Raw genomic sequence first — 131,869 nt, 5'->3', positions numbered from 1 at the left:
TGGTGTAAATATCTATATAAATAGAGGATATAATTATTGTATATAAATTTTGTATTTACACAAAAGGTGTTAGATAAGATTGAGAATGAGCTAATCCATTTAAAATCCACACTCCCCCTGTGGAAGATTCTGGAAACATCTGCCACAGGGGAGTATGAATTTCAAATAGAATTAGCATATTGATCTACTCTATTTGAAACTCACACTCCTCAGAGGGTGTATGAAATTCAAATGGAGCTGCCAAATGTGTTCATTCCATTTGAATTTCATACTCCCCCTGTGGAAGATATTTCCAAAATCTTCCACAGGGGGTGTGTGGATTTTAACTGGAACAGCCCAATGTATTAGGTGAAATATGTCAATTATGATTTCAATTATGACAAAAACATAATATTAATTAATAATATTAATAATACCATCAAGGGTTTATGATTTTTTTTGGGGGGGATTTGTTTTGTTGTTGAAAAATCTTGCCAGTCATTGTTTTTGTTGTGTTTACGGCGATGCCATCGTGTTGTGCCCTTGAGTAAGGCACTTTATCTTGATTACTCCTCTCCACCCAGGTGTTTAAATGGGTACCGGCATTCTTAAATGCTGGGAAGGTAACAGACTCGCTGTAGAGGAGGTGTAGCGATCCCCCTATAGCAACATTACATGGAGGAGTCTGGCTCAATCGCCAATGAAAGAGAGATGGGCACTCCGATCACTGTTTATACAGGATCGACTCCTTTACCTTTTTTTTTTTTTTTTTTGAATCATTGCAAATTGCTTGCTTTTGTAGGCCACTAAATTAAGAGAAAAAATGCTGACCATATCAGTGTGTGAAAAAGCATCCCATATTCTTATTATATTCCTTATCTTTCTTGCAAAGCACTTTTCCGCAAAGTCCCCTCTTTAGATGTGCTGCATCATATTTTTGTTTTTCGTAATTTTCTTGCATGCATTTACTGTAAAAGAAGAAATTTTCGTGAGGTTTTTATTTTTTGCGAATTTCATGCGAGTGGACATAAAATCGCTGAAAATAAAAACTCGCGAAAATAACCTTTTTGCATTAGGTTTCTATTGTATCAATATCAAAACCGTGAAATTTAATTCTCGCGGAATTGACAAAATCTTCAAAATCGCGAAAATATCTTCTCGCGAAAATATTGACTTTTACAGTATGCAATACCATTTTCACATGGTGCACACTGTAATTTCAGCATGTGTATGAAAGGCGTACAAACAAACACACTTTTCAAATAGTCTGACGTCTTGCCTGCATTGGGCTATTCCAGTTGAAATCCATACACCACTTGTGGAAGACATGACTTTAATCTCCCACACATCCGAGTGTGACTTTCAAATGGTGTTACCTGAATGGGTGACTCCATTTGAAATCTACACCCCTGTGTGGGAGATTAAAATCATATCTTCTACAAGTGGTGTATGGATTTCAAGCCCATGTTTCTGTTGTGACAAGCAACAAATTTATGCAACAAAAAAGCGAAAGAGCACATTTTGTCGTCTGCATCACATACTGTCGTATCTCAAAAGGCTGCCTTGTGCGATTAAAAAAAAATTACAGTCATCTAATTGTGATGCGATATAAAAAATTAATTTTATATATATTCATTTTGATGTATTACAATCCCATGTACATTCATAACAGAAAGAAGCATATCGAAATATGAAATAACAATACAACAGTGATAAAATACAATGATAATAAAATTCACACAAGGCAGCCATATGAGATACGACAGTATGTGATGCACACAACGATTTGTCGTAACAAACGCTGTTATGATGGAAAATGGCAACAGATATATGCGTGGGACTATAGTGTTGGTCTTAGGGAGTGTTCATACTTTGGTGGGGTGGGTTGGAAAAGTTGGTGCCTTGAACACAAAAAATTCTTGATCCCCTTTATAGGGTCTAAAATTTTGTTGATCCCCTTTTTTAGAGTCTAAATGTTTCTGGATCCCCCTAATACTGACTGAATTTTTAGTTTTGTTGATTTGAAACTTGAGAGTACACAATTGAATACTTTTAACATTTATGCGCGCAAAAAATTTGGAATGTTCATGCCTTAGTACATGTTATCCCGGACTTTTACTCTCTAATTTTTTTGATACCCCCTATTAATGACTGATTTTTTTTATCCCTAAGTATTTATGAACACTCCCTTTGACTTACATTCATGACTGGATGATTGTTTACATATATACTTGGTGTGTACATAAATATAAAAAAATGTTTTTGCATTCAATTATTTTGTAAAAGTTGGATGACACACCTAAAAAGTTCTGTCAAAAGAATGAATTCTATGGGTCTTTTTATCTTTTCAGTTTCCGTAAGTCTATTGTTCAGATACGAAAACGCAAGGGATTCAGTAAGTACCAATCAGCTTATTTCAATAGGCGTGGATGCCTGTGTCAATAAAGGCTGGAGAGACAAGGTTATGGATCACCGGTGTCATGGGTGTTAACACCGGTATTTTTTATGGTCTAGCGCCCTCTAGTCTTTGACACTGTTATTGATTCACATTATTACAAAATGCCAATCCGAATGAAAAGGTCCACTTTTTTCTGTAAAAACGTTGAAAATAAGCCCTTAAATCACAAAAGGTCCGCTTATGAGCATGTCGCACCCCAATACACATGTGCAGGGCCGCAGTGTCGCCCTTCCCTCGCCTATCACCCTATTTTGCTTCCTCCTCCTCCCCCCCTCCCCTCCGAATGATCAGTCTCCACACTCTCTCCCCGGTCCCTTCTCTTTCCTCTCGAGATCTTCTCTTTCTAGTCTTTCCGTTTCTCCCTCTCCTCTCTTTCTTCCTCACCCCCTCCCACTCTCACTTGTTCAGTCTCAAGTATTCCCTCCCTCCCTTCCTTCCTCCCCCTCCTTTGCGAAATTTGTCAGTATGACCAGAGAAGATGAGACTGAAAATAAGCTCTGCAAAAATAAACATTTAAAATAAACCCGAGTCTTGCATATAGGCCCAACCAATTATCAGATTAGCTTGCCATTGGTACGAATGAATAGAATAAATTATCTTTGCTCCAATGCAATTCTTTTGTATTGCATTTCAATATAAAACATGATTACCAAATCACCACTTGTATGCGCCTCATTGGGAGATATTTGACTATTTCAGACGCTTCGTTTCATAGCCAATATGATAGGCTTTTTGCTTATAACTTGGCAACATGGTTAGTATATATTTCAATGCAAGACTTTTTTACGAATCACTTACGTCTAGGCGTAAGTGCATATACACCAAACACATGTCAATTGAAGCCGCACAATTTACATGAATTTAGGACCGTAAAATTTAGACTCTTCTTTTGTCTAGATTGGCACCCAACCGCACATCTCAAGGTTTTATGTAAAAATCAATATAACTTACCAAAACGAAAACTGAAATTCACGAGCTTCAAATTTTCAGTAACTAACAAAAGGCTAGAATAAAAGATTGGTCATACCTGGGAGACTACCACTTCAGAATAACAATGACTTACAAAAACTATTACGGATACGGAAACAGAAACTGAAAAGATAAAACGACGGCTTGGGAAACAGGCTATTTGCATTGAACTCGTAACCACTCTTTAGGACATATATAAATCTTTCAATATAACTGTCAAATTTGAGACTTGCTTGTATGCAGGTAATATGGTTACTAAAATGAAGACCATTAAAATACTAATAACAAAAGAATTGCTGTAAGTGTCTTGACTGTTTTTTTTGACTCGCCTGTTTTAACTTGCCTGAATTGTGCTATTCCATTTGAAATTCACACTCCCTGTGTGGAAGATTAAGGTCATGTCGTCCACATGGGGTGTATGGAATTCAAATGGAATGGTCCAAATTAGATGCATCAGACTGGGTCTTTGGAAGGATGCTGTAGGTCAGAGGGTTGGCGATTTGCTTGATTTAAAACAAATCAGAAGAATCAATTTTGTTAATTTAAATCTATTTTAATCTATTTTGGGATGGATTATGCTATCTACTGAAGATAGCTGGTAAGATATATTGTGCTATTTACTAAAGATAGCTGTGAGATGGATTATGCTATCTACTGAAGATAGCTGGTGAGATGGATTGTGCTATCTACTGAAGATAGCTGTGAGATGTATTGTGCTATCTACTAAGATAACTGAGATGTATTGTGCTATCTACTGAAGATAGCTGGTGATGTATTGTGCTATCTACTGAAGATAACTGTGAGATGGATTATGCCATCTACTGAAGAAAGCTGTGTGATGTATTGTGCTATCTAATGAAGAAAGCTGTGAGATGTATTGTGCTATCAACTGAAGATAACTGTGAGATGGATTGTGCTATCTACTGAAGATAGCTGTGTGATGTATTGTGCTATCTACTGAAGATAGCTGTGATATGTATTGTGCTATCTACTGAAGATAGCTGTGAGATGGATTATACCATCTACTGAATAAAGCTGTGTGATGTATTGTGCTATCTAATGAAGAAAGCTGTGTGATGTATTGTGCTATCTACTGAAGATACCTGTCAGATGGATTGTGCTATCTACTGAAGATAGCTGTGAGATGGATTGTGCTATCTACTGAAGATAGCTGGTGAGATGTATTGTGCTATCAACTGAAGATACCTGTGATATGTATTGTGCTATCTACTGAAGATAGCTGTGAGATGGATTGTGTTATCTAATGAAGAAAGCTGTGAGATGGATTGTGCTATCTACTGAAGATAGCTCGTGAGATGTATTGTGCTATCTACTGAAGATAGCTGTGAGATGTATTGTGCTATCTACTGAAGAAAGCTGTGTGATGGATTGTGCTATCAACTGAAGATACCTGTGAGATGGATTGTGATATCTACTGAAGAAAGCTGTGTGATGTATTGTGCTATCTACTGAAGAAAGCTGTGTGATGTATTGTGCTATCTACTGAAGAAAGCTGTGTGATGTATTGTGCTATCTAATGAAGAAAGCTGTGTGATGTATTGTGCCATCTACTGAAGAAAGCTGTGTGATGTATTGTGCTATCTAATGAAGAAAGCTGTGTGATGTATTGTGCTATCTACTGAAGATAGCTGTGAGAGGGATTGTGCTATCTACTGAAGATAGCTGTGAGATGTATTGTGCCATCTACTGAAGATAGCTGTGAGATGGATTGTGCTATCTAATGAAGAAAGCTGTGAGATGGATTGTGCTATCTACTGAAGATAGCTGTGATATGTATTGTGCCATCTACTGAAGAAAGCTGTGTGATGTATTGTGCTATCTAATGAAGAAAGCTGTGAGATGGATTGTGCTATCTACTGAAGATAGCTGGTGAGATGTATTGTGCTATCTACTGAAGATAGCTGTGAGATGTATTGTGCTATCTACTAAGATAGCTATGAGATGGATTGTGATATCTACTGAAGATAGCTGTGAGATGGATTGTTCCATCTACTGAATCTACAAGATGCAGGTAATATGGTGACTAAAATGAAGACCATTAAAATACTAATAACAAAAGAATTGCTGTAAGTGTCTTGACTGTTTTTTTTGACTCGCCTGTTTTAACTTGCCTGAATTGTGCTATTCCATTTGAAATTCACACTCCCTGTGTGGAAGATTAAGGTCATGTCGTCCACATGGGGTGTATGGAATTCAAATGGAATGTTCCAAATTAGATGCATAAGACTGGGTCTTTGGAAGGATGCTGTAGGTCAGAGGGTTGGCGATTTGCTTGATTTAAAACAAATCAGAAGAATCAATTTTGTTGATTTAAATCTATTTAAATCTATTTTGGGATGGATTATGTTATCTACTGAAGATAGCTGGTAAGATATATTGTGCTATTTACTAAAGATAGCTGTGAGATGGATTATGCTATCTACTGAAGATAGCTGGTGAGATGGATTGTGCTATCTACTGAAGATAGCTGTGAGATGGATTGTGCTGTCTATTAAAGATAGCTGTGAGATGGATTGTGCTATCTACTGAAGATAGCTGTGAGATGTATTGTGCTATCTACTGAAGAAAGCTGTGAGATGTATTGTGCTATCTACTGAAGATAGCTGTGAGAGGGATTGTGCTATCTACTGAAGATAGCTGTGAGATGTATTGTGCTATCTACTGAAGATAGCTGTGAGATGTGTTGTGCTATCTACTGAAGAAAGCTGTGTGATGGATTGTGCTATCTACTGAAGATAGCTGTGAGAGGGATTGTGCTATCTACTGAAGATAGCTGTGAGATGTATTGTGCTATCTAATAAAGATAGCTGTGAGATGTGTTGTGCTATCTACTGAAGAAAGCTGTGTGATGGATTGTGCTATCTACTGAAGATAGCTGTGAGATGTATTGTGTTATCTACTGAAGATAGCTATGAGATGGATTGTGCTATCTACTGAAGATAACTGTGAGATGGATTATGCCATCTACTGAAGAAAGCTGTGTGATGTATTGTGCTATCTAATGAAGAAAGCTGTGAGATGTATTTGTGCTATCTACTGAAGATAGCTGGTGAGATGTATTGTGCTATCAACTGAAGATACCTGTGATATGTATTGTGCTATCTACTGAAGATAGCTGTGAGATGGATTGTGTTATCTAATGAAGAAAGCTGTGAGATGGATTGTGCTATCTACTGAAGATAGCTCGTGAGATGTATTGTGCTATCTACTGAAGATAGCTGTGAGATGTATTGTGCTATCTACTGAAGAAAGCTGTGTGATGGATTGTGCTATCTACTGAAGAAAGCTGTGTGATGGATTGTGCTATCAACTGAAGATACCTGTGAGATGGATTGTGCTATCTACTGAAGAAAGCTGTGTGATGTATTGTGCTATCTACTGAAGAAAGCTGTGTGATGTATTGTGCTATCTACTGAAGAAAGCTGTGTGATGTATTGTGCTATCTAATGAAGATAGCTGTGAGATGCATTGTGCTACTGAATATAGCTGGGAGATAAGTCTTGCAGTCATGAGAAGAGTTAATCAATTTGTCCCAAGAAGTTCACTGATTGCTATTTACAACACTATTAGGCCCTATCACACATTTTGACCAAGCTGCATGCAGTGTAATTAATTTAATTTTAAAATTTTAGGCCAAAAAAAAAAAATGTTGTGTTGCCCTCCGCGGCCGGGTCAAAATCGCGAAAAAATCTGGGCCCGGGTTTTTTGTTTTTGTTTTTTTTAATTTTTTTTTGGAATAATTTTTTTAACAAATGATTTTTTAAAATCATACATGTACCCCCAAGCCTATTCCCGGATCCCTGACGTTCACTAAAAAGATTGTGCCCCAAGCCAGGACTTTAATTGGATAGTAGGACTTGCTCATTGAATCCCAACAACATGGATGTTAGGCCCTTCACAATTGATTTTGAGTTTCCTATTTCCTGCTCGCATCAAAAATTGAGAATGCAAAATATTTAATTATTTGATTTTTATCTGTCATTTTCTCTGTTAAATGACATTTTTGTTACATTAATTTGCTACTTTCTTACTTTGATCATGAATCCTGAACAAACAAATAACACATATTATTATCAATGTATAAAATCAACCATAATTGCAATATGATCTGCATTCTGCAGTGCCAAAATGTACCATGCAGGATGTTGATATTGGGCTGTGACCACTCGTTTCAAAATGAAGAAAATAATAAGTAATAAATAACTAATAATTAAGTTACCTTATGCCTTTTTTTAAATATTTAAATAGTAAACTAAGAATTAATTGTGAAGGGTCTTAATATTAATATTTCAATAAAATATTCAACATTGGGTAGAAAATACAGCCAATATTATGCATATGCCTCTCTTCACTCATGTTACTGTGAAATAGTAGGTATCAAATGGTTGAGTTACTAAAAAAAAAAAAAACTACCAGATTTTAGGCTTGGGAGGGCAACACAACAATTTTTTTTTTTTGCCTAAGCTTCAGAAACTCCAAAACACGTCAATGCGTATACGTGTACCATTATGAGACCGACTATAACTTATTCTACTGGATGAACAATGTTTTAAGTTACAAACTTGTTGTACCAGTTTAATGATTTTACTTTCTGGTTTATCACGAAACTACTTCAGTGTTGTACTAATTTGATCTGGTTTTCATAATGTGTGTCTCAGGGTTCTAATGAAAATCAATTTTGTAATTATTTGTTGAGTAGGTTGCCCTGCTTAAATATGGTTATTAGATAAACAAATAAATAAAATAGACGGTGCCGCAATAAAAACGTTTTTTCTCATCTTTTCTGAAAGTTTATTATCTCTTTCATAGACCAACAAAATGTGTTGTAGATTACTATTAGATTTTGTTTTTACATTTTTATTAGCAATTCAACCCAGTAACTCTAACAGCTGCTTATCGACGGTACAAAAAAGGTGACTTCCAGAGAGATTACCTAGAGGGCTGGCACAGTTCACTAACCTGCACTGTTTGTCACGTTTACCGTTTACCTGGCCGCTGGTACAAGAGACTGTTAAACCGTGCACGCAGAGTACCGCTAACTGTTCAAAGGTTATTCTATTTTTAGAATAAATTTCCTGGACATCCGTCCAGGTTATTTGCAAGCTTTAGTGCAATAAATAATGCAAATGTCGTCAATATTATTGTGTCAACGGCAACTTTTGAACAAAATAAAAGTTTCATATCTACCAAATTCAACATGTTTCAGAGGAACCAAACATTTTAGAAGAAACATGAGTGTTTTAGGAGGTATGTATGTACTACTATAGTCTACGTTAGTTGGTTTAACGTGTACTTAGTCCTTATGTAGTAGGTCATGTCAAAATTGCTAGCCTCTGATTTAGACCTATGATACCGTAAACGTTCGCTATGGCGCACCTGCAATTTTGTGCGAAAATCGTTGGGACAGATGGTGTTTGAAAGATCAAATCATCAAATTACTGTGAATTGAACATGACGCTGAAAATACATGATAGGTTTCATAGGTCATGTTATGTATTTGTTTACTCCTCTCCCCCTCCCCCCGAAACAGTGTTGGAGCACAGATTGAGCTAAACAACTTTCCACTATTTTTCACCATTCAACATTGAATAAGGGGAGCGGGGATGCATTGAATAAGGGAGCGGGATGCAATGAATAAGGGAGCGGGGAGTGTGAAAATAATTTTTAAGTATTTCGCGTTCTATCTTCAGTAGACAGCATGTAGGCCTAATGGCAATTGCATTATTTTCGCATCTTAATAATTAACATACACATACCGATCCGTGAGAAAATGGTATGAAAAACGTTATAAGTAGGCCTATATAAACAGCGGGAAACTTTCAAAATCATGTTACTTACGAATATAATATATCTAAGAGCCTTCTAAGTGAGTGTGTTTCAGTGTCCTTTTTCAGCCACAGACGAGTAAGGGCTGTGCAATAATGTGCAATATGTGTAGGCCTACCCCGGGGTGGTGAATTTTCAAAATGGTCTGCCAAAATCGCTTACCCCCCCCTCTGGCCGTGCCAAAAATCTTTGCCCCCCTTTGACGTGCCAAAAACATTTGCCCCCCTTTTGATGTGCCAAAATTCTTTGCCCCCCCCTTACACATGCAAGATTTTGGGGAACCCGAATTTAAAACCTTAAATTGTCTTATCATATAATGCGAGTGCAGCAGGAAATTTTGCATATTTGAATGTGTTCCTAGCGTTTTCCGACACCTTTTTAGGACGTAATATATAGAAATGGTGTCAAAAATATCTGTGCCAAAAATCGCTTGCCTCCCCTTTTGACCCGCCAAAAAATCTTTGCCCCCACCCCCCTATAATTCACCAGACCGGGGTGCACATAAGTATTGCACCACCCCTAATGTGTCCTTGGCAAGTAATAAAACCTACACGTACGCCAGTGGCCTCTTCCATTATGCTTCGGGCACATTCTAGGTGTTAAGGATACTGCTATTGCCTTTTTCTTTTAAAAATAAATGTAGGCCCTAACCTCCGCCGAAAAACAAAAACATGAGAATTAGATAATTAATTTCGCATCTTACACTTTTCATCCACAATTTTTGCATCAACATTAGTTCTTCTTTATTATTCAGATCATGACGACCCTGAAAAATCAAGCAACGGCCCTAAAAAACCAAGCAACGGCCCTGAAAAACCAAGCAACGGCCCTGAAAAACCAAGCAACAACCATGTGAATCCAGCTGTCGACCCCGATGCCGACCTTGGGAATTCGGGTGGTGCTCCTACTAACAGGTAGATAAATCCAGGGCTGTCAACTCTCACGCATTGGCCGTGAGTCTCACGCATTGGGGCACTTTCTCACGGTCTCACGCCAAGGTAGTATAATCTCACGCTTAGTTAGTAAATCTCACGCAAAATGAGTAAAATCTCACGCATCGTCATGAATAATTTGTTACTCCTACCCCCCGCTTTTCACTGTCTCGGCGCCGTGGCTCAAATAATCATGCTACAAAATGAACATTGGAGTCGGCAAATCCCGGTACGCCTCTGTCTCACGCCAAGCAATTCCAAAAAGTTGACACTGACAGCCCTGTAAATCTGAAATGACCGGAACACTTGAGGATGAAACCCCGGATGAAACATCATCCAAGACAACTTGACGGTTTCCGGAATTCCCCGAAAGAAGGCCTAATTTATTCCGAATGGTCTTTGACCCGAACGGTCATTTCTCCGACGGTTTTTTACTCAGAAAGGTAATCATTTCATTAATTGCTCCGAAAATGACAATTAACGTGTTTTTGCTCCAAAGAGTCGTTTAGCGTGTTTAGTTTGTCAGTAAATAGGCCCTATCACGCAGAAGGGATTTCGCTTTCGGAGTTATGACTCGTATACCATTTCCAGACTACAAATAAATGCCTCGTCGGAATAGTATAATAAACAAATCTTTTGGAGGGCGAATTTAAATCTTTCGAACAATAACCATTCGAGTAGCCTAATGGTCAGCATTTTCGGACAAACGAAGGCTTCGGACTAAATACCTTTTGGACGAAATTAAATTGGACAAAATTGACCCTTTGGAGCAAAATCCTCTCTGTTCTCCCATGGAATACACGCACATGCATCCATATTAAATGCGCCTTTAAATTGTATATTTTTCTATTTTATACAGAGATCAATTGGTACGCAACCTGGCGATAGGAGGCGCCGCCGCAACAGTTGGAATTGCCGCTACTGGCATAGGAGCTGTTGTAATTTTACCAGCCATAGGCTTCACAGCAGCTGGAGTTGCTGCTGGATCTTTCGCTGCTGGAATGATGTCCGCAGCAGGAAATGTGGCTGCTGGCAGTGCCATTGCTGCTGCTCAAAGTATTGGTGCTGCTGGATTTGCTACAGGTACTTATGTAGCTGCTGGACTTGGTGCTGGAGCAACAGGCGTCGGAGCTGCTCATATAGCAAATCGATTCAAAAAGGGCGATGATGGTGGTAAGGAAGGCGGCGGTGGACCACCACCGCCTTCCACTGGTGGTGGTAGCGATAATGGTGGGGTCGGCAATAGAGATGGACACAATGATAGCAATGTAAAATCACATGACAACGGCAATTCAGACTCTAAATTATGACTTAGAATAAAGGCGGGAAATTCAAATAGTAATAATCGTGGCATGCATCAGAATACTGTTTAGGGTTAATTCTGTGAGAGGTGATGAATATATATCCAGTGGCGGCACCAGGAATTTTTTCCGTGGGGGGGCAAAGTCAACAAATTTTATGCAAAATTGCTGCAAAAGGTGGAAATATACACAATTTGGTGTTTTTGCCTCAAAACTGGGGGCAAGAAAATGCCCCCCGTAGCGCCGCCACTGTATATATCACAGGTTGAACATTTTAGGTTGACTCCCATTCCCCCTTCTGTCCACAGACACAAATTATTCATTGTAAAGGCATGGAGCGCCCCAAAACTGAAAATTTTGATCAATGTCTAAAGAACATGTGGGGAGCGCGAGCAAATTTAGTAATATAACTAAAGATTGTGCACACATTTTGATTGAAAGTGAAAAAAATGCGCATGTAGCTCATGAAAAATTTATGTCACCAGTCCAATTTTATAACCCCCCCCCCCCACTATTTTAGTACAAGGACCCCCACTTTTTGGTATAAAAATTCTATGACCCCCAGTGTATTCATGAACCCCACCACACTTGTGCACAGTTGCTATAATTGCGGGATTTTGGACTGAGCTTAGCAATTATGACTATTTATATATGGGTTTTATAGAAAAGAGACTTATAATGAATTGGAAAGCAACAGTTGCACAGATGCACCAAATTACATTCTGAACACGAGGAATGTCTTTCTGATATCAAATAATTTGATTTAAAAAAAAATCGTGATATAATTCAAATTTTATGGCAAATTATTAAAAATTTATATTTTTGATATTTCCCCAGTCCTCGTAGTAAACTTTATAAGCTGGGAGGAAAAGCCATCCATCACTTGAAAAATTTGAGCTTTTGTATTAAAGATATACATTTTTCCCCCAAAACACCTAAAAATAATGGACAGCGTTTCCTCCCAGCTACACTATATACACTTTTAAGTACGTATCATTAGATTTATTAAGTTAACTTCAAGGACTGTTAATTAAATGCCAAAAATTTATATTTTTAATAATTGATAACACCAGTCCAATTGATTTATGATCATTTTCAACTTACAGCACCACCACTCAAAAAAAATTAATCCAACTTATTTATTGGAATTTTTTTAACAGCATCATAAGTTTGTTCTGCTTATATTTAGGCAAAAATTATTCAGCTTTTGTTACTGCGCATGTCAATAAACTGCGCATGTCAATAAATTCCCAACTCGCGCTCGAGTAAATTCACATTACCCAGAGTGCAACTAGCGCAAGTGCTACCCCCAACTGCCTGCACACCATTCTATTCGCCGTAGAAGTGATGATGTAACAGGATTAATTATTACCATAGCAATAGATTAATATAAATTTTGAATAGATCGCCCTGCACTACAACATTCACACTGTACCTATGCATTGAACCATAGATGTCAAAGAAATGCTAATCACTCGCAGCTGTAAGATTAGTATCATTAAAAAGAGCAGTATTGTATTCAATCTATGATTGCAGACATGTGGTGATGAGTGCAACCTGCTTGTAGTGCAGGGTGATCTATTCAAAAATTGTATTCATCTATTGCTATGGTAGTTAATCTGATTATTACATAACTTCGACAGCAAATATCAATACATAGGAGTCTATTTTTTCGCCTATTATAAGCCGAACAAACTTTAACATTGGGCAGATCCACTTGAAATCCTCACCCTACTGAGGAAGATTTCGTAATTCAAACCAAATTCAGCAGTTTAAATAATTCCAGATCCAAATGTTTTATCCACATAAAGTGGAAAAGGTGTGCAAGATTTTGGAATTCCCAAACAAAATCATTCTTATTTGCGGCAAAATTGGGTAAAATCATTTTATAAATTTCCAGTTTCCACCTGGAATGTTACATAAAACTGGCAAATATCTCCAGTTGGATTATTAAAGGTTTAACTTGGAATTAAAATGACAGTGTAATCTTCCACTGGGGTGTGAGTATTTTAAATGGATTAGCCAACTGGAAATCAGATGATTACCAAAGTCTTGGAGAAGATATTTTACCCTTCCCAAAATCCTTTGCAACATGATGCATCACCTCATTACATCAAATGACACTCCCATTACTTTGTACATGTTCCCTTTGTTTTCATGTTGAGAATAGCCTGGCTAAACATGGCTTGATATTCAAGAAATACACATATTTTGCCAGATCTAGATGTTGCTCTATTCATTGAGGTACTTTTTGTCACTATGATTGACCCATGTTGCACTAGATAGCAATTCAGTAAAGAAAATTGAAATGGTAGAAATGCATTGTGGGAAGTGTGAGATATCTTCTCTACTGAAGTCCCATGGCACTGAAAAACACAAGTGGTCGCATCACAAGAACTAGCCTTGTTCAAGTCCTTCTAAGATTTCCTTCCCGGCTTGAACTATTTCCGGACGGCTTGCCAAGTCAGTGAGGGCCACATAATATTACAGCTACTAAGTACTAATGACCATGTGTATGCTGAAAACCAAACTCAGGTTGAGTCTATGTACCGCCAAAACGAAGTTTTGCCCTACGGGATTGAAGGTTCAACCCGAGTTCGGTTGTTCAACTTACGCATGATTATAAGTAGCCGCAGTCTGTGGTCCTCATGGCTTGACGAGCCCAAAAGTAGCGATAGGATTCAAGTGCTGGTATGGGAGAAAATTAGAAGGCTGTGAACATGGCTACACAAGAAAAAGTAAAAATGCAAATAAAGACTGTGATCACATTCAGATCTTTCAATTTTATTGAGTGTATTTCAAACTAATTGTCACCCATTGGTTTCTGTAATGGAATGTTTGTATTACTACAGACATTGATATAAATATTTTCAAAATACGCACAACAAAAAAAAATCACAATCTGTAATTATTAGACAATATAATAATTTTCATGACTTGTGTAATTCCTATAACAACACTTTCAGGCTGTCAAGGGATTACATAAAACAAACAGCGAATAAAAAATTTCTCATTAAGATTGTTAGACAAAGTTGTCTTACAACAATACCAACTTGTTCATAAAATGTCACCAAAATCATTGTTTATTTTAAAATGATCCACTGTTAAGGGATCGGGAAGCAACATTTGACAGTATTTTTTGTGGGATCAGACATATCAAACTGCATTCTGAATACGAGGAATGTCCTTCTGATATCAAGTAGTTGAGATTTTTTTAAATTGGCAAAATAAAACATACTATGGCAAATTATTGAAAATTTACATTTTTTGTATTTTTCATATTTAACAGTCCTCGAAGTAAAATTCATAAATCTACTGATATGTACTAGATAGTTAGGAAGAAAAGCCGATGATCATTTGGAAATGTTGATCTTTCGTATTGAAGATACACATTTTGTATATTTGTAAAAATGTATATCAACAAATAAGTCAAAATTTTCAAATGATCGTCTGGTTTTCCTCCCAGCTACATCCATTTTAAGCAAATATCATTTTACTTCAAGAACTGTTAAATATCAAAAATATACATTTTTAATAATTTGCCATAAAATTTGTATTATATCGCAAATTACAAAAAAAATCTAAATTATTTGATATCAGGACATTCCTTGTATTCAGAATGCAATTTGGTATGTCTGATGTGCTCTCAGGCCCCACAAAAAATACTGTTCAAAGGTGAGTGACCAACCCCTTAAGGAACTCAGCAACTACAGTCATCAGCTCATAATCAGCGGGTCTTAATATAATAACTTGGATCATAATCCACGATGACATTTATGACATTGCGGATTATAGTCCAAGTTATTTTAACTGAATGCTAGCAGACTTGTACAATTTTTGTTCAAGAATGAACGAGTAAAATGTTGAGATAAAAGACCAACTTTTGCGCTTGTCTTTAGTTTCAAGTGTATCTTTGTATCATAATTTAATTAAACCTGAACAGACAAAATTGTCTTATCGTTGTAATTGCAAACCACTCTAAATTGATGTCCTCAATAAATTCACCTTTTCGGTAAATCCCATACGTCTTTGCGAGTACACCTGAGAACTCGTCATTTGACGTCACGCCGATCTGTGCCGATCCGCACATCGTTTATCAAACATCATTACTGATTGCAAGTCGCTGTGACATCAAATGACAAGTTCTCAGGTGTACTCGCAAAGGCTTATGGGATTTACTGAAAAATTGAATTACAATCATCTTAAAAATCTATGACTTGGTTGAGCAGTGCTCAGCACCCATCTGCAATAGCTGCCAGGTGACTTATTTTGAAATGTGCGCAATATAATATGCAGAAATTGTCAAATGTCTATAGGGCAGCTATTGCAGATACGACCCTCTTTCTCCACCCCTCAATCTAAAATTATCACTGCATAGTAATCGTTTAATTTTTATGGCATAATTTCTTAATTTCCCATAAATTTGATATTATCAAGAAGAAAACTATTGAACATAATAAAAAATATATATATCGAGGATGTAAAACGAGTGAGTAGCAATATTCACTGGCATTTTTAACACGAGAAAAATGTTGCATAAGTTGTGTACAAATTAGGCCATCTTAATTTAATAGTTCGCTTCAAAGCCCCCATGCATATTAATAAAATTGCCTGTTGTTTGCACGTTATTTCAGCTGGATTTAGTTGGCTGTTTAATTTTTTTTCAAATCCACCACACAAAAATCTCACGTCTGACATCGTCAGACCTCAAAATAGCCTAAATCGTAAATCTCAATAAAATTCTTCATCTTGACGAAAGTAAAACCTGGAGAGATGAAAAGGTGGTCTATTCTTGTTAAAAAGCTTGTCCCACAGATAAAAAATTAAGTAAAAAAAAAACCCTAAAAAACACATTCTGCATTACGCTTTTAACTTGGGAAGGGCTTTGAGACAAACTATTAAATTAAGATGAGCTCATTTACCTGCTGTTTTCAAATATCCTGGGTTTCTTATGTCAATTTTTGATGGCACTATTAATATTTACATCAAATTATAATTGATTATTAAACAGTTCTGTAGTTATTGACTTTCACAGCAACGGGATATTCCAGTTGCAAATCACACAAAATATACCCGCTGAGGAAGGCATGGCCTTAATCTCCCACACAGGGGGTATAGATTTCAAATGGAGTCACCTATTCAGGTAACCCTATTTGAAATTCACACTCCCTGTGTGGAAGGTCATGTCATCCACAGGGGTGTGTGTATTTCAACTAGAATAGCCCAATCTCCTGATGATTTTACTTGATCGGATCAAATACATTATTTTATTAATTGGGCAAGATTATCAAAACATTATTTTCTCAGTTAATGACAACTGACCTGATTTTGTCTACAATTAGCACCTTTATAATTGAAGACAGAACTAAAAGACTAGTGTGCCTCTGATCAGTGATGGCCCCAGGAAATTTTTTTCAGGGGGGGCAAAATCAACAAAGTTTGTGCAAAATTACCGTAAAAAGTGGAATTTTTCGTAATTTTGGGTTTTTCGGGGGCAAGAGTTCTGACTGGGGGCATTTGCCCCCCCATGCCCCCCCGTGGCGCCGCCACTGCCTCTGATGTCAATCAAATTTGAGCACGGTCTGTTACAAGTGTCTTTTTAGTTAGAAACTTTCTGTCCCAAAGGCACCATGCCTAGAAAAGTTGCCTTTTGCCTTGTAAAAGTAAGAAATTTTTCGTCATTTTGTGTGATTCCTTTTCTTCGATCGGCACCAGAGAAACCTTCCTTTTACGCGATCTAGTCTTTTTAATTCTGTCTTTAATTTCTGTCTATTCATTTCCCCACATGTACAATGCATATGTCATCCTCCTCCCTTTCAAGATACATACCAAACAAATTGTGAAAATTCAATCATTTTCCTTCAGGGGGGAGGGTGATGATCAAAATTAATTTCTTTCATACATATATGTTACAAATCATTTAGGTATTGTATCATTTGGGTTTGTGTCTTCATCTAGGTATATCACCCATTGTGTTCAATGGAATAATACCGCATCCATGCACAAATGATCCCAGTTTAATCCGCAAACACAATGGGTGATACCTAAACGGTCCGATACCTAAATGGGTCACAACATGTACACATTACCAATACTGTCCTTTACTTGGGCAAGGCAGTATTGGGCTATTCCAGTTGAAATCCACATGTACTTAATCTCCCACACAGGGGATGTGAATTTCAAATGGAGTTACCTGAATGGGTGACTCCATTTGAAATCTACACCCCTTGTGTCAGAGATTAAGCTCATGTCTTCCATAAGGGGTGTAATAGTGTATGGATTTCAACTGGAGTAGTCCACTGCAGTTATGACTGATGACTAAGGGGGTTGTGTGTGATGTAATCAGCTTGAATTTTTCATAATTTTCTTTTCTAGAATTCACCACAAAAGTCATAGCAATTCTGTGTGGGAAAATTTGGGTCAACTTCAATGTTGTTGTTTTTTTACATAAATATACAAAAATATGTCTGCAACAGAAAAATCACAAAAACTGACCTTGCTTAATGACACACAACCCCTTTATGATAACAGTATTTACTATAAAAAAAGTTAACACATATGTCTTTAAATAACAACAAAAACACTTTTGTTAATAATAGCACCTTGCTACTACTGGTCATGAACACAAATGCAGTTACTCAGAGGTATGTTTGGAAACATTCGCCATCGCATCAGTACAGTGACAGCAATTGAAGGGTGTTGAATTTGGCACCATATCTAGAATCAAATATTTATCTACAGACCACCAGAAATCTTGGCAGACTACACTAACTTGGGGTGTTGAATTTGACACCATATACCTTGAATCAAATAGTTATCTACAGACTACCAGAAATCTTGGCAGACTACACTAACTTGGGGTGTTGAATTTGGCACCATATCTTGAATCAATAATTTATCTACAAACCACCAGAAATCTTGGCAGGAATATAATTTGGTCATTCTTCTTTCCTTAATTTGCACACAGCAGAGGAAAGAATTTGTTATTGACCTTTCTGCACAGCATTGGTATCCTCAATTTACGAGCAGGGCCTTAGCTAGGATTTGACAAGTGACCGTCATTTTTACCAAAACTAGATGTCCAAAATTTGAGCTTGAAAACATAAACCAGACCTCTGCAACTTCTGGAGGTTCATTCAATTCATAAAGCTATTGCTATAGCCTTGATTTATTAGTCTGGTCTTGTTTTGAGTTCACAGAACTTATTCAAGCATTATCAGGGGTGTGAGAGGCCTCAGACAAGAGAAGAGGAAAATTACTAAAATAGCTGAAAAACAGCGTAAAATAAGGGTAAAATCGCCAAATATGGGCTGAAAATAAAAGAAAACGGATAAATTTTGGCAATAAAAAAAGCTGAAATCAGCTAAAAAGCTGAACTCTCACACCCCTGCATTATTTTTAGAATTTAGCATCTCCTAGAGGCATTCACATCTTGCCTGTCCTAGGAGCAAACTGCCCGTCCAAAACGACAGGTGGACTGGCTAAAACCTTGCTTATGAGACCACCTGCCAGTCCATCCCCATACTACCCATCATCGCTTCCATGGCTTTCTCATCAACCTCCCCTTCCTCATCCGAGCCCCTAATTTCCTGTACACCATCCTTGTCATCGTCTCCCGATCCTGCAATTTCATCAATAGCCACCATATCATCCATATTTGGTTGACTCCATCTCAAAGATTCTGGCCTAGTCGACCTGCCATCTCTTCTCATAGCATTCCTTGAACTTACAGGAGGGGTTCTTCTCCTTTCTGAACGTTCTCTGCTCCTTCTTGAAGGCGAGTCTTTTCCCCGTGATGAACTTCTTCTACTTTCTCGATCACTGCCTTCTCTTCTTTCAGAACTAGAAGACTTTGTATCTTTACCCCGGGATAAGCTTCTCCGACTATCATTACCACTGCGTCCTCTTCTCTCCGAACTTCTGCTTCTCCGACTATCTTTATCACAGCCGTCTCTTCTTTCAGAACTTCCCTGTGATGAGTCTTTACCCTGTGATGAGCAGCTTCTACTTTCTCGATCACTGCCTTCTCTTCTTTCAGAACTTGATGACTTTGTATCTTTACCCCGGGATAAGCTACTCTGACTATCTTTATCATTGCGCTCTCTTCTCTCCGAACTTCTGCTTCTCCGACTATCTTTATCACAGCCTTCTCTTCTTTCAGAACTTCTGGATGATTTGGAGTCTCTTGATGGAGTTGACCTCCCCTTTTCGCTATCTGTTCTAGAATCTCTAGTACCATCTTTCTCATGTCTACTTCGAGACAAACTTCTGTCTTTTCTCTCCGCAGACGACCTATCAGATCTTCTCTCTGTAGACGACCTATCAGATTTTCTTTCATCTCTCGGTGTTTCACTCCTGCTTCTGGAAGGACTTCGTCTCTTTTCCGAGATACTTTCTTTGGCACTATTTTTCCTGTCTGCCTCTTTCTTTTCAGTTTCTGCTCCACATGTATTTTCATTTTTTCTTTTACTTGATTGTACTTCTGTATCACTCGATTTTATCAAACACACATTTTCATCTTTACCACTACCACCTTTAACATTCTCACACTTTTCATTGTCCAATTTCTTATTCTGACCTTTGACCTGTGTTTGACCTTGACCTTTTACCTCTGCATGTGGTTGAGCTTTGATGTTAGATGTTACAGTCTGGACGGCTGTCTTGATTGAATCGGTATTGATTTTCTTTGTCTTTCTTAAATACACCCGACTACGCGCACATTTCCCGTCATCAAGCGAAGGTATTTCTATTTTCTTTTGGGCTATGTTCTTAGATTCTGGCTCGACCTCAACAACGTCATCAGATTCTGTAAGATCTACGACTTGATTACTTTTGGACTTGGCAGTGTTTCCTTGAATAGATTTGGCGCTTTTATCCTCTGCATCCTTAGATGCCATATTGGAGTCTTTCTTTGAGATGCTATTTGTTTGGATCTTACTGCTACCAGATGAAGCATCTTTGATGATGGCTTTCTTTGCAGTCTTTGATGTGTCGCTATGAGGCTGTACTTGTTTGTTGCCTTTCTCCTCTTCTTTTCTCCCATCTGCAGTCTGAGATGCTTTTGCTTCTTCCTCGGCCTGTTTCACTTTCGTATAATAAATCTACAAAGGAAACATTAAAAAGAAACCACGCATGTTACTTAAAATTAAGTTTTCTTTCTAAAGTATTCAAACATTTCAATCAATAACTCTCAGTCCTAATATTCCACAGGGACCATGAGACAACAGCTGGCATTCCACTGATATGGAAATCTTTATTCTGATGGATAAAAAGTTGAGATGATTTCATTGACTTGGGATGAGAAAAATGGTTATACAATTCTTCTTTTTAAAAAGCATCACCCCACAATATTATGCCATGGACCATGCCCCAAAAAGTTATCTTTGCTGCTACAAATCCTAAATAAATGCTCACAAATGGGTAAATGTACAGAGTGCACAGAACAACAAGAGGTGCAAGTAAAAGTCTGGAGAGCTAATTATTTTGTGACTTGGCGAGTAGCAGAGGGCAGGGTTTACTTTAACGCACAAAACATGTGTATTTACGCGTTCAGGCACTTTGCGGACCCCTTCAAATTCAAAGTCTAAAAGTCTAACGCGTATAAAATCTTGAAAACGTACGTGTTCAAATATTGCAAGATTTGAATATAGAGAAACACCCGATATTGTGCATTTATTCTCGGCTTTTGGCATTTAGGACCTACTCCCGATATCTGAGACGAAAATATTCAGCCCGATATGCAGGGCCCAGCACATTTTGTCAGCATCAATTGCGAGTCTCAAGACTTGTAATAGTGTCAGTTTGAAATTTTTCAAATTGAGTTCGGGGACTTTAATTTTGCAAAATTTTCCCTCTCAGGAGGGAACATCGCCCTCAGATACCCCATGCGTAGTGGATAAACAAGTGGCCATTTTCGCTTCTGCTTTTGACATTTGCCAATTTAGGCCTTATATTTCACATAATTTATAGGCCTACAATAATAGGGAAAACAAAAACGTGACAACAAAAGGGTTCATGGACCGTCATTTTCGGATGATTTTTCAACTGTTCAAACTTAAACTTTCGATTCAATTGGGTCTTCATTTTACAAAATTTTCCAAGTTCTGAAGGGGGTACATCCCCTGCGTAGTTGGTAAACAAATGGCCACTTTCACTTCTGTTTTCGACATTTCCCAATTTATGTTTAACACAATTTATAGGCCTACCATAATTGGGAAAACTTGCCGTCCACAAAAGACTCCATGGACTGCTCATTTCACAAATTTTCGGCATTTTTAAACTAAAATTTTACACATTAATAGTGCCAAAATGGTCCACCAAATCGCTTTAATTAAATCTTTATTTTGCAAAAGTTTCTTTCTTCTCAGGGGGCATTTTTTACATTTGATTGTTTTCTTCTAAAATTGCCCCCCCCCCCCCTTTCTGACTGCTCTAGATCCGCCACTACTCCAAAAACACACACATTGTTAAAAATGTCTTCAAAAATATTTGAAGACCTAACTGCTGCTGGACAGTGACAGATGGTACTACATCTACTTCATAATCAGCAGGTAGCCTGTTGGGACTGGGCTATTCCTTTTGAAATCCATACACCCTCTTTAAAAGAAGATCTTGGTCGCCCATACACTTAGGCATGTGGTTTGACTCACATTTGAAATGGAATACCCATGTTAAAAAAACTGCAAATAAGATCTCGCAAAAGACTGGCATTCTAAGACGCCTGAGGTATTATATAGATCAGAAAACAATGACCATGTTGTATAATGCAATCATTCTCCCCCACATTGACTACTGCTGTCCAATATATGTAGGTGCTGCTGATAAGCTTATTAACAAAATCCAAGTGCTTCAAAATCGTGCTGCAAGACTCACATTGGGATGTAAAGTTAGGGATAAACATGTTAGTGAAATCTATGGTGAACTAAATTGGATGAAGGTTGATCAGCGTGCAAATTATTTTAAATGTATTTTGATGTACAGGTGTATCAACAAGTCAGCCCCCGAGTACTTGGTACAAAACATCCATGATCGCATGAAGTCCCATGGTTATGGAACACGATTGCATGACACAATCAACATCCGTGTTGGTCGTAGTAGAACCAATTGGGGCAAGCGTACCTTTCAGAACTCGGGAGCTTACTTGTGGAACCAGCTTCCAGCACAGGTTAAAAACTCGCCCAATATTCACATATTCAAAAAAATGCTCAAAGCCCACATCCTCAATTAAGGTTGGTCTGAACCCTGGAATTATGAAAACTTTCGGGCCTCATAACTGCTAAATTATTAGTCTAAAGAATATAAAAGTATACATTTTAGAATGGAAATGACTTGATGAATTCATCTGTGAGGTCAATTTGGGCCAAAATGCTCATTTTGGAGAAAATCCCAAAAAGCGGGTTTTTGGCCCAAATTTTTTAGTAAGCGTAACAAAAAAATTGTTTGGCCAAAAAATTTTTTATTAATTTTAAAAACTAGATAAAAATATCTGGGACCGTTTTTTCATTTTTTTGAATTTTGACCAACTTCACCAAAAATATTTGAAATTTGGGCGAAAATCAGGCTTTTTTATGATTTTTTTGAAAATTTTGCATTTTTTGACCATTTTTGGTGCAAATTTCTCAAAGTTGGTCAAAATTCAAAAAATAAAAAAACGTTCCCTAGATATTTTTATCTAGTTTTTAAAAATTAATAAAAAAAATTTTTTGGCCAAACAATTTTTTTTTACGTTACTACTAAAAAATTTGGGCCAAAAACCCGCTTTTGGGGGATTTTCTCCAAAATGAGCATTTTGGCCCAAATTGACCTCACAGATGAATTCAGCAAGTCATTTCCAGTCTAAAATGTATACTTTTATATTCTTTAGACTAATAATTTAGCAGTTATGAAGCCCGAAAGTTTCCATAATTCCAGGGTTCAGACCACCCTTAAGCTGGTTTGTATCATGTTTTTTTGTTTTCTGGGACTGGGTCTATTATTGTATTGATTTATTGATTATCTTATTGGATTATTTGATTATTATGTTTTGGCTTTATGCCCAACATGTACTTCACCATTAATGTACTGCATGTGCACACTGAGGAATTTTTGCATTCTGTGTATAGGTTGTGGAGCATCACGGTGGTTGAGTGGAGTGTTGCCCCAGAGCTGTGGGGTGCTTGCTGAGTTATGTAGAACTTTACTTCTACTTATTTAAAGTTTTGCATGATTTAGTAAGTGTTGCATGGCTCTTGGGTGGGTTTTTTGCTTGATTAGTGTGGGTTTCTTATACTTACATGACATTTGTGTAGGGGTTCATCTGTGCGTTCATGTACTACCCTTACTGGTGAAGCCAATTACATTTGCATTTCTTTGTATTTATTTAAATTAAATAATTTTAAGTCACATTTTGGTTCTAAGTAAGATTGTGATGGTAAATTTGATGGTTATGTGTCCTTGTTTAATTTAATAGGCTTTAGCTTGATTCACTACGAAAGCCAATGGTAGCACTCTACGTTTTGAGTCGGTCATGTGCGGCGCCTCCTGTGTCTTTGTGCAATTGTGGGATGTCCGATGGCTTTCATGAGTGAATCACACCCAGGTTTATTTTGTACTAGTAACATTTGGATTTTGCTGTGCTAAGTTTTTGTAATAAATATATTTTTTATCATTGTACTCCTGCAATCTATTTATATATAAATGCAATTTTATCAATTTTGTTGTACCTACATTTTATGCTCATTTGATTTTAAATTATGATCCAATGTACATGTATAGTCTGCACGGGAAGTGGCGCGGCTGTTATAGGTGCGCCTGTGGCTTCGGAGCTAGTAGTTGTTTTCGGGATGTTTCGGCGTGGAGAGGGGGGTGGTTTACTTGTGTGCGTTTTGGTGTCCCATTTGTCGGATTTTGTTCAATATTGACAGCGTAGTAGTGCTTTTGGGAGTTGTGCTTGCTTCGATTCCATACGGACAGCTGCAGCTTTTGAGTACGGGGATTTTGCTAGCGAGGCGCTGCTGTGTTCATGATGTTGAATCGAGTTAGATAGATTGGGCATCGGAGTGCTGCGTGGGTGAATCGTCCTTCCTTTTTATGTTGGGATATTGTGGGAGCAGCTATTTGGTTCTGGAACTGTAGGCGTGTTTGTGGCAGCTATGCGTTACTTTTTGTGCAGACTTTATTTTATTGTTTTGCATGCAATTTACAAAAGTGCAATTTCTACAGTTTTTCTTGGTATTTTAAGTGCTTTGTAATTTAAGATTAAGGAAATTTTATTTTTCAATATTTGTATATTCTTTTATAACTTTGTATTTTAATATGTAAAGAGGGCCCCAGTGGAAAGCAGTGCTTTGTTCACTGATCTGGGCTACCCTCTATAAAGATGCCGTTAATACAAATAATAAATAAAATAAAGGGAGTGTAGATTTTAAATGGAGTCACTAATTCAGGTAACCACCATTTGAAATCAACACTCCCTGTGTGGAAGACTAAGGTCATCATGTCTTCCATATAGGGGGTGTATGGATTTCAACTGGAACAGCCTACTGTCTGCACAAAGAATGAGTGTTTGAGACACGATCTGATCCAATCAGACCAAAGTTGGCAATGATAAAATTGACAAATAAGCAAAATTAAGGAGCAAAAAACATAAGAAAATTATAAAATATAAAAAGTTCTATACTTTGCAACCAAGTATGCCAGGGACTTGAGGTTCAACTTTAGTAAGCTTTTATTAAGGAATCGGATAGCAATGTTTGCACAGTATATCTTGTGGGACTGAGAGCACATCAGACATATCGAATTGGATTCTGAATACGGGGAATGTCCTTCTTATATCAAATAATTTTAATTTTTTGAAATTCGCCATATCCTTTTGTTTTGACGTGCACTGAGGCTCACAAAAGTCCATACCCCTTACACGCCTGTGTTCAAGCATGCCACAGGGAAATCAAAGCCTACATATACAGAGAACCATTAATCACAAACAGATGAAAATGCTGTGTCTGTCATGATGGGAAAAAAATGATGGAAAAATGCAAGAAAAAATATCCAACATCACTGGGTTATTCCACTTGAAATCCACCATACCCCTGTGGAAGAATAAATAAAAGTCTTCCACAGTGGGAGTATGTTTTTCAAATGGAATTGGGTACCTAGGTTTAATTATTTTGAAACCCATACTTCCCCTGTACATAGCTTTACCTATATCTGCTACAACTGGAGTGAGTATTTCAAATAGAAGTTGCCCAATTGTATATTATATTTGAAACCCATACTCCCTCTGTGGAACATTTTAGCTAAATCTTCCACAGAGGAGCATGGATTTCAAATGGAATAGCCTCCCCATCCCAATTCTTTTACCTTGACATTCTTGATGTGGTCCGGGTTGATGCTATGGTGTTCTCTGGTGACCTTATCACCGTTGTAAAACTTTGTACATGCTCTGCAGAAGTAGCCATACACTGGGATGATCAGCTCCATACCTGAAAATACAATATAAGCAAAGTAGTTTTGAATATATCAGATTGATCAATGATTGCTCATCAATCAATCCATTCATAAATGGATTGATCAATCCAATCAAAGAATCAATACCCAAAATCAACACTTTGGGTTGGTTTTAACCAACATTTAGTGAACATTTAAAAATGTTCACTCTTTCCTATTTGTAGAAAGAAAATGTTTTCATTTTGGTCTTAGCCTTTATACCTATCGCTACGAATGTATACCAGATCTTATTTGCATCACATGGCAATTGTATCACAATGACAGTCTCTTACCATTTTCAGTTCTGCCAGTTGGTTTATCTCCAGTCGCATCCATCTGTGTCACGCCCTCATCACTCTGCTGGGTTTTGGACGGCTGCCCTATCTTCTCCAACTTTGCTTGTGCATTCTGAAAATTACCATAATAATGTTGTATATTCATTGTGTATTTGCTACAGAACTGCAACAGGTGGTATGTAAATGGATTTTTACAACTGAAATATACAGTGGTGGCACCAGGATGTTCCAAACATTTGGCAAATTTGGCCCCAAATAGTGCGATGTTCAATAGCATTTTCTTCTAAAGAGGGGTGGCAAAGCTCAAATTTTTTCCGGGGTAAATTCCCTCCACACAGCCACTGAAAACATCAAGCCATCAAAAAGTTTTGACCTGAATAGTGCGGTGTTCAAAATCATTTTATTCTGATGAGGAGGTTTTTTTTTGTAAATTAAATAATAAGTTATGATATTTCTGGGGAGTTGTCACAAGACAGATCTCGAAATAAAATTTATTGATATTAATCCGCAATATTATAAGACCTAAAATTTACTGATATTAAGGCAGCTGTGTACTCTAGACATTGTTTCTTTCGCAAAATTTTGGTTTTTTTGATATGTTTGTACTTTGTTATGTTTTTTATAAATACAAGGAATGAAAATCCAGATTTGTAAACTCCAACTGCAATATTTTAAGGATTTTATTTCACTATTCTACTCGTGTTTTAAATTGAAAAGGAAAGAAAAGCTTTGTTGTACCAGCAGGGTACACGCGCGCAACAACGCATCGCGTTGCGTATCGCGCAATTTGTTACCGCACAAATACGCTACCCATACGCGACGCTTATCTGCATGCGCGGCGCATCTTATGGAAACACCACGGAAATATAAAAACCTAGTGGTCAAATGGCTCCGTTTTAGCTGATAAAATGTGGGTTTTTACACAGCCGTGACGTTAGTCACGGCTGTGTCTTTTTTCTTACAGGTTCTTTCTTTCTTTCTTTCTTCTTTCTTCTGTCAACCATTACATTTGCTCTAGCACTCACATGCTTACATCGATTTTGACTTAACTTGGTCACAATGATCATTGACCGTGCCCCTACATGTCACATGAAACATGTTGGGGCAAAGGTCACGCAGGGGTCATAGAGGTCAAAAACGTGATTTCAGCTCAAAATGCATCTTCTCCTACAAATTACGTAGGACAGAGATGCCACTTGCACACATGCATTGTAATTACCCAGTGTCTATAAGGTGTACACAGATTTGGGGTCAAAGGTCATTAAAGGGTCACTTCCGGTATAAAACGAAAAACCTTCAAAAATTTTTATTAGCTCAGTAAAACATGGGACAGTAACGGTATGTTCACATATGATCTGCAGTCACCCAATGTATATGTGATATTTTTTTTATTTGGGGTCAAAGCTCATTAAGGGGTCACTTCCGGTATAAAAAGAAATACCTTTAAAATGCATCTTCTTCCACAAATTATGTAGGACAGAGACGCCACTTGCACACATGCATTGTTATTACCCAGTGTCTATGGGGTGTACACAGATTTGGGGTCAAAGGTCATTAAGGGGTCACTTCCGGTATAAAACGAAATACCTGAAAAAATTTCTATTAGCTAAGAAAAACATAGGAGAGTGATGGTATGTTCACACATGAATTATGTTTACCCAATGTATATGGTATTTTTTTATTTGGGGCAAAGGTCATTAAAGGGTCATTTCCGGTATAAAACGAAATACCTTTAAATTGCATCTTCTCCCACAAATTACGTAGGACAGTGATGCCACTTACACTCATGCATTGTTATTACCCAGTGTCTATGGGGTGTACACAGATTTGGGGTCAAAGGTCATTAAGGGGTTACTTCCGGTATAAAACGAAATAACTTCAAAAAACTTTATCAGCCAAGAAAAATATAGCACAGAGACGGTACATGCACACATGAATTGATGTTACTCAGTATATATATACGTGGTATTTTTTTATTTGGGGTAAAAGGTCATTAAGGGGTCACTTCCGGTCTGAGACAAAAACCTTCAAAATGCCCTTCTGCCACAAATAACATGGCAAAGTGATGCCACGTGCACACATATATTGACATTAGCCAATGTCTATGTGGTTTTCATATATTTTGGGGTCAAAGGTCATTAAGGGGTCACAACACGGCTGTGTTCGTGGTCTTAGACCACAGCTAAGTCTAGTTTCAAGTTCTTTCCCCCGATTTAAATATCAAGTTATGAATGGATTTCACTCAAACTTCTCAAGGGGCCGTGGATTTACCCGATGTTTATGTAATGTAAGGTAGAAAAATAAAAACTGCCGCATTCTCCTGCGAGATTCGATGAAAGTGCAAAATGTGACCACTTTAAACTTCAACGGCCATTATTTCAATGTTCATTTTCTCGGTAAAATGACAATTTAGGTACACGATAACTCAATAAATACATCATCTATAGGTAAGCAAATATGATCATCGTAAAAAGCATGATCGACTCAAGAAACGGTTTTCTCATTTTTTTTTATATTTTGGTCTATTTCCGATTTTAGGCATCATTTTGTGCAAATAGGCATTTGTGAATTTTAAAAAGTTCAATTTGATGCCTTATATGGTCAATATCTCAAAAAATAAGGCCAATATCAAAAAATTAAAAAACGTTTTTGGAATGGAGCCTCAAGTTTGAGCTAAAAACAAAATAAAATATTTTGGAAAGAGTGTTTTTTTGTTATGATGTACCTAACAAATATTGCCAAAAACTCACTTTTGTGTGATTTTCTTCATAATTGTTGTTTTTACCCCAAATCTGTATTTATATTAAGATTTATTGATGTCTTGCCTTCATAAAATGTATACTTTTATATGTCTTGCGCCAATAATTACAAAGTTATTGCACTTTTACTACATGCATGTCTGAGAGTACACAGCCTCCTTAATCCACAATATTATAAGACCTAAAATTTACTGATATTAATCCACAATATTATAAGGCCCAACGAGATCACTATGAGTGCACATAGACTTCAGAAACAGATTATTCACCAAATGGCAAAGTCCTCATGCTTTGTATGCTGTAAAATCTCACATGAGGAATGATCAATCAATTATACATGTCTCGCCCGCACTGCGTGCCTTCTCATTATGTGATAAGAACATTGTGTCTTCGCATTAACCAAAAAGACCACAAAAATATGCGGTATGTGCGTAGCAGTTTCGTATGTACATGTCATACTCCTTGGAACGATTGGTCCTCATTAAGAAACGATACTGGAACAAGATTAATGTACATTTACCAACTTGTCAATTGGCGAATGGTCTGTGTATTGTTTTGACTTTGTCTAAGCTTACCTCTATATGTGACTGTGAATGGTAGTGAAGCTTCAGCTCTCTATAGTTGGGGAACTTCATATCGCATGTGGAGCAGTAGTTATTACTGGTCTTATGTGCATTCTGAAAGATGTGGTACATGAAACTAAAATTGAGAACATCCATACGTGTGTTGTTGTTTTTTTCAGCAGCATCTCATTTTTCAGCAACAGCTCATTGTCACAAGCAAATAATCTCACATAAAATAGCCCACAAATTGAAGGCAGAGTGCAACACTATCGTAAGTGCAGTAGAATGCAATAGCTGCTATTTGCAACATTTCAATAAATGTACTTACTTTTAACCAATAACACTAGAAAAAACAACCAACTACATGTAAAGGTGATATCTTGGGGTTAGCTTAGTGGCCATTAGGAAAGTATACAGAACATCAACCCTTTACAAGGAGCTATTATCTATTAATAAACCATTACTTCAATCACATTTTCACAACATTAATTATACACATTCACCTTTCACATTACATCACTTCCTGGTTTTTTTTTCTGATGGTGCAATAATGAACTGGGGATTTCCAAGTTCCAAACATAGCTCTGACTTTGTTTACAATAATTTGGGGGAATTCCAAAATGACTTTCCACACCATTATCTTGCAATTACAAGGGGCTTTCCCATCTCATGAAATACTTTCAGCTTGTAAACAAAGTTAAATAATTAAATTAAATCAAATTACTCAGGGCACATCACAGGAGCATGAGGGGATTGTGCTGCAAATAGGTATTTTACAAAAGGCAGCTATTACATTCTACTGCACTTACGATAGTGTTGCACTCTGCCGACGAAATAGCCTACAAATGTTGAGTATTCTTAAAACCTAATTAATACCACATCAAGTACATGTGGCAGCTGTATACGTTCAAGTTCAAGTTTATTTGTTTTCATTTCAATTCACAACAAAGTTATAAAAAAATGCAAATGCACGATAAGAAATACATATGAATACCTGAGTGGAAGAAGGGCCCAACTCCATCAACATTGTTTTTGAGATATTAAGAAAAAACTTAATATTTGGAAAAGTTTTACAGACAGAATGTTTTCATCTTCAGGGGACCTTTAATACATGAACATACAATAGTACATACATTTGAAATTATATATGATGTTTCCATGGCAACGGTACAGGTCTTAATACGAGCTGGAGTTGGGCCCTTCTTCCACTAATATACTGCAAGTGCCAGTTCCGTAAGCAGATGTGTTATAAATAGCTGCAGAAACTTGATAATTATCCATTAATTGCACAAATAGAAGCATGTAATATGTTAGCAAGAAAGTTTATCGTAGTGAAAAGCAGATTTCATGGATGAACAAAATTCCCCTTTAACCCTATATTTGTGGAAGAAGGGCCCAACTCCATGGAGTTGGGCCTTTCTTCCATGAAAACAATGATAAAGTGTACGTGGGAAGACTATTTAGAGAGTGGATTTCGCTCATCTTTCACACACAAGGAAGAACAGTCTGCTGGCAATAAAATGCTGGGTCTAACTCATTTTGTAAAAAATTGGAGTTGGGCCCTTCTTCCACTCAGGTATTCATATATAAAGTGTAATGCCCTCATTTGTCCATATACCAGAGACGCTTTCTAGCAATCTAGGCTTCGTTAACGAACAGTTACCACTGAATTGTTGGCATTCTTTGCAATGACATTCAAAAAGTTCTGCCTCCAATTTAACATCTTTGCTCCTGTGGTATACCATGCTCAACTTTTAACATGCAAAAGAGCTGATAAAATGCATTGGTAACGCACTATGCATAACACAATTTGCAACGTGCATGCCATAAATTGATCCATGATGTTACGAGTCTCGCCTATTACAAGCTCAAAAGAGTATAGCCACACATCAAACATGACTTGAATCAGTATGGCCATGTATGTGCACATTAATCCTAGCTCCTATAAATACAACTCTTACCCGTTGATGCGCAGCTGACATCAAATGCTCCTGTAGGTTCCCTGTATAGGTCTGGCGACATTCATAGCAATTTTTCTGCACATTTTTATCAGCTTCTTTTCTGAAATTGAAAACAAAACAAAAAACAGACCGAAATTGATTAAAGTAAAATTAAGACAAATTCCTATACTACACTTGGTTTCAGTGAAGAACGGCAGTCCTTTGCACAGATTGAAGCGGGCATCCTGTTAATGAGCAACATACGCAAAGTTTTGTGTACACTTCAAGCGCACCAAACCAACGTAATCAGCCAATCAGATTATCAGTCTCTTGTTATGATTGTCAGACAATTGAATCAGCAAATCAGAACCCCACTTCCATGTTTACGCTGTGCACGCTCTCAAAATGTAAACAACTGCCGTTCTTCTCTGCCACAAACTGTAGAGACGGCAGAAAGTTGCGTTTTTGGCAATACTTACATGGGATACTTACAATGTATGGATTATGTAGGATGGCTTTAAAAATCCCACTGCTCCTGTCAATTGGCAGAATTGGCAATTGAACCACATTTGTTCCAAACAATAGACAATAGACAACAGGCCCCAATACCCTGCTAGATTTCCTCCTGCATCTGAAACGAGGTTTTCTTCCCAAAGTATATTGTTCTGCAGACATTCCAGGCCCAATACCCTGCCAGGGCACCGGTGGTCTCACAGGTTTCCCCAGGTACTCCTGATTTCCTCCTGCATCTAAAACGAGGCTTTCTTCCCTAAGTATATTATTCTGCAGATATACAGAAATGCTGGTAATGGATAATGACATAAAATGGTCCCGAGTCACTACGAGTATTAAACCGATACACAACAATAAATCCAAGCACCCAACCAGAGCGCCAAAATCCTGATACACTTAACATCTATACTCTAAATCAGGAACATTGTGCTATAGAATGGCTGTGTATATAACAGATGGCCTACATTGGGAGGGCGGGTTAGTGTGGTGGTCTTCTCACTCGCTTCTCATCACTGTAGCTGGGGTTCAATTCCCAGTGGTGCCACATGTGAGTTTGGTTGCTGATCCATGCTCGTCCACACATCTAAAATTGGACCTCTTCCCATATCCCTGTCCCGTCATATCCGGATGGCATCCCTTGAATTGAGTAGCCTCTGAGCACTATTGGGCTTAAACCTGGCTTCGGCCGAATGTTATAAATAAAATTAATAAATGTACATCCTGCCCCAGGTGTGACTCAATAAGAGGCGCAATTACCCCTACATGTATATGGAACAGCAGAGGTACACTTCCTAGCACACTAACAATGAAAAATAGTTTCACATGTTGGGGGGGGGGAGTGTTTTCCATATTACTTGAGGTAGATTCTTCTCCTGGTTATCACCTGCTCCAACTTCTTACTGCCATTCACAGCTTGGGTAAATCCTGGTGTTACGACTCAATAATGCATGTTCCTATTGGAAATAGGGAGATGGAAAGCATTGGCCAGCTGTTACTTGTCCGGTGTCAAGTGGTAAATTGCACTAACTACACACAAATGATCATCCAGGTTAATTCAAACCTGGCGAGTCCCTCGTGGACCACAAAAATGGTCAATCTGGCTGGTCCAACTGTGAGCCCAGGTGCATGATAACAGTGAAATCTGGAGCCACGCATTCATCTGGAGTCACATGCGCCGATCAGGTTCTTCACAATTTGAATCTCTTCAAATCTGCTAAAACTTACACTTCAAACTGTATTGAGTTCTCGCTTAATCTTCCTAGTTTTGATCCATTTCTGGATGTTCAGTGTCCTGCTTACGAATCTGAAACATATCACAGCACAACCTACAATGATGTGCTTGCTTACTTGCTTATTTTGGGTGGTTTTCCCAAACCACGACAGCTTTCCATAACCTCCTGTCCTGCATCGCCACTCCCAGGTCAGATGTTCCAGTCCGGTGTCTTGCTTGAGTACATCTACAAATGTAAGGGGTGGTCTACCAGGGTTTCTTGTTCCCTGTTTGGGTGCCCAGTTTATCAGGTTGGCGACAATGATGTGGTTTCCAGATATTGCCACTAAACATAAGCATGCTGTCCTCATGCTTTGGTTCCTGTCATATAGGTCATGGGTCAATTGAGATGGGTAAGTAAAGGTCCACAATCGTTAGCCTGGTCAACTGGTAGGCGACCTTGTCCTTATAGATCACACTCCTGTATACTTGTATACATGTCTGGACTTAGGTGGTGTCTAGACTGACATGCCCTGGGCCACATAACTCAATTATGTAGTTCATTATTCCAGATGTGGTGGTGACCGTTAACAGGTTATTGTAGCTGATACAAGCAGATCCAGCCTCTCAAGCTGCAATCACCACCAGTTGTTCATGCAGCACAGCAAAGGATATCATGCAGGTGCCAGGCCAGCTTAGTCAGATGGCCACAAATCTCAGCATCTGGAACAGTCCCTTGCTTGCAGATAATGAAGTCTCCTTGACTGCTGAGAAAAAAATGCTTGATCCAGTTCAGTCCTTGGCATGTCTGTCTGATTGCCACACATCAAGGTTGGCAGTCATCTAGAGCTACTTAGCCGCAGTCTGTGGCCCTCACGGACTTTTCGAGCGTGTAGCGCAAGGCGTTCAACCGAAGCGCTAGAGCCCGAAAGTAGTGCTAGAGCTAAAAATAATATTCCTAAACAATGTAGCACTCTGAGAGTAATTAATATTGAACTCCCACTTCAAGAGATATTTACTACTCCTGCACCCAAAATGCAACAGTCATGAATAGTCTTGTTTGGAAATTTCAAACTTTAAAACAGAAATGTAATTCATTCCATTATTAGAAATACATTGAAATAAGCATGGTTGCCAATCCGAATCCATATCCATCATCACAGCTAGAAATTTTCTCCAGTTACTCTGGATTTCCTCCTGCATTCTAAAACACACATTTCGGTCTTTCCCCATATCATCCGAATCCCATTCTTGTTGTGTTAGCTCTGCTTCATCCCACCACCTCGAGATCCAGTTGCTGGATAATTGCATTGTATTAATCCTAATATTTAATTACTTCAGAATAATGTTCAGACAACTTGGGTTCAATTTTAAGCAATCTATTTTGTACACAAAACAATTAAAAGCCAGTAATAAAGCATTATGAGCAAGAAGGGGGGTTCTACCTAGGACGGACGAACAAGTCTAGTATCATATTTCAAATAAAGCATCATGTAATTATTACTCTGTATCCATTATAATTTCCCAAGTTCCCGCAATTCTGCAATTATTTATCACCCTGCACTGGTATTTACAGGGGGACAGCTGCCCCCTTGGCTACGCCACTGCTGTCTCCACATCTTCATTTGCTAGAAAAGTCATAGTCAAACATTTGTTGTGACAAGCTACACTGTACACTCCAGTTACACCAATGTCAATGCATCTCTGAGGAAGACTTGGATGATTTTAATATTGGGCTATTCCAGTTGAAATCCATATACCCCCTGTGGAAGACATGACCTTAATCTACCACACCGGGAATTTAAATTTCAAATGCCACTCCCTTGGACATGCACCATGGTACAATACAATGCACATACATGTGACGCTAACAGAACAACCAACATTGATAATTCAAATCACAAGAATAAGGAGTGCTATCTGCCATCACTTTCCATCAATGGGACGCTCATCCAATGGTCTGCTTTGAAAGTAAGTGGGAAGAGTGGAACCCTCCTAACACAGAGTAAATGTACCACGGTTGTTTGATGGGATCATTTATTAGTGTTTCAAACAAAACATCATGTACAACCAAATTTTAGGCTTAAACAGCTAAATGTGATATCATGCTAATGTTTACAGATGCTTTTGAGTCATTCTCAACTTATATTTCCCCTCTTTTACAAAAGTATTCACTTTTATAGCATTTTTAAAGCTTTTTCGAATATAAAATGTATCTATTAATGACAAAATTGGTGGCGCTATTTAGAAACTGAAAATTACTCTTTCAAGCTGTTATTACAAATAATTCCTTTTTTGTTTGATAAAACATGTTTATAAAATTTCCTTGTTGCTTGTTTCACCTATTCCAGTTATTTTAATGGCAGTATTAATCACCTACTCCTTCCAAATAAAGAAATATGATTTAGGATAAATAGCGCCATCTATAGTTTGCATTTAGTTAATAATGAAGACAATTCGATATACATCAAACAACCGTGGTACATGTTGGCACTGGTATACTGCATGTCTATCTTTCACCTAGACTACCTCCTGCTGTCCTGCATCAACAACATGACATCTTGCTCTGCTTGTCTGCTTGTTTATCTACAGATGTCCCAATTGATATAAGCATTTCATCCAGACCTGTCAACAAGTACGGGTAACAGGAGAAATTGGTATTACACTGGGCCTGGCCTTCTGTAAGCCCACAAAGGCCAAAAGTGTGTCCATTTTTAATCAAAAAGTTGGTTCTTGCACAAGCTATTTTGTGCAGTTGTATCATGTACACATCCTTGAAAAACAAGGTGCATCTTTGATTGGATGATGATTATGTCTCTAAATTCCTTTGAAACTCATCTACCTCCTGCCCCAGGCCAGGCTGCCAGCTCTCACCCACCCTTCTTTCATCCACGTTGGCAGCATATCAGCAAGTCACTTATGCTGCCATCTTGAAAAGTGTATCACACCTTCAAAGGAGGACACTTTAAATGTGTGCTCCAAATTTAAGTATGGAAAATCAACATTTTCATATGTTTGAAGTTCCATCACTTGGCTTTTTGAAGACAAGAAATTTGCACATGTTTGAAACCCCATCACTTGGCTTTTTGAAGACAGTGAAAGCAAATAATTGGCTGCAAGCTAGGAAATCTTCCAATCAACAGTTGGCCATATATATCCATCAGGACTGTTCAAGTCTAAAGGACGATACTTTCTTTTCTCCCGCACTTCGAGTACAGAGTATCATGGGTCTGCAGTTTGCTAGCTATCCTCAGTGTCATAATTCTTAGTATCCAGGTGATGCACTCCAACAACAAAAAAATGTACATATGATACAAAGTATGAAAGTACCTCCAACAGTTTGTTTGGTAAACAAATGACAAATACCTTACATTCTGCAAAAGCACAACCATCCTTGCCAATTCACTCTGAAGCAAATGATGACGATGATGATGATGATGATCATCATCATTATCATCCTTTGGTTTAGCCATGGAGCAGGCAACCACAAGATTTTTCCACACTGAGGATTCTTGGGTAAGTGTAGCTCTCTGTTTTGCTTGAACCATGCCTTCATAATATCCTAGCAAACATTTGATGGACAGATAACATATCTCCTTGCAGGTTCTTCCTCTGGCAGACCACTGTCTTAAAATAAGACATACAAGATCATTTAATCTGCTCATACCCTTTGATCTCCTCTAATCATGTCGATGTTCTGAAATGAAATGCAGAGCTCAATAGATCCAATCTGCAGAACAGGAGGTATTGCATGCTCAAAATGAGCAAGTATGGTATAGGATGGCCCTACAAAATGTCCAAATATCCAACGCAGATAAGTAGGGGTACTTTGGCAAACCGCCCCTAAGGAGAAAACACTGCTGAAAGAAGAGTCAATGGAAAACCATTCCTGGAGTTGTAAGAAGGTAAGGCAAAGGTTCAAATGTCAGAGTGTCTATCTCTTTCTAATGATAAGCATTCTGACCAGATTCCTCCTCAGGATGATAAGCTGTGAGCGGTTTGCCATCTTTCACCTGTATGTGCCTGTCTTCTTAGAATCCTGGTGAGATTAAAGGTCTAATACTACCCACCTCATCCTGCACAGCAAATCTGTTTACCTTTCCTGCATATGTCGGTATCCCATTTATAAACCATGGTGGCGAGTGCCCAATGAAATGACACCACTTATAGGTACTGCTTCATACCTGCAAGCTTGTGGTCACAAGTTGAAGCCACTGCTGCTAGCAGATAGAACCATGTCCTGCACAAGCCCATCTTTAGTACAAAGACACTCTATTCCTCACATTAAATGATGAAGACACTGTCTGATTATCTGGTGGTGCCACAAATGAATACTTGGATGAAAATAACAACTAGACTTAGCTGTGGTCTAAGACCACAAACACAGCCGTGTTTTGACGCCTTAATGACCTTTGACCTCAAAATATATAAAACGCCCATAGACATTGGCTAATGTCAATGTATGGGTGCAAGTGGCACCACTTTGCTATGTTATTTGTGGCAGAAAGGGGCATTTTGAAGGTTTTTCGTCTCAGACCGGAAGTGACCCCTTAATGACCTTTGACCCCAAATGAAAAAATACCACATGTACAATAGGTAAACACAATTTACGTGTGAATATACCATCACCCTCCAATGTTTTTCTTAGCAAATAAAATTTTTTGAAGGTTTTTCGTTTTATACCGGAAGTGACCCCTTAATGACCTTTGATTCCAAATTTGTGAGGACCCCATAGACACTGGGTAATAACAATGCATGTGTGCAAGTGGCGTCACTGTCATACGTAATTTGTGGAAGAAGAAGCATTTTAAAGGAATTTTGTTTGATACCGAAGTAGCCCCTTAATGACCTTTGACCCTAAATGAAAAAATACCACAAATGCACAGAGTAACTACAATTTATTTGTAAACATACCGTTACTGTCCTATGTTTTTCTTAGCAAATAAAAAATTTTGAAAGTTTTTCGTTTTATACCGGAAGTGACCCCTTAATGACCTTTGATTCCAAATTTGTGAGGACCCCATAGACACTGGGTAATAACAATGCATGTGTGCAAGTGGCGTCACTGTCATATGCGTAATTTGTGGAAGAAGAAGCATTTTAAAGGAATTTCGTTTTATACCGAAGTAGCCCTTAATGACCTTTGACCCTAAATGAAAAAATACCACAAATGCACAGAGTAACTACAATTTATTTGTGAACATACCGTTACTGTCCTATGTTTTTCTTAGCAAATAAAAAATTTGAAGGTTTTTCGTTTTATACCGGAAGTGACCCCTTAATGACCTTTGACCCCAAATCTGTGAGGACCCCATAGACACTGGCTAATAACAATGCATGTGTGCAAGTGGTGTCACTCTCCTCGTAATCTGTGAGAGAAGAAGCATTTTGAGTTGAAATCACGTTTTTGACCCCTATGACCCCTGTTTGACCTTTGACCCCACGAGTTTCATGTGACATGTAGGGGCATGGTCAATGATCATTGTGACCAAGTTAGGCCAAAATCGGTGCAAGCATGTAAGTGCTAGAGCAAATGTAGTGGTCGGCAGAAGAAAGAAGAAAGAACCTGTAAGAAAAAAGACACAGCCGTGACTAACGTCACGGCTGTGTAATCATTCATGTCATCAGTCATTCTTTTAACCATCTGTGCTATGTAATGTACTATAGTAGGCCTATAGTCAACATCAGTACTTTGTCACAGTTACTTTGTGCATTGCGTATAAAGGTGCACTACCTTTCATCACGCATGTAAACATGGTAATTCTTCGAGTACACAATCACTATTTAATACTGCGCCCACTGGAGCACGAACTGACATCACTGCTACAAGGCAGTCAAATGGACTATAAATGAGAAGATGATTCTGGCATCCAATAAGCAGTTTCTGGTAGTTAGGGGGCATAACAAACAATTACAACATATCAAGCCATGACATCTCCCTCAACTATTAGTCCATATTCCATTGCAGCTTTGACTAACACTTCATCAGCAACAAACCATAGATACTTCATAACCTCCAATCGCATCTGCTCACACATATGCTTTGCTGCTTTTACTTTTTTTTAGTATTCTAACTCATTCTTGCATCCGATTAACAGTTTTGGATGTCACAGGTGACTTGTACGACATCCCATTACAATATATGGCATCTATGGTAACCCAATGAGTCCTTTTTCCATTCTTTCCGCTATTTCATTGGCTACTAACAGCATATTTGGATGGATTAGCATAGAGGCCGGTGCAATTGGCCCTCTCTCCTGCAGCACATGTCCAGGTTAGAATCCCCAAATTGCTGCAAGCAGAGCAAAGTGACCGATCTATATCAATCCTCAATGATGTTTTCTACAGGTACATGTACACTGTACTTCCAATAGCGCTGGGCGATATCGCACCCTGCGATATATTGCGATATTAAATCCTTATCGCGATGACGATATGTAGAAAAAGTGACAGGCAAAATACTTATACTTGGTTTCCCATCCAGCTTCTGCCCACGACCAACTTAATTTTCAATGCTCAGGAAGGCAGCAGTCTGTGATACTTGGTCTCCCATCCATGCTTCTGCCCACGACCAACTGTTTATTGCACAATAATATAAATGGCGGCGTTTGTGGTGAAATCTCGGAAGTACTGTAGATTGCACTTACAAATATGGCAGGTGTACTGGTTTTAATAACGTTTCGGATATAAAGAAGCTGTTTTGAATGATGGCAGTGGATTGAATAAGTATGTTTTGTACAGTCTGTTTAATTGTATTCTTGTTGCTTCACTGCTTGCCGGGCCATTTTGCACCCGTATAACAGTGAACTTCTGGTCATGCATGTATGGATAAAAATATTGTCAGATGGTGATATCACGATATGTTTTTGGCCGCGATATGCGAAAGACTGATGATGCCCAAGCCTAACTCCCAGTTCCCCGATCCAAGACTAAATCCCATTTTATCCTCAGAATCCCGCCTGTCATGTCCAGTTCTCATCATATTGGAAGTACAGGTTTAGTGTAGTCCCTGATGCACTCGCTTCTCACTGTTGCAATCCATTACCTGTACATGTAGCTCACAGTCAGTTTTAGTGTTTCAATCCCCAGCTGTCTCTGTGTTCTTTGGATATGCACATCTTAGTACAAACCAGATCTCCCCAGAAGATTGCGATTGTGCTGGAATTTATTGGCTATGACTTTGTCGAGTCTGGGAAAAAGCGCTTAATACATCAAGACAAATTATGAAAAATAAAACAAGTTGACAAATACAAAGCAAAAATCCACTTTTTGAAAAAATAAAAAAAATCAACAAAAAAATCAGCCTCCTTTTGAAGAGAAACCCATACTAACGTAGTTCTGGCTTGGTCTTTTGCCGGTGATTTCATTCCTTTGTCTGGTACCTCTGGGAGAGTCTTCAGGTACTTGATAAACAGCGGCTTCCCTGAACTGGTCATAGCTTTCGCTACGTTCTCCTTGTGTTTCTTGTCGATGACATGATTCTGGTAGCCCTGCAAAATAAGAATGTTAGAAATAACTTAAGTTTCTGGATTGATGACTGCATAGCTTGTTCACTGATGAATTCTCTTCACATCACAGATCATATGGCTCATCAGGTGTTTTGGTATACGATTCTGAAACGTTTGTTACTTATCTGCAACTACATGTATATACTAATGTTTATTTTGTTCTTGATCACACAAACATTGCATATCATAAGCTGCAAATTTGTAAGTTCATCACTCACTAAATTATATTACACTCTACAGAATAGTCTTTTTGTTGTTAATGTGCCCACCGAAGAAGGGAGCAGAGCTACTTTCTCAAGAAAAAAATTTATCCGCTTGCTCCATCAAAATATCAAAAAACATGAAAATACCAATTTTGTAATAATTCGCTCATGTTTATTTCATTAAACCAAGTGTAAGTGTAGATGGCTGGCCCCAGTTATCGTCTGCTTTTGTTGGTATATGGACTGCGATTTCCTCAATCTCACTTGCGCCAGACCAACAGTACATCCATCATTGGTGTATCGTTACATTCACCGCAGTGGGAGTAGAACTGACCCAGTTCCTCAGATTGTGAAGCTTTCAAACTGCTTTTTGTACAAAGCACAAGCTAAATACTGGCTGAGAATTGGTAATGGAAGGTCTGGACCACTATAAATGCTACATGCTTGTCTGTCTCACCTATGTTGTCCAGTCTCATTTTGCACATTGTAGTTTTATCGCTCCATAATATCTTTTCTCTGCACAATGTATTTAATTAAGTTTAGGCCTTTCATATGTTTCTTTATGGGTGGCCAAACATGTACGAGCCTTATGCTCTTTTTTGGTCAACCCCCCATTGCAATAACATATGTTTTGATTTGTATGACTTTTGGTAAATAAAGCTGAAACTGAAACATGGTAGTGATAAGTGTCCATAGCTGAACTTTCTTCAAAGCAACTTGCATGTCATCTGACTCTGGTTATGTACCTAATGAAGGTCTACAGTACCTTTTATCGGATCAGAGTTCCAGCACCTTTTTTGCTGATGTAGCATGTGTTCTCCGTAAATACCTGTGGGGTCCTGAATGGATAACTGAATCATGTCATGAAATATCTGCACTTCATTCATTGAACAAGCTGTGTCGCATCGCGTGACCTGGTTGTTTTCACATGCTAAGCAGGGTGTCGCATCGCATTGCCCTGGTGTGGCCTGGTTGTTTTCACATAAGCAGGATGTCGCATCGCATTGCCCTGGCGGTTTTCACATGGTAAGCAGGGTCTCACAAAGTGCCAAGGGACCTTGCTGAAAAGCGAAATCTATGGAAATTCTGCAAGCGAAGCACCTAGGAGCTGAGCATCATCATTATTTTGTCAACTCCAGCAGCGTCTGTTATACTTACTTGTGACTCATTGCAGGGCATCTGGCAAAGGTAGCAGAACCACTCAACCATCTGCTTATTCTTGACATAAGACTTCATATCTAGCTTTGTAAAGAGAGAGATCTGAAAAAGGAGAGTCCGGTAATGCGGTTAGGATTTTACCATAGGCCTTCAATATGATTTTAGCCAAGGTGGAATTTGAATCTTGTAAAAAAACAAAAAAAATTCCAAGAGTCAAAAATTATTAATTTCAAAGAGTGAAATCAATGCCAGACAATTATTTAGGGATCAAGAGAAAGAGAGTAAAATCTCTTTTGGAGATGAAAACTTCAAGCCAAACAGGTCACCTAATGTATATAGGTACAGGGAACAAATCTTGTTGACAATCATAAATAGTATACAATACCTTTCTGAGAAGACATAATTATCTACCTCAAAAATGTTAAGATATTATTTGTGCATTGTATGTTTGCTAATGCATAAATGAAATTAAATGCTATATAATGCAACATAATTCAGCAGTTTCCATGATTGCCAACCTTTTACATATCAAATGGTGTGCAAAACCATACATGTATCTGCTGCATTATTTGCTTCTTTTGTTACTGTAGATACTTTGAGAAGCAGAGTCATGTAAAATACTTCTCATGTTAAAAATGCAATTTTCTGCACTTGTCTTGTTATTTATTTGCACTTTGCAGATGCTGCATTCTTACTTGGGAGGGAAACTATGAACTCCAACATATAAGCCCAGGGCAAGCATTATAAATCCAAGGCAAAAGGATGCAAAGGGGGAGATTTAAGTACAGTATTGACCCTATCCTAATGTCATCCGATTGATCACAAAAAAACATCTTGCTATCAAGTACCAAATGTATACATACCTGATGCTGGATACTATCATCACCGACATTCTGAGCCGTGAAATCCTCAACTGTGCTTGAGACTTCTTGGCTCTTATCAGCCTCTTGCTCGCCTGTCATACTCTTCTCAGCCTTATCCTTCTGGTAGGTAGATGATAATGGTACGATTGGTGTGTCTTTCCCTTTTTGAAACTTCAGGTTGATCTTGATAGTCTTCTTCTCGTCCCCAGCATTCCTCTTCTGAAGTAACCCTGGTCCCGATCTTCTACCTGCTTCACCTTCTGTTTTGGTGTCTCGGGCTCTATTGGTTTGGTCTTTCTTCGTATCTTCTTTTGCTGTCTTCTCCAGTACAGATTGGTTCCCTTTATTAGATTCATCAAAGTTTGTCCTCTTAGCATCTCTTCCTGATGGTGATCTTTTGACTGACTTGTCATCTCTTTTGTGGTCTTGTCTTGGCGACCTCCCAGTTGTCTCATGCCTAGGAGACCTCTGACCCCTCTCACGCCTCGGTGACCTTTGCCCTCGCTCATGCCTGGGTGACCTACTTTCTCTCTCACGTCTCTGAGTCCTTTCTTCGTGTCTAGGAGACCTATCTGCTCTTCTTCGAACCGGTGATCTTCTATTTCTCTCATCTCTATCCGAGGACCTTGGACGCGATCTCCGCCTGATGGGGGAACGTGGTCGATCTCTTCCTGCTGATCCTACCCTTTGGTTTATCTCCTTGGTAGAACCCCGTCTGTCACCCGACTCCGGCCTACTACGCCTAGGAGAACCGCTTCGCCTTCTTCGCCTGTCTCTTCTCGAAGACTCTGTACCACCTCTTCTTTCAGAGGAAGCACTCCTCTTTTGCGACAAATCTTCTTCAGCTTCTGAAGACTTTTTGTACGTAACCAAAGAGTCAATCCAACCTTCAACATCAATCTCATCATATTTCCCACGTTCTCCCTCAACTTTCACCTCCTCCTCCTCCTCATCCTGCGGATGTACAAAATTTGTACTCCATTGATACGGGGATCCCTCCGATGCATCAGCACCACCGGTGAGACCTGAATTCTCACCAGCTGCACCACCACTGCTTACACCTCCTAGATATGTCCTGCTTTTGTCCTATAGATGAGAGAAAAAAGTGTAGCAAAATAAGTTCATAACCAGTATCGGATTTAAAATTGTCACACAAAATCAACTTCACAAAGCAACCACAATATCAAGTTATGAATTTTCTTTATTAAATCAGTACATAACATAAATGATTACTATAATCTAATATCTGCAGAAAGAACAACAATGTTATAACTATAGCTCTATTTTGCTGCACTTGCCTGGTACAAACTCACCCCAAACACATTTGTGACCGTACAGCACGAATGAGCCGTAAATTCCCTAAATTGTATTCCGAGTTAAAATCACTGAGTTCTCAGTGTAAAATGTGTACGAAGGTCGTAATCATCGGTAACTTAAGCTGGCGCGACATCTATCTCATTTTGATAGTCAAACACCAATCAATAATCCTATTGTTGAAGTGGATAATAAGCTTCTACCTTAGATGGCTATAGAAATTTTAATAGCTCTGGTCTTTGTTTGCTTTGGCTAAATCCTGTTCAAGTGGTGGGTTACAAGGCATTGTACTGTATGTATAACCAACAATTAACAATGAGAGAACTTTCTTAAACCTCGTTGACTTGATGATTTGAAATGACCGCCAATTATGACTGTTTGATATTTATTGCCAGCAATGTGGAAAAAGTGACACATGTAGAAACGAAAAAAGCTATAATTTTGTTGAAGGAGCAAAGTTTAACAAACCATAACCCCGATTCTGGATATCGTTTGAAGTCAAATGATACCATTTTAAAGCTTATGATGTATATTTTCTAAACACAAAATAAAACAAAATTGACCGGGGGAGGAATTTACGGCTCATTCGCCGTGGTGTACGGTCACATTTCATATGAAACCAACCAGGAGTATTATTTACATTGTTCTAAAACAAATCCAGTAAAATAGGTGATGTTGACATACCTCAATGACGTTTCGTGCTGTATCACAGCACTTTCTCAAATTGAATGACCAGCTTTGACCTTAGGCGTCTGTTGCTTCCTGTTGGTAGCTGGCGTAGGTGGCGCTGTTAGTAGCTGATCATAGATGTGCGGAAGGAAGTAGTTTCCACAATCCCTATTGAGAGTGTTAGCCTGCCCCTCTTTCGTATCCAAATTGATTCCTTTATATGCCTTCTTTTTCTGTTGGTTTCAATGTCTTTTATCTTGGCTTCGTCCCAACCGATCACGTGATTGTCTTCAGCGACATGGTCCGTGAGAGCGGATTTTCTAGGGGCGCTTTCAACCGATGTTTTTCTTTGTCAGCGATTCTTTAAAGATCATTAGGAAGCGACTGGAAGATGACAACACGCTGAATGAAAGGACTAAGCTTTCCATAGATGACATCATGGAAGTTCTCGAGTTTGCACTCACCACCACTTACTTTTCCTTCCGGGGCCAAATATATCAACAACGGTTTGGCACAGCTATGGGTTCGCCGGTCAGCCCGATTGTAGCGAACTTGTACATGGAGTGGCTTGAACAAGAAGCGCTCGTCACAGCCCCCCTTGACATAAAACCTAGGCTATGGAAACGTTACGTGGATGACGTGTTGGAGATTGTTAACAAGGGGTCCGCAGAGCCTCTCACAGAGCATCTAAATCAAATAGACAAAACCGGCAATATTAAGTTCACCTTTGAAACGGAAGAAAACAAGCAAATTCCTTTCTTGGATACACTAATAGTCAAGAAACCCAACGGATCAATCAAGCTCTTAGTTTACAGAAAAGCGACACATACAGATCAATATCTGCATTTCCAATCGCACCACCCCCTACAACATAAACTCAGTGTAATCCGGACACTTATGGACAGGAAAGATAAAGTTGTCACCGAGGAGAAAGATAGAGAGTTGGAGGAAACGAGAATAAAGGAAGCGCTTTCTCGCTGTGGATACCCAGAGTGGGCATTTAAATCTGTTCAAAAACCGAGCAAGCCAGTAGTTAAAGATCAGTCGCAAACAAAAAGCCGCGGCTTTGTGTGCCTCCCGTACAAACAGGGTCTTTCGGAAAAGACAAAGAGAATCTTTAAGAAGCACGGTTACCAAGCAAATTTCAAGCCACACAAAACACTCAGAAACCATCTTGTTCACCCTAAAGATAAACGGGACGTCAAATCTACAGCTGATTGTGTTTATGAAATCCCATGCTTAGGTTGCCCAACATCTTACATCGGTGAAACTTCAAGACTCTTTGGTACAAGAATGAAAGAGCACAAATCTGAATCAGACGCAGCTTCGGAAAAACCCTACACCAGGGCACAAAGAAAAACATCGGTTGAAAGCGCCCTAGAAAATCCGCTCTCACGGACCATGTCGCTGAAGACAATCACGTGATCGGTTGGGACGAAGCCAAGATAAAAGACATTGAAACCAACAGAAAAGAAGGCATATAAAGGAATCAATTTGGATACGAAAGAGGGGCAGGCTAACACTCTCAATAGGGATTGTGGAAACTACTTCCTTCCGCACATCTATGATCAGCTACTAACAGCGCCACCTACGTCAGCTACCAACAGGAGCAACAGACGTCTAAGGTCAAAGCTGGTCATTCAATTTGAGAAAGTGCTGTGATACAGTACGAAACGTCATTGAGGTATGTCAACATCACCTATTTTACTGGATTTGTTTTAGAACAATGTAAATAATTTTCAATGGACAATCCTGATGAATCTATTTGCGGGCAACCAGGAGTATCTCCATCAAGTTGTGTCATAGCGGTAGTACTTTATCTACGAGTATGTCTTGCTTAAAACCAGCTATGGGGCACCGGTCAGTGACAAATGTTGGGCTCAACTCTGTCCATAGCCGTGTGAAGGAACAAAAAGGGCTCAAATCCGCCGTTGTGGTGACAATTTGATAGCTTTTGAGCCCTTTTTGTTACCAACATGCATCACGTTTGCTTATCGATCGCTATCAGCAATAATACCTTATGAGTAATAGGCTGACAGCTTTGCTGTAAATCGTACCAATTGTTAAAACTGCAAAATGAAATGCTGCAGCTATACCAGTTGCCAAGATGGTTCCTGTATCGGACAGAAAATTTAAATTCCCGCCAAGCTGGTACAGTACGCTGCAACTTTAATTTGATAGTTGCTTGCTCAACTACATGTAGCGCCAAAACAGTTTAGATACAAAACACTCCAGCAGAATCAATATTACATAATTACTCAAATAGACAGTAGTTATATTGCAAACTTCAGCAACATCTTTTACAACATCATTGGCAAGTCTCACCTGATTTTGTTTGGTAGTCTTCATCTGTTTGGTGGGTTCAACTTGCATCTCAAATTGAGCAAGCTCATCTTCTAGCTTCCGCTTCCTTGCATCCGCCACAGCTCCCTGCTGCCAAGGTTGGTAACTGCTTGTGGTGACACTACTCGGTGCCATCAACCCCACGCCGCGGTGAGGATACCCTCCTACAATACTTGATGCTGTGGTTACGACTCCGGCAAAGCTCGTCGTGGACGGAGTGATCATTGACGATCGGAAGTTAGCGCTAGAAGCTGGTCCGACATTTCTAGGTGCTGTTTGCATCATTGAAGGTGAGTTAGACAATGAAGAGCTCCCTAGGTTTAAATTACGATGCCGCATGTCTGTATCTTGAGAGAATGCTATGGGACTTGCTGAAGCGGGTGAGTTGATTTGTGGCGATGATCTCTGTGATGATGATGATACTTGCGGTGAGGATGTCTGTGAGAAGCTTGGGCTTGACTGGTTCGAGTGGTTTCCTATATTGGAAGCTCCATATGGACCATTGCTGCCTGGAAATCTTGGTGGTGGGGTTGACCACAAGTTTCCCTGTCGTCCTCCTACGGATGGCCTTATATTCTTCTGTAAGGCTCCAAACATTGTTTCCTGCATTCCTGGTCTCCAGTCTGTCAAGGGTGGACCATTCGGATGTTGCTGGCCAAAAGATGAAGCACCCATTGAAGATGATGATGCAGAACCTGGATGATTAAATTCACAACAAGAATACGATAGGAAAAGATTTAAGCATGCTGTCAGATGCTTTTACATAAATACATTAAATATAATACTTGCAAGCACATTTGAAATAGACATAAAAGAGTAAAACAGACAGACAAACAGACCAGGGCTTGAATTTGGCATTGGTCCAGTGGCAATTACCAGCTGAAAAGGTTGCTGACCTGTTATACAATGTCCTGTCTGGCCTGAGTGACCTTTTGTCAGAAAGTGCAATGTACTCAGCCCTCGAATTGACCCACGGCACCGACGGCATATTGCCGTGGGTGCCCAACCCCACTGCCGCAATGCCCTCAAAATATGTCCTTTACCGACGGCAGTCACTTGCCGTGCCCTCTAAAGAAGTTGCCGTCGGTGCCCTGCACCTCAAAGGACTTTGCCAACCACTCCAACTCCTTTGTGATGAGTTCTAAGGTCCTTGCCGACTTTTATTTACATTGATTTCCCCTTCTATGACCTTTTGAAGGGACACCTATGCTAAACTCAAAGCTGACCTCAGAAGACAGTTTTGCCGACAACCCCTTTGTGCACTCCTTTGTGATGAGTCTTGCCGACTTCTATTTACATTTATTTCCCCTTCTATGACCTTTTGAAGGGACACCTATGCTAAAGCTCAAGGTCACTTTTGCCGACTTTCTAACTGTTTACATTTATTATTTTCCTTCCATGACCTTTTGAAAGGACACTATGCCTAATTAAGATAATTTATTATTTGATTTCTGGACATTTTCAATTAATTCTTATATCTGTTGGATTCATATATATACCCTCACTTAGACATGATTATAAATTCCATGGTGTTAAATTGTTTTTTTTGCCCAAAATCATTGTCTGGTGGAGTAAAACAACTACAAATCTATTGTGTTATATCATTGAATTAAAAACATATTTTTAGTGCATTCAGTCATACATGTAGTCACTAAATATTTCAATGAGCTAATTTGCACATTTTACCAAATAAGGAAACCTGTTTTGTAGTATACATGTAGGCCTACGTTCCTATCAAAATATTTGCGAACATGATTAAGCTCATCAGTAGAGTAGACTATAATGACTTTATGCTTAATGCTTGTGGTGATAGCTGATGATGTCCAGGGGATGCTGATGTAGCATTTACATATATATTATAATGAGCTAATTTGCATATTTATATTTTGCAATTTTTAAGGAAAATACCTTAACCTTTGGTGTTAGAAAGGACAGAATAATTCTGGTATACCCTGCACACAAGTATAAACCTAATCCAAATCGATATAGCTACAGACTGAAATAAAAGGGAATTTCCCAATTATTTCCGCAATTGTATACTTGCGAACTTCAATATTTGAAGACCAATGATCGATAAGCACTAAAATCATCTATCATGATTGCTAACGTGAGTTTTCTTTACTTTTGAGAAATTGCCTTGGTGCCTTTCTCAAATTTTAAACAGTTGCCGTGATGCCCTTTTGAAATATTACAAATTGCCGTGCTGCCTCGCCTTTTCAATGGAAATCCAAGGCAATTGTCAACTTGCCCTAAAAAAGTTGCCGTGCCCCTTCAGATCCTTAATTCGAGGGCTGAATGTACTTTCACAATATACAGATCTATCTTATAAAGTGCTGCCAGTCTCTATGCACTTTTATTCCGTCTCTATAGATGAGTTGACCTCAATGTTTATCAACAATGGCAAGGGACTGGTATATCGATATGCTTGAGCAAACTGCATACAACCAAAAAGTGTACTGACCGCAAATAACATGTTTTACGTATATTAGGGGTTTGAGGTGGTAGTGTACAGGGTCCCCTTTCCCGTCTTGGGGCTACCGTTTTCAAGATTGTACTAGGTTAATCTTAAAAACGGCAAAGAACATGTATAATAAGGGATGAATGTTTTTGGGTCCACCCTTTTTAAAGCCCTATAGGATAATCGTGAAAACGGTGACCCCAAAAACATGACTGAAATGGGAACCCCAAATCCCCCAATTTAGCAATACCGTGCCCATATACAAAAATGTAGTATGTATTTTAGGTCCCAGTTTTCGAGACATCATCATTTGCATACATGTAGTATGGTATTTTATGTTTAATGTTTCTGTTTAGTGATTATCAAGTTTGAGAAAGTGTTTCTAGAAATCAGCAGGTGTACTTGTGTCACAAGTTTTGTGAACATGTTTGCTCTATTTATCCATCCACATTGTTGAAACTAGGGGTAACCTATCATATGTCCCATTTATTATCTGTATACCTTTAAAAAACGACCCACAATTTTCAACATTTCATTATTACGTTTCTGGCAGGGAGGGAGGGGGTCGGCCGAGAAACGAAACTAGTTACGTTTATACATGTAGGACATCATCGATCTTTTGGTTTGTTCCCTTATAAAAGAATACTTTCGCAGGGTCATGCACTTGAATCATTAGCCCGACACATCATGGCCCTATTGGCTCCTTCCTCGCCATAGGGCCATGACTTCCGTATTGCAAAAAGCGGGGCACACTGAGGCAGCCGAACCGTGAACTCACATCGCAGTTTCAAAGGTTCACCCTGCATTCATATAAATACTCACATGTTCCTGAGTTAAAAATAACACTACTCCATTAAACCTGCATTTCACAGCAAAAAAATGAAATTTCTTCGCCACCATGGCCACCGTGTTATCTCTATGAGACATTAATTTTTGTTATGGTGACGATCATACGGTCACAAATTCAGTCATTTTACAGTCTTCAAATGTACCCAAAATTTTCACACATGCACAAAATATGTTTTGCTTTTCAAGTCTTATCTTCATGTGAGGAACAGTTAAAATAAAATTCGATACTGTGTACCCTGGACCATCCGACCTTCATACGGAGAAGAACAGTGAAAATCGTAGTGACGGAGGTGTGAGTACCGGTACCTCAGGCTATTAAAATCATCTATCATATCTTTTGTATGCATTTTCGTCCATTGAGAAATTGCCATGCATGGTGCCCTTCTCAAATTTTAAACAGTTGCTGTGATGCCCTTTTGAATACCGTAATTACAAGTTGCTGGGCCGCCTCGCCTTTTCAATGGAAATTCACGCCAAGGCAACTATCAACTTGCCCTGAAAAAGTTGCTGTGCCCCTTGAGATCCTTAATTCGATGGCTGCATGTAATTTACCAGGGGAATCCAGGTTCTTTGATATTACCGTATGATTCAGAATTCATGCACATTTTGTGATCTTTCTGGCAGTTGCCCTGGGGTTAGGGGGCAGGGACGTGGATGTACATATATGTACAAGAAAATATTGCCCGCCAAGCCCGGCCCTGTCGGACGTACAGCCGGAACTAGCTGTTATTGTTACATGTAGGTGGTCATGTGTCTTATGGTGGGACCCCAAAATACCTGGTGACGTTACATTTTCTCTCCTCTTTCTGATTTAACTTGTTGTCACAGGGCTATTCTTGGTCCAATTGCATCAAGTTTGGGCTCATTATACAGCCTGATTATTCTAATTTTCAAATATGTTTCTCAATTTGGAATGCCAATTTGTTTAATTAGTGAAAAATACCAAAATGTTAACGAAGATAAACCTGGTGGATAAGCGGTGGAGGATAAGCGGTGGAGGAGTATGTACATTCTCTATGGGAGACATGGCATCTTTTTGAATTTTAAATTATATCATTGCCATGATTGCCAAATTGTATGCTATACTTGCAAATCATATCTCAAATTAAAGCTTGATCATTCATTAATCTTATTCAGCTATTAATTTGATCTAATTGTGTTTACAAGTATTCACTGAGAACCGCAAGTCACAAGAACCTCAATTTTTACTATTCACTTATACACATGTCACTTGTATGACCCACCCCATGACCCCCGGGAGTGGTGAGTCACTTTACAAAGGTGCGTCGGATTTAACTATACCATGACCCACATGTGCGTCTAAACAATGACGGACATTTGCCGACAATGACTGAGCCCCTCGTCAAAATTGTGACGCACATGTTAAGGATTATGACTGTCCTCATGACGAAAATTTGACTCACCATTTAGGTATTTTTACTGACACTGATGCACCTAACCATTGACGCACCTAGGTAAAGTGACTGACACTGACGCACCCCTCGGGGTATGTTGTGACGCACATATTGAGTAAATGACTGTACCCTGCGTCACTGATTGGTTGGTAAATGACCCAACCATGACGCACATCCCCCGGGGGTCCTAGGGTGGGTCATACAAGTGACATGTGTATTACACACAAATGTCAAGATTGTCAGTCACATTGCGTTTTGGCTTTTAATTGTTGTATCTTGAGAATTATACACCCCAAGGTAGGAAATGTATACATTTTTGGAAAGCTTTTTACCCCAGGAATCCAAATATGCAGTTAAAATAAATGTAGGATACACTCTAAAGAAAATATTTTCAAAAATGTAATCAACATTTTGTGTGTGAAGTTACGTATATTTTCACACCCTGTATCACCACTTTGGTCATTCATAACATAGCAAAAGTATAAATTTTATTTAAGCTCATAGTGTTGCCTGCCACAAAATTAGATTACATTTGAGGTATTCCATATCAGTAGCAAATGCAATAAATTATAAATTTACTAGTAATATTAATTTTTTTCATGATATCACCCTATATATTTTCTTACGCACCCTGTAATACCAACTTCATTTTTGCATAGTTGGATTCCTACATGTAGGAACATAAGCTTTCCAAAAATGTATAGTTTTGTTGGTGTGAGATGTATAGTTTTAGACATGTAACAATTTAAGTGAAAAGGAGGACAAATGATCAAAATCAGTGCTTGTAACGCAAATGTGCCCCACCATATGCAGACATGCCAACTTTGAAATCCAGATTTCCGTAAAAAATCCGTATTTTGCACCCTAAAACCGTATTTTTTAAATATGTACCTTTTGCATACATGCCAACCCTAGAAACCCCAAAAGTAGAACACATAATTGCGAGGGAGCACATAACAGCCGGGGTTCAGGGGCCCACCTTACAAATTTGCAATCAAATTTGGCAATACCAAAGAACCATTCCATCAAAGTAATAAATCAATACAGAAAGATGCTTCCTTTACGAGTCATCACTCATTGAAAGTGCTACTTTGCTATACTTTACATGGAAAGCAGCCATCTTAAAGTCGTCATATTTCCTTAATTACATGACCGATCCAGCTGATTTTCGGATATGTGATGCACAGTTGAAAATTAATTATTAAAAGATTTGGTGACCTCAGACGACCTGTGACCTTGTATGTGACCTTTGACCTCACGAAATTGGATAAAGTATGTAGACCAAACAAATTGATATATTTCTGGAAACACTGGGTTTTGTTACTTCTAATGTTGTTAGAAGCATGCTTTGTTAAAACTTTTAAGTTCAGAAAATCATTGATCATCTGAATCATCATCATCATCATCATTATCAGGTTTTGTTCATGTTTCAAAAAAAAATTAAAATAGTTTAATGCCAATGTCAATTAGAAGACTGTACTGGGTAGGCCTGGCATTTTCGGGTAATTTTGTACCCGGGTACCCGCCGCAATTTTCGGGCGGGGTATGTTGTGACGCACATATTGAGTAAATGACTGTACCCTGCGTCACTGATTGGTTGGTAAATGACCCAACCATGACGCTGACATTACATGACCGATCCAGCTGATTTTCGGATATGTGATGCACAGTTGAAAATTAATTATTAAAAGATTTGGTGACCTCAGACGACCTGTGACCTTGTATGTGACCTTTGACCTCACGAAATTGGATAAAGTATGTAGACCAAACAAATTGATATATTTCTGGAAACACTGGGTTTTGTTACTTCTAATGTTGTTAGAAGCATGCTTTGTTAAAACTTTTAAGTTCAGAAAATCATTGATCATCTGAATCATCATCATCATCATCATTATCAGGTTTTGTTCATGTTTCAAAAAAAAATTAAAATAGTTTAATGCCAATGTCAATTAGAAGACTGTACTGGGTAGGCCTGGCATTTTCGGGTAATTTTGTACCCGGGTACCCGCCGCAATTTTCGGGCGGGTAACCGGGTACTCGTAATTTCAAAAAAAAAAAAAAAAATTTTTTTTTTTTTTAAGTTTTTATTTTTCGGTTTTGTAGTGTCTCTGGACTAGACATAAATGCCAGGATCATTCATGGTTGACCTAAAAAAAAAAAAAAAAAAAAAAAAATTTCAAGATATTTTGTTATTTTTATATGATTTTATAATGATTTCAAAATGTATTGAATTTGAATGCATTTTGAAATCATTAATAGACTATGACATGAATACAAATTATCAATTTTCATATTAAAAATAACAAAATATCTTGAATTTTTTTAATTTTTTTTTTTAGGTCAACCATGAATGATCCTAGCATTTAGGTCTAGGTCCAGGACACTACAAAACCGAAAAAATAAAAAACTTTCAAAATTTTTTTTTTTTTTGATTTCGGTACCGGGAGGGTATTTCCTACCGGGTAATGTAATCTCGGCGGTACCCGTTTACCCGACCGAAAATGCCAGCGGTATAGCAGTTGTCTATGTATGGTTAAAGAAAAATATTAAAAATATTAATGTGGGAAGCCATTCAAATCCGCAAAAAGGGGGCCAAAGCAATCAACCGCGACGAAGGTATCGTCTCTCTCGATCACGTATACGATCCACTGCTCAAAACAAAAACATCATCACTTTCGGGAAATGTCAACAAGCCGTTTCAGCGGAAAAGCAGTGGACCAAGACACTTGTGATCAAGCCATCAGACCAGATGGCGAAAGCTAAAGAAGTGAGTTTCTTTTTATTGGATTTGCCTAGCAAAATGTTTAATTATTTAATTAATTAATTAATTAATGTGCACTGCTGCACCATTGAGAAAACAAAGTCGGAAAGCATCTTGTAGGCTTATTCTTTTGCAGACCTAAATAGTTAACTAAATACCTCCAGAAGACAGCATGTGTAGCAGTTAGATGAAGATGCTTAATAAAAATATTAATGTGCATGAAAAATCTGCATCCGCAAGTCAGGAGAAAATTATTTCGGAAACCATCTTGTAGGCCTATAAATATTTCTTTAATGTGCATGCATCGTGCGAAAGTCAGAAGTAAAAGGAGGTCGGAAACCTTCTTGTAGGCTTATTCTTTTGCACCAATATAGCTAAATAGTTAACTAAATACTCTCAGAAGACATAGCATTAGGTGGTTAATAAAAAATATTAATGTGCATGAAAATTGTGCAAGTCAGAAGAAAATTATTTCGAAACCATCTTGTAGGCTTATTAAATATTTCTTTAATGTGCATGCATGGTGCGAAAGTCGGAAGTAAAAGGAGGTCGGAAACCTTCTTGTAGGCTTATTCTTTTGCACCAATAGAGCTAAATAGTTAACTAAATACCCTCAGAAGACATAGCATTAGGTGGTTAATAAAAATATAAATGTGCATGAAAAATCTGCAAGTCAGAAGAAAATTATTTCGAAAGCATCTTGTAGGCCTATTAAATAATATTTTTTAATGTGCATGCATCATCGAAAGTCGAGAGAAAAACGATGTAGGTAACCACTTTAACAGACCAAGAAAGTGGTCAAATGATACCAGTAATTCAGTCGATAGTCTAATCTTGCAGCTGTTTATCTTTTTAAGACACAACATTTTAACCGTACTAGTTGGCATGTCTGCATATGACACATGACCAGGTATGAGAGGGAAACGTCAGTTAACACATTTGCTAGTCAGCCAAAATGGCCTAAACCGGCAATATAAATTTACATTGAAATTTAAAAGAACCGCTTGCTCAAGGAAACCTACATGTATAAATATGTTGTCTACTTCACTTGACCCAAATATATGATTTTTTTTGTGATGAGAGACTCGCACTTGGAAAAAACTGCTATCGTCATGAGACTAAGATAGCTAGAAACAACACCGAAATGCTTTTTTGGGGAAATTTGCTAGCTGAATCTTTTTGATGAAAGTCAATCTTTGACTAGATGTAACTTTGTTACGGAAAGTGCTATGAAAAAAAGGTTTTCAGTGTTGGCTTTCTTTACTCAAGGGCTTTAATTTGATATAAAATGATGCAGTTTGATGGCAAATTTGAATTCACCTGGCATACCTATTACATGTATGTTTGTGACAATTTCTAAAATTATGTCCGCGTCCCTGCCTAATATTTAGTCCCTGCTAGCCCCGGGTCCGGGACAGCAACTGACGTCCAGAGTCTGCATAATATATTGAGCATTTAAAAAGATTAGATTTTCTCAGAAAGTCCTATTATTCTATACAACATGGATTTATTGCCAAAAAAGTACTTTTTATTTTTACTTCTTTGCCCAAAAACTCACCTGTTCCAAACCCTGGGCGACTTGAAGCTAGATTTGGTTTTATGTTAGACAAAGCACCACTATTTTGCACAAACTTTTCTGCAACAGACACTGGTGCCCCCATCAATCGGGTCGCAAATATTTGCTTTTGAAGTGCACCCTTTGATAGTGTAGCTTCATCACTTTGCTGCCGAGGGGCGCGTCCGGGTCTTCGCAAAGGCTGCGAAAAACGCCCATAGTTTGATTGATTGTCAACATTGCTATTATGAATAAGAGACAATGCACTGTCTTCTTCAAAGCCAGTTCTCAAACCTTGTTGATTAAAATTTGAGCCAATGTTTCCGCCTCCGGAATTTGCAACAGTGGAGGCTTGTTGTTGTTGTTGCTGCTGTTGTAAAGTCAATTGGCCACTTTGTACTTGCCGAAGGATCGCAGCAATTTCGTTCACGTCCAGGTTATAACTAGGTGGATCGCTCGCTCTTTGAAACGACATCGTTTAGATGAGGTGTTAGACGACTCAATAAAACAATTTACATTTGATTTTATGACCTTATTACGGCATTTTGCAGCCCCGTTTTAAGCACTAATTCAGTCATCACACTTTTTCCATGCATGCATGTAACACTAACAGCATGTTGTGAACAATATTGCACGGGGCTCGCGAATGAGTAAAATTTTAGTACCAGTCGTTACAAAATAAATTAAATCTTGAAGTTGACTGAGTTCTAGGGACGCAACATTAGACTTCAAGGTGGTGGGGAGGAAGTATTTGAAAAAAAAACTTTCCCCACCAACACTAAAAAAAAACTTTCCCCACCTAACTGTATAAATGCATGAAAATTTAAAAAAAAACTTGTCCCCAATTGCCCCAACCCAACTTCCTCCACCCCAGTATTTTGAAAGTTGGGGGGGGGGGCAGGTTGTTCAGTGCCCCTAATGGAGTATGATTAGGAGCAAATTGATGTTTTTAACGTTTTTCACCCGAATGACCAACAAAAGTGGGGGGTTGCCCCCCCTCTCAGCCCGGGGGGGGGGGGTCACTCCCATCATGCCTGTACACCCCTGGGCCTCTCAGCTTGCCAAACACCTCTCTCGTCGTGCCAAAAAATTTATCCCCCGCACGGCGAAGAAGCATTATGGTACAACTTTGGCGGATGAGCATATTTTATTCCAATTTAACATTTGACATGAAGCGCACAAAAAAAAATCCATTTCAGACTATTTTTTGCCCGAATGACTGAACTTGATAGTGCATACAAAATTTTGCAATATTACCCCCCGGTACCATTCCAAAACATGGTGTTTGATCAGGCTAAAAAGGCGCATGCCCATGCAATTTTCGGGCCCCCAAATGTTGGTTGCCCTGGGCCCGGACCCATTAGGCCCAATGGTATAAAATCGCAGCCATGCTCCACAGAGCCAAACACACCGTGTTTGAAACACCCCCTCAGTATGATACCACCCCCGGATAATTAGGCCGAGTAAAAAAAATACACGTTTCTCGTCCGCGCCCTCCTCCTTTTTTGAAGACTTTTCAAATTTCTTTTTATTTTGTAAACTTTCAGTTATAACTTGTTGAAAAAGATGTTTCAGAAGATGAAACTTATTTTACAGCTTTGTAAATACATACTACATAATTTAAAGCTATTTAAGAAGAGTTTTGTGATCACTGGAGGGGCCAACCTCTCCGATGAAATAAAAAGGGCCTCCTCCGTTTTCTCAGATATTAATCTGTATGTCGAATACCCAAAATATGGTGCCAAATATAGGTATTTAGTGCCATTTTCCAATAAAAAATAGAAAATAAAAAGCCCCTCATCCTCCTAATTTTCAAAAACCCGGACGAGAAACATATTTTTATTTTTACTTGGCCTTAGTGGGCCTACATCACATAAAGTAGCTCGGGTTCGGGTTAGGATCCGGCCGCCGATTTTTTTTTCGTACCTCATATGATTTTTTCCGTTTTTCATAATCAAACACGGAATAAAGCAAAACTCACTGAAAGAATAAGATTTTCTGAAAAATCAACTGATTTTACATTAAAACCAAAAATTATCCACGTTGCGGAAATTCCGCGAAAATCGCGAAATTCGGAGGTAAAGCGGAAAACTCATTTCTGAGAAAAAAATTTAAAAACTTAAGCAAAAATGACCTAGAAAAAGAAATAAAATGCAATTGAAAATAAATAAATAAAATACTAAATGAAATAGGTCTTCAAAATTCATCAAAATAAAGTAAAATCAGTAGATTTACCGTACAACGCCTGTCCTACCTCCCATTGCAGCCATGATACCCAATCACCCATCCCAACTTTGCAACATCGCAATGATTCTTGTGAAATTTTATTATGTCAAAAATGTGCTAAAATTACAAAGCGGAGAAAAGCGGAATTTAGCATTTGTAAAGCAGAAAATTCTTGGCTTTATTTTACATGAATACCAGTTGTACGTAAAAAAATAATCACGTCCGGCCCCTGATTTACCGCGATCTTGGTGTATAAACGATGTGTGTGAGACTAATAATTGATTGAATGAAAACGCAAGCCCTGTGTATTGTTATTGGTGACATTTTTGCTCAACACTGGTGCCGTATGTGGGCATCTATGTGCGGCAAAAATACTAATTCGATGCGTTCAGACGTCAGAACATCCAAAACTGACGATTTCTTTATGTTCTTCTTAAGTTCAGGTAGGTATCTGCCGGGTTTCAAAGTATATCTTTCAGTAATTTTTTAGATATTTGGGATTGAATGTGTGTTATTCCAACCAAGATTTTTACGTGACACAGACAGTCATGACAGATTACGCATGCGGCTGGATGCGGCTGATTTTTCCAGGAGTACGGCGTGATGTCTCGTCTATGGGTGTACCGTGTCATTGTGACTGTGTTAAGTTATACTGGATATCATGCAAGCATGGGCTTGAGGCTGTGCAACAATACGCCTGGGACGGCTAGAACCAGTGATCGAATTTAGGAAAAATAAATGGTTGTCCCACGGACAACCAGATTACAATTTCTGGTTGTCCGTCTCAGTTTTTGATTGTCCGTAGGCCTACAAATGTGACTTTTGGCTAGATTTATGGTTGTCCGGCGGACAACCGAATCAGTATTTTTGGTTGTCCGGCGACTTTTTTAGTTGTCCCGGGCAACCGGACAACCAAAATTTCGATCGCTGGCTAGAACTGCCCACCACACAGCCGGGGGGCATTTGACAGGTCAAAAGGTGGTTGGGGATCAATCGATTTTTGACACACATGACACATTTACGGCCGTGTGTTTTGAACTCGCCACCCTTAGCGTTACATCACAAACATTGCAAATTTTTACACCAATCAAGTTTCAAATTAGAATATCTCCACAACTATCAACCCTAAACAAGCAAAAGTATACATTTTTGGAAAGCTGAAGGCAAAAGCAATTTAAATATACACATTTCAACTCATTGTACAGGGTGACCTTGAAGTTATACAGGGTGGAATAAAAAAAAATCCAAATAAAAAATGGGTCACATAATGCATTGCTTATTACTAACTTGCAGTTATAAACTGAAAGTAAACAACATTGATTTGGTTAGAGGTTAGGGGGAACCTACTGACTTTGGAAGAAAAAAAATTACAGCTGTTTGGTAATCTCCGAATACAGGGTGTCCCAAAATATGTTCAAATTTTTTTACAATTCAACATATTTTGAACTGAAACATTTTACCCCTAACCCATACCAAAAAAGTAAGTCCATATTTAGATTCCTCATTAAATTTCCTCTCAGAAAATGTAAACATTGACTATGATAGGATAAGTAATTAAAAATTTACAGCAACTTTTAGATTTTGAAGACATCCGCATTGCTTACTACATGTACAGTGTTTAATATGAAAACGGGTAGTTTTGTACATAAAAGTTTGCATTTTATAGATTAAACCAATCATAAAGAGTTCAAAATGATTAAAAACAATTAGCAGAATTAATAATCTTTCAAAAGAGCTCTTAACCATGTCTGTAGCCCACATGGATGCAGAGATATGATCAGTTGATTCAACGCGCGCACACAAAATCTTTATTTCCCATAGACTTTGCACATACCGCCACCGCCTCAACCGCCACCGCCTCAACAACCACCTCGGCCATTCTGAACTCAAACACCTGTAACTCAACTATCTTAGCTGATGAACAATCCTCCTTTGGGGGTCTGTTAGGGCACCCATTTAGCTACAAAATGACACCAAACACACTACAGTACCTTTTGTTTAAGCAGAGATATAACAATTTGAACGAGTCTAGATTTGGAAAAGCGTAACAAAACCACCATTTTTGGGTGGCGAGTTCAAAACGCGTGGCCTTACAGGTAACTTTGAAATAATAATGCTATAACTAAGCCAGGGTTATAAATAGTTCAAAATTCAAAACACAGAATGGCCATAATTTAAAGCAGAAATTTTATGCTAAAAATGCTATGTCTGAAAGAGACAATTGCATTGGTTGATGACATTGACCTGCCTGTCTATTATGATCACTTCATTGCATCAATTTACAATTATTGTTTTTGACGGTTGTTTTTGCAGCGATTTAGCTGTTCCATATCAATGCAACCTCTGACAAGAAGGGGGTGTTAAACTGGAACATTCAATTGGCAATTGCAGGTGAAATCACAAGCCATAAAATAAGTTGCCTCTTGGTGGAAATAATTCCAAATCATAAATGTTTGAGCATAAGCTCCCAATAATTACAAAAGAAAAGACAAAAATATGTGGAGAATATTGATTGAAACGGGAAGGCCCTGTCCCTGTACAAACCAAGGGATTTTGCAAGGGTGTCCCCTTTGACACTGACAGACATTTTAGAAATGGCCAAGTGCAACAGATCGAATAACCTTGACCAAGAGAACAGATTTTAAATTGGACTCCAGTTTTCCCCATTTCAGTGTACATATCTAGGCCTCCAAATAAGGAGGCACTGGGCCACAAAAGTTAACATTTTCAAGGCCGGAATGGTCGGCACATTTTTCTCTCAACACTTTTTTTATAGTTTGACTAGGCCATTTCTGTACAATTTTTCATTTGAGCCATCAAAATTCTGCGAGGGTGCTAAAAATATTTAAGCATGAGGGCCCAAGGGGCCTCAGAAATGTTGGCTTGTTTTGAGGCCCATATTGCTGTATGAGACGAGGGTTGGGATTGGGAAAGAGGGTGTTCACACTGTAAAATGTTTATGACAGATATAGTTAGGCAAATATTAGTGCCGGGTGAAATTTATATGAAATGTGAAATGGTAAAAAATTGAAATTTTAATAAAAATTGCTAAATTTTATTTATACTGATTGTTCATTGATTTTGAAACATTTGAGACTGGAGTGCCGGGTATTTTTCGGCTCAAAATTAACTTGAGTACCGGCTGGAATAAGAGTGCCGGGCGGGTCTGCCCGCCACCGCCCAGCATTATAGCTACAACCCGCAGAAATAAAAGCTCTACAAAGAGCACCAAAAGAAGTGCAAAATGTTGTGTTATTTATTGAGTGTGTGTCCCAATTCGTATATTTTCTCATCAGACTGTTATGTGCATCTAGCTGGGAAAGAACATGTGTCATAAGGTTTATTTGCATTAATTTTTGTAAATCTTGTACCATGTATAGAACTTTGCATATTAACGGGAACACGTTTATGTACGTATGTAATTGCAATATTAATTTTAGGTACCGGTAAGTCCGGTATCCTACATCTTCTGCAGTCAGCTGTGTGAAAATTTGAGGAGAAGAAATTTATGGAGAAGATAAATAGTTGATCATATTAGTCATCCAAGGTCAAAAGTCGTTTTGATGTAAATTTAAGGTGTGCTTGTCATTAAATAATACCTTCACACTTGTAAAGTGAAGAACATGATTTAACATTATAATCTCATGATTAGCAGAAGCAAGACCTGACCTCTATTAGTATTTTGCAATAAATTACAAAAAGCTAGATAGTGAAATATTAAACAAAATGTAATAATTATCTAGTTGAAAACCAGCAAAATTCTCTGACAGCTGTGTTGTGCACGTACTGTGTATCGCTATAACAAGATCAAGACACTTTTACTGAACACTAACTTTAAGTTAAAGTTAGTGTTCAATAAAGGTGTAAAGATGAGACATCAACAAAAAAAACCCAGCTCACCACACGTGTGAGAAGCTTTTAACTCGCTGTCTGTTGCTGAGTCATCATATTCAAGCCCAAGCTAGTCATATTGGAGGAGCACTACTGGGAAGTGCCTTATGAGCCAGTAGCACCCGAAGGTTGTATGCATCTCAAAAGAGAGTAATTTATAAAAACATGTATAGTTTGTATACCGGTATTTGGACATCGGACAGGAGTTGGTGAAGTTTGCTTCTGGAAGAGGACCTTGCTTGGGGATGGGATGAGGACATGAAGAGTGAACCAGATAATGCTGCTGCCAATCCTATCTAGCATTGTGGAATCATAAATTGATGGGGATATTTTTGTCATCTTTTTCCTAAGGGCCCTCCACTCCAGTCCTTTCATTGTACCCACCATTTCACTACCCCCTCCCCCAAGAAAATCAGTGATCCACCAGGTGAAAAGGAAGTTTGATATATCTGTCTAAAAGTGAATACATGTAAGGGGGGGGGGTGTGTGTGTGGGGGGGGTGGGTGGGTGTGTGTGTGATACCTGTGTAGAGAAAAACTTTGTGGCGCATGGCGCAGCCTTGGGAGCCGGGTGGTGGTGGGGGGGGGTCAAGTTTCCACCACAGAAATTTTAAGGGATGAAAATAGAGACAGCAAAGAGTAAAGTGTCATTAAAATGAGACCAAAATTGACAAATGGGGACAATGACTGCTCCCTCACACTAAAAAGCTGGCAACACTGCATCAGAAACTGCACTGGCAATATTAAGGGTATACAGGAAGAGATTAGCAGCTACAAGGATTAAAATGCATGACCCCATAAAGGATGAAGCTTCAATACCGGTAGCTTTTTGAATGAGGGATTGAATGGGGCAGGGGTGCAGAAGAGGAGTAGGACTGAAGAGAAGAGTCTGGATCTAGGAGATCTGACATCCAGTTCTATCCCTCTACCATTGGCCCCTCCGTTTCTCTTTGCTGCTACGTTGTAGAAGTTTTGACATGATGCATGTTTCCAGTGTGAGAGACAATGAGGACTTAAAATCTCAAGTGTGGAATGATTGTGATCAGAGCTGGTGTTCATCTTCCATGAATATGGCACAAGAAATAATTAATGATATGAAGTCAACACATCTACAGAACTACTCTTCGAAGAATTTTGAGAGGACAGTCAGAACACCTGTATTATTTTGAAGCCTTTGTGTGCAACAGTTTTAGTGCACCGGTAATCAAAAGTTTTGTGTATTGTACATGTAACAAAGGTCTGCAGGGACAGGGTTCAACTTCAACATAATCTGTTTAGTAGTTTTAAGTGTGGTCACTAAGTTTACACAAGTACATGCATGCTAGCCTAGTACCTTGTGGTTCAGGTTGGATTAAGACTAAAGTAATGTGTAATTATGTAAGTGATAATAAATGTCAGTTGGATGTGTACTGAACTGACATGGAAAATAATCATGTTCGATTGTTGATAATTGAATAGATGCATGCGGAGTTTACTTGACAGGTAGAATGGGGAAAGGGCAGGGCGCAGGGGGCAATGGAGTATAACCAGGGAAAACTGCCCCTCTAAATCAGCCTTTTTTGGATCCTGTTTCCCCTCCAGCCAGGAAAATTGAGCCTGTTGACAGCCTTTCAGTTTTCTGGTCTGCTAGATGATGAGCCAGAGGAAGGGGGTTATACGCTTTACATACTGTTCCAGCACTTAAAAGAAGCCTGGAGCCACGGATGACAGCACACAATGTTTCTCTTAGGGCATGTTCACATATGAATTATTTACCCGGGACCCGAGTTAATCCGGGTTGTACCCGGGTCCCGGGGTCAAAAAATCTCTGTTCACACTATAGCCACTCTCATGAAGAAAATTGACCCGAATTGATTATTTTACCTAAGCCTACTGATGATGCAGGCGTATAGTATAGGCCTACATATTCTGTCATTGACTATTACCGGTATATATAACAGGCTCCCGGCCTAACTATGCTAATTTTTTAAATTTTATTTTCTAATTCCACCTTATGTAATTTATGCTTCTGTTTTGGGTTAAAAACTCACAAAAATAATTGTTACTTCTTGATTCGATAATGCTAGTAATTTGTTTGCATGAAAATAACTTTCTTATCTCAGGAATAGATGTTTATTGATTTTATTGCCAAAGAACTGAATCATTCTTTTCCCAGTGCAGACAGACACAATAGAAATGGGGTGATAATGGTTGCGTTTACTTCTAGTAATGCGGGTCAAACAGTGAATTTCTGTTCACACTACAATTGACCGGGTCATACCCGGTTTGACCCGGTTTTAACCTACTCTTTCCTAGGTTGGAAAAAATTGACCCGGGTCGATTATTTTGAGGTTTTTTCCTGTTCACACTTATAACCAACCCGGGTCTAACCCGGGTTGTACCCGGACCCAGGGCAAAACAGGCATAGTGTGAACACGACCTTAGCGTGCAGCAACCAAGTATGTCACCGATTTTAAATGTCTTGCAGTTCCATGATGGGCTCTAGCACCAGTGACCTCTCCTGACGGAAGGCGCTTGCATGGTATGCATTTTGGAGGTACAGTATTGCTCTATGGCTGTGAGTCCTGGGTGATATCTATTGACATGAAAAATAAGATCAACACTTTTGGTACATCATGTTACAGGATAATGCTGACCATGTTAGTAATGAAAGGATCTATATAATACCACCACCAACACTGTGCGTTTTATCAACTCTGTCAAATCACAACAACTACGATTCCTGGGACATATCCTGAGGATGCAGGAAGATGAACCATGTGGAAGATAAGGTAGAAGAAGTGGTGGCTCTGCTATTTATATTCATGATTCAGTTGCTTACCGTGAAAGGGAAGATCTTAAATTAATTGTTGAATCATTTGATGACATCGACCACTCTGAGTCTGTATTTATTGAAATTTTAAATTCTGTTAACAAAAATATAATTGTGGGTAATATTTATCGTGCACATCGTACTAATGTAAATATGTTCCTTACTGACTTGGAAAATTGTGTTGCTAAATTGTCGTGTGAAAATAAGCAGTGTTATATTTCTGGCGATTTTAATTTTGATCTACATGTATTACAGTATACTAACAATAACACAATTAATGATTTTCTCAATATTTTTTACAATAATAATATGCACCCACTGATTGACAGGCCTACTAGAATAACACCCACTACCGCTTCTTTACTTGACAATATTTTTACAAACGCGTCCTCACACACCAAATAAAATCTGGTATTTTCGTTAGAGGCTTAACTGATCATTACCCTATTTTTCAAATTACCAAATCTATTCCACTTACACACCCACGCCACCACCAGCATACTACATATCGTTTAATTAATCAAAATAGAATCCGAAATTTTCAGAATCATTTAAAACTGGTTGATTGGAATTTTGTTGAAAACATAGGTTCTTGTGAGCCTGCCTACATGGCTTTTCTTAATAAATTTTCTGATTTATATAACATTCATTTTCCCTTAAAATTGTCTCGCTCTAGTAGTTCCAGTAGTCGTCGAACTCCTCGCAAACCGTGGATTACAACAGCTGTCCTTAAATCTATTGTTCGAAAGGAAAAACTTTACAGAAAGTATGTCGGTCATCCAACAGAGTCTAATAAAACGAATTATCATGTTTATCGCAATCGACTGACTTCTATCATTAGGTCTTCCAAAAAAGACTACTACGCTGAGAAACTAGAGAATTGTAAAAATAACTCAAAGCGAACTTGGAATATTCTAAATTCCATTCTAGGTCGCCAACACAGGCTTGATCTTCCAACCATGTTTAACATCAATAACGTTTCAACTTCGGATTCTCAGCATATTGCAGATCATTTCAATTCATATTTTGTTAATATTGGATTCAACAACCAAATACTGATTTTCGTGAATTTTTAATTAATGCTCATTCTCCTGTTAACTCACTCTTTTTTTCACCCACCAACTTCGATGAAGTAGTCAATCTTTGTATGGCACTGAAGCCTGGTGCAAGCTGTGGTCATGATGAAATCAAACCCGAGGTTATTAAAGCAGTCAGCACCTTATTAATCGCAACCCCACTTGTCCACATTTTTAATTTATCAATGTCTTCTGGTTTTGTTCCCCACCAACTCAAGATCGCTAAAGTTGTTCCCATTTTTAAAGATGGTGATCGCCACGATTCTTCCAATTATAGACCAATTTCAGTTCTTCCTGCTTTTTCAAAAGTTCTTGAGCGTCTGGTCCACAAGAGGTTGTACACTTTTTTTTCCCGATTTAATCTACTTCATAACTCCCAATTTGGTTTTCGTTCTAACCGTTCCACATCTATGGCCATCATGGAAGTCTACAATAAAATTGTTAACGATCTCGATAACAAAAATCACGCCTTTGGTATCTTCCTGGACCTCTCAAGGCATTCGACACGGTTAACCATGATATTCTTTTTTCAAAACTCGCTCATTACGGTATTCGTGGGAATGCCTTCGATTGGTTCAGGAGTTACCTTACTGATAGGTCCCAGTTTGTTAACTTTAATCATCGTAAATCAATTAATTTGAATACAAGTTGTGGAGTTCCACAGGGCTCAATCTTAGGCCCCTTATTATTCATTTTATATATAAATGACATTGTGTTTACAAGTAAATTCTTCTCATTTGTCATCTATGCTGATGACACTAATTTATTGGCTTCACATAAAAATCTCCATCAACTCATACATTCAGCTAATATCGAACTTACAAAAATTTCCACATGGCTCAAAGTAAACAAACTTTCCCTTAATATTAAAAAGACCACGTATATGTTATTTAAAAACAAACACAACACGCGCTTAACGTATCCAGACACCATGTCAATAAATATTGAAAACAAACCTATCTCAAGGGTCTCTCACACAAAATTTCTCGGATAATTCTTGATGATTCTCTAACATGGCATCAACATAACACTTATATTACAAATATTGTTTCAAGTATTCAGGTATCCTTTATCGCCTTAAACACATACTTTCTGGCTCAACGTTATTTTCTCTTTATTCTAGTTTGGTTTTACCACATATTCAATATTGTAATATCATTTGGGCCGACAAGAATAATTGCAATTTACAATCTATTTATCTCAAACAAAAGAAAATTGTCCGTTTAAGTACCAACTCACATTACCTTGCACACACACAACCTTTGTTTAAGAGATTAAATACACTTACAGTCTTTGATATTTACAAATATCAAATTTCCCTCTTTATGTATAAGTTCAAAAGTGGCTTACTCCCAAATATTTTCACTGATTATTTTAAGAAGAGTAATACCTTCCATTCTTATGGAACCAGGTCAGCTGAACTGTATAGACCTCACAACTTCAGAACAGATCTTGCAAATAACACAATTAAAAGACAGGGTCCATTAAGTTGGAATGTAATTGATCTCAATATTCGTAACTGTAACACCGTTAAATGTTTTAGTAACCTGTATAAAGATTATCTTGTATCACAATATGAGTTGTAATTAGATTGCTTCGGGATTTATCTATTGATCATGTTGATTTCCAATAAATATTTTCTTGACTTGTGCCTCGTAAAACCATTATTTATTATCATGATTATACTGCCATTGCCAACATACTTGTCTGTCTCACCTGTGTTGTCCTGTCTCGTTTTGCACATTGTAGTTTTGTCGCTTTATAATGTCTCTTGTCGCTGCACGTAGTATTTAAGTTAGCTCTCTCATAAATTTCTTTCAGGGTGGCCAAACTTGTACGAGCCTTGTGCTCTTTTTTGGTCATCCCTCCATTAATTGCATTTGTTTCGATTTATATGATAAACTTATATGGTAAATAAAACTGAAACTGAAACTGAAACTGATATGCACTCTACACCCCATTACATGGTAAAAGAAGACCTGGAAGGCAAAGAACATCCCATTTGTCTTATTTGCAAAAACTGTTGGGGGACTTTGACAACTTTTTACTGCCAGATCCATTACCACATTGGCTTCGAATCGTAGTACATGGAGAAACTTTGTAGTCACCTGCTTTGCATCCGAATGAAATAAAATGAATGCAGCAACCAGACCATTGTGTCACATGAAGAAAATGATAACAGTGATGATGATGATAATAATGAAGATAAAAGAGGACAAAGATGATGAGGATAATGAGATGAGGATGTTGAGATGATGGTGGTGGTGTTGGACTGGTGGTGGTGGTGGTGATGATTAAGATGATGATGATTTTGCATATTTCCTATTGGGATCAAGGCAAGTTATTGTGTGAAAGGTTGACAATTGGGCAAAGATAATGGTACCGTTAATTAATTATTACAGTAAGCTGGTCACGAGCTGGTTTTGTAACTAACTCCTGACATAGTTTTCTAAGATTGCATGCAACTTAATGGTAATGAAAATCAATGAAATGTGATAACCAGTGTTCCCACAAAGGTGGTATAATGTACAATTGGCACAGGACTCGGTGGTGTAGTGTGGGTCATCATATTGGGGGCACTGTCCATGATGGGGGCACTGTCCATGATTGGGGCACCGGGTCTGGGGGGGGGCACAAGCCATTTTTCGGCAATTTTCTATGGGATTATCTCAATTTTGCAATCTATTGGGGGCATGTGCCCCTATGACACTACACCTCTGACAAGACTTATTACCAGAATTGGGACAAAGGAAAAAAACATGGTTTTCTGCCCAATTTGACCGTTTATATAATTGAGGTTTTTGTCCCAAGCTTTTGACCAAAAATTGCAATGCAATTAATGGTCAAATTGGCCGAACAACCAGATCCGTAGAGCTAGGGGGAACACTGTTGACAACATTCCCTTCATTCAGTTAGTTATATTTCCCAAACAACATGGAATAAAATTTAATGCATGGGTTCTCGAATTGTAAATCCTTTTATCTAACTAGCCGCATCAATGCCTCCTCTCGCCAGTTTTTGGCAAAATTAGCATTTTTAGGCTTTTTCTGCAAAATTAGCCTTTTTGTTAGCACCCACTTCATTGGCCTCAGTACAGGGCCGTTCCGACCATTAGGCCAGGTAAGGCGGTCGCCTAAGGCGGTCGCCTAAGGCGGCAAACACTGAGGGTGCGAAAAAGGCGAAAAAAAAAACAGGAATGGAGAAAGAAAAGGGAAGAAAAAAAGGGAGAAAAATAAAAAGGGGGCCAAAAGAGAAACAGAAAACAGGGCGGAAAAGGAAAAGGGGGACCTGACAAAAAGGACAGAAATGGAGCAGAGAAAAGGAAAGAAAACACGTGGCGGAGAAAAAGAAAGAAGAAACCGTGTCCGGTCCCTCCAAAATACTAAGTGCCAAAGAAGAACAAAAAGTGGGATAAAAATACAGAAAAGAAGGAAAGCGGTCGTGGGCAGTATTCAAATAGGTCAAAACGGAGTTTCAAGGGGGGTAACCCCCTTAACACTTTTTAGGTATGCTTTGGTGGGGCGGTAGGGAGAGGCTTTGCCTGGCAAAATCACTTGGAACGGCCCTGCCTCAGTAATAATAGTTGCGATTTCCGAACACCGTGATCGTATGCCGGTTTAACTATTCAAAATTATTCTCTTGTGATGGAGGGATGTCGCTTATTTAGCTAGTATGGAAGATTCAGTATGTATGAAATGGAAATTTCTCTTTTTTTCATCTCAAACTTGAACATGATCACGAATCTCGAAAATGAGATTTATAATTCCATCCTTTTTATTATGTAAATTATTAATATGCATGCTAGGGCACCTCCTCTGATACCTGGAATAAGCATAAAACTCATGAGCTGGATCAAAATACAGGGACTAAATTAATCAGAAGTTGTAAAAGGCCTATGCATCTTCTTTTGGCATGATATAGCATTGAAATTGCAATTTCTTGCGCGCTTCGCACACATTTGTCCCGATAATGTTCTTTTAGGAGCAGAACAGTGGGACGATAAGGAAATTTTGCCCCTCGTTCGGTAACTCCGGTACGTCCCACTTTGAATTTTAGCTTTGAAATAGCAAATTTCCGCGCTGCGCGCACGCTTTATCCCCAGCCCCCGCACTCCGTGCAACCGCGGGTATTCATGCTCGTCGAAAATTTCGCGAAATAAGGGGTGTTTTCAGATGAAGAAACGCAATTCGCGAAACACACAAAAAGGGGTGTTTTTTCAAACCACGTGTTCGCGAAATTGAAAAAAAAGGGTATTTTCATCGAGCAGCCTACACGTTTCTGCCAGAAAAGGGTATATTAGAAATATCGTTCGCGTTTTAGCGAAAATAGGGGTATTGTGGAAGGGCAAATAATTCGCGAAATCACTAAAAAGGGGGTTTTTCCCTAAAACTTCGCTAAATGAGATGCAAAAGGGGTGTTTTAAAGTTCACCGACAAGCATGAATACCCGCGGATGCATGGAGTGCGGGGACCGGGGCTTTATCAAAATTGTGTGCACTTTTTCCCGGTAAAGGAATTCTGGGGACAGCTTTAAAAACTTGAGTTACAGTGTGAGGGAGGGGTGTCTTCTATCCAAAGAGCCAGGGGTGGCAATCATGTTGCGCAGGGGCCAGCAAAAGGTAAATCCGGCCATCAGCAAAATTTATTTTCCGACACCCCCCTGAGGAAATGGTCTAGCGACGGCCCTGCATGAACAGTCCTTCATTCTTCATTCAACAACTCTTCCTATACTTTTGTACAGAAGCCAACCGTTATTAATCCGTGATGAACGCACACTTTTGCAGTAAGCGTATAGCGTATACACATCCACGTTACGCGTGAGCGGGTAAAATTCGTCATGTCTGGAATCTGTGTGCATATCACCCTTACAAGTTGAATTCAGTATTTTGGAAGTATATCGGATAAAGATTGCCGTTTTATTCAGTTTTATTGCTGATATCAACAGAAATCACCGATCCTTTTGTAAGGCTGACTGTCAATGATTAAACTGACATTCCTCATGAAATAATCATGTGCATTATACGATCTTTAGCTTGTTTTCGTTGTTGAAAGGGATTCAATCATGTTTCACCGTTGTTCATCACCGATTAACAACTTGCGTCCGCGCGTCTGCGTGGTTTACTTCGCTGGCGAGACGCACCGTTGTTAATCGGTGATGAACAACGGTGAAACATGATTGAATCCCTAATTCCATCTACAGGCCATTGTATGGAATGCACTTCGCGCCTCGCATTCCAGGAATTGTGAAACAGGTCAGCTTCAAAAAGGCGGTTAACTGTTATCCTGTCAGCTTTACCATAATGATAAAAACTGTTAAGGGCTCATATTGAAATTCCCTTACACAGGAAGGCCCGGGGGGTCACTCCCATTGTGGCCTGTACACCATCCGCAATAATCAACTTTTGAAAAGCACCCTAAACAAGGATTTAACCCTTGGCTAAAAGGACACCCTAAACAGGGATTTCATTCCTAACATCAAATTTCATACCCTAAATTTCATTTGCGCGTATTTAGCAATTGCAATTTTGCTACCCTTTTTGACACCCTAAACGCGATCACGCGTATCGTGCCTACCCACCTAAAAACGACCCTTTTACGTGTTTTCATTATCGCGGATGGTGTACAGACCACAATGGGAGTGACCCCCCGGGCAGGAAGGTGTGCGCCATCCTGCAGCTTTCCTGTGCTAGCCTTCTTTTGTTAAAATCCTGGGCAGGGTGTATCACTGATGCATATAATCCATTTGTTTTATGACCGAGCTTTCCTGAGGCGCGCGCTTAGCAAGGGGAATCCTGCCTTCTTTCTGTGTGAAAACGTGGTAGGGTATTTTAATATGAGCCCTAATGCCTAAAGACATGGAATATCACAATCTCTCATACCACAAAAATTCCTCTATTCTGAACAAAAAATGCAAAACGTATACCCCTTTTTACTTCCTTTCCCAATTTTCCCCACCCAGTACCCCCTTTGGTCTTTGTATTAACATTAATATTATATAATATTAGTAGAAATTTATAATACTAATAGTTTAAGAATGGTAAACCAATTTGATTGACTTCAATAAGGGCTTCATTTAGAACCAAAATTCCAACTCGGTGGGTATTAACAATTCCCATCGTGTCATATGTCAAATAAAATGGCCTTCTAAACCTTCCAGCTTGGGATTATAATGATTTTGACTTCATATGCGCCATTATTATTAAAGCCAAATACATGATTTGCTCCACAGCGATGCCCTCAATTTTTCTTGAATTTATTTACATGATTGTAATATGCCTAATGTTTTACTAAAATACCATGTGAAAGACTAAATGAACCTGAAGTGCTTTAATTTCAGTACAATTTAAGTTTTATAATAAACCCAGAGATCTCTAGTTTTATTCAACGATGTGAGTGATGGCTGACACATCTTGTGCGTATCATTGAATCATTGACGTATAAGCTGTGTGTATATTGCTATTCTATATACATCTTATTTATACCTCCCAGCTGTGTGAAGCTCCACTCAAATTAATAACGATCTGTGAACTAAATTATACACGCATTGATGATAATTATTGGTACTGGAATGAAATGGCAATCTTCCAGTGGCGTAGATTTCTTTTTGACAATGGGGGGGGGGAATGGGGTTGGGAAAAAAGGTATAAGTGAATGCAACACCTTTTGGCGACAGATCAAGTTGATGGTACAAATGTGTGCGAAAATTTTGCTATTTTGTAGCTAAACTGATGAAATCATATGGTGCAAAAGTGGAAATTTGCACTTTGGGGGCTCAAATGAGGTTAATTTGGTCAGAAACCCATATTCAGGTGTCAACATTGGGGGATGATTGTATGGATCATCCCCTGGTAAAATATTGGGGGGTGATAAATCCCCCCCAATCTACGCTTTCAAAATCAAAAGGGGACATAGTATTGTGATCAGTGAAAACTAACATTTTATGGAAAACAAATTGATACAAATCTATTTTTATGGAAATCGCACATTATTGATTTAATGTTTGGGGCCTACAAAGGTAAATTCCCAGTTTTGACTTTTGTGTATACAAATTTAATGCCCTTGAAAGCGACTGACGTAAGTAATGTAGGATTCCTCATTATGTACCAATAGAATTAAAGGTCAATTCAAGGTCATAAGGGGTCATCCATGGTTGAAATTTGTAACAATACTATTGGATTTTAATGAAACTAGGTGGAAATGATCTGCATTATGGGCCAAGTTTTTGAAGATCAAAGAAGAACAGGGGCCAATTTAATTAGCAAGGTCATTTCAATGCTGTCGATTATCAGGACTCAACTTTGCTTAAATAAGCCCACAAATTATTGTAAAAGTGGACATTTTTGCGCTTCATTTATTTTCGCGCTTTTCGCGTTCCGCGAAAATAACAACACACAAATATATTCCTTTTGTGTTTAGGTCAATGTAAGGAAACTTAGAATCACTAATTTAAAAACAATGGAAACAGTTCAAAACCCGGCCCCCTACTCAACACAAAAGTTGGCAACCATGAGAGTTACCAAATCTTTCAAAAACTCCCTTTGCAATGATTTTTCATCAAATTTACCCCCCTTTTTCATACAAAATTGAGGACAAAATTTGGCCAAAAACAACCCCTTTTTTGTGGTTTTCAATGACTAGAATTTCAAACAGCCCTTTTTCAATGACACTAAATATTGCCATTAAATTACCAGATTTTCTCAATTACCCCTTTTATCCAAATTTTGCGGACAGTGCAAATTAAATACCCCCTATTTTGCTGATTTCACAGGCAAATTTTGCAAACAGTCCAACTTAAATACCCCCTATTTTGCCAATTTCGCGGTACATGCTACTGATAAAAAATTACCCCTTTACGTGCTATTTGGTAACTCTCATGGTTGCCAAATTTGGGTTGAGTTGGGGGCCGGGGTTCAAAATAGGCAAAGGGCGAAAAATAAATTACGCAAAAAATGTCCACTTTTACAGTATTGATCTTGATGAAAGCAGAGTGATATTTATCCCGATGTAAAAGATTTATGAAAGAGGGATTGGAAAATTTAGCCAGACTGGTAACTGTCATGAAAAGTGGACCAACTTGCCAAACTAAAGTTTTCAGTAAGGATATTATTTTGTAAAATAAGCCGAAACATGATGCATCCTCCTGATAGTCGACCAGGAATATCAACAGTATGATTAATTAACAACAATTTGAATCTTTTTCAGATGTTAGGTTTAAAATTCTCAATTTATAATTAGGGTAAACCATGAACAGGCAATCCAAACTCTTTATCAGGTGAATTTGTATAGTCCTTTGATCTTTAAACCAATATGTAATAACCTGCAAAATAATAACACTTAAAATAAATGTGCTCATTCCATCCCACCCCACCACACCCCCACCACCTGCACCTATTGAAATATGCAGTGGCGTGGCGTCATAGGGGGCGGAGGGGGGGGGGTTGCAAAAATTACAAAATCCCATAGGAAAATTGCCGAAAAACAGCTTGTGTCCCCCCAATCAGACCCGTGTGCCCCCAATCGGACCCGGTGCCCCCAATCAGGGTCGGTGTTCCCCCCCCCAATGTGATGACCCACGCTACGCCACTGGAAATATGTTGGTATTCTGCAACATCGCCCATAAAATATTGCCCACCAATAACAAGTCTTTGAAAGAAACGGCAACAGGATTTCTTAGCTTCCATTCACTGGGAACCTTTTCTCACCCACCCCTGAAAATGATGTTATTCATTGCTAGGGCATTTCATACTGTAAAGCTTGTTATTCCAAAGGGTGATTACTCTGAAATTCAAGAGAATTGACCCTTTGGGAGTAACAAGCCTTATTCTAAGTTTGGAGTATTGTCCCTTTGGAATAACAAACCTTGTTCTAAATTTGGAGTAACAACCCTACGGAGTAATAAACCTTTGGAGTAATGATAACGAACCGTCAGAATAACGACCCTTCCGAATAACGGCACAACCACAACAGCTTTTTACCCATCCCTTTCAGGCTACCTCAACTGGAAGTCATTTTGCTATGTGCTTTGCCCCTGCATGGTGATTTTTTGTACTTTTCAGCCACCTTCTGACAATTTAGGCCAATGCTCCTCCCCCACACTTTTCAAGACAGATTGATGCCACTGTGCCCGTGGAAGCTTTGGATGCTGCATATACTTATAACAACTTATTTGCTATGATTATTTTGTTCTTTCTTATCATAGGCAGGTAGCCAGCTCCTGCAACTTGCACCGATACAATGTCGGAACACGCCGCATCAGATGTTATCTACGCCGCACGAATGTTGGGTATATCAATCGATGTGGCACAAAAGCTGGCTAGTCAACTTCCCTCATCAGGAACAGGTGCTGGAGGTGGATCACTGAGTGCCGCACAGAGTACCAGTGATGCCTATGACCCATCTCGACCAACCGATGATGATAACATCACAGATACCACCAGGAGACATTCTAGGGACAGATCTTCAAGTAAGGATAGAGACACAAGGTACAGAAGGGAATCAAGAAGCCCATTGGCAAGTCAGAGGTTGGATAGAGAAGGGAAATCAAGCAGTGAAAGTCCAATTTCTGAACGAGAGAAACGGTCTGTTGACAGGAGTGGGAAGTCCAGGAGTAGGAGTCCATCATCAAATCATGGAGGAAGTTCAGCGTCATCGATGCACAAGAGGGTGGAGGACAAGGCAGCTCAAAGGCAACTAGAGGAGACTCTGAGGAGAATTAAAGAGTTAGAGGACCAACAAATTATGCAGGTAGATATCATGTGATCAGTGGTGGAACCCGGATTTTTTTACGGGGCGGGGTGAAATGAATTTTATGGGGTCAAAAGGCAAGAAATTTCCACAAAATGGTGTATTTCCATCAGGAATTTTGGGAGACATGGATGTTGGGCTGGAAACTTCTTTGTTTTTTCTTTCTTACCATTAATGGCTGGTACAAAATGAGATTTGGGGGAGGGAGAGGGTTATGAATTTGTCATTTGTCATCCATAGGTAGCTCTACAGCATGCCAAGGTAAGTTCTTGTTTCAAAATTCAAAAATGGCTCAAAATTATTTTCTCCCGCCACATTCCGTCCCGCCACATTGACATGATTTTTAAAAATTGATGAACGTACTATAAAGAGGGGGGTAAATTTTATAATTCCTTCCATAACAAAAGAAGGATAGTTGAAGTTAATACCAATGTTAGAAACAAATGTTTTATTCCAGTACTTTTGATAAAAATTCAACAAATGTACTGTGTTCACAAATACATGAAGTTTATCATTCTGTCCCGCCACATAAATGAATTTGTGTTACCGTGGCAACATGTTGATTCTTTGGACTATTTTTCTTGTGTGTGAATGTAGTCTGTAACTTACTTGTTTATATTAAGAACATGAAGAATCCATAAAATAAACAGTCACAGAGCTACAATTTAAAAGGCCTATCAAAATTCCGTCCCGCCACAAACAGGAATTTTGGCTCTGGCCCTTATCAGTATTAAATTCTCAGACAAATTAATGTACTTTTCATAGGCCTACCATGACCACCTTATAGGTATTAACCCCCTGAGCACTAACCTGCCGATCTAAAATGGCCTCTGATTGGTCAATTACATGATATCTTCATTTTAAACATCAATCAGAATGGAGCTTTGCAAATAATTCACCCCAATTTTTTTGTGTGGTGAAATTATTCTAACAATGTTACTGATTGGTCCAATTGATAATGAATACTTCTTTTTGACCAATCAGCAGATCAGCAGGTTGTTCTCATGGGGTTGATTGCCTATTCAAACACTTCCCTTGGCAGTTCATTCATTAGTTTTCCTTCCTTTATCAGGATAAGCAGTTGGAGATGATGGAACATGCATTAAGAAAGAGGAAACTTGACACAGAAGGAGTAAAGAAAAGCAAAGTACATAGAACTGGTCCTAGCACATCTGGTCAGGTAATGATTTCTTTGATTTTATCAGTGTTTGGAGAACTTGGTTGGATCCTTTTTATTGGAGGCTATAGCCTGGAGGAGATGTCTTGCAATAAGCAAGGAAACTGTTTCACTAACACAAAAATTAATTTGTATTTGGCCCATTTCACGGTTAGGCGCCACTTTTTGATTTTCAACGTATCTGGCCTGGTGTGTAAAAAATAATGGGGTTACAGAATTGACTGTTGGTGATTTTTCATTGTCTCTGTATAGCCTACCTCCACTAGCTTAATCGGCCTTTCTGCTTTTATCTTTCAGGGCGCAGGGGTCAGAAGTGGTCAAAACCACATTTTACTAGCAACCTAAAACAGACATTTATTTTCCAATGCTGCCACTTTTAACTATGTTGAGCCTACCAGCTGCTTTTGTTGTTTTTATGTAATGAACAAGTTGCACTATACAGCCATACATGAACAAAGTAGTAGTTGTCAGTTAAACTAGCATGAGAACCATTTAAATTTCTGAATTCGGATGTGACATTTTCCGTTCACATCTATGTACCTTATTCAATGTGGAATAGATGACTAATACTTTACATGAATGGCAAACTAGTGTGTTTTAGTAAAGTTCAGAGTCTTGTTACTATTTGTTGAACAAATTACACTTGTTGCTCTTAATATGTAGATACAGTGATATTTTGAATTTTTGCCAACAAATTCCGTTCACAATTTTGTCACATCCGATTAATTTTCCAAATAGTATAATTTATTAACAAATAAGTGGCAGAATTTGTTCTCCTTGATTTTTAAAAATCTCCTGCTATGAGCTATCTAATGACACCATTTAATGAAAACTCCTTCATCAACTTAGCTTGCAGATGTCATTTCAAAGTTTCCGTTCACATGTGTCACATCCATGGTACCTGTCACATCCAAAATAGTTTCTTCAAAGAACTAAGACAGGTATGGGACTAGGATGCCAGTTTGAAGTTATTTCATTACAAGTTTGTGGGGGATCAAAAGGCACAATAAGTTTTTAATTCAGCATGCCTTCTTTAATTGTGACAGGAGATTCAAAAAGCTTCAATTTCCGTTCACATGTCACATCCTCAAAATTAGTAGTTTTTAGGCCAAAATACTTAAACAACATGATATTTGACTTTCTAAAATAGGTTTATTATTTCATACATATCACATATGATTATTTCATGGCTTTGTTGTTGTCTTTTAGGGGACAGTTTTGTATACAATTTACAAAAGCGGATGTGACATTTTCAATTGTGAACGGAATATTTCAGTATTATAAACATTTTGCTTGGCAAAAATATAAAGGGTCAGGAAAAACATTTTAGCATTGCTCAATTCAATAGAATCTATCAAAATATATGTGTTAGAAGTGCTTTAAAGCTTATATTTTGACAAGCAAACTGTTTATAATAATGAAATATTCCGTTCACAATTAAAAATGTCACATCCACCTCTATAAATTGTAAACAATGTTTTAAAATGAACACTAACACAGGTTAATATGTTTCAATATATCCCATTTAATTTACTGAGTGTGTGAAAACTCTTTGAATCATTATTTTCTAAAACATACTCTACTTTACAGTGTGTGGTTTCCGTTCACATTGACATCAGTCACATCCAAAATTGCACAAACATAAGAATCTTGAATTTGACCTGTGCTTTCAAACTGGCTGATATTATTTGTGAACATTACCCATATTATGACCATCAAAGCTGTGAAATATCAGAGTCATTCATTGATTATTAAAATTGTGGAGTAAACCTTTTCATGTCAATTTCCCTTTTTTACCTCAAAAATTACATGTAAGTGGCCATAAATTTGTCATTACACAACAAAATTTGCCCAAATTTGGTCAGAAGAGAGCCTATGACATACTTGTTTATTTTAAATATCTATTATATATGTATTGGACAGTAAAAGTATAAATATTCACTACTCAATATTTATCAAATTTGTTTAAAAATTACATAACATGAGATAATAAATTATAATTTTCTTCAAGAAGTAGAGAGATTTAAGCTGGGAAATGATATTTTTATGAAAATCTGGTCTTATGTGGAAAAGAAAACCCCAATTAAATGAAATTTAATCCATTTTGAAAATTTCAAGTTTTTTTCACCAAAAGTGGCGCCTAACCGTGAAATGGGCCATTTACAAACCTGTGTTATTTACACACCTTTGTGTGGGATTCACCTTAATTACGAACTGCGTAATTCTACTTCAAAATAGAGAAATATAAAATGTGCACACTTTACAGGAGAATTTTTGTTACTTTGTTTCTTTGTTTAACCAACAAGTGAGATCTATACAATATTAATCATGCTTTGTTATCTTATAGCAGGTCCCATCGCAGCCTGTCATCTCCTCCACACCTAGTACCACAACTCTCCCATCATCATCATCTCACACACAACAATTCAATCAGCAAGGGACAGATGCATCCACTACCAGACTTACGCATCAACCGCACCCTCCTGGGATACCTAGCAGTTTCACCAACACAGCTGCAAATGTGGGCTACCATACAGACAGTACTAATTACTCAACTCAATACAGTACACCAAGTAGACAAGAAGTCCGCAATTCCAATCCACCTCCACCTCTACCAAATCCACCTCCACCGGGAGTGGATCCATCTACTCGTGGACAGTATCCTGTAGCAACATCTTATACTCCAACAGGTGAACATCAGACATCAGTGCCATCTCAGTATCCACCAGCTCAGGCCTCATCTCACACAAGTACCACTGGAGGTGCTCCTAGTGTATCTGTCGCACAGACACCAAATGCAACACAAATTAGCCTCATAGACATGTCTAGCGAAAGTATTTCGAAGTTGCTGAACTCAATATCATCCATAACAAGTACTAAATCAGAACGGACATCCTCGAGTCACAGAGCCGATGATCACAAAGATGCGAACGAAGGGAGACTAGTGGCAGTACTAGTGGTGGAAAGGAGGAAATGGCCCCCTCGACTGGGTATGGCAAAAGGAGATCGGAGGGTTATCACACTCGCAGGGAGCAGAAGAAGATGGAGAATAGCCGGGAGTGGAGGGAGCGGAAACTCAAAAGAGAATCAATGCCTCGTGCTGCTAATATACAAAGTAAGTTAGTAATTCTATGATGTGTTCAATTAAGGTGGATCAGTAGACATTTTCTTGAAATTAGAAAATGTGCTGAGTATGTTGTTTAACAAATATCCTTATTAATGAGCTAATTTGCATAAATGTTAATTATACAAAAAAGGGCAGTGAGCTAATTAATTACACTATACAGTTTATGCAATATTCATGACATAAAGATGTTATGAACATTTGTAACGCATTGTTTTGTTGCAAAATATTGTCAAAACTTCATTGGCTAAAGATATTTGGCTATTCCATTCAAAATCCACACTCTGCCTGTGGAAGATTTAGGAAATATCTTCCACAAGGGGAGTATGAATTTCAAATGGAATGAACGCATTAGGTAGCTCAATTTGAAACTCACCCACCCTCTGTAGAATATTCAGGTTGAATCTTTAGAAGGTGTATGAAATTCAAATGGAACTGCCTAATGTGTTGATTCCATTTGAAATTCATACTCCCCCTGTGGAAGATATTTCCTAAATCTCTTCCACAGGGGTAGTGTGGATTTTAAATGGAATAGCCCATTTAGTGTACTATGAAAACCACATGTTCTGATCCACATTAATTTACACACAAGTGTTAATTGTTTATTTGAAATGTTATGATATTTTGAAAAAAAAAACCTTTCAAATCGCTGGCCCTGATGTAGGTTTAGGCCAATTTTCATGCACAAAACAAGTCACATGTAGACCAGGTCTAACTTCTGACCTCACCTGGTCTTACTGTGGAGATTAGTACTATGAAGAAGGAACTTTTTGGTATTTACATACCTTATTCTATAATATTGTAGATCCTGTTAGGGGCATACATGTTGCGTAATATTAGATAGCTGCAGTTTAGCTTTTGGACTTTACTAGGAGTGAAGGAGTTGAAAAAAAAGAGATTAAAGGGATCCCTCCCTAAGTGTAACCTCCATAGTTAGACCTGGTCAAACTTGTTTTGTGCATATGAACCTTAGCGTTTAAAAATGTGTATCAATCAATTCCCCTACCCTGTAATAACAACATCAACATGACTATTCGTTTGTAATTTCTCCTCCTGCAATTTTTACAGTCGGATCCACATCATTGTGCCCACTCTGCCATGGATTTCCCCACTATCGTCAAGATGAATGCCCAAAGTTCAAGTCATCTGTGGAACCACAAAAATCATCATCATCATCATCAGCAGCAGCAACAACAGCAGCAGCATCTTCCACCAAAGATTCAACGGACACTGACAACCCTCCTTGCAAATGCAATCAGAGGATTTGTAAGGGGGTGTTTGAAACTTGTAACAAATGCGGTGGGAAGAACCACTGTCCAAATTCTTGCACAAAAATGAGTAAAGAAGTAACAAGATCGAACAAAGAAGATTTGTATTTATATGGAAAAGCCAATGAAGTGGTGGTGTTAAAGAACTCTAGCAGTGGTAGTCATGATGGTGGTGCTTCAAAATGGAAAGCTATTGGTCAAAGTGGTCAGGATTCAAAAGGAAAGGCTATCGATCACTCCAGTGGTCCCGATTCAAAAATAGGCGCAAGTGAAAAGAAGCAAGATGGTGTACAGCACAAGATGGCAAAGCCAGAGATACAAGTGACAGCGAGAACGGGAAAGACTCTGAGAAAATCGGAGAGAACTAGCAATTCTGGTAATCTGGTAGCTGTCACTGTGTCAGGAAAGAGTGAAGGTACACCGTCAAAAAGTACTGATAAACCTGCTCCAGTTGGATCTAATCTGATCAACTTGACCGGTGAATCCAAGCTATCAGCCCCTATGCTAGGGGTAAAGAAGAACATAGTGATGAAACTGTCAAGTAAATCTCAATCCACCAAAGCCCTTCATGCCTCTAGCAACGCGTCACCTCAGACCTCCGTTAAATCTGCACAGACAAGTACTCGGCAAGCACAGAAGAAAAGTGATTCTATTCCAAGCAGAGGCGCTAGTCATTCGGAGTTAAAAAGTACAAACATTCCTCTTAAAACGACATCTTGTGAGTCTCGGATAAGCCAGTCTAGTAAGCCATCCCAAAATTTGGATCTGACTACTAAAACTAAACAACTCGAGAGGCAGATGGCGAAAGTGAAGCCACTTCCTCGCCTGATGAATGTCGTCCCAGGAAAGAAGAAAGATGTATGGATCATAGGTGACAAAGTTGCGCACCAAGCTGTTGTGCATGAAAACAAAACGACGGGAAAAGATACTCTAGGATTGGAAATCTTCAATGCCTCCGTACCGTGGCAGGTTGATAATACGATACGTCTGCAAAATTTCAAGGAGTGGCTGGACAAGACGATGATCATGGCGTGCAGGAAGCCCGACTTTCTCGTCGTTCATCTCGGGTACGCCGACTTTCTGAATTCTAACATCGAGAAGATGGATACGCTGATTACAGAAATGTGCACAACAATAGAAGAAATGATTCCAGACGCGACGCCTGTATGGTCCGATATTTTGCTAAAACCGGCCAGACCAAACCACACGCCGACAAATCTAACGGCGGAAAACAATCGCATCGTCAGGGTCAACAGCAAAGCGCGCACTAAGTTTGTGTTGAATGGCGGTAAAGCAATCCATCATATTCAGTTTACAGCGCAGGCCCTGGAGTTGTACGATCTTCAGAACAAGAAGATGGAGCTGAGTGAGCATGGTTTAGATGTGTTTCTTGATGACCTGAAGGAAGCGCTCAAGTATTTCTTTAAGAGAGAGGCAGCTACTGATTACTGGGGCAAAGGTGAGAACCAGTCAGTCAAATATTGGGCTATTCCAGTTGAAATACAAAGTGTGAATTTCAAAGGGGGTTACCTGAATGAGTGACTTCATTTGAAATCTACACCCCCTTTGTGGAGGATTAAGGTCATGTCTTCCATATGGGGTGTGTGAATTTCAAATGGAATAGCCCATTTCATCAACAAGTAAATAAGTCTGTCATCTAAGCAGTCAAATAAGCCATCGCTAGGCCAGATCAAGGGTAGGTTGCTATTATGTTATTTGACAAATAATGCGCTTGATGCAGTTTACGTAGTACGTATGTGCTCCATAATATTTTGATTATAGTAAATTATGTTTAGCATGGCTTCATATCGGTGATAATTAATGATTCTCAACGACTCCTCAAATGGTTATAATCACTGATTTGCAAATGACTCTTCTTAAAATATGAGAGGTTTAAAATTGATTCTCCAAAAAACCATGCACATTCTGTAAGTTCAAAAAGTTGCAAAGAATCGACCAATTGCTGCATTTCATGACAGATGCATTAGTGTGAATCCTTTTTTTGATTTCAGGAAATGTGACGAAAATTAGCCAATGTAAACGTTTAGAGTTAAATGTCCCCAAATGAGGGACACGGTTGAACAACTCCATTAGAGGTTGTGCATATGACGTATCATACCGTAAGTAAGGACTACTCGGATGCATTCAACAAAAGCATGATTGCAATCTACCACGACATTTCGTCTCGCACACACAACAAATGCACTACGATCAAATATGTTGATGACAACATGATTGAATGGACTGCACTGCACCATGATTACGGTGAAGGACACCAGTTCAAATCCTTACTTTGTAGCCAATCAGTAATTTACGCACAACCTCTATGCAATTCAGTTCTATACTTGATACTAAAGTCAAACATCTGAAGTGGATGCTTTTGTCCATCATGACCTTGGACACAAGCAACCACTTCAGATGAATGACATTAGTATCAGTATAGCACTTAATTGCATTGGAGTTGTTGAACTGTGGTCCTCATTTGCTGACATTCTACTCTAAATGTTTGTGTTGGCTAAGGCCAACCTTTGTCTGACAGTACTCTCTTTTTATCTTCAGATTTGAATGAGGATGATGATGATGATGAACCCACATCGCCTACCAGCACCCAGCATCAAGCTATCAGTAAACCCCACCACAGTTCATCAGACACAGCAAAGAAGACTAGTGCACCAGAGAAAACAGCTGATAAACCTACGACCAGTAGTAGGCAAAGAAATACTGAGCAACGTCTGCGGCTACTGAAGCACATAAAAAAGACTAGCACTGTGGTAAAGACAGTAGAAGAGCAGAAGCAGCAACCGCAGAAAGCATTGGATAAGCCTTCACTCAGCAGTACTGGTACTGAAAGACACAAGAACACAAGTATAGCTGATAAGCTTACAGCCCGCAACAGGCATATAAATGCTGAGAAACTTACTGCTACTGAAACGCCCAAGAAGACTAGCACACCTGATAAACTTAACAGTAAAAAAGATGCTACCAAGACACCCAAGAATACTAGTGCATCTGATAAAGCAACAACTATCACCAATAAGCAACATGCTGTGACTGAAAAACCAAAGAACACTAGCACAGTAACAAAGGCAGTAGAAACACCAAAGCAGCAGCTGGGCACAAGTGAAATACCAAAGAAACATGTTGCATCAGAAAAAACACAGGTTGTATCCACTGATGTGGCCTCAAAGCCAAAAACTAAGGAGCCAAGTGCTTCAACCACCGTTGTTTCTGCTGTTACCAGACCGGAGAAAACGGCATCTAATGTTAGGAAAAGTCAAATTGCAGAGCATGGTAAGGGTATTTTGTTGTTTCTAAGGTCAATACAAATTTGCATTTCAGTGCACTCCAAAATAAAACAGCCCAGCTGCTCTGAAACATTCTTTTTTCTTCTTCTTTTGCCTAATCATTTTTCAGAGGTGCATTTTTGGCTTTATTCACCTGATGCTGGAAAAAAGGCACAAGATATATTTCCTAATATGTACACTTTCATGTGAAAATTTTAGGTTCATTGGATAAAAGTAAAACCTCTTGTTTGCCAAAGGAAGCACCTTACCACTGGAACCAGCCACTGTGTTGCATTACTATGCAGTCTTTTATATTCTTGTACATGCTTACTATTCATTCAAAACATTTAATCGACTCACTGACTCCAAAGGGCTTAGATTGAAGAAATATTGTTTCATAACATGCTACATAATCATATTTATCATTATTTGGACACATTTCATGTTTACGTGCTACACCAATGATGATATCAAAATTTAGTCACCCCCCCTCAACATATCGTTGTGATTATGGCATATTGCCAAATAGAAACCAAGTATAAACCGTCTTCAAGGTAAAAAGAGCTTTAGAAAAGTAGGAAATGTGACCCTCAGTTGACAGAAAAGAACAATATACAAAAGCCTGATGGCTACTCATGCTCAGCAAATCACCTAAAGCACTTCATGTGGTAGATAGGAACGGTATGTAGTAAACTGTTATTCGTCTCTCTGCATAATTTATAATGATATGTATACTAGCAGACAGTGCTATGATGTGCCAATGGACAGAAGTAGCTTCTTGTCAAAACTTCTTCAAGGATTTATATAGCTTTGTTCCATAAGCTCTTCCACATGACCAAGTCTATATGCATTACATGAAGAATGCACACAGACCTGTAGCCTTATTTTTTGTGGGGGTGCAGATTTTCCAAATGCAGTCCTTTTCAAGAGAAATCTTCATTCTTGCCAAAAGTAGACCTTTATCCCCTCTGCAATTGATTTTTGGATCCTATTTTTAAACAAATTTCACACAAGTTTTTGATTTGGGTCATATTTATCAACATTTTTGGCCCAATTTTGCCATTTTTTTTTTACAGATAGCAGACCCTTTGCAGATTTATACAGGGTGCATTGCCTGTACTGTACCCACCACCCCTGGATAAGGGCCTGGATGCACCTAATTTTCTCAATTTTCCATTTGATTCTACTCTAGGTCGGCAAACTTGGATCATAGGTGATGACGTTGTGAAAGGGGCAGGAGAGGGAAATATGCAATTACCCGATGTCAAACATGTATCTTGGTTTGGAATGGAAGGGGGTAGGATAGCAGATGTCACAGGTATGCTGACAAAACAACTCTCAATTCACCCAGCACCGCATACCGTGATCATTCACGTCGGAGGAAATGACATTTTCAAGTCCACACGCGAAAGCATGCATCATGGAATCGAGAGGCTCTTGCAAGAGACACGAAAAATATTACCAAAGGCTCGAATCATGTGGTCGAACATTCTACCGCGGTTGTTGTGGTACGGTGAAAGCAGGCAGGGTAGCGGTGCCAGCTTAATGAAGAGCCTCAACAAGCATGCATGTAACGTATGCCGGAAACTGAAAGGTGACAACGGCATTATTGAATATTTTGAGTCGAGATTCCTACAAGAGAAGGTTAATTTTACGGTGGATGGAGCCCACTTGAGTGCAAGGGGTTTTGAGCAGTATAGGAGGGAAATGAATCAAGCCATCATGACCAAAAACAGCCATATAAATAAAGGTAAGTTTCATTCATGCGATAGTTGCTGCAGTGTGTACTTTAATTGTTCAGCACATATTAGTCGAAAATGATTCCCACTTACAAATTTGCTGGGGTATTGACCAGGAAAAGAAGTCTGAATTTAATTGGCAACATCTGTAGATAGAATTCCATTTCCACTAGGGTTAAAGGGACTCTGCAAACGAGTTCAAGCCAGAATGTATGAAAAATTGTAAGCTTCAATTTTGATAATACTAAACTGGCCTCAAAAAGAAACTTATAATTTTTCACAAGGTCATATCTTAAAATCCTCTCCATAAAAACGAACAAAAATTGCACAAAGGATTACTTCAATACTCTACTCTAAACATTGGTCAGTAACCAAACAGTTGTCCAACTGATACAACAGCAAAATGCACTGACATGGAACACCTTCCTGGACCACATTAACAGCCCAACAGACTTCTTTTGCTGGGTTCCAATTATTAGCCTGTACATGAACAAAAATTACACAGGATTACTTCAATCGCTACTCCAAACACATGTAATAACCAAGCAGTTGTCCAACTGACACAACAGTAAAATGCACTGACACAGAACAGCTTCCGGGACCACATTCACAGGCAAATATTTGGAATCCAGCCAAAGAAATCTGTTGGGATGTAAATGTGGTCCAGGAAGGTGTTCCATGTCAGTGCATTTTGCTGTTGTGTCAGTTGGACAACTGCTTGGTTACTGACATGTGTTTAGAGTAGAGTATTGAAGTAATCCTGTGTGTAATTTTTGTTCATTTTATAGAGAGGATTTTAAGATATGACCTTGTGAAAAATTATAAGTTTCTTTTTGAAGCCAGTTTACTTTTAATGATACACAATAACATTCTCTGAAATATTCCTTTTGGCGTAGCTTATGATGAGAGGACGGACCCGGAATCACCCGGTAATACCCATCAGGAAGCAGCTCGTGAGCACACAAAGAAACATACATCCAAGGAGATCAGTATCATAGACATAACCGATGGTGATGAGGTGAGCCATGCAACCAAGAAGAGCAGTACTGAACTGAAAATATCAGACAAGACGAAGCAACACAGTAGTGTTAAGACATCAAATGAAACATCGAACGAGCGGAAAGAGAGCAAATCTGCTTGTGGGAGAGGTGATGATGATAAGGAGACCAGTCCGGAGTTGGAAATTGGAAAATCTCAAACTACTACACAAGGTAAGTTAAATAGTGAACATTTTTTATTTGGAAAGTAAACCAAATTTGAAGGTTTTACATTAGACTCAACTCAGTTTTAAAATCTGAATGTATATATAAATCCGAAATTTATTTATTTTTTATTTATGTAAAGTGTTTCTGAAAGAATTGAATAGCCAGATATATACGTACCTGCCAATTGCTCAAATTTAATGTGATTTGTTTAGATTTGGTTTTGTTGTCCAGCCTGTTTAAGGCCAAATTCGCAGGCTTTTTCAGGCAGTTTTCAAAAAACAGCCATTCTCATACCTGAAAACTTCATGTTAAAATGTTTTGCAGCAAGTTTTCAAAAATGTTTTTTGGATTTTATTAAAACATTTTCATTTGATACCCTTTATAAAATCCGACATTAACAATGTTTTCTATTAAACTTTTGTGTTGGCTGGGAAATATCAAGGCTTTCCAATTTAACTAATTTTGTTTTCTTTTTTTTTTTTTTTTTGTAGGATCCATGTCGCATTGTCTGCGCTGTGGTTCTGGACATCACACCATCATAGATTGTTCCATTGACAGTTCATGTAAGTATGGAAACCACAATTTTGTCTTGTTTAATGCTGGATTTTTCCCCAACGCTTTTTTTTTTTTCCAACTAAAGGTGGCTATTCCAGTTGAAATCCATACACCCCTATAGAAGACATGACCTTAATCTTCCACACAGGGAGTGTATCTACAGATTTCAAATGAAGTTACCCATTCAGGTAACCCCATTTGAAATTTACACCACCTGAGCTGAAGATAAAAGTCATGTCTTCCATAGAGGGTGTGTGGATTTCAACTGGAATAGCATATTTGACAGTTTCATTCTCACTTTACTCCCCCCCTAGATATTAAGATTTAAATTTTGCTAAAAACTTGGGAATTAGATTGTTTTTATGATCAGCCTCTTTGTTATCGAGTAGGGGAAAACCAGCCAAACAGCTGAATGAAAATCAGCCCATCCACCTTTTAAGGGAAAATTGTCTGAAACTACCGTATTCATCAGCGTATAGCCCCACCCCCATTTTTCAAAATGTTCCAGAAATTTTAAAAAAAAATCGGTTTTGGAGTATCCTTGGACCTAGAGCAAAATGCAGGGATGTGAGAGTTCCTCTTTTCAGCTGATTTCCTCTTTTTTTGTTGCCAAAATTTATGTGTTTTTCTTTTATTTTCAGCTGTTTTTAGTGATTTTCCTCGTTTTTGGTCTGTGGCCTCTCACACTCCTGAAAATGCTAAGATCATTCATGGTTGACTTATTTAAAAAAAAATGTGTTTTTAATATGCAAAGTGATAATTTGTATTCATGTCATACTCTATTAATGATTTCAAAATGTATTAAATTTGTATCCAAAAACCTGAAAAAGGGGTGGGACTATACTCGGACGAATACTGTATTTACCACTTTATCTGTGGGATCACTAAAATCAACATTGGGTCTGAAGTTGTGTGCAAACTACACATTCTTGCATTATTAGACCTAAAATATCCACAGTATTATTTATTTCCACCTCGGCTTTGACAACAGTATGTCACCAACGTATAAGTGTGTTAGTGTCACAGACCAGACAGGGAAGTCCTCTTTTGTTCTATGCACATAGTGTGCTCGCCTTTTCACTACAAGGTCGTGGGTTCAAAGCCCGCTAGACTGGAAGTGACTCAAGATTGGGTAGGATACTTGATGTGACAAATAGCAGTATTACAGTTTAGACCAGGCCTTCTCAACTAGTTTCCCACTGGAAAATTTTAGTGATCTGATCATGAAGTGCCAACATGTCAAGGGAGGACTCTGTGAGGTAGTGCATATGCATAGCGGTTAAGGTGCAGCGGTGCTTTAGCGGGGGTCCAGGGAGCAGGGCCCCTGGAAGCTCATGGATTTTAAGGTTTTTTAAAGGCCCAGATTGGGTATTTTCACCCCTTCGTGCGCTACTTCGACTGGCGCGCGCGCCACCAGTTCAGAAGGCCTGGTTTAGACGATATCTCATATCTAAGATACAAATCTATGAGTTTGGACTTAACAATGAATTAAAGGATTTAACGATGCATTGTAAATGTTAGTAATTTCACCTCTAGTTACCATCACAGAAAAGCTATATCATTTATGTTATTTTATTTTGTATTCCTTTGTTGAGATTAGTGCCTGTGCTGTCAAGTATTGAGATGAGGGCAGCAAACATGCCAGATATGAAGTTGCTCGTCAAGTGTCTGGAACGCTACACAGAGTATCCCAAGCCAACCAAACGTATGTATACTTTACTACCGTAAACGCTCGCCTAATGGCGCACCTGGGCTCCTTTGCCTTGGGGTAAATTCATGTACAATTAGAGAGCTCCCTCCTTTAAAAATCCCAACAAGAATTAAGGGTACGTGCCCTTATTTGCTGGTGGGATTTTTATGGGAGGAACCTTTAGTTTGTGTATAAAGTTCCAGTTATGTCAATGGAGCACATAGCGCCATTAGGCGAACGTTTACGGTATCAGGGCAGGGGTGTATTTATGGGGGATGGTATAGGGGGTAGACTAAATGAAAATATATATGGGTATCAATACTGCCACTCTCATTCCTCAACTTTGTGGGTTGAGGACTGCGAAACTTATGTGCTTAAAACTGCCAACTTTTCCCCAGACTCTGGGGAAAGGAGACTGCACAGTTGTGTCCAAATTGACCTTTTGACCGGGTATGGTAACACAGAGGCGCCATTAGGAAGGCACACTATGGCACACAACCAAAGTTGCATGCAAATGAACTATTTTCAGTTGTCACTTCAAGCATACCACACATGCGCAGTGCAGACGCCTGATGGATTTAGTCTGCTGTTTCCCCTCCATGCAGGACAAAGTTACAAAATAAAATATATATCCTGAGATATATTTAAAAAGGCTGTATCATCATCCCAGTGCTGAGTGGCTACTTTACCATGCAAGACCATGTGACCGCAGCCTCTTTCGGGGATGTGGTGGTGATCATCGGTCAGCTGTGAAGCAGTCGGTCACAAGCTTCCTGCAATTCACCTCTTGCATGGTTCCGCCATGATGGGTAGAGCCTCAAACTGGGAACAGACATGAATGAAAGAATTATGTAACTTTATATCATCACTGGGCGGGAAAACCACATAATTTATGTACTTTTTGCCGTTGAACATGGATGAAGCAAACCATTAAATATAAAGTCTACACCTACAAGACTTTATCCATTTTCAAGGGCCAAAAGTAAATATGATTTGTTTCCTGCAAGTACTTTTGGCCCTTGAACATGGATGAAGCAACCTCTTCAATATCAAGCCTACAAGGCTTTATCCATGTTCAAGGGCCAAAAGTACATTTCCTGCCCAGTGACAATATAACTGATGGATAACTGGTTCAATTCCCATTCATGTATGTTGCCAGTTCGAGGCTTTACCCAAAACTTGATGACCATGCAAGGAGCGAATAAGATATGTTCCGAGCTGTATTTCTGATCTCAGCTGATGAAAGAGTAACAGCTCTATTGATTAAGTTTGTGATGCACTGGTGGTAAAATACTCGCTGTCTTCCCTTCTCCCTTTGCCATGGTGTGAGTCATATAGAGCATAGATATTTATTAGCTCATCTGATGGTTGTGCCTGGGCCATTTCATCTGATGTTGTTGGACAAGGTGTGATAGTAGCTGCTGATTGGCTACACTGGCCATAGAGGTAGTGGATGGTTTTATATCCATGTACATCTATGATACCTAGGAAGCTGTCTTGGTACCGCCAGGATTCGGACCTTGGACCCCTCGCATACCAAACATTCGGGTGTTAGGGTTAATGTTGTAATATCTTCGCATCTGCCGGGAGGTCTTGGGTGTTACAGTATGGTTTCGCACAATGGAAATGTAACCAGTAGCGTAGCCAGCGGGAGGCAGGTGGGGCAGAGTGCCCCCGACAAAAAAAAATGAAAGAAAAAGTGCCCTCTGACAAAAAATGAAAGAGAAAGTGAGGAGGGCAAAGGAAAAGAAAAAGGGCAAGGAGCCCCTTTTCAAAAATAGTGTAAAATACAATTGTTTTCACGCTACACGCGCACATCGTCTCAATAAGGCCTTTTTCGGGAAGCTCAAAGACATACAGTCTCTATGTATTGTATGATGCAACTGCAATTTTTTCGTCTGTGCCCCCAAAATTTTATTTTGCCCCCCCTGACCAAGAAAGCTGGCTACGCCCCTGAATGTAACAGAAATTGAGCCCCTGTCTCACAGTATTCTCTTGAATGGAAATACAGCTGCGCAGTTGATGAAAGTTGATGCACATGCACAGCTATAAACGCCCTCGAAGAGAATTATACGAGCATCTTCTCACAGGATTTTGCCTGTACTGGGGATGACCAGGCTAGTTACATGCCTTTATGTGGGGGAAATATTGCAACTTCACCCATTACCCAAGATAAGACAGTATATGAAATAAAGAGGGATGGGTGAGGGAGATCCCTTAATTTCATAAATTATAAAGACTTGAAAGTGTGAGCATTAAAAATCTTGATTGCTGTGTGTAAAATATTACTCTAAATTCACTTTTTCTTAATTTGTAATCAATAGTTGTTATGCAGGAGCCATGTTTACCAAACTTTAATTCTAAAATATTAGTACTATATTTTTCAGACATTGTGAATAGCTGCTAAAAAGTGTAAACATTCCAAGACCAACATTATGATGATAGAGAATCATGAAAAGTAAGACTATATAGAACAATTATTCTCACAAGATATTGTGTGGCTGTTTTTTTCTTCAGGATTGACTTTTAAAGATTTTGAAACACCAGAGATGATGAAGATAGTATCCTCACCAGAACCGATATTGAAGACTGAGGACAGTTGGGCTAAACACCAGGTAAGTTACAGATGAATACATACTGGGTCACACAAAAAAGTGTTTTTACTTTGGTAAATATTACAGGTAAATTAAGTATTTCTTGGCCAAGCTGGAACATGCGTTTTGCATCCATCTAGCATACTAAGCATGTACGCAATGTCAGACGTGTGTATGCTTTCTTCTGTACCTCGCTATCTGCCTGTGTGTTTATCGCGGTGCCACTAGCGTTCATAATGCTCAAGTTTGGCCATGAATTACTTAATTTACCTGTAGTTCTTTATAACAGAGTTTCAGAGGAAAAATAGGTTATTCCATGCATGATTTTCTCATACATGGAACTCTCACAGTGAAGACATTATTAGTCAATTAAGAGTAAAAGGTTGTATCCCCAAATGACCAAACTCTCAACATACCGTAAAACCCCGTCTACAAGGATATACCTAAGAAACGCCCTCAATAAAATTGGTTGCTTGTTGTATTTGGAGTTTGAGCAAATATATACTGGCACTGGGTGGCTATGCATTCCATCTAAGTATGTTGTAACACCAATCAATTGTATTGACATAATAACGACTGTTTCAGTATATCAGGATCGTATAGCTCAATTGATAGAGCGTCAGACTTTGGAACTGAAGACATGCTGAAGAGAGCATGGTCCGGGCACCGGTTCCGTTTTTTCATTCTCGTTTAATTTTAACTTTTTGACTTGTTCTTTTTATCTTTCTTCAAATCTACCTTTCTACTTTTAATTTTAGGTGCGGTTTTTTTTATTTTTATTTTTTATTTATTTTTTTTATTTTTTTTTATAGTAATTTTGTGGTTTTATAGAAACTAGTAAAAGCATTTATTCTAAATAATAGCGAAACCCACGGTTAGACAGATGTGTTGTAACTACTTGTCTGTCCTCGTCTTTGCAATAAAAACCTATGTTGCACCTTTGTGCCATCCCAATTCTTGAGGTAGGGTGCGTTTTTGGCTTAAGCACGATTTTGTTACTACTTGAAATGAAATCAAAATAAATATTGTTCTGTTGCCACAATTGCAGTTTTTTCAATAAAAGAAAATAGATGAGGAATAATAATTATTCCATATTTGAATCTATTGTCCCATCAAGAATAGAGTGTCTTCAAAAACTTCAATCAATTCATCTGACAAAGGAAACTATTCTGGTCATTCAATTTTGTTTAAGCTTGCACCTGTTATATCACAGGCGTTGGTAGAAAGGCACACTTCTCTTGTCTTCACCAAGTAGTGATGTAAACACTAACATGATTAATTACCATAGCTAGCAATGGACATACACTATTTTTGTTCCACTTGAACCCATACTATAGGCTATTCGCTGTCGATGTGACGTAATTAATCGGATTAACTACCATAGCAATTGATGAATACAATTTCGAAAATATAGACCTGCACTTCATCGTTCACGTGGCACCTATGCATTAAACCATAGTTGTCAAAGAAATGCTAATCACTCGCCATGTAAGATTAGTATTTATGAAAAGAGTGGTATTCAATCTATGTTTGGTGACATACGCGGGTGATTAGTGCAATCTGCTTGATGGTAGTTATTGCGATTATTACGTCACCGACAGCTGAATTGTAGTATAAACGAATCCAACAAGCCAAGTGATGGTCAGAATTTATTAAGCCATTATACGCTAGTGAAGTTGCGTAATGTCGGATTAATTACCATAGCAATAGGTGAAAACAATTTTGAACATATCGCGCTGCGCTACAAGCAGGTTACACTCATCACCTGTACTGTGTATGTCTGCAATCATAGATTGAATACAATACTGGTCTTTTCAAAGATCTTACAGGTGCAGCATGATATGGTTCAATGAAGAGGTACCGTCTGAACGTATCAGTGTATAACGCGGTATATTCAAAATTGTTTTCACCTATTGCTATGGTAGTTAATCCGATTATTACGTAACCGCCAGCGTATTGAAATAAAACAGGAGGATGTGAGTTCATAAGGGCAATGTCGGGGATAGGTCACAATCGATGTGGAGAGATGAGAGGTCCGACCAACAGCCATAGCGATTCAACTAATTCCAGCGGACGGTCTGTGGCTAGTAAGGAATCGTCTTTGACCACATGCGCAGATCTGTCTCGTCAGGAAGATATTTAATATCCCGAATTTATAATAGGCCTATGCCTACCAGTTCCATCGTATTTATAACCGATCTGCTAGAGAATATTTGTTACCATGTTTAATAAATTCATTATTTATCGTATAATAAAATGTAGCCAAATGTATATTATGTGTCACACGGTTTTCTGCTGAACCACTAGCAGGCTATGTTACCACATCTATGACAATGACAAAGGTGAATTTTGATGATTTTTACGATCGTCCGGATGAGCAAATCACTGAATGGGTCTTTAGTTCCCTCCTCTCCTTATCCTGCCAATATTATATGAATCAAAGAAAAATAAAGAAAAAATAAAATTAAACAAGAAAAAAAGACAAAGAAAAGAAACAATAAAAGAAAAACAATAGAATAAATTAAACTAAATATGAAAAAAAAATGATCACGAAAGGAGTCTTTAGAAAATGCAGTTTAATTAGCTCGTCTAATGAAACATAATATTATCTCGCGACTGAAATTGCCTTCCGTAGTGAAGTCACGTTTCACTATTTTCCCGGTGGCGGAAATAGCCTTCCGTAAGGAAGTCACGTGATAGTTTCGCGGACAAGGCTTCGCCCGGGTTGCCGTTAGGTACATGTGTACCGGTTTTCATTCTATATCAGTCAAGCATTCGGAATCGGACGTAAAATTTTTTTTCTCTATGTATCATGTCTATGGTACAACGAAGAGGCGAATTAAATCAGCAAGCTTATACAATACAGCTTTCTTCACATGGAATAAACTGTGACGGCAACAGATATTAAATCAAGATGTTGTCTGCATAGTTTTGTGTAAATTACTCGATAATACAAGTATACTGAGGTAGTCAGGCGTTACGAGTGCAATTCGCTGTATGACGATAATCAAGAGTGTGTGCTGATATTCCGGGGCTTTTTATGCTGGAACATACATGTAATGGCAACGACTGACGGCTAACACAATTTCTGTGGTCGGGTTCAACGAGCAGAACAGGGGATAAATCGGTGAGCTATTTGCTTTCAACAATTTGTCAAACTTTGCCGTTAATCAGTTTTATTAGCAGTGAATAACTGGGTTCTAGCCCATCTTTAGAAATTAGCCATGGAGAATAGCTCCAGATAACTGCTTCTAAAATACAGGTTTACATTTCAATCTAACGTTATCTTGCTGTATTTCAGCTAGGGGCCATGGGTAGAAAACCTGGGTTAATGTTCTTAGAACAATCCAAATAGGCCTACGTAATCAGATTGCGGAGCACTTTCTTTGTCGCGGGCGGAAGTTGAAAATCGCCCAATTAGGCGCCAAATCGCTGGGTTTGGCAACCCTCGTAATCTATTCATGACTTCAGGGACGCTTGACCTCTTGGTCATCAGCTCTATTCACCATGTTCATTGAAGTGACAAAAGAATTGAATAGATGCGTGTATGTCACATCAGAAAGTAATACAATTATTGGTACTCATGAATGCTAAAGATCGATGAATCATGCAGGTGGCCATTTCTATAACACATCATAAACCGGGAAGAAGGAAACTTGTTTCTGTTCTGGTTAAATGAATTAAAAGTGACATTTATTAGTAAAATTCGGTTCAATTTTTGTTGTTGTTGTTGTTGTCGGTTCAGAATTGGAAAAATCTCTCTTGGTATAAAATGGCCATATGAGGAAAAATTATTGTCAATTTTTAACGCAATGATATGTGCACTGGACACGTAATGCTCGAATTGGATAGTGTTCCGTGCTCCATTTTGACGAAACGAATCGTAACAAACAAACAAAATAAAAATAATAACAGTAATAATGATAACTTGAATATTGTCGCCAAAGAAAAAAAAAGCCATTTTAATTGTGCATTTCACGCGATTGGCGGCCATTGGTATATAGGTTTTCATAAAAGAAATTTCAACTCAAGCAGGGATATTTTACATTTTGGAAAAAAAAAAAAAAAAAAAAAAAAAAAATCATGCTCAAAATTCCTGTTCGGAATTGGAAAATCTCTCTGAGGATATAATGGCAATTTGAGCGAATTTTATTGTCAATTTCAAACATTTTATCGCAATCATTTTTTTTTATTGTGGAAGCCATATTAGTGTTTCCGTTTTGGCATCAACTAGAATAAATTAATGAAGGAGTTGGAGTGTAGAATATATATGAGGCTCATAATATACAGACATGTATACAATGTATGACATACAGTATTTAGTGTAGGCTTTAAATGTTGCAGACAGAATTTGCTTCCCTTTTCTTCTGTCTTTTAATTGCAGGTCATATGGATTCTACGAGATGGGGACATAGAAGGAAGGACGAGAGAAGAAATAACGGAACTTCTATATGGGGAGAATTATAGTATTAGGCCTACATCAGCTAACTACAATTAGTGCAGGCAAATATGACAAGGATCTACATCTTCATTAAAGTACAGTGTTTCCCTCAAATTGAGTATTGTTGCATCTCGAATTTTAACATATTATACAATGCTTCGTGCGAGTAAAAATAGCATCAGCAATTATGGGAATGAATTCTAACATGTCTATGGATAAGCAATGAGGAATATAGGAAGATCGGTTCACAGCTTGATGGAAAGGTCAACACTTTAATATTTGGTATCAGTGGAAGGAGCTTATACAATTCTTTGGCAATCTATCCAGGTTAAACAATTCAGGAAGCACAGTAAGGATACAGTTGGAGGAATGGAAGAATGATCTTGGTGTCATCAATGGATCATTCAATTTATAAAAGTCCATTCATTAAGCGCTGAACTGATCCGAAAGCAAGTAGTTGAAATTAGCGAGTTTTATCTCGGTAGCAGCTAACCAAATATGTTATTGCATGAATTATCTTTGATATATTTGTACAAACAAGGGTCATTCCACATCGGACAACTTGACTTTGGCTAGTTGGACAAATAGCGACAAGCGTTATGGCAGAAATCAGATGGGATTGAAATATTACTCATCAAACCAGACGTTAGTGTGCGCAAATATTGATGCCTTGCCTTTTGATGCCTTGTCATTTATGTATTTTTGGATCTGTGTATCCATAAAGGGTGATGTACTAGCAACCTCTCCCTTACTTCTTTATCGCATCGTCATTTTTAACAATAAGCGTGCAATGTGGCTTCTTTGTGACGGGCCCACGTATGTTTCTTCTGCTTTTATCGAAAACGACGGTGGTTTTCTTTTTAACTCTATGGCATATGTTCATGTACATTGGTTTTTATGATGATATTGCTATAATTTTGTTTCAATATTACCTGCTTTATATAGTTTGATGTGCTTATCATGCTTACTGTAGATTGATGTTGTTTTGAAAAGGCCTATGCTTTGTAAATCGCTATATCATGTTTGATGTACTTGTAATTTGTTGTATAATTTTGTATTTAGGGCATGCTTTGTAGAGCGCTTAGCGACCTCTGTTTTAGCGTTTCATAAATGTTTCTTTAGTATTTATATATTATTGACTTGGTTCAGATAAATAAAACAAAAAAGATGAATTATGTTTACCTTTTGGGAAATTTAACAAATTTAAGGCAAATATTTTCTTACCTGTATCTATCAAACGAAGACCAGATCTCTTCACGATCATTAGGTTTAACAAATTTATAGTATTACAGGTCTTTCTTAATGGTAACTATCAAAAAGGCTATTATATATAGACTTGGGTATTTACTTAGAGGGCATAAAATTCATAGTAACATATTATATATAGTTAATGGCTAAATGTAGTTGGAGCTATTAAATTAAGTCCAGAATTCATCCTTATTATCAAGTTATGGTAAATTATGCTCTTATTTGTACCTATCAAACAAAGAACAGAAATTTTCACCGCAAGTTGGTAAGACAAAGTTGTGGTTTTAAATTGTATCTATTAAATGAAGACAAATTAAATCTTTGCATAATGCATATTGCATGGGTTCTTGCCTTTTTGATCTCGAAATTACTGTTGCATTTACGTTGTGCAATATGTACTGTGTGCATTGTTTGCTATTTTATGTGTTTTATTATATTTCACAGTTAATTGCATTTTGATCAATCGTGTCCTTTTAGGCTTACGCTGTGCAATATATTGTTGTCTTTTTAAACTAGTTTTAATATATTTGCTCGAACTCTTTGTATGTTCTAAAATTGTATTCTCAAATATTGTTCTCATTTTTTACAATGTATGTGGTTTTAATACCATGTTTTGTAAAGCGCTTTGAGTTCTTTTGATGTGATTGCACTATAAAATAAATTATTATCAGTTTTATTATTATTATTATTAGTTCTCCAGTAGTCAAATTACAGTATTCTCTTTTACGGTGTATGTATGTCACAATGTTAAATAGGTTCACCTAGTTGATACACCTAGAGACAAAAGGAAATTCACCTAAGTGGGCATGAAACATGTATGGGCATTTGTCAAAACATGGGAAGTCGACAGAGGCATATAGGGCCTACATTTGAACATCACATGTAGGCCTTGAGGGATGAAAATTCAAATAACTCCAATATTTAAGTAGGCTAATAATCATTGGGTTTGTTTGCTTTGTTTGGCATTGGGTTTTCTCATACGTAAATCTACCCAAAAGATAGTAGTACATTGTAGGAGTATTTATTGCCCGTCAGACTTTTGGTTATTCCAAACATAACGATGGCTAATACATTGGTCAATTGAACCGTCAATCATTTTCTTCACCGCAAAGCTCATGGAAGGGTAGATGTCATGTAAAACATAAACTGCAATCAGGGAGGGGGGGGAAGTCAGGCAAGTTCCTTGACTTGTCTCACGGAACTTGGTTGGCAGTTTTTGGATCATTTTTCTAAAATGATCAATTTAATGTACATAATTATACATATATTACATTAATAAATTCTATTTAGTCTTTCCAATCTTCGTGGGTATTTGCCTACTAGAAGATTTGGCGTTGGTTTATGCTGATGCCCACCATGTAATCTAAATATGAATATAATATGAAAATGAGAAAGGGTCAGCCATTTAATTTCTTTTGATATATGTAAGTCCGCTGCTTTTTATATTGTCATCGTTAGATGCAGTCTTTATATTCTATCCATTCTTAAATGGAGTCTTTATTTTTCTCTATCGTGAGATAGTGCATTCCCTGTTAGGGGAACTTTTGGTTTATATGCTTAACTGGCTTTCAAGTAATTGTTTGGGAGGCTCGGTCGGGTAATTACTCTGAGTGAAAAAAGTTGACCATAAATCAATAAATATTAGTTGGCTGATTCCAATGAATTTTCTCAAAGCATTGCATGAATAAATTATGCGTTCTTTCTGAATGACTGATAAGTGTCCAAAAATTGGTGTGAGGCATTTCTTTATTTCAGTGTCTAGGGATAATGCAGTTTAATTAGCTCGTCTAATGAAACATAATATTATCTCGCGTCTGAAATTGCCTTCCGTAGTGAAGTCACGTTTCACTATTTTCCGGTGGCGGAAATAGCCTTCCGTAAGGAAGTCACGTGATAGTTTCATGGACAAGGCTTCGCCGGGTTGCCGTTAGGTACATGTGTACCGGTTTTCATTCTATATCAGTCAAGCATTCGAATCGGACGTAAATTTTTCCCACCTCCACTCCCTTTATGTCAAGGTTGATCTGATTAAAATTGATCAAAATAGAGGACAGGACGTCAAAAATGAGTATCGCAAGAGTGAGACAAATCACATGAAGGTTTCATCTTTATTAAGTCAAAATGTAATTAAGAATGAAATGAAATCAGAACATGTTGGATGTCACGGTTCTTTGTGTTGCATAATAGTATGACTATATGAGTGTACGTGTGTGAGTAGTTCACTTCAGCTTCAGTTTCTATCTCAGCAACATGTTCTATTCTGTTGCGCAGCTGTAATATTTATTCTCAGTGAAATAGTGTGGTGAAGTTTGCTTCTGCCTCAGAAGCATTAGTGAAATTGATTTTAATTTGTGCCATTTTGAGTCAGTAAGGAGAAAGGAAAACATAATTGGTTGAGAGCCCTCGGGTTAGAATATACTGATGTTCTTTCCGTGCGGAATAGTATGACTAAGGGTGAGAGTGCGTGAGTAGATCATTTCAGGTTCAGGTCTAATTCAGCAACACGTTTTATGCTGTGGCGAGTTATAAATTTTCAAATATCGTTGTAAAATAGTGTGGTTAAGTTGCTTCTTCTACAGAAGCATTAGTGAAAGTGTTAAAATTTATGCCATTTCAATCTTGGGCGGTATTTTGGTTGATGAGTGTATAGCGGGAAGGAAGGAATCAACACCAGGTTGGCATGGGGTAGCTAGACAGGGGCCAAGTACTATGCCCTCAGATTTTTCTTGTTCAACAAAATATAAGTAAAAAGGAAATATTGTGATCAAGTTTTTATGAGGTTAATGAAATGGCTAGTTATCGCGTTGAATTCTAGGGTAGGCTGTCCTATTGTATTTAGAGTAGGCATCATAATCTAGTGATGCATACGATATCATAAGCTTTCAAAGCATGGCGATGTGTGTCAAGGAACCTGGAACAGTTTTTTGGATCATTTTTCTAAAATGATCAATTTAATGTACATAATTATACATATATTACATTAATAAATTCTATTTAGTCTTTCCAATCTTCGTGGGTATTTGCCTACTAGAAGATTTGGCGTTGGTTTATGCTGATGCCCACCATGTAATCTAAATATGAATATAATATGAAAATGAGAAAGGGGTCAGCCATTTAATTTCTTTTGATATATGTAAGTCCGCGGCTTTTTATATTGTCATCGTTAGATGCAGTCTTTATATTCTATCCATTCTTAAATGGAGTCTTTATTTTTTCTCTATCGTGAGATAGTGCATTCCCTGTTAGGGGAACTTTTGGTTTATATGCTAACTGGCTTTCAAGTAATTGTTTGGGAGGCTCGGTCGGGTAATTACTCTGAGTGAAAAAGTTGACCATAAATCAATAAATATTAGTTGGCTGATTCCAATGAATTTTCTCAAAGCATTGCATGAATAAATTATGCGTTCTTTCTGAATGACTGATAAGTGTCCAAAAATTGGTGTGAGGCATTTCTTTATTTCAGTGTCTAGGGATAATGCAAGAAAATATAAATGAAAAGTTTGAACAATATTTTGTTTATAAAAGTTTGTGTGACCGTGATGAGGCTCGAACTCACCATCTTCCGATCTAAAGAACCAAAGTCTTATGCCTTGCCAAGTGAGCTATGCTCGTGAGATGCGAAATAAAGATAAAATAATACATTGTATACCTGCTTGTGTCGGTAAATGATTTGCTCAAATTCCATAATAATATAATATTGTGGAGGGCGCTAGCGTGAAATATGCTATCATCACAGTCGCTTCTATTCCTTATAGACGGGTTTCTACGGTATGTGATGTGATCAAGCAAAATCAGTCAGAAGTTGGAAATATTGATTTTGAGATACAGTCAAACAAAGGGCCTAATTTATTTATTTATTTCTAATGGATGGTTTCTGTCCAGCATCGCTGTCTTGACATCTTTAGGGATAATGTATAGTTCCTAAAATGACAAATTTTCAGTTGACCTTTCTGCAAAACTCTATATGTGTCACGATCAAGGGAAATGAGTCGGATGTCGCTAATATTGATTTTGAGATAATGGCAAAGAAAGTGTTAAAATTCTTTTGTTTTTTATTGTTTTCAGCTATTGATAAATTGACGTAACTTTGTAAAGAAAAGCTGTATCAACATGGGGTTTTCACTCTGTTTCTGAAAGCTCTAAATCTCCTCTTTAGAAACAAATGTAAAACTCATTTTTGACCAGGGTCGACATGTGACTCATTCCCCTTGATCATGTCACATTATGTGTAATAAATAGACACAAAGTAACACATTTAATATGCTTTTAAGAGACTGTTTCAAAAATCGAGACTGTTTCTAAAAGCACAGAAAGAAATGATATACATTATATCCTTATTATATAAATGGATTTCAATTTTCAGGGCTTAATGTCAAACAGATCTCCTGGCTTTACCAACACTGATAATTAATAATAATGTTCTTATTTCATTTGACAGTCGAGGGTGTTACAAAATCTGGTGAGCCCATACTATTTGTATGAGAAAATCTTTGAACCCTTGTACTGCCTCATCTGTGATATGAAGTTCAAATTTCAAAAGGTAAGTGCCAAAGAATGCATTTTTTAGTCTGTGTGTGAAATTCAATGTGAAATGGCCAGGAAAATTCATAATGGCCGCCTCCAGTAGTCTCTCTCTCAAATTTATAAATAAGTATGGAATATAGGGCAAACAACTAACTAACTGTTCATGGTAATTTGACCTCTGTTTATCATCTCTTATCCATATTGCATCCCATAAGGAGAAAGTGAATCGGACAAATTTGTGGTGGCAATTTTCAACAGGGTTTCTAGCATCATTACATTTTTTAAACAACTTTTTGTCTCGCCTGAATGTTCAGGGAGAGACTTAGTAATCACTATGGTGTGTGTGTGTCCGTGTGTGTGTGTGCGTTTGTAAATGCCTCCAACTGTGGAGGTGTGTGTGTCTTGTCACATTCACACTGTGGAGTCTGCTAACAACCGTGGAGCTCCACAGTTGAAGATAAGCTCAAAAATGGGGTTTTTGGGCCATAGAGGGGGGTATACCACCTGTCATTTTCTGATTAGAGCAACCTCCACAGTATGGCGGTTGCTGTTGGAGGCATTTACAAACGCCTCCACACTTGGCGGCATTTACAAGAGGGTGTGTGCGGGGGTGCGTGTGTGCGTGTGTGTGTTCGGAAAAAGCTTGTGAACGCGTTATCTTGAGAACCGTAAGTGCTATGATGATGAAACTTTACAGGGGGTAGCATAACCAGAGGGTGTCGACCTGATTAGATTTTGAGCGCAAAATATGGTAATTAAGTACCTAATTTGCATAATTTATGCGTAATAAGCAAAATACCTTGTGAACAGATTATCTGGAGATCCGTATGGGGTACAGTGCCGTAACTTGGTGGGGAGTAGCGTGGCCAGATGTTCTCGACCTGATTAGATTTTCAGCGCAAAATATGCTAATTAAGTACCTAATTTGCATAATTTATGCGTATTTGATGCGTATCAAGCAAAAAAACCCCTTGTGAACAGCTTATCTGGAGATCCGTATGGGGTACAGTGACGTAACTTGGTGGGGAGTAGCGTGGCCAGATGTTCTCGACCTGATTAGATTTTCAGCGCAAAATATGCTAATTAAGTACCTAATTTGCATAATTTATGTGTATTTGATGCGTATCAAGCAAAAAACCCTTGTGAACAGCTTATCTGGAGATCCGTATGGGGTACAGTGACGTAACTTGGTGAGGAGTAGCGGGGCCAGAGGTTCTCGAACCTGATTAGATTTTGAGCGTAAAATATGGTAATTAAGTACCTAATTTGCATAATATATGCGTAATAAGCAAAATACCTTGTGAACAGATTATCTGGAGATCCGTTATGGGGTACAGTGGCGTAACTTGGTGGGGAGTTGCGTGGCCAGAGGTACTCGACCTGATTAGATTTTCATGAGGTCAAAGGTCACATACAAGGTCAAAGGTCAACTGAGGTCACCAAATCTTTTAATAATTAATTTTCAACTGTGCATCACATATCCCAATAACAGCTTCATCGGTCATGTAATTAAGGAAATATGACGACTTTAAGATAGTCGCTTTCTTTGTAAACTATAGCAAAGTAGCACTTTCAATGAGTGATAACTCGTAAAGGAAGCATCTTTCTGTTTTGATTTATTTGATGAAATAGTTCTTTGGTATTGCCAAATTTGATTTTTCAGCGCAACATACTTTTTCCAATTTCGTGAGGTCAAAGGTAACATACAAGGTCAAAGGTCAACTGAGGTCACCAAATCTTTTAATAATTAATTTTCAACTGTGCATCACATATCCCAATAACAGCTTGATCCGTCATGTAATTAAGGAAATATGACGACTTTAAGATAGTCGCTTTCCATGTAAAGTATAGCAAAGTAGCACTTTCAATGAGTGATAACTTCGTAAAGGAAGCATCTTTCTGTTTTGATTTATTACTTTGATGAAATAGTTCTTTGGTTTTGCCAAATTTTTGGATGGTCATTACGGGGTCATCCGAGGTCACTCGGGTCATATGAGGTCAAGTTATTAAAAACTCGTATGGGCATGAAACTTGGTGGGTACAGTCATCATTTAAAGCCAAATTTTGGAAGGTCATTTTGGGGTCACCAGGGGTCATCTGAGGTCAAATTAGTAAAACTGTCGTATGGACATGAAACTTGGTGGGTACAGTCAACATTTAAAGCCACATTTTTGGAAGGTCATTTTGGGGTCACCAGGGGTCATCTGAGGTCAAATTAGTAAAAACTGTCGTATGGACATGAAACTTGGTGGGTACAGTCAACATTTCAAGCCAAATTTTTGGAAGGTCATTTCGGGGTCATCTGAGGTCAAATTAGTAAAAACTGTTGGATGGACATGGAACTTGGTGGGTACAGTCAACATTTAAAGCCAAATATTTGGAAGGTAATTTCGGAGTCACTAGGGGTCATCTGAGGACAAATTAGTAAAAACTCGTATGGGCATGAAACTTGATGGGTACAGTCAACATTTAGAGCCAAAATTTTAGAAGGTCATTTCAGGGCCACCAGGGGTCATCAGAGGTCATATTAGTAAAAACTGTCGTATGGGCATGAAACTTGGTGGGTACAGTTACCATCGGCCAGATAATCGTGCCCAGCCGATAACCGCCAAATTCATTTACCTCTCTACCAACAGTTATCGCTAAAGCAGGCGGTCACAAAAGCAGGCGAGACTCGTGGTTCGAGAACCGCCTTGTATAATATTAACATTGCATGTTATACTCGTGCGATAGCCAAGGCTTTTTCCTGACGCATCATTTTGGTTACTACAAAGCTGGCTTTTCATGTTCACTCAACCTGTACAGTTGCGCTGCCCCTGGTTTGTACGCCACCTACTGCCCCTGGACTTGTGAGATCCTGCACACATATAGGGTTTGCCAATCTAACTAAAGATGACATATTATTTTATTGTTCACATTTTCAGGAGTATGATATACATGCAAGAAGTGCTGAACATGCCAGAAATTTCATATCAAGTAATGAGAAGAGTGAGCTGATACAACGTGTGGTCAGCCTACCAAGTATCTTCTCATCTGGTTCACCCAGGTTGGTACCAGAAGATCATTATTATCCATAGGGAGGCAGGGCACAACAAGAGAGAAGTGGCAAATTGCCCAGACAAAAAACATGGGAAAAAGAGCAAAACTTGCAGGGATTATGTGTGTGTGTAAAATTGCTCTGCAAATGGAATAATAGCTAATCTTTCATGGATTTGTGTGGAGCCAGAAGTGGGTAAGTGCAATTGCTGCCCTGTGAACATTTGGCAATTTACAAAAAGTATATTGTACTGGCAGCTACACATGGCAGCTATTGCACTTACCCATTTCTGACACTGAGCAGTCGACTGAAATATTTGTCACCAAGATTGGACCAAAATGACACATTGACTTGTACTTGGCCCATTCCATGTCAACTCAGGGATGTGCACACAGCACCTCTTCAATTTTTCTTTTTCTGTGTGGTGGTAGATATTGATGAGAAAGTAAAATCCTGAAAAATTTGAGCTTCATGCTCCATTTCATTTTCCTGTGGCAAATCAAAATTTGAAATTTATGGGTCAAGCGTAAAAATGTGTTGAAGCCATCAAGACGATGTTTGGAGGTCCATAAATGTATAAAGAACATATTTCAAAACTTTGAAAAGTATGTATCCTGGGGCAAATTGTCTGACATTGGTTTTCAGGTGTCAAATCAAAAAGTGGTTTCAGGAATATCTCAGCTAAATGTATTCTTAATATGATCAATATTGGCCCTAAGAGTAATGTCCAACCAAAGGACCAACTTTGACTGGCAAAAAAAAAACGTAAAATTATTTTTATTTTCCAGTTCTGACCAGTCAAAGTTGGTCCTGGTTGGACATTACTTGCATTTTAGGAGCCCTATATCTTTTAAAGTAAAGGAGTTACAAGTTTTCTGATAGCAGATTTGAATTCTACACCAAAAAGTACCCCAGGATACATACTTTTTTTTTTTTTTAAGGGTTCCCTTTATACATTTATGGACCTCCAAACGCCGTTTTCGTCATTGAGACACATTTTTACGCTACCCCTAAATTTCAAATTGATGCCACGGAAAACGAAATGGAGTATGAAGCTCAAATTTTCAGGATTTTACTTTCTCATCAATATCTACCACCATACAGAAAAAGAAAAAAAATTGAAGAGGTGCACATCCCTGGAGTTGACATGGAATGGGCCACTTCTATTATTTTTCATAAATAATCACATGGGCAATATTCTTTCTTACAGTACCTCTGATTGGTTAATTACATGATATAATCATATAAGTAACCAATCAAACTAGAGCTTTTAGATCTCAGAGTCATTTTAAGTTTAATCCCCTTCAGCCCAACTGATCATTATTTCAACATCTCTGATTTGCTCAATGCATGATATAGCCCTCTTTGTAACCAATCAAAATAGCTCATAGAAGCCAACAATTTGACTGGTTGTGCCCATAATCTGTATGAAATATGAATATGAAATGTTCTTTTATGATTCTAACAGTAAAGCTGAGCAATCCAAGAACCCAAGGAGTGCTACACTGAGACTGAAAATGACAGCGGATATTCATAAGAGGGGAACAGATTTGCAGTTTTACTGCCGTGTGTGTGATGGTGCCTGCAAGGGACCTCTACAGTCTCACATCGATTCACCAAGGCATCAGGTAATGTGGACGTAAAGATATTCTGAACAAAATAAGTTGCCTGTAAGTAGGGGCAGTTGCAGTGAAATGAGGGCATTCCCCGCATTCTTAGGCATTGCTCACAACCTCCTCATTCAAAAAGGAAATTGGGGAACTGTGGGAGTTTGGGAGACTAAATTTTCGATTTTGGTCCCATCCTCTCCTTCCCCCCAAAAAAAAAAAAAAGAAAGAGGCTTACCACAAGAACATCATAATGTTGACCATCCCATGCTCCAATGCAAATGATCTTTTTAATATAATGATGCATATTCATAAGTAGCAGTAAACATAAATAGAAAGCAAAATTATACTTCTACGCTACTCAAATTTGGTACACTCACGGAGGGCTTTCACTGGGATGTTATTATTGTTGCTTGTGATGTTGTTGAGACACCTCAGATGATCTCACAGATGTAGATGTCGTCAAACAAGAAAATGTTGTGGTGCCCCTTGGTTCCGGGGGGTCAAGAGGTTGTCCCAAACAGGGTAGATATCTAACCCCTTTCACCCTTTTGAAATTGCATCTTCACACTACATCCCTCTCTGATGTATAAGTGTGCCCTATACTGTGTCTTGTCTGAAGTTGATCATTCATCAGTGTGTTTAGTTTACGCGGGAACAGGTTAAGACGCACAAATCGAAAATACCACTGCAACATACATATGGCGTGAGTCAAGAGACACACCACAGCTTACCAGATCATTTTCATTGTCTTTTTCCTTTCAGTACAAAGAAGCCAAACTAATTCGATGCAGAGAGTGTAATATTTACTTCAGCACACCAGGTTATCTTACAAACCATGTCAATACTTTGCTGCACAAACTGGTGAGTAACTGAAGTACGGTATGTTATTATATGATGTGACATAATATGTATGATAATATGATTAGATATGTGACCCGTTCTGACAAAACCAGGAACATGTTGCCTTTTTGACACTTCATGATTTGAATAAAAATGTAAGCACTAGACAGTAAGCTTTAAAATGATACCAAAAATTATATACATAACATCAATGATACCTTGATATTTTTTGCCAAATTGCTATTCTGAGTAATGGGCTAATTAGTTTCCTGCCTTACACAGGATTGAATAGGGATTATCATAGTTCAACTGGTAATTACCGTAACCACTCGGGTATAAGCCCACCCCCCTAGATGGCAGATTTCACTTAGAAAATGGGGGTGGGATTATAACCGGGGAGGGGCTAGTACTTGAATTTAGAAATAAGAAAAATCATCCCCATTTGTATATATGCCCAATGTACCAGTAATTTCTATCATCTATGTCAATTTCTTAAAATTCTAAGTGTGGAATGTTAATTATCAACTGATATTTTTTTAATATTTGTTCTTAAATGTGAGAGAAAGCATTGATTTGATTTAAGAACTTTTTGTACTGGGCTTATAGCCGAGTGCCCCCTTATTCCCCGAATGTTTTGAAAAATAGGGGGTGGGCTTATACCCGAAGGTGGGCTTATACCCGAAGGTGGGCTTAGACCCGGGTGGTTACGGTATTTATAATAAACCTCTTTTTTAATAAGTACTTCCAACAATTGGAAAGTCCACTTAGTCCCACAGTCAAATACCATGAAATTAAGAATTCCAAAATTTGATTTTTTTTTTATGGGAATGTTGTCTTTAAAGGCCTATAACTCAAAATCATGCCTGATGACTTGTTCCGGGTTTTGTTGGAGCTGGTCACATATAGCTATACATGTATAATGTACCATGAATGATGTGATGCCATTATGACAATGTAGAAAAGTATGTTCATTTAAAAGGGCATTTCGTGATCCACAGCCTCATCCCCCCACTTTTCTCAAAAAAAGTTGAGATTTTTATATCACTGGAATACTCTGGCTACATAATGTTTATGTACAAAATATTTCTTGCCGGTTAATTCGTTTAGCAAAGATATCGCGAAATTTGAATTTCGTTCTGGTGCACCAGAACGAAATTACAACGTATTGTCTATGGAGCAGTGTAATACACATAATCATGCATAACTCGCAAAGCGCAAAATCGGAATCAACTGAAATTTTGGGATTATGCTTTTTCGTGGATATGTACTGAAAAATGTCATAAAAAGAGGATGCTAGGATCACGAAATACTCGTTTAATTTTGGGATTATGCTTTTTTCGTGGATATGTACTGAAAAATGTCATAAAAAGAGGATGCTAGGATCACCAAATACTCGTTTAATTTTAGGATTATGCTTTTTTCGTGGATATGTACTGAAAAATGTCATAAAAAGAGGATGCTAGGATCACGAAATACTCGTTTAAGCTCACACGGGTGCCAACTGCAGATGACAGGTTTCAATTTTTTTTTAATTCAAAAATTTCAAAATAGTACATTTTCATGACCATATTTGAAATCACCATGAAAAATGCATTAAATGAGTACAAACAAGCCTAGTATTGGTTCAGTGGTTCTTAAGATAGCTCTTGATATTTTGAGAAAATGTCTCAAAACTTCTGATTTTTATGTTGAAGACTGGCTCAGTGGCGTAGCATCATAAGGGCACGGAGGAATGTGCCCCCCAATCAATCTGAAATTCTAAAAATGGCTTGTGCCCCCCAATCAGATCCGGTGTCCCCCCAATGTGATGACCCACGTTATGCCACTGCTATGGCTAGAACGCAGAGCATTAAAGTAACATAATGCGTAATATTCTTTGTCTATTTATCTTACCTAGGTTACACTAAGGCATATTAAAATGAAACTAAAAATCAATGAGAGGAACGTCAAAACGACCAACCAAACATCAATACAACCAAAGAAGGCTAGTAACGTAAGCGCTACCTTAAATAGCCAAACCGCAAAATGGGTGGTCCCCTTGCTACAGGTAGACCAGTAACATCAACAGCAGTAAAAACTACAGCAACATCAACAGTAGGAAAAGCTACAGCAGCAACATCAACAGCAGTAAAAGCTACAGCAAAATCAACAGTGGGAAAAACTACAGCAGTAACATCAACAGCAGTAATAGCTACAGCAGCAACATCAACAGAAAAAGCTACAGCAGCAACATCAACAGCAGTAAAAGCTACAGCAGCAACATCAACAGCAGAAAAAGCTACAGCAGCAACATCCACAGCAGTAAAAAGCTACAGCAGCAACATCAACAGCAGTAAAAGCTACAGCAGCAACATCAACAGCAGAAAAAGCTACAGCAGCAACATCAACAGCAGTAAAAGCTACAGCAGCAACATCATCAACAGCAGTAGAAGCTACAGCAACATCTAAAGATGTAACGACCGAGCGTAAAACACAGAACAAGCTAGATGAGAAACCAAAGACATGGGCTGCATCACCTTTACCATTAGAGAGTTCAAAGATAAGCGCTGAAGGAAGCAGAGATGATGCGCCTGTGGAAGTGATTGTATTAGATGAAGCAAAGGAGGTGGTTGAAATCAGCGATGGCGATGTCAAGGTGATTGGTGGAAAGAAGGCGAGTGGTGTAAAAGGGAAAACAAAGAAGCTGGAACCTGTTGGTGAGTTAACTTATTGAAGTCCAAATTGAGTGTGTTTTATAGTGGCTGTTAAGATCAGAAAGATTATACGTACTGCAATATCAATAGAGGCCATCAGCGTTTTTCAAGTGTGACTATGACAATAGTGTTTATATATTATCCGTACACACGAGCTCCTCATTCTCTTGCTTGATATGATTGACCTCTATAGATTGACTGACTGCTAGTATTGTTCTACACCTAATTCACCTGTTGTTCATGCCCTGAAACTTTGAACAGAGTTTACTAGTACCCACAAGATGGCCACTGTGACGTCACACTGACGGCCTCAATTGATTTCGCAGTACTGATATGCTAAATAAAGCTGGCTCACCCATACATACTTGGAAGCCCATTGAAAGCGAGGGTAGCCCTAGACTATGCCATAGTCGATTTTTGATAAATAAAACATGTTATTAATCATGATGAAAGCATTCAGTTGAACTCGAAATTATACTGATATTTATTACATCAAAATACTAGTATAAAATTGTTATGAAAAAGTTTATATAATTAGCCTATATTAGTGACAGTAAAAGTAAAGTATACGTAGGCTTATATTATTGAATGCAACATATCATAATGTCATAATTATATTGGCACTTCAATACTGAACAATTCTGATTTTAGAATCTACCAGTTTATTAATCACGAAAATCCGGGTTAAAAATCGACTACGGACATTGCAATTTAAACGGGACTTTGATCGGGCAAAGTCCCTAACACGCACACTGTCAATCATACTTGTTTCTCAATCCAATTTAACCGCACGCACAAACCTTGGAAGTACAAGCATGGTACAAGATGCGCTCATGTTCCCGCCAACACAAATGCCGTATAGTTGTGTACCATGTAGTTATTAATGGTAATGGCTGGTGCCCGGAGGATTTAAACCATAACGAGATATGGGCGACCAATCACAACCCAGATCCATTTAAAGATGCATTACATCATGGCCAATTTTAGTAGGCCAGAAATCCGACAATCTCATCCATAGACAGCCGTGTTAAGCATGCAAACCGCAATCCAAAGTCAGTAGTCCACTTGGGAAGCTAACAAACAGACGGGTACGGTGACTGAAAAGATCAGTTGTGAAAATCTATCAATTGTGCACAAATTAATCAGAGTTTTAAGCTTAAATGCAATATCCAGAGTATGCACAACGGGCAAGTGGACTACGGAGTAGTCTAGGGCAGCCCGCACACTTCACACACACAGTTGAACAGTCTGTTTCATACTGGTTTTAAATACAAAGGAACTGGGATTGATTTGAAGAAAAATAAAAATAAATTAAACTCTCTCCATGCTGCAGATGACATGTTTCAAATGTTCTTCAAAAATTCTAAAATTTCATGAATTGTACATTTGCATGACCATATTTGGAATCAACATGAAAATTGCATCAAAATGAGTACAAACAAGCTTAGTATTGGTTCAGTGGCTCTTAAGATAGCTCTATATATGTTGAGAAAATATCTCAAAACTTGTTTTTATGTTGAAGCCTATGGCTAGCATGCAGAGCATTGGCATTAAAAAGAAACAAGTTATATACATGTAAGTGATGTAGTCACCTAAAGACATTTAAAGAGCCGCATTCATAATAGAATGGGCACTACTGGAATCCAAATTTCTTGATTTTGGATGTGAACAATAAGTATCATTAATTTTCACACGTTTTATTGATTTCAGCCATGGAATTTGTTATGCCTGTGACGGGATTCTTCTGTAAGTTGTGTGCCAAGTTTTATGACAACTCCATGACCAACAAGGTGAAACACTGTTCTACATCACTGCATAGAACCAAAGCTGCCGTAAGTAGTTACCAAGAAGCAAGAGGATGATTGAGTCACTTCCCATAATCCATTGCAGTGGGCTATTCCAGTTGAAATCCATACACCCCCTGTGAAAGACATGATCTTAATCTCCCACCCAGGAATTGTAGATTTCAAATGGAAGTCCCCAATTCAGGTAATCCCATTTTGAATTCTCATGTTTTATGACAACTCGATGACCAACAAGTAGAGACTCTGTTCTGCATTACTTCATAGAACAAAAGCTGCTGTAAGAGTTATATTAACCCTAACAAGGAACATGCTTTTCTGCTATCGGAAGGGAGAAGGAATGAAAAAGGAGAGAAGATGAAGAAAGATTTCACTTGGCACCCCCGGGAATTGACCCTGGGACCCCTCGGGTGCCACGCACACGATCACTGACCTCATGCCGTGGGGGAGTCGCTTGGCCGGGAAGCGATTTGGTGGGCATAGGAGACTTATGGTGATTGCGCAATGGCATCACATGGAATGCATGCATGCGCAGTGGTTTTCCTTGTAAGATTTTGTAAGATTTATAGCCGTTAGGGATATGAAGCCACTCAGAGAATGATTTAATCACATGTTCCATTATCCATTGCTATAGTGTTGTAGTCAGGGTTGAAACTGCCCTTGAAGCGAAAAGATGGTATTTTGAAACTGCCACAATGTAGTTCCTAGTCATAGTACAATAAAAGAGCCTGCAGCTATAGTACAACAAAGAAGCTCTACATAAAAAAGGATAGCTTACATTATTTATATATCAGGTTAGCTCTATGGTGTATACATAGTAAATTTGAAGCTCATGTACTGTTGACAATTCAACATTTGACTACACAAACATCCTGCAGTGTGCAACTGTGAAAATAAGCAGAAAAACATGACTGTTTGTACAACTTGAATAGAGAGTTAATGAGAAAACATTGATTACTATGACATATGGGAACATTTTAGCATAATCTTATAGAAAAAAAAGCAAGTTGAAATAAAGACAGATCCATGAAATTAATCATTTCTGTCTTCTTTTTCTTTTTTTTCAAACAGCTATGGTATTTCAAGAATAAGATGCCAATGCCTCCAGTACTACAAGGATCAAAAGAAGCTCAAGCAGTATTAGCGCAAACATACAAGAAGAAAACACCTGACATAGAAGAAGTACCTCAATCGGACCAAACATGCATGGAGGAAGCAGGCGTAGACGTGGCAACTGATGCAGACTACTTGGATACAGATAGCGCAGTGCTCGATGAGGATGAATTGAAAGGTATTGATAGTGGTACTAAGGGGAGTGAAATTGTGATAAAAGATGGTGGAGAAGCAGATCCAGGAGTGAAATATGATGTAGAAACACAAGACAGGGGTGGAAGAACTGCTGAGAAACCAAAATCAATAAGCAGCTCGGAGAAAAATAACAGCACTAACAGTAAACAGAGTGATTTGAAAGAAAGTGGTACAGAGCATCATGCTCAGATGAAAAGTGGAAATAGTGATAATGGTGATGTGATTGTTTTGTCAACCAGCGTCTCGGAGAAAAATAATAGCACCAACATCGGACAGAAAGATGTTAGAAAAAGTGATAAAGACCATTATGCTCGGAAGAAACATGCGAGTAGTGATAATAATAATGTTATTGTATTGTCAGGTGGAAACATCATTGAAGATGTGACAGAAGGTGGCCTTAAAGGGACTCAAGATGATGTAACGGATGTTGGACCAAAAAAGAACAAAGAAAACAAGGATGGTGCTGAGAAAGAAAAAGGTAATAAAAAGGGCAACATGCATTTGAAGGATAGTTGTAAGAATCAGACAGAATTGGACAAAGAGAAAAGAAAAGATATGGTGATGAGTAATGCAAGAAGCGAAGATGATAAAAACAAAGACACAGGTGGTAAGCAAAAAGAACATCCAATCAACTCATTGAAAAAGATGTCTTCTGAGAGGAAAGAAAAACCAGATGTAGCGCTGAAGGAAAGTGGTAATAAGGGGAAAGAAAGCAGGATCAGTGTACAGACGGAGCAAGATGCTCAAAAGAAAGATGATGGTTCAAGAAGTAGGACGATACCAAAAGATGCAAAGAGTGGAGATGATAAAAAGAAAGAAAAATGTAAAGCGCAAGGTGAACAGGGTTCTACGGAGAAGAAAACTCAACCAGATGCAGGACAAAAGAATCATTTAGACAAGGAAAAGAGTGGTCAAGGAAAAGAAAGTAAGTCCAGTGCTGATAAAAAGGATGATGTTCAAAAGACAAAAGGTGGAGTAAAGAGGAAGTTGCCGTGCCAGGCGACGTCAAAAGCAAAAGTCTCCAAAACAATAGAAAATTTGGATGTGTCGGAAACAAGGGATGAAATTGAACATATTGGAAAACCATATTCTGTTGTGATTCTGGGTCATTCCTTTGTCAGTAACTTGATGAAAGCTATGAATGAAGATAAAAACTGGTATAGGGAACATCCTCTTGGTGTTGACGAGTGTGAAGTTAACTTGGGAGGCGTTAGCGAAAGGACGGTGGATTTGTTTGTACAATTTGATCTCGGTATCATAGAGCAATGTAAACCGGACATCTTGATCATAGAGCTTGGAACCTACGATCTTGCGAATCCTTTGAGGACACCGGAGATGGTCGCGAAATCGCTGGTGGATCTGGGAGAGGGGATTCAGCGAGATTATCAGATCAAGTTGGTGTTCGTTTGTGGGATCTTGCCATGCATCAGTAATTCCAGCAGCGTTAACCTACATGTATTCAACAGGAAGGTGGAATCGTGTAACTCGTACCTGAAGGAAATGCTGAAAAACAATGACAGATGTTGCTACAGGAGACATTGGAGACCGGAAAGACATCACTATGCTCCAGATGGGATCAACTTGAGCAAAGACGGAAATCGCAAATTGCACGACAGTTACAGAAGTATCGTCGGCTTGGGCTTGGCGATACTGAATGCCGTCGCAGCGCAGAGTGAGCGGAATGAGTTTGATGCCGTTGCAAGTGAGGTTGAACGTGGTATATCTGTCCTGAGGGAAACAGAAGCTTCGAAACCGGAAAAATATACCAAATTGAAGAAGTCCGAAAGACCTGAGGATGTAGCATCATCAAGTACATCATCAAGTAAGCATGTCTCTGGTGAAGATAAGATGTTGGTTAGCAACAAAGCAGCAGCTGATAAAACTGATGCAGCCAAGGTGAACTTGAACAAGAAACCTACCAAACAGAGTAAGACAAGCAGTGTAACATCCAAAGGGGATAAGACTAAAGAAGTAAATGATCAGAAGAAAGGCAGTAGTCAAGGAAAAGGTTCAAAGAAAGTTCAGTCCAGCAAGGTTGCAGCAAAGGAGAAGGTTGTACAAGAGAAAAAGAAACCTGCCAAACAAATCAAGACAACTGGTGTATTACCGAAAGGGAACAAAACTAATGACAATAAAAGTATCAGAGGAAACAAAACTAGTGACAATAAAGGTGAAGCTAGGCAATCTAAGAGTGGAGAAAACGGTTCCAGTTCCAAACGTGATCAGACGAGTAAGGTGGGAACAAATCAGAAGCGTGTACAAAGCAAAGAGAAGTCGGCTAAACAACACAAAATGGATGATGTAATATCTACAGGAAAACGAACTAGCAGAGCAAATGAATGTAGCAAGGATGGGAATAGAGGAAAAGCTTCTAAACAAGTGCAGTCTAGCGGAGTTGCAGTGAAAGGGAAGCCTGTAGAAAAGAAAATCAAATTGGAAGGAGATAAATCAAGCAAGCTTGGGAAACCCAATGCTGTGGATAAATCTCTTGAAATGGCAAACCAAAAAAAAGAACCAGAAAAGATGAGACTGAATGAAACTTGTGACAGAAAACAGATAGAAGATGATAGTAGTGCATCAAACTCCATCTTGATGGAAGATTTTATGGTTTTGGATGAAGTTGATGAAGATGGAGACGAAGAGGTAATGGATAAAGAAGTGGAGGATGAAAGTGGGAAAGCAGAGTGCGGAGTGATTGTGAAGCAAGAAGTAATCGATGATGACTATACTAACACAAGTTGCGAGATACCCGATCAACACGGTTTTGTAGAAATCGATGCGGTAGATGATGATCCCGATGTTCCAAATTCAGGGGAAATGTCAGAAGATGAGTTGTGGCTCATTGAAGATGATGTTGAAGAAGAAGATGGTGAGAAACTTGTAGGTGATGGCGGAAATGGCACAAATGATGGAATTGGTGGTGATGAAAGCAAAATTATCAGGTCGGGCGAAAGTGAAACAATGATCGAGGAGAGGGAGTCTTTCATAGCAGACAAGTTAGGTGAAGAACATATTGTGATTGATAGTATCGATGAAGAAGAGGAGGTTGAAGGAGGAAAGGATGCAGCACAAGTTGAAGAGGAAGTTCAGAAGCCAACAAAGATGAAAGATGAAACATCTACGAATGATGGTGGTTTGAAGTCTTCTGAAGTAGACGATAGTGAAGTATCTGCCAGCAAGAGGGCTGAGAAGCCAAATGTTGAAACCTCCAAAGAGACAAGTCAAAAGCAAGACAAAGTAGATGGTGAAATGCTTACAGAAAGGGGAAGTCGGAAGGTTGATAAAGTAGCAGATGATATAGTAGCAGATGATAAAGTGGAAACTGATGAAATGTCTGCAGACCCAGAAATTCAAAAGCCAGATGAAACACAAGATAATGAGACTTCTAAAGATGAGGAGACCTGTAAATCAGATCAAGTTGAAGATGTCCAAATATCTAAAGATGACGGTCAAAAGTCAAATGAAATAGGTGGTGATGAGATGTCTATAAGCATATCAAGTCAGAAATCAGTTGATGTTGAAGGTGTTCAAACATCTATAGATGAAACTCAACTGTCAAATGAAATAGGTAGTGATGAAAGGTCTATAAGCTTATCAAGTCAGAAACCAAATGATGTTGAAGGGATCCAAATATCTAAAGATGAAACTCAACAGTCCAATGATGGTGATGAAACATCTGCAAACAAAGCACATCAGAAACCAGATGATGTTGACAACGTTTCAGCATCAGATGAATGTAATGAAACATCTATGCTTTTGGTCAGTCAGAAGTCACACGAAACAATTCAAGATGATAAAATAACTGTAGGAACCCAATTTGGTGACAATATGCAAACATCTAAAGATGAAAGTCAAAAGCTAGATGAAGATAAGACCACTCCAGTTTTAGAAAGTCAAAAGTCACACAAAACAATTCAAGATGATAAAATAACTACAGGAACCCCATCTGGTGACAATATGCAAACATCCAAGGATGACAGTCAGCAGAAGCCCGATGAAGATAAAATCTCTCCGGTTTTAGAAAGTCAAAAGTCACTCACAATTCAAGTGGATAACACAAAAGAAAACCAGATTCAGAAGTCAAGTGAGACTATAGACAAAAGCGATCATGGCAGCAATTGTAAAATTGCAGATACCGGTACAGATATCAACAAGAATGAGGCTGCAAGAAGACCTGATAATATCTTTGAGTCGTTAGCTGCTGGAAGTCAACTTTTTGCAGCTAAAACTTGTCAACCAGATCAAGTCAAACCAGCCATCACAAAGCCCAAGTTGAGCGTTTTTGATCAAGCATTTAATCAGAGAATTGCCGAGAAGCTGAATGAGATCAAAGAAACACAAAAAAGAAATAGAAAACGGGTAATAAAACAAAAGAGAAAGATTACGGGTGCGTTTAAAGGTACGAGGAGTCAAGAGTTGAGTTACGATGAGCAAGAGGACGACACAATGACTGATTCGTCTTCAGCAAGCACACAAGGAAACTATACGAAAATGACCAAAAGGAAAAGGAGGAAAACTGCTGAATCGCTTGGAACAGATAAACAAGATTGGAATGAGAGAAAAGTTGTCGATAACAAAGATGACACTGAAGAAGATGCAGAAGATAAAACAAATCAAAGAAAGGATGATGAGGACCAAGATATGATGGAAACTAGCAGTAACGCAAGTAATGCTGCCACGGGAGATGAGCGGCAAGGAACTGATGGCGTCAGAAAAACACGTAGCAGCAAGAGAATCAAGGCAAAACAGACACCCGAGGGAAAGAGAAGGAAAGTGTCCACCAGATCACAAGCGCAAGTTGGTGCAAACGAAGTACGGCAAGATGATCGTATGGACAGTGTAGTTTTAGAGAATACTGATAGCACTAGCGATGTTGTACAAACAGAAAGTGAGCTTGATGCGCACATGGCTGATGATGTAGACCACACTGGAGGAGATTTACATCTATCAAACAAACATAGGGAACACCAAAGCATCAGTGAAACTTGCAACTTCAACGATCCATCCACAAGCGATACGCATTCCCAAGATAGCGGGTTATTTGAACGATTAAGCATCAGCGAGAGCGATGCACACTCTCAGGATAGCGGATTATTTGAGAGATTAAGGGTTAGTGGTGAGAGAAGACGGTATAAGAGAACTCAAAAGAAACAGAAAACTAATTCTGAGAAGAGACGAAAGACTGGTGCGGGATTATCGTTTGATGGAAATGGGATGGAAGCAAAAACAAATGTTGATGGTGGAGATGATGTTGATGATGTCAAGGATGCTGGTGAATCGCAAGGAAAAGATGATGTCGATAACACCAAAGTGGTAGAAGACAACAGGGTTGGTGATGAGTCAATGGGAGGAGAGGAAAGTGTATTAAATCCAGAAAAAGAAAGTGATCAAAATATGATGCAGGCAAGTACTGGTATATCACCTACAAGTGATCAATCTCCAAATGATGTTGCAAAGAAGAGCAGTGTTGGTCATAGTAGTGACAGGAAGACAAAGAGAAAACAGAAAGCTAAGAGAAGAAAAACGGCTAGATTAGAGAAAGGTGGAAGTGAAAAACAACCAAGGGAACATGTAGGTAGTGTTGAATTGAGTGGAGCAGATAACCTGGTTGGTGCTGTTGATCCTGATGATGCCGTCCAAACTGCAGACCATCGAGAATCTGTAGACAAGCCAGAGTCGGATAACACAAGACTAACTGAGTCTGAAAGCAAAAATGAACTGGAAGAAAATACAGGTGTAGATGGGGAAAATATAGCAGACCAAAGGCAGACTTTGAATCAAAATGTGATAAGACCAAGCAGTGCTGATGGTTTATCGGAGACTGATAGATTATCTCAAGATGATGGTGTAAAAGACAATGCTGGTGTTGGTGGATCTAGTAGTAACAAGAGAGAGGACAGCGGAAGTAAGGATGTTGATAGATGTACAGCAGAAACAGGTGCTAAAGATGAAGATGGTACCCATGCAAAAGAGCAGGGTGGTAGTAGGGACATTGTGACAACCATTGATAACATCCAAACTGATGAAGATGATGATGTGGATCCAGCTGAGGAGAATACAGATGTTACAACAGCAGAGACGAGTCATTTGTGTGTGAGCGGTATCTCATCAGGTCAAATAGTTGATTCAGATGACACTGTTGCACTTACGCAAAATGATGCAAGCAGCAGTGATAAAGAACATCAAGACAGTGTCACACAAGAAAATGATGACTCTTTTGGAAGCACAGAAGTTGGCGAAAAAGATTCTGGCACAGGAGTGGAAATTGATACATGTAACAATGGTAATAAAGGACAAAACCAAGAGAGTGTCACACAAGAAAATGATGACACTTCTGGAAGCACAAAAGCTGGAGAGAAAGATTCTGGCATAGGAGTGGAAACTGATGCATGTACTAATGGTAATAAAGGACAAAACCAACAGAGTGTCTCACAAGAAAATGATGACAGTTTTGGAAGCGCAGGGAATGTTGCTGCTGCTATAGAAAAAGGCCAAGACAGTGTCATGCAAGAAAGCGGAGAAGTTGGAGAAAAAGATGCTGTCACAGAAATGGAAACTGATGCCTGCACTAGCAGAATTGATAAAGACATTGTCACACAAGAAAATTATAGTAGATTTGCAGGCAAGGTAGTTGGAGAAAAAGATACTATCACAGATATGGAAACTGATGCCTGTACTAGCAGAGTTGATAAAGGACAAGATAAAGACATTGTCACACAAGAAAATGATAGCGCTTCTGAAAGCAGGGTAGTTGGAGAGAAAGATATTGGCACGGATATAGAAACTGATGTCTGTACTAGCAGAGTTGATAAAGACATTGTCACACAAGAAAATGATAGCCCTTCTGAAAGCAGGGTAGTTGGAGAGAAAGATGTTGTAACAGATATCGATGCATGTAGCAGCACTGAAAAGGTACAAGAAAATGACAGTGTTGAACAAAGAGAAGATGAAAATAATGGAAGCAGTGATAAAAATGAAGTTGAAGAAAATGTTGCTATCCCAGAGATGGAAATTAATGCATGTGTTAGTAGGGATATTCCTCAAGAAAAAGACAATGTTGGACAAAGAAATGATGACAATAGTGGAAGCAGTGAGGTTGGTGAAAAAGACACTGTCCCTGACGATGCATGTAGCAATAGCGATAAAGTGGAACAAAGGGATAGGCCTACTGCTACCTGCGGTGATAGTGATAAAATAGGAGAAAGTGACACTCCAGGTGTCACCCGCTCAGAAAACAATTCTAGTTGCACAAACAGTGGTGTCACACGGATGCAAACTGATGCAAATGACACAGTAGAAGAGCACATAGAACCAACTGTACAAACTGAAGAAGGTAACAGTAGTGCAACCAGTGCAGCAGAAGGAAAAAGTGCCACGCAAACACAATCCAATGTCAGGTATAAGGATGATATAGTTGGTGAAGAAAGATACAGTACTAGTACGCCTGACAAGTCACCCAAAGACCTTTCGTGCAGTGTAACTAATCCATCAGACTCAGGGAAATCAAAAAGTGATGGAAATGAAACTCTAACTAAAGAGGTCAGCTTAAGCAGTACTACCAGCATTGCTGGACATTCAAGCAGTATTCCAAAACCGAGGTATAAGGTCATCTTGGCTGGACATTCAACGATTACCCAACTCGAGACTTTTGTTGATGCCATGAGGGAAATCGGGATTAACGAAGGCTTCAATGCGGATAATTCCATGGTGGAACTACGCGGCAATGATAGTAAAACTATCAAACAATTTGTTGATGAAGATGTTGACTATATAGCCAAACAGAAAGCAGACGTTGTGATTTTGCAACTCGGAGAAGTGGATCTGGCAGAAGGAATGACTCCAAGTAACGTAGCATCGGAATTGACGAGAATCATCCAAAAACTTCACTATGACGCCGGCGTGAAGGTCGTAGTGCTCGGTCAGATATTAGCGCGTCAGAAACCAACTCCGACGGTGAAAACCGTTGTGGTGCTTAACGAGATTTTAGGACGGAACATTGAGTGTATGTCTTATGCGAGACTTTGGACTCATGGTGAAATCTGGAATCCTGGGTATAATGTGTACCACCCGGATGGCATACGTTGGAATGACATGGGGTTGTTTATTTTGTTTAAAAGTTTTAAAGAAGCTATATGTAATGTGGTTAATGATTTAGAGAAAAGTAAGGTTGGGACAGGATAAATATATTGTGTATTGTACAAGGACATCAGGCCAGAATATAGTGTGATATTTTATGTGCGGTAGGAAATTTGCTGCAGCATTGGACTATTCCAGTTAAAATCCATACACCCCCTATGGAAGATGTGACCTTAATCTCTCCCAAAGGGGGTGTAGATTTTAAATGGAGTCACCCATTCAGGTAACCCCATTTCGTAGCCAAGAATGGGGTATTCCATTTGAAATCCATAGACCCCCTATGGAAGATATGACCTTAATCTCCCCCAAAGGGGTGTTGATTTCAAATGGAGTTGCCCATTCAGGTAACCCCATTTGAAATTCACACTCCTTGTGTAGAAGATTAAAGTCATGTCTTCAACAGGGGGTATATGGAATTCAACTGGCATAGCCCATTTTTTCTGCATCAACAAATACAGAAGAAGAACAAAGCCCTGAACAAGGCTGATCAATTGAGTGGCAAATCGCAGCCAAGAATAGGGTATTCCAGTTGGAATCCATACATCCCATATGGAAGACATGGCTTTAATCTCCCACACATGGGGGTGTCAATTTCAAATGGAGTTGCTCATTCAGGTAGCCCCGTTTGAAATTCACACCCCCTGTGTGGGAGATTAAGACATGTCTTCCATACGGGGTGTATGGATTTCAACTGGAATAGGCTAATTGAAAATTGCAGCAGAGAAGTGAGGGCTAATTATACATGTCGTCACTGTTCTAGCAAAACCTCATAGCTCTGATAGCTGCCATGTGTTGAATATGTAAAGTATAATATATCATAATGTACATATTTAACACCTAGCAGCTATTTGAATTACAAGGTTTTGCCAGAACAGCAACGATATGAAAAGAACTTCTGTAAAAGGGGTTCATGTGATAGAAAAGATTTGTAAGGGGACCAAAAGCAAAATCTGTTCTATGGGCCAGACCGACCCAGATTTTGCGGCTATTTTTTCAGCTGTAAGTGAAAAACAGCCATTTTGACAGAAATGGTTTGACAAAAAAATCTTTTTAGAATATATGTTTGCAGATTAAATTTGCAGATTTTTTACACATTTTTCGTGCTTGCTGCAATTGTTTAGCCTCTTCCAGCAACTTTATTTAAAACCAAACAAACAAAATCCTGATCGCCCAACCCTACTTGGCAGGGGTAGCGCTAGGTTTTCAAACAAGGGGTCAAAAATTTGAAATTCTGTGAAACAATGGATCCAAAACAATAGAAATAAAGGGTTCAAATGACCCCTTAGCAACCTCTGAGTGATAATTTTGTGCGCCAAAAGCTACAAGAATGCGCCTATGACCCCATGGCGCAAGTTAGCGCTACCCCTGCTACTTGGCAAGTCTATCCGTCCATAGAACAGGATTTTTTTTTCGTTGCCTATGTCAATTTTTAAAGACTGATAAAAGATGTGTTCATATTCTTACAGAGAGTATAGCCATAGCTAGGTCTTAATTTAGGCTTAGGTTCCAGTTTCAGGTTGGTTGGCAACCTATTTATTTTACCTAAAATATTTCAATTTCTTCCTTCAAGTTCAAGAGCAAACAAGTTGGTCTGTTGCAAAATTGTTTTACCATAAACTTAATGTCTGTTTCATGCTTAGTTTCAAATGCTGCAAATTCACATAAAGTGAAGAAGGGATAAAATCTGTTTTATTCCCGACTTAAACAGATTTTGCATTTTGAGAATTTTTTTTAAATGAGCCACTTAAAATCAGCCACTTTTTGGCCAAAATTTTAGGATGATTTTGACTGGAAAATGAATTCAAAACATTTTCAAAATATGTTTGCAAATTTTTTGAAAAACGAAAAATTAAACTTTTGCCAGATTTTTCAAGCTTTCGTTGATATTTTGGGATCATTTTAGCCTTTAAAAAAATTAAAAACAAATCCGGACTGACCAACCATACTTGGAAAGTCTGTCCGCTTGTAAAACACTTTTTTGTAGCCTAATCTACAAATTTGTATAAAATATAGCGACTTGTTACAGAAATGATGCAAAACTCCCATAAGTTTATATGGCAACATGATTCATGGACTACGCCTGGACATAGACTGGTAATTGCTATACTCTTCCAGATTATGGACCTTCATGTTTTAGATTCTGAGGTCAATATAAGAAAATGCTCCTGAATAGAGTGTGTAACTAACTATAGAAAGGGGCTGTGCAATAATTATGTCCCCCCCGGGTAAAATTTCCGAACGGCCCGCCAAAAATCACTTGCCCCCCTCTCGGGATGCTAAAAATAACTTGCCCGCCCCCTTTACACATGCCAAATTTTTGGGATCCCAATTTGCATCCTAAATGGTCTAGACATATGTTACGAGCGCAGCAAGCAGGAAATTTTGCATATTAAAGCGTTTCCGTACTGTTTTCCTGAGCCTTTTTAGAGCGTTTTATTTAAAAGGCGCCCCATGAATGTGTGCCAAAAATTGCTTGCCCCCCTTCTCGGCTGGCCAAAAAATTTCTTGCCCCCCCCCCTTTCGGCTGGCTAATTTCCCCCCCAATTTTACCCTCCGCCAGGGCTCATAGTTATTGCACAGCCCCTAATCACTGTACAATGTATGGAGCCTTAATTGCATCTCAGGTACTTATTGGGCAACAACAGTTGAAATCCATACACCCCCTATGGAATAGATGACCTGAATCTCCCACACAGGGAGTGTGAATTTCAAATGGGTTTACATGAATAGGTGACTCCATTTGAAATCTACACCCCTGTGTGGAAGATTAAGGTCATGTCTTCCATAGGGGTGGATGGGTGTCAACTGGAATAGCCCATTATTGTGTTGAATCAAGTTGTCATCATTGGGCAGGAAAAACCTATGTACTTGTGGCCCTTGAACATGTTTAAAACAAAACTGCCAAGAGGTTACATAGGTTTTGCTTTACACATGTTCAGGGGCCAATGACACATACAAGGTTTTTCCTACCCAATGATGTATTTAAATTATGATACCCACCTAAAACTATGCATTCCATTTGTGTATGAATTTGAAATTTGAATCTAATCGTTCTGCTGTTGTTGACTTTTTTTTATCATCACTGGGTTTGACCTAGTTGTAAAGTTGTAATTGAAATGAACTTCGTTTCAAGTAATAGTTTATAATAAGCGTAAATTGAAGCTATAATATGCAATTTCTATTAAATTTTTATTTAACTCTTTCACACAAAAATGATAAATAAATTTTTGTAATAATTATAGGCAGGCCAGTTCAAGCTGATGTAAATGAGGTCAAATTAAAAAAAAATGCTGTCTTGGCAGATTTACTGTGAAGCTTATTATGGGACACTTGTTTATCACAATACAAAATTGTTTACCTATGAACACAACAAATTTGGCTGATTCCAATTAACCTAGGCATGCATGACAAAGTTGACCAGGCCCGTAGGCAGGAATTATTGGGAAGGGGTGTGGAATTTCCAAAATGTGGACCCCCCCTGAAAAAAACCCCAAAAAACACTAGCATGTAAAGGTGGAATTCACCTTCCTAAAAATGGACTTTTTAGTCATTTTTTTGGACACTTTTACCATGTAAAGTGAACTTTTTTTCAGAGGGAATTGTTTTAGGGGCGTTGATGTAACAATTGACTATTAACTGTAGGTTGGTAATTAAAAAAGTTCATACATAAAGATTTTAACAGTAATTCAACATAATAAACACAGCCAAATTAAAAGTCGCCACTAGTTCCATCCCCATTTAATCAGAGTCTGATGAGTTTATGGCAAAATCATTTCTATAATAATTTTCTATACACTTTCCTTCGAAGGTTGATACCCAAAAGTTTAATCATTGTGAGCATAGGAACCGTTGTTTGGAAATTTGTGCAATTTCAAAAATGACAAATTACGAATTGACCACGCAAAAAGTCAATGCATGATATCAGATTATTATGTGACCCGAAGCAACCCGCACAGGAATCGTGGTACACTTGCATGCGCACAATTACAAGAGCGGGGTATTTGATTTTCATTTTGATATGCATGGGTAAACCTTTAATGACAATGAAATTAGACCTCTCAGATGCATGTAGATGTTGAGAATAGCTAATTCTTGGCACTCACACTAGCTCCGCCGCATGATACAACTGGTCAATTCGTAATTTGTCATTTTTTTAAATTGTACGAATTTCCAAACAACGGTTCCTATGCTCACGATGATTAAACTTTTGATATCAAATTTGGTATCAACCTTTGAAGGAAAGTGTATAGAAAATTATTTTGCCATAAACTCATCAGACTCTGATTAAATGGGGATGGAACTAGTGGCTGTGTTTATGATGAATATGTATGTTGTCCTATTGAAGTATTGAGATAAAATTTCAATTTTGCTTCAGTGTTTTAAATTTATATGCTACTTCACTCTTACATTCTTTTACACTCTCACTCAGGGATCAGTCTTTAACTTTTTATGTTATACTAACACGTTATCGCACAAAAAACATGGTATCTTTGCAGAGATATTTTGACTAGTCCTCCAGTCCTCAACTACATTGTACTCATGCATGGCCTTTGCACTGTGTTGTTTTGAGGCAATGTAAAGGATTGTGGATAAAAAAAGCACCACCATTAGAGGCCTGGAGTAAGGATTCAGGCTAGAGATTGTATAGTTGAAAATTCTATACTCTTTGGGTATGAAAAAAGAACCCTTTTTTGAAAAAAAGCCCTTTTGCTCATTGAAAAACATGTCAATTCAAGGAAAAAGTAAACATATATACCCCTTTGAAATTTCTTGGTGCTCTAGGTCAGTAAACATGAGTAAGGGTTGATCTTTCCCCAAAGAAGTCCTTTTCAGAGGGCTGAGCTTTCTGAACTCTATCAAGTGCCATCTTCAGAGCGAAGATGGCACTCGATAGAGTTCAGAAAGCTCAGTCCTCCCAGAAAAGGACTTCTCTAGGGAAAGATCAACCCTTACTCATATACGATCTTGTCCATGGGGGCCAAAGGAGGCATTTTTGAAAGTTGAGTTACTAAACACTATTACCTATACAAAAATTATGCTATCATATACTGAAAACACCGAAGGTGTAGTACACTTAGTTCTTAAGTTATGATGTTTCGTAATGTCTGTTTTCTTATGTATTTTATTGTTTTTTATACCATATTTTTGCCTTTATCTCAATTTCAAATTTGCCGCCTTTGGCCCCCCATGGACCAGATTGTTTCACATATGTGATGCAATCAAGCAAAATCAGTCGGAACTCGGAAATATTGATTTTGAGATATAGCCAAACAAAGGAAATATTTCGTTTTGTTTCCTATTATTTTGGAAACTCTATTAATTGCTCATTTCTTTGGAATTGGTTCTTCAATTTCAATTGGATTTTCTGCACAATCTAGCTTTGTAAATGTTTGTTACTATCCATAAGAAACTGAAAATTAATATTTCCGAGTTCAGACTGATTTTGCTTGATCGCGTCACATACAATGTATACAGCTGTCAAAACTCCCAAAAATAAAATCGCACATTTCATTAGATTTTCAATGCTCATTAAACCAAGTATTTTACCTAATACATTGTATCCTTGTCAACAATTATTATACCAATTTAATCAAGATACATTTCAAATGGATGACACAGCAAACACAAAAGGTTTTTTTAAAAAACCTTTTAAAGTATTATATTTTAGTTTTTGGTTTTGGTAAAAACGTTTTAATAACATCAAATGTCGGGTTTTATTAAAGTCATGAAAACGTTTTAATGTTTTGTATGAAAACACACCGCATCAACATTGTTAAAAGTGTTGGTAAAATGTTATTGTAAAATCAATTTTGCAAACATTTTATGCCAAATATTTTATCAACACTTAGAATGTGTTTTGCAGTAAGTTTTCAAAAAAATAATTTTGAATGTTATGAAAATGTTTTATGTATAGGCCTACCCATTATGGTAACCCGACATTTTGGGGGGATTTGCCCCCTCATCGCCCCTGGCACTGCCACTGCTTTCTGAATGGTGACCTAAATTGGGCCTTTCCATTTGAAAACGTCACCCCCATAATGTGGAAGATTTTGGAATTCCAACCGAATTCAACTCAAAAAGCAGGAAAGGTGTGGAAGATTTTGGAACTCCAAACCAGATTTTCAAATTTTAGGCCAAATTGCGCACAATTTAACTGGATTCGATAAATTGCAATAATTTTCATCTGGAACTTCACATAAACCTAGTATAAATTTCAAACTGGATTGACCATAAGGTGCAACTGAAATTGAGATGGCAGTGAAATCTTCCACAGGGGTTGTGGATTTTAAATGGAATAGTGCATTTGGGGCCTACATCTATAGACTAGGTGGAAATGGGATATTCCATCAACTTGTGGAACTCAATATTTAAGCTCTTCCTGATCCAATAGTAGACTAATAGTTTTTCATCCAAGAAGTGTAATATTACCCCCCTCCCCGGGGGTACGTTACCATGCATAATTTGAGACTTTAACGTTAAACAGGCAAAGACTTCCACTTAGATTAACAAAGGCCTAAAAAAGATTTCCGACCGACCCTAAAATCTGAAAAATATTGAGGTCACATTTAAATTTTCATATCATTTGGTATAAAATTTGCAAAATATTTTGCCTCTTTCGTAATTCAGACAACACAACTCGAATTATATTAAGAAGAAACAGCTTGACAAACCTTTGATCATTGTTTACCATCATAATTTGTGGTGAAATTTTTAAAGGGTTGGACCGCTATACAAACTTTTTTTAAGCAGACTAATATAGTGAGAGTAGATATCTTCCATAAGGGTTGATGATTTTATGCCCCACTTGGCAATTAACCAGTCAAAAATATTACAATTTTCATCTGGTGTAAATAATTAAAAGGTCAGTTTCTATCCATTTCATAAAGACTGGCGTAGCGTCACCAAAAAGTTTCCAAAGTCCATGCAAATACTCTGTGCACAGTTTGTGATAAGGAACCATTCAATATTTTACGCCAAGGAGAGTGGTAGTTTTCATATGTTTGCTGAAAATATGTGGATTCCCCTTGTGTTACCCCTTTTCTCAATTTAAACCTTAAAGGAGTATTTCGTGATCCTAGCATCCTCTTTTTGTGTCATTTTTCAGTAGATATTCACGAAAAAGCTTATTCCCAAAATTTCAGTTGATTCCGATTTTGCGTTTGCGAGTTATGCATGATTATGTGTATTACACTGCTCCATAGACAATGTGTTGTAATTTCGTTCTGGTGCACCAGAACGAAATTCAAATTTCACGATATCTTTGCTAAACGAATTAATCTGCAAGAAATTTTTTGTACATAAACATTATGTAGCCAGAGGTTTCCAGTGATATAAAAATCTCAACTTTTTTGGAGAAAAGTGGGGGATGAGGCTGTGGATCACGAAATGCCCTTTTAAAGGAGGATTTCGTGATCCTAGCATCCTCATTTTATGACATTTTTCAGTAGATATCCATGAAAAAGCTTATTCCCACAAAATTTCAGTTGATTCCGATTTTTGCGGTTGCGAGTTATGCATGATTATGTGTATTACACTGCTCCATACATAGGCTATAGTGTTGTAATTTCGTTCTGGTATGTGAAATTCAAATTTGACGATATTTTTGCTGAACGAATTAATCGGCAAGAAATTTTTGGTACATAAACATTATAGCCAGAGGTTTCTAGTGGTATAAATATCGCAACTTTTTTGGGAAAAAGGTAGGGGGATGAGCCAGAAATGCCCTTTTAACAGCCCCCTCATGGTTCTAGTAAACAAATTCAGATTACCCTCTCAAGCCCCCCCCCCCAAAAGAAAAGACGATTTCTCCTTAAAACTCCCACTTTCCTCCTGGCGTAAGTATTGAACGTTCCTTAATGAAGTTGGGATGGATTGGGTCACTTTCTGCATCGAAATAACAAGATTACTGAATTGTGTTCATGTCATCATGCAAAGGGCTGATTTCCAATATTTTTGCAGAAAACGTGGGACTTTTTAAAGCTTATTTTAATCGGATTTAGTCGATGGGGTGCATTGCACCCCTATGGCTTTATGTCGCTAAAGCAGTATACAGACTTTTTATTGTACGTACAATATTGTATGTACAATATATACGTTATTTAATCTATTGCCATTCTATTTCCAGTACTGTTTAAGTTTTAACGAATGTTTGATGACGTAAAATCGATAATATATTTCTGCTAGATATTGTATGTAACATATTATCGATTTTTCGTCATCAAACATTCGTTAGAACTTAAACATTACTGGAAATAGACTGGCAATAGATTGAATAACGTACATATTGTACATACAATATTGTACGTACAATACTCGGAGTCTGAAGCCCGCTTGACTCCTATAGCATGGCTCAATGTGATGGGACACATCATGACTGGAAGGAAATGTATGGCTCCGGAGCCGAGGCAAATCCAGCATGTTTCCTAATCACTGCGTTGTCTTTTTTAAAGACATTTCTTGTTTCAGCTCAGCTTGTTGATATTGAATTACTTGAAGGGCAAATTTGATCAAAATGTTGAATAATTTAGTATTTTGACTCATAGCTTGAACTACAAATATTAAGGCATGCAATTTAAGTTCCTGTTTGTCATACTCAGTGGAAATGAATGCCGTTATTTTAATTCTGGAAAAATAGAATCATCTGAATAGTGGAAACTACGTGGACTTAGCTATATAATTCTAGATAATTATTCGTAGTGTGTAAATTTCCATGGTATGCCAGTGTTTTTCGCTTCGCTTGCATTAAGGTGATAAATTTAAACAATAACGGCATATTTGTGAGGACTAGGGGGAGTATTGTCAATGAAATTATGAAGGGTGAAATTACTATTATTGTAGTATTGCTGCTGAATTTAACAATGAAATAATTGTTGTTGACAACTCTTGACCACCACTCCTGAGAAAAAGTTGTATAAAGTGCAGCAGTCATAGAAAATTAAATTGAGCATTTATTCATGGAATTAGCTGATAGTTTTAATGATTGTAGAGTTAGTTGTGTTGGAAAATGGGGCTATAGGGGCACCCTCAGAAATCAACTTCTAATCGACGTCTGTAGATCAGAAAAAATGCAGAAAATGATAAATCAAAATTCAAAAAGTGCCCCTAGGGGTTAAAAGGGGTCAAATTTCATACAGCAGGGTCGAAATTTCAAAATTGCCCAGATTTTGTCAAGACCATGCATAAGTAGTCTAGTCATAACGATTCAAAAGGCCCTGTAAGTTGGAGAATGGAGTGACCATTATTGCTGGAACTTGGCAATAATAAGCCTTCTAGAAAGTGCAAACTACTCCTTATTGGACTCCATTTTACATGACAAGCAATTTGAGACCATTTTCATTGAAATCGGAGCAGTTTCAGTTTTTGACCCCTGTGTGGCCAAAAAAAACTGGCCACCCCCCCCCCCCCCCACTTTGAATTTTCTGCTTATAACTCAAGAACAGTATGTCAAACTATACCTTGTAAAGTTGTATGACCAGAGGAGTACTTTGGCATGATTTCTGACAAAATATGAGCAATTTTGA

General features: G+C 38.3%; 4 protein-coding genes across 4 annotated transcripts; 2 read left to right on the top strand and 2 right to left on the bottom strand.

The window, feature by feature from the left end:
• The first annotated feature begins 8,503 nt into the window (after positions 1-8,503).
• On the top strand, positions 8,504-11,620 carry LOC140138296 (uncharacterized). Its single transcript, XM_072160208.1, has 3 exons — positions 8,504-8,674; positions 10,008-10,167; positions 11,045-11,620. The coding sequence occupies exons 1-3, from the start codon at positions 8,548-8,550 to the stop codon at positions 11,493-11,495; spliced, it is 738 nt and encodes a 245-aa protein (XP_072016309.1). The 5' UTR covers positions 8,504-8,547; the 3' UTR covers positions 11,496-11,620.
• Positions 11,621-17,940: 6,320 nt separating this feature from the next.
• On the bottom strand, positions 17,941-29,676 carry LOC140137425 (uncharacterized). The gene is made up of 4 exons (XM_072159075.1): positions 29,580-29,676; positions 26,243-26,357; positions 25,824-25,945; positions 17,941-20,587 (listed from the first exon to the last, which is right to left on the bottom strand). Exons 1-4 carry the CDS (start codon positions 29,637-29,639, stop codon positions 18,980-18,982), a joined length of 1,905 nt encoding a protein of 634 aa, XP_072015176.1. The 5' UTR covers positions 29,640-29,676; the 3' UTR covers positions 17,941-18,979.
• A 1,780-nt stretch (positions 29,677-31,456) lies between these two features.
• On the bottom strand, positions 31,457-56,910 carry LOC140137034 (uncharacterized). The gene is made up of 6 exons (XM_072158694.1): positions 56,330-56,910; positions 47,271-47,983; positions 42,963-44,048; positions 42,100-42,201; positions 40,563-40,720; positions 31,457-31,628 (listed from the first exon to the last, which is right to left on the bottom strand). Exons 1-6 carry the CDS (start codon positions 56,799-56,801, stop codon positions 31,457-31,459), a joined length of 2,703 nt encoding a protein of 900 aa, XP_072014795.1. The 5' UTR covers positions 56,802-56,910.
• Positions 56,911-79,723: 22,813 nt separating this feature from the next.
• LOC140137033 (uncharacterized) lies at positions 79,724-110,468 on the top strand. The gene is made up of 13 exons (XM_072158693.1): positions 79,724-80,365; positions 81,443-83,101; positions 84,202-84,933; positions 86,119-86,676; positions 87,562-87,876; positions 88,362-88,433; positions 90,026-90,130; positions 92,633-92,730; positions 102,837-102,938; positions 105,847-105,968; positions 107,428-107,587; positions 108,332-108,430; positions 110,307-110,468. The coding sequence occupies exons 1-13, from the start codon at positions 80,224-80,226 to the stop codon at positions 110,466-110,468; spliced, it is 4,326 nt and encodes a 1,441-aa protein (XP_072014794.1). The 5' UTR covers positions 79,724-80,223.
• Positions 110,469-131,869: the final 21,401 nt, after the last annotated feature.

This window comes from Amphiura filiformis, chromosome 17 (genome assembly GCF_039555335.1).
Source record: "Amphiura filiformis chromosome 17, Afil_fr2py, whole genome shotgun sequence".
NCBI classification, from domain to species: domain Eukaryota; kingdom Metazoa; phylum Echinodermata; class Ophiuroidea; order Amphilepidida; family Amphiuridae; genus Amphiura; species Amphiura filiformis.
This window is presented reverse-complemented; position numbering and strand designations above follow the sequence as displayed.

What these genes read in the sequence shown, in the direction of transcription:
- LOC140138296 (XM_072160208.1), top strand. Translation starts at nt 8,548, where the DNA reads ATGCAAATGTCGTCAATATTATTGTGTCAACGGCAACTTTTGAACAAA. An exon ending in AAACATGAGTGTTTTAGGAG is followed by an intron (nt 8,675 to 10,007) that starts GTATGTATGTAC and finishes TTTATTATTCAG; the next exon opens with ATCATGACGACCCTGAAAAA. An exon ending in GGTGGTGCTCCTACTAACAG is followed by an intron (nt 10,168 to 11,044) that starts GTAGATAAATCC and finishes TATTTTATACAG; the next exon opens with AGATCAATTGGTACGCAACC.
- LOC140137425 (XM_072159075.1), bottom strand. Translation starts at nt 29,639, where the DNA reads ATGAAGTTCCCCAACTATAGAGAGCTGAAGCTTCACTACCATTCACAG. An exon ending in ATTCACAGTCACATATAGAG is followed by an intron (nt 26,358 to 29,579) that starts GTAAGCTTAGAC and finishes GGTAATTTTCAG; the next exon opens with AATGCACAAGCAAAGTTGGA. An exon ending in ACCACATCAAGAATGTCAAG is followed by an intron (nt 20,588 to 25,823) that starts GTAAAAGAATTG and finishes TTTCCTTTGTAG; the next exon opens with ATTTATTATACGAAAGTGAA.
- LOC140137034 (XM_072158694.1), bottom strand. Translation starts at nt 56,801, where the DNA reads ATGTCGTTTCAAAGAGCGAGCGATCCACCTAGTTATAACCTGGACGTG. An exon ending in TCGCCCAGGGTTTGGAACAG is followed by an intron (nt 47,984 to 56,329) that starts GTGAGTTTTTGG and finishes TTAATCATCCAG; the next exon opens with GTTCTGCATCATCATCTTCA. An exon ending in AGACTACCAAACAAAATCAG is followed by an intron (nt 44,049 to 47,270) that starts GTGAGACTTGCC and finishes TCTCATCTATAG; the next exon opens with GACAAAAGCAGGACATATCT.
- LOC140137033 (XM_072158693.1), top strand. Translation starts at nt 80,224, where the DNA reads ATGGCCCCCTCGACTGGGTATGGCAAAAGGAGATCGGAGGGTTATCAC. An exon ending in ATCTCAAACTACTACACAAG is followed by an intron (nt 87,877 to 88,361) that starts GTAAGTTAAATA and finishes TTTTTTTTGTAG; the next exon opens with GATCCATGTCGCATTGTCTG. An exon ending in TTGTTCCATTGACAGTTCAT is followed by an intron (nt 88,434 to 90,025) that starts GTAAGTATGGAA and finishes TGTTGAGATTAG; the next exon opens with TGCCTGTGCTGTCAAGTATT.